Raw genomic sequence first — 144,179 nt, forward strand, 5'->3', positions numbered from 1 at the left:
CAAGTGGATAATCATGCTAACTTCCTTGATTCTCGTCCTCACTTTCCAGGTCCTCAACGGTACTCCATCAATGTCTCCTGAAGTTGTGTGTTTCAGAACAAAAGTGGAGCAAATAATAGCAAACACTGAACACACACCTCCCCTGTCTGCCAAGAGCATGTCTAAGACTTTTCTATACCACCATCAGTGACGTGAAGACAGATTGTTCAAACAAATCTGCGATGGTATTTTCAGATTAAGTTAGCCAATTAAACATCAAAGTGGACTTAATTAATGCAGTCAACAATTCCTTAGGAGGTATCATGGCTCGTGGGGTGAGCTGTGTGGAATTTAACTAGGACCCAAGATGCTGGCAGCTGAGATGCAGGAGAGTTTTATTGAGAAGATGGAGATACAAACAGAAACGGCGGAGGTGTGTAGGAAACTAAGCATAACCTAAATTGTAGAAAACTAACAAAACGAACCTGAAGCGCTAACTGGAGACCCGGGAACATAGAAATACGCAGGGAGGAACACAGGTTGACACAGGGAATTAACGCAGACGAACTAGCAACAGGCAAGAGAACACACAGGGCTTAAATACACACACAGCAGTAACCAAGGGATGGGAGACAGGAGGGGAACACACCTGGGACAAATCAGAGCTGACGAGACAGGGGAAACGTAAACTGACCACACTCACATGAGACAAAGACCTTCAGAATATAACAGGAAACTTACAGACACAAAGAACCAGACAAGACACTGAACTCAACAGACAGACTCACAAGCAGACACAGTAACACCATGGACAGACAGTCAATAAATAAATGTTTAAATGATAGAGATCTTTCTGTTATTTCACAACTATAGAAATTTCTGATTTTACAGTGATTAAAGAGCTCTCTTTTTTCATTATAAGACAGTTTGAGTAATGAGATATCTGAACCTTGACACATGTATTTACTGCACTTTATGCTGAAAAAGATTTCTTTCATTTACTAGAGCAGAAAAACTGACACTTGTGTCAGTAGTTCAGCCCACTCAAGATCACAGTCAGCTGTGGCACAAGGCATAACAGGAATCTGACGTCCATTGGTCTGTTGAGTGAGCTCAAATTCCAGCTTGAAGCCATTAGAGTGCGCTGTTTTTTCATTGTGGATCAAACTCCTGAGGTACAGAGAGATGAAAGAGAAAGCTGAAAGTACTGCAGTGATTGTGTTCATACTCAGGAGTCAAATTGGGCCGGAACGAGTGCAGTGTGTTGTAATCAGTGAAATAAACTGCAGATTTACACATGTAATGTGACAATGTAGAGCAGGATGTGGAAAGTAGTATGCATGCCAAATATCCTTGGGAAAGATACTAATCCCAAGTTGTTCTCCGATGTGTCCATCAGAGTATGAATGACATATACATGTGTGTGACTGTTAGATAGAAAGCACTTATGCAGAAAAATGAATTGGTGTGAATGAGGCAAGTTGTATGAAGCGCTTTGAGTACTCAGAGTAGAAAAGCGCTGTATAAGAACCAGTCCATTTACCATTAACGTGGAGAAATCACAGTGACTGTGGTGGTCAGCGAAAGGTTACATCAAGTGTAGCAGAGATTCATTTATATTTAAGTTCATACCAACTTCATACTGTCTGATATAAAGACAATATACAGAAAAATGTTGGAACTCAGCCCAGATGTGAAACATCTGCTTACATTTTGTTGAATTCACTTGTGTAAATCCACAAATAACAGCAGGTCAGCTGATCACAGCCCATTATTATTGTGAGCTATTAGTATTTTCCCCACGCTGAGCCACTACAACAGATCCTAGTGTTCCCCCACTTGTTAGGATGCCTGGGTCGTTGACCCAGGGGTTTTGAGTTTATTATATTATTTACACTTTCTAGTCTTTGGTTTCTTTGAGTTCTGTCTTATAGTTTATGTCTCTGTCTTCTCTAGCTGCTTTGTCTCCCCTGTCAGCTGTATCCCCTTGTCTAGTTCGCGTCTCTGTGTGTCCTTAGTGGCTATATCCCCGTGTCCAGTCAGTGTTTGTGTCTGCCCTGGTCCCACGTCTCTGTTCCCTCTGTTGCAGTGCGTGCGAGTCTGTGTCTTTGTTCAGTCTGTGTTATGTGTTTCCTGTTTTACTTTGAAAGTCTATGTCTGATGTTAATGTGTCTGGTTTTGCTTCCCCTTGTCTTGTTAGGCCTGATTTGCCCCAGCTGTGTTTCCCTCCTGTTACCCATTCCCTGATTGCTCCCTCTGTGTATTTAAGCCCTGTGTTTCTCTGTGTCCGTGTCGCGATCTACCGTTTATTTTGCTGTGTGTTTTGTCAATCCGCTGGTGTTAGTTTATTTTTGACCTTTTTTTCCCAGTTATGTTATGTTTGAGTTCAGCATTAAAGCTGTTTTGGTTTAAGTTCTGTCTCCGGAGTCTGCACCTTGGGTCCTATTCCTGTCTGCACACAGCCACACCTAACACCACTTTGTTCTTTAGAACTAGAATTTAGCTTCGATGATCATTTGTATTGTCATGTACTAATATTATATTAGTTTTATATTTATATCGCTGAAGATCGAGTTACTTGAGCATAAAAATAGATGGTAGATGGATGGTAGAAGTAAGGACTTTCTTACTTTGATTTCAGAGACTGTATTTTTTCACTTTAACTTGAGTAAAGAAGTTGACTCAGTACTTTTACTGGATTAGTTTTTTTTAACACAAGTATCTGTACTTCTACTTAAGTGCAGGAGATGGGGTGGAGGAGGGCCAGACAGTAGACCAACTTTACCTTAATTCCATTATGGATGAGAAGTACTGTGTTAGCTAGGGCTCTGAAGTTGTGGGACTTGAAATACAAGACGCCGGCTTTTGAGCTTTCACCTTCCTGCTCCTATGTCTGGCCTTCCTGACAGCAAGAAGACTGACTCCTCCTTTACCATTTTGAGTAAAATCCTTTCTGCTTGACTCTGTCCTCTGCTTCCTGAAGTACAGAAAGGCTGAAAATGTTAGGTGGTAAATCCTCCTTTGCACTACAAAGGACACAGAATTCAGTTTTAGTAGCTAAGGTTATCAATGCTAAAATGAAAATTCCTCCAACTTTGAGAATGATGACAAGAGCAAGAGCAGTAGAACCATATTAAAAGCAGTATAGCTAATACTATATGCAAACACCACAAGCATGTTTCATGCCTTTGCACAAACGATAACAGCAGCAGGAACCATGGCTGCACACAGACCCATGAACACTGCTGACGGCCCGCTGTGAGTACACGAGGATAGAAAACCTCCTGCAGCTGCCCCCACTGTCACCCCCAACCTTCCTACATACTCCATACTTATCTGCAACTTGTCCATATTGATCTGTAGCTTTCCTGTTGCATACCCCTACTGGCCCTGCCACCCCATCAGAGCTCCTATGGTGGGACTTGTTGTGTGTTTGTATCCCATGAGTTTCTGGTTGTCAGCCAGTAGCTCCAGGGACTGAAAAAAAAACAACAATTCCAGTCCCTCTCATAAGCAGACCTCCTGGAGCTCCAAACACCAGCCCAATGCAGATGTGGAAATGAGTGATGCCAGCCCTGAGGATTAATAAACAGGTCACACTGTACAGAAGATTCATTGAGTGTGAATGTGTGTATTTGTGTCCCACATAGATATACTGTAGACTTATTACTGAAAACACCAAAGTGTCTTCGCAGACCTCTGTAAAACACAATAACAACAGTCGCTTTTACTTTCATCCAGTAAATCTGTTCTGAAATGACTCAGAAATAAGCTTTATGTCTTAAGTTCGCCTGTTGAGTCCAATATTTTCTATTTCAATGCCTGGCAACAAAAGAGTTTCTAATGAATAAAAGATATTTATACAATGTATTAAATCCTCTATGATCAATATTGCAGATTCTAATTAACATATAATTAAAAGCACCGCGTTCCAATGTGGCCATCATCATTATGCTCATCAGTAAATAATAATTTAGTAAGCATGTCTTCTTCATTTAAGAAGCACATTTCCCTAACCACAGCTAGCTGCTAATATCTGTGCATTTCATTCCTGTTTTGATCACTGTTACATTATTATGTTGAAATTTAATTTCATTGTGTCTTTGATTCTTGTTTTTACTTTATGATTATTCTAATGATGAGCTCAGGTTTGAAAACGTTCCTTCCTGACAATGTCAAGCCTTGTTAAACCTCTTGACACTGTCATAAAGAAACTAGAGATGGACCGATCCGATATTACGTATCGGTATCGGTCCGATACTGACCTAAATTACTGGATCAGATATCGGAGAAAAATAAAAAATGTAATCCGATCCATTAAATATCACGAAAGCACCTCACAAAACTTGCAACACGCCGTAACTCACCTCAGAACGTTAGCACGTCGGAGCAGTATGCATCACGTGATAGAGCGGCTGTGGCATGCAGGACCTGTCGGTGGTCTGGATAGCATGTGGAGCTTCGCTAGCAACCCGGCATTTCATCTCCGACAAAGTTATCCCCGAGAGAAGTAAAGCAAGTGTGTAAGTCCATCTCTGAATGTTTGTAAAGCATTCCTGCGTTAAGCTTAACAAACGATATATGGAGCGACTGCCTCTTCTTGCTGCTACTTCAATCATGAAACTGCTTAACGATCAGCTGATCGGCTTTTCTGTCGCCAGTCGTGTCTCTAGTTTGCTTTTGGCCCACTTTGCACCAGAAAGAGGAAACCAGCGGCTGAACAACAGCAGCACGTTTAAGCTTGATCAGCTGTTGTTAGAATGTATTTAATATTACTTTCTACTCGAGGATCTTTTTCTACGTAGCTGACGGCTGGTAACTGTGCAGGGGCGGATCTAGCAAAGTTTAGCCAGGGGGGCCGATAGGGCATTAACAGGGAAAAGGGGGCACAAAGACATACTTTTCTTTCTTATTCTCATTTAAAATGTCTAGCTTTTAATAAATAATTATCTGACACCCAAAGTTTTAATTTGATGTAAAATGAATAGAAGTCAATTACTGTATATAGTAACTATTAAGTCTAATATACCCTAGTAAGCTATAGTACTTTTTCCTTTGGGAAGGTACCATCTGTGCAGTCTGCAATTTTGTTGAAGAAAGATGTTGAATCTATTTAATATTTCTTGAAAAATAATTGATTTCTGTGCATTTTTTTTCACACTGCATCAAATTAAGGTTGATTACGTCGATTAAGCATCATGAGGTGGCGCGTGAGGGGTGGTTCCCTATTTTTTATTTATTTATTTTTGTTGTTGCTGGGAGTTGGAGCCCTATTAGTTAGGTTGCTTAATATTTATGCTAAGTACTCTTTAAAATACCAGAATAGTGAGGATGGTGTAGGTTTAAGTTTATTAGATTGATCAGTATTGCTGAACTATGAAATATTTTTTTTTTGCATACAGGTATAACAGAATAGCTTTAGTGTAGTTGTTGTTTTAAACTTGAGTATGAACTTATACAAAATGCAGCAAGATATTTAAAAAACAGTTTTGTTGATTAAAAAACACTATATCGGATTCATATCGGTATCGGCAGATATTCAAATTTATGATATCGGTATCGGTATCGGACATAAAAAAGTGGTATCGTGCCATCTCTAAAAGAAACCGGCTGAGTTAAGATCGAAGCTGGCTGTATGTGGCCCATAAGTTTGACGTCTGTGCTCTAGTGAATTTTCTGGTTATGACATCGGTGATATTCAGTGACATTCATCAAACAGGAGAGGTCAGCATGCAGTTGAATGCAAAGCTGCTCTAAAGTTCTCAGTGAAAACCTTTCACAGAATAACAGGTTAAATTAGCCTGTGTGTCACTTCAGCCGTTGTGGTGACTGTATAGATAAAACACACAAATGTGTCATCTGCATAATGATTTAGAACAAGTGAGTATTTTACTTTCAACAGTAAAATTGAATGTTATGAGGAAATTAGTTCTCTATATTCAACACTAAATCAGTCTTAAAATTACTCAGATTTATGTCAAAAGTACAGGTTTACTAAGCTAATGCAACCTGAGAGTGAGAGATATGTTAGCTGTTCCCTTCAGCCACATCACAAAGGTTCTGTAATGGACTGATAGTGTTTTTACAATCTTGTATTATCTTACTTTGATGAGTTACTGCGAAATGGAGCTTCTGTTTCCTGTTCTTAGTTGACAGGCGTAGCCTCCAGTGTGGTCTTCTGCTACTGTAACCTGTCTGCTTCAAGGTCTGTTGTAGAGCAGGGCGATATGGCCAAAAATATTTATCACGATATATATTTGAAAATTTGCGATAACGATATAACTGACGATATAATTGATGCGAGACAAAATACAACTCCACAACATTACTAGCGCAAAAAGACAACCTTCCATTTATTTTCACTTAAACAAGAAGCTGGTTTTTATGTACATTAAAGCTTTATAAAAATTTAACAGTGCAAATGCAAATTCCTTGCTGAAAGTTTAACCAAAAGGCATTTCCAGTAGAAATGGGCTGACATATCCTGAGCATAACCATGTATAATATCCACTGAAGTTAAAAAGAGGTGCTTTGCAACATTAAACTGCAGTGTGCAGTACGTATTTTTCGGACCATAAGGTGCACGGGATTATAAGGCACATTAAGCGAAACAAAGCAGTCAGATAAATCAAACTTTATTAAACTCATTCTTCTTGCTTCCTCCACTTCTGTACCATTGATTCATTAATGTTGAATTCTCTGGCAGCTGCTCTATTCCCATGTTGTTGCAGTATATTAATGGCTAACCTCGTATTGTGGATGGATTATCTCAGTTGTTCTCCTGACTGAAGATTGGTCCGTTTACAGCATCCTGCCATGCGATTGCATTTGTCTCTAACCATGAGGAACCTTCACGTTAACTTTTATAAGTGGAAAAGTGTTAGTGTTCGTCCTCCAGCTTCACTGTTTATGTTATGCTAACATAGCTGTGTCGCTAGCGATCACGTAGCACATCATTATATACCAGCTAGCCCAACTTCAGTAACCCTACAAACGTCACTGCTGTTTAGTTTCCTGTCTTCATTTATGTTGGAAGTGATAGCAGAGCTGTACGTTTGATTTTTTTCAGAAATCTCTCAGTCAGAACATGCAATATCATGCTTAGGTAACTAGCGAAACTAGCGAGCTAAATTCCGCTAGCTTCCTGCTAACTTCTAACTCCGTTAAATGTAATAACTTTTGTTTTCATGGATGCCTGGAAGTTAAACTTCATAGTTACACCTGGTAAAGCAGCAATGCTGATCGTTTTATTAAAGATGAAAGAATTTAGACAGTTTTTAAATGGCCTGTATTTATATAGCGCCTTACTAGTCCCTAAGGACCCCAAAGCGCTTTACATATCCAGTCATCCACCCATCCACACACACATTCACACACTGATGATGGTAAGCTACATTGTAGCCACAGCCACCCTGGGGCGCACTGACAGAGGCGAGGCTGCCGGACACTGGTGCCACCGGGCCCTCTGACCACCACCAGTAGGCAACGGGTGAAGTGTCTTGCCCAAGGACACAACGACCGAGACTGTCCAAGCCGGGGCTCGAACCGGCAACCTTCCGATTACAAGGCGAACTCCCAACTCTTGAGCCACGATCGCCCCATAACTCTCAGTGATGCTGCAGTGTTCGTTTGACCTGAAGAGGGGGGTTTAGGACCCAGATTACTCCCAGATTTAAGAGCATCTTAGTCCGACAAATACGACAATAACGACAGCCGCTTGCATGTTCTGCAAAAAAATGTGCTTTGTCGTGTATCTGAGGGACAAACACCAAAGCAGTTCCACATCACTGAAGTTGCACCATTTTTACAAGCCAATTCTGGTTCATCTGTTTCACTCAACAATCGGCCATGTGCGTATGAAAACAAAGAAACTGCGCATTCGCGTTTTACTCATTCTATCGCGATATTTCATTTTCCTATCGTTGCCTAACATTATACCGGTATTGCCGTGAACGGTATAATATGGCCCAGCCCTAGTCTGTTGGTCTGTTTTGCTTTCAGAGATGTTCTTCTCTGTAGCTTCTTTGTAACAAACCTATTAGCTCAAAGTAGTCTGGCTTTCTCCTCTGACCTTTGACATCATCAAAGTATTTTCACCCAGATAACTGCTGCTCACTGGATATTTTCTCATTTCAGATGACTCTCTATAAACCCTTAGCGATGGTTATGTGGGAAAAACCCAGTACATGAAAAAGTGTGGGAAATACAGCCCATCTGACATCAACGACCACGTCATGTTCGGTCACCTTTCTTCCTGATACTCTTTTTTTTTTCTTTCGCCTGTCCCATTTGGTTCTTTTGCCATCAGAATTATTGTCTAAAGGCCAAGAAAGATGCCCAATGGGTTTTCTTTACCAATATATTTTCACTTGCTAAACACGGGATAGACATGACTGGGAGAAAGAAAAGGGAGAAAGAAAGAGGGAAAGAAAAACAGCGGGGAAGAGGAACAGTGATAAAGGGCATAAAACCAAAACAATCAAAACAAAACAGACAAAAAATACATATGTCAATCACCTGGTGAGAAAGAAAAAAGAGAAAACAAGCAAAAAAAGAGAGCAATATAATAAACAACATCATCACAATAATCTATGTGAATATAACAGTAAATACTAAATATTGAATATTATTGTGCAGCACATAAGATCAACAGCGCACAGTGTGTTTTGAGGTAGGAGCCAAAAAAGGTTTAGTTTGTTTGTGTGAGCACCCGTGTGTACACCTGTGAGCATGAGCGCACTTGTATTCAAAAGGTTACTTCATGTAATGATCTGCTAGAGGGTGTGGGGAGCCATAGCCCCGTCCTCCAGCACATGAAGCAGGTATAGAGGAGATCCTGGCTCCAGACATCCAGAGACCCCCAGAACACAAGAGACCAAGGAAGACCAACAGAGGGGCAGCCGTGCCACTCTCCCAGAAAGAGCTGAGGAGAGTCCCAGATGAGAGGTCACTCAGCAGGCGCGGAGCAGAGGCCAGGGGGAGTTGCAGTGACGTGCCCGTGAGCTCCGCCGGCAGCCAGCTGTGCCAGAGTGACCGAGCCCCAGGCCCAGAGGCCGAGGGCACCCCACCCCCCGAAAGGGCCCGAGCGAGCCCCAGGCTCCAGGCCCCGACAAGCAGCCACCAGGAGTGAGCCGGTGTGTACCTGGACGCCCATCCCCGGACACAAAGAACCACCAATGCACCGATGTCTGAGGGCGTCTGCCAATGGAAGGGGGAATGGTGGGGGAGATAGGCCTCCATACATTGGAGGGCCTGAGATGTCCCTACAGAGGTGGCGTCTGATACCCGACCTGACATATAGACACAGACAAACAGGCACACACAGATACAAACATCCATTCCCACCTTCATGCTCTCATATGCAATTACTCAACACTCACCCAACGTGGAGACAGACATAAATAGACACTGTACACTCCCCAAGCATACCCTAAGCCCCAGATCTAGGTACCCTTGCCCCTGGAGGGGGAAACTGCACCCAGACCCAGGTGGTGTTACCCTCTTCCCTGGGGTGGAGAGAAGCAGACCGCCCCGACTCCGCAGCAGCAGGGAGGCCCCACATTCCAGACCCCAATGGGACGGCCAACTCCTCCTTCCAGCCCAACAAAACTGAAACAAAACTGAGCTACTGCCAGACAAAGCCACAATTCTCCCTTCAGCTTGGTGATACTCTTTATTGGTTGTGGAACTTTTTAAAGAAACTGAAAGCATTCAATTCCCCAAAATGGATTTTCTTTTGCACATATTAAGTATTATTTAACCAAAATTCATGCTTTATGGTTTCCAGCAGCATTCAGCATCCTCATACCTCTTTCCTAAAACAGGTTCTGATGATTTGTCAGAAATATTTTAACCGTCAACAGCAGCCAGTATGATGGTGTCAGTTCCTGGCAGCACAGCAAACAAGGTGTCTAAGAACGGAATGTTGTCCTGCAAACATTTGTGGATACACCTCCTCCTGGTCGGATAAGTATGCACTAACTGCCCTTCTGGCCTGTTCTGTATAGACTCACCTGACAGCTTGACGGTTGAGAAGAAGTGATAAGAAACGAGAAATTAAGTAAGATTAGTCAAAGGTATTTAGAAGACCTGACAAAAGAAGAGAAACTAAGCACGAACAAAAGCAGCTACCCGTCTCACCACCTCGGATCATGTCGCTGTCAAAGCCAGAGGACCAGCTAGCCTACGAGCTGAGCTGTCCCATCTGCCTTCAGCTCTACTTGGACCCGGTGGCTCTCCCCTGTGGGCACAACTACTGTCTATTCTGTATCCGCAAAACTATTGACAGCACGGATAAGACTGGCAAAATCCTGCCGCGCTGCCCAGAATGTCGTGAGGAGTATCCTGGCACGGATAACCTGCAGATAAATTTCAAACTTCGCAGCATCATTGAGAACTACAAGGCCACCGCGCTGCTGCTGAACATGCAAGCCGACTGCGTGGATACCAAAATGGAGGTTTTCTGCGATCAGTGCATAGATGAGCAGTCGCCCGCCGTGAAGACCTGCCTGAAGTGTGAGGTGTCTCTCTGCTCCAGACACCTTCAGAAACACCACGAGAAGGAGTTGTTCAGGACCCACCCCGTGGTGGAGCCCACGACGGAGCTGAGAGTGAAGGCCTGTGCCATCCACCAGCGTCCCCTTGAGTACTTTTGTTCCAACGACATGATGTCTCTGTGCACCACGTGCGTCGTAGAGGGTCATCACGAGAGCCACGACGTTCTCATCTTTAGCGTAGCTGAAGAGGAGATGAGACGAGCGCTGGAGGCCCGAAATAAGGTACTTTTGACTGCATTAACATTTTAACATTTTACCTACTGTTATATTGTAGCATTATATATTAGGAAGGGGGGTTATTATATATGTATTAATAAATAAATTGATAACCTACAAAATGTGGGCATATCTGGGTCAGCTGAGCATGCACAAAAGTGAAAGTAGTGCTCAGACAGGGCTTGTAGACTCATGAATAAAATATTCAAGTTATACAAATGCATAATTCATGTTATAAAAATATGTGAATCCCATCAGGGAACTTACTGTTGAGAAATGTCAAAACCTGAAAATCCTGTAATATAATTTTGGAACAATGTTTAAAAGACTATGCTCTATGCACATGGGACATAGACATGGGAACTGAACTTGTTTCACGTATAAATTAAGGGCTTGGCACCTCAGTGACTCACTGCCATTTTTGAGGAGTGGTGAAGATCTGGAATGCAAAACAAATCTGTCTGATAGGAATAACCTGATGACCTTTGGCAGAATCTAAGGGAGTGCACAGTTTCGTGCTATACATACAATTCAAAAGTGCAAAGTCAGACCGTTGAATTTAATATTTTGGACCAGAAAATGATCAAACTTTGATGGAATATGATCATATATTACTTAACATTACAGAAAACATTTACAGTACTATATATATGTATATATAGATCTGTTTTCTCTACTTGTTTTCCGAAAGCACTTACGAGAAAAGGGCACCCAGTTTTTCCAGATCCGAAATCTTTTATGCTTATACACAATAGAAAGAATCCTGTCGTGTGAAACTCAAAAGATCTTAAAACATATTACATGTGTGTTTGCAGGTCATTTCTAGCAGACTGCAGCTGACAGAGGGACTCCTGCAGAAGACAGCAGAGGATCAGGGAACCTCTGAAGCTGTAGGAGAAAAAATGGTCAGCAAGGCTGTGACAGTCATGGACAGCATAGGTGCTCTGGTGGACAGGTAACCTGCTGCACATTTGCTGCTAGTAACACTGCCTTAAAAAGTAGCAGGTGGTGTAATTAAGCAAATGCAGTGACCAAAGATGGACTTAAAGGCTTTGAAAACACATTTCCCCAATTACAGTCTGAACTATATGAGGTATGAATGCACGCTCAACAATCTCTCATAAAACCAAACACACCCTGTTCTGATAGAATATCCTCACGAATCTTTGACTTTAAAGCACTTGATAAAAATGTTTGCAGGTTTTCATTTGATTTTTGTGGTTAAACGTTAAACTCTACAACCATCACAATGTAAAAATAGATGGAATGAATTCTCAATAAAGAACAGGAATTATCTTTTTTTCCCAAATGCTTTAAAAGTCAGCCAGTGTTCGTGCACAGTATGTTTTCAAACAGCAAGATGACAAATGATATTGGCTTTAAAAAGGTGTGGAAAACCCAGAATGCATATTTCAGAGGTGGTAGAACAGTTTCTTCAGGAGCTTCTCTCTGACAGGATGTGCTTCATATTTTCAGCAGCAAATAAAAATACAGACCAAAACTTCGACCCCTCAAAGAATGTAGTAAGCATGTATGTAATTAATGCAGTTCATCTGCATTTTAGGCCTACCAGCGTCTGTTTTGTGGTGCAGATTCAAGGGTGTCTGTAACACCCTAATACTTTAGTAAGTTTCAAGAAAACATTCAAGAAGGTATATCTTTGGAAGGAAGTAAGACTGAAATGTAGAGCTCAGTCACATTAGTGAGGCTGTGTGTGAGCTAGTTGTACGTTAAGTTAAATAAAAATATTGAGCATGCATAGCAGCAATTTCCCCAGGGCCAAGGGACTGTTGGAGGAGTTTATTATGTCATAGGTTGTCCAAATTAATATATGGACGTTCATGCTGAGGGTTGGAACTTTCTGGAAGTTCAGGAACTTCTGGGTGTGCCTCCTAGCACATTTCTTATCATTTAGGTAGTCTACCAGCAGCATTTCAGCCAGTTTCATCTCACAGGCATTTTCTCAGTACCAGGTATTTATTAAAAGAACAAAAACAAAAACAACTCACATACATAATCAGATGCTATCTGTTTCGCTTTTTTGTTTGATTTTTAAAAAACCATTTGGCTAGCTGGCTAACCTTATCTAATTAGCACAGATTATAACTTAGATTGTTGAATATTTTCTGAGCTTTGTGATTATTTCTCATTGTATGGACACAATGGATGCATGTACAACTTTAAAGCAGACACAGTGATGAATCGATCTACCTGACTCTGTTTAGTAACATCACGATAATAAAAGAAATAAAAATGACCAGTCAGCTTCACTTGTGTGCTGTGATACAGGTACAGGGATCGCCTGCTTTTGCTCTTGGAGGAGGAGAGAGGACAGCGCCGCAAAAGCTGGCAGCTAGGCGTGAGTGCACTTGAGGAGCAGCAGCAGCAGCTGATGGAGGCCCAAAAGAGTGCCACAGAGGTCCTCAATGAGACGGACACATGCATCTTTATACACAGGTACAGAAATCTGCCCTGCTATTACAATTAAAAAGAAGAAATATATAGAACAATGTAAAAATGAAAAGAAAAGTGAAAGTGATGCAGTATTCTTACTGATAAACCGACATTTAATTGTTTATTACCCATGGCATATGGCTAGATGAGTTGAGTAAGTAATAATAAATCCTTTGCTCTCCAGGTTCATGCAGATTGAACAAAAGCTGAGACATGTTGTCACCAGTGCCATTTCCTCCAACATCCCCTCAAAGGCTCCACTCAATAATATGTGCCTGCAGGGAGGTCTCAAAACCCAAGACTTCTGCACAGAAATGACCCGCCTCATGGATTCTCTTCATATCCTCCTCAACCCACTGGAACTCACCTTCAGCATCTTCACCGCCCACCCCAACCTGCTGGTGTCCAACGATCTGCGCACAGTCAAATACAGCTCCAACAAGCAGTCGTACCCGGAGCACCCCGAGCGTTTCACGAGTGCACCTCAGATCCTGTGCAGCCAGGGTTTCTCTGGCGGCGAGCATGTATGGGTTGTAGAAGTGGGACCCAATAGCATGTGGTCATTGGGCGTGTGCTACAAGAGCATTCCTCGCCGTGGTGACCACAGCCGTCTGGGGCACAACACTGTGTCCTGGAGGCTGCAGTGGAAAAACGGCAAGCTGACAGTGTGCCAGTGCTCCTCAAATGTGGTCCTTAAGGAAGTGACCACACCACCGGTCAAGATTGAGGTTGCACTGGATTACGAGGGGGGAACTTTGACGTTCCACAGCACCAAAGGGCGCAGGGAACATCTCCACACCTTAAAGGCTGTGTTTAAAGAGCCTGTTTACCCGGTATTCAGTATACTTTCAAACACACCAGACTCCTGGATCACACTGAGCAGTGGGATGTGAATACATCCTGCATAGAAATTGCTTGGGTAGTCAGCCAAGTGAACTGCCTTCCAGCTAACACAAAAACCCGCAATACGTCTGCTGCCTTGCATTGTATAAATTTAGCATTACAATCACATGAGATTGTTTACAAAAATGTGTTATTCATGTTTTGGGTGTTTTAATAGAGTAGATTTATCAATACAGGCGCCTACTACTTTTGTGAGATCTTGAGGCATAAACATTTATGTCACAAGATCATGTTTCCATTTTGTGTGTTTTGTAAATGTTATTGGAACGTGTTGAATGTTGTGTTTGCTCCCCATACAGTAAACACTGCTGTGCGCAGACGCTGACATTTAGGCATAAACCGAGACATGTTTTGTGTTAATTCTATAAATAAACTTATCTGGCAATGTTTCTGTGTGTCTTGTGACCAACTTTCTTTGTCTCAATACTTTTACGGGTGCATAGAAATAATCTATGCCGTATATAGCCTTTGATTGGCTGTTGATATTTCAGCCATTCAACTATGACCCTGGAGTTGCCAGGTGTGCCTGTAAATCCTTGTTTTTTTTTTTTAAGCGATTAAGCAATTTGCATTTAATCTGACTTCCCCCAGAACACACATGTAATAATTTCTTATTAACAATTTCGTATTCACACGCAATGTTATCATTTCCAACACACGATCTGACCTTTACACATGTGCAAGAGGAGGATGGTTCACGAAGAACCTGGCAACCCTATCCCTTCTGTCTCACATTCTGTCATTGGGCAGGACAGCAACATTATTTCATATTATAAACATTTTTCTCACCACGAAAGCTGTGCGTTTGCAGCAGAAGCATGGGTTCGGGAGAGAGTACAACAAGAAAAGTGTCCTTCGGTGTTGACGATGAGGACAGGGTCAGAATTCTCCGTGGAGTCAAGGTAATGCTAATTTAGCTAGCACTTGAGAAGCCATGTTAGCATTACTTTAATGTCTCGTTTAGCGCTGACTGGCTATTGTCAAATTAAGTTGTTGCTTTGTTCAAGCTATCAGTCTACGACCGGTAGAGTGTCACTGCTAAAATGAGGAGGTACAAAGGTAGGAAGAGGGTGGGACAGGTTGTTGAAAGAGCTGAAATATGTAAAAAAAAAATGTTGTTACCCCAAACTCCATTCGTAATAAGGTGAAAATAGTAATGTTCCTTGTTTACAAGTAAAAGAATATACGTGGCAGATGCTCTAAGAAATATAGAAAACTTTAGCACCTTAAGGTAAATTCGGCATATACATTGCCTACTTAGCAGGAAAACTAATTGCCCGAAATTAAACCTTTTAGCTGTTACCTAGTCGCTGGCATTTGCTAACAACGTTAACACAATAACACATTTAGTTTGCATTGAAACGTTAAAGTTCGCTGTTATCCTACGTGAACATGTCTGCTGCACAGTAAGTGTGTATCAAAGAAAAACGGGGAGACTCGTATAAATGTCATAACTGCCTAACATGTTGGTTTAACTGAGCATATGTTTAACTAAAAGTGGATGGCTTGAAATGAGCAGATTTCAAACGAGGTTTGGTGTGGAGTTGACGCCTCTTTACAGTGTTGCTTTCACGTGCTGTTGGACATATAGAAAGCTTATACTTTTAACACAACCAAGTAGAGCGAGTTAGTGTATGCAAGTGAAACCAATGAAACACTAATGCAGTTGCATATATAACTAAATTGTCGTCTTCTAAAACAGGAAACGATAATGAACAAAACAACAAATAGAAATGATTTCAACAGGGTATAGGCATGTCTAGTTTTGCTGAGCTTTCGGTCACCTGTCAAGCGCTGACAAAATCAGTTAGATAATCATACACCTCCATGTTTATTTCTTTTCTGAACTCGTTTGTGGAGATTCTTGCATTGTCATAATGATGCAGATGTGTACTCATTTCACCTTTAGCCTGTTGGTGTGCATGATTAAGTGGTAAATTAAAATTTACCACAGTTAAACTTCTTGCATGCGCACACATACAGAAAGTCAGCTGGTGTGGGTGTGTGCCTCCAAATATCCTGACATTATGAGGAAATGAAGACACCCTCAGATCCTGCAAAAACAACGACTGGAAATTAATACGTTGTGGTGGAATGCAATGGGGTTAGTAGGTTTGTAAATGTAAAAACAGTTTTTATGTAGTGCTTTTCTACTCTGAGCACCCAAAGTGCTTTTAAAATCTTTTGTGAAAATGTCTGTAAGAAGAGAGCCTGCCTTGGTTGCACATTCAGTGTGACTCATAGAAACAGTGAGTCAGTGCTCCCTCCTGTGGTTTTTGGGGTAGTAGTGCTTAAGGACTTCCCTGGATACACAAAGACACACACACACACATACAGATACACATACAATAGAGGTTCAGTGATCCTCTATTAATGGCATGTTTAAGAGGCTCATGCTTTTTTGTTGTTGTTGTTTTTTTATCTGAAGGATTACACAAATGTTTTTTTTTCTATGAAATAAATAAAACACGTCGTGTATATTATATGCTTTGTTGACTCTGTTTGTCCAGCTGTCAGAAGATGTTCTGCAAAGAATGAGAGGAGTTGCCAACATTGCCCCAGACCGCACGTCATCACCTGCCTCAAGCCCTCAAACAAACACAGGTAGTGATCATTTTTGAGATTAGATTCTATTGGTGCCTCTGCACTTATCAAGTTTGCTTAGAAGCCAGTTTGTTTTAATTATTCCCCTTTTGATTGCTGACAGTTTATTCTCTCTCTCTCTCTTTGTGGGAGTAGGTTTCACTGAGTCCCAATATTAACCGTTTTATTATCTCTGTGTGAACACACTGACTGGAACTGAGGTGTGAAAAAACCTCACCCGCTGTGAATTAGGCGTCATTGTTCTGCTATGTGCAGTTGCAAGTACAGTGTGCCAACATTGTGTGAGAACTTGATAAACTTTGACACATACAATTCAAGGGAAGTGGACAATTTGGAACTGGTTCTCGATTCTCATCTGTAAATGCAGTATCACATCAGCTGATACGTGTTTAACGAGAAAATATTTTTTTAAGAAAAAAAAATGTGTTGCCTGAGCTTTTTAACTAAGCTTTTTAACTTTTTAACTTTATACTTACATATCTATATTATTGCTAATATATATATTGTAATATATCTATATCATGGCTAAAGTACTTCTGGATGGATGCAAACTGCATTTCGTTGCCTTGTACCTGTGACATGTGCAATGACAATAAAGTTGAATTCTATTCTAACTGGACACCTGTGTCAGAATAAACTGAGAGCGGGAAATGATTTTGGCAGCCAGGGAAACGTTGTGGTGTCCTCGTTTAAAGAAAAAAAAAAATCACTATTTTTCTTTTTCTTTAGTGGAATTTAATTTACTGAAATCGACTGTTGCTTATCAAATTGTCAAACATTGCCAGAAAATGTATAGGGTTTTACACTTCTATTAAGAAAACACAGATTCACTATCAACTAAATGTCTGACCTAAAGTAAATTTTGAGCCATGAAAAATCTTTTAGTTCATACAAACATTTTTTTTCTTAAGAAAGATTACAATGTTTGATTATATAGTATTAATTATACATGTGCATTAGTCCCTATTTTGACAGTAAAGCTGTAAGCCACAAAAGTGCCAAAGTTGTTTTTACCTTGTGTGATAATCTTTTTTCCTTTGAACATTTGTTGTCTTTGTTCAGCCTCCTCTCACAGTGCCAGCTCAGGCTCTCAATCTCAGCAAGGCCCACAGCAGCGCGCACAACCCAGTTCGCACTCCAGCAAATCGGCCTCCTTCAGCAAGGAAGATCAGAGGAGGTGAGTTAAAGGAAATTCAGGATACAGATTTTAGTTAAGATTTCTGCCTGGTGACCATTTGAATGCATTGCAAATAGAATTGCTGCATATTGGAGCAAAAGGTTTTTTGTGATTTGTTATAAATCACAAGGTTGTGTTTCTGTTTGCGTTGGAAAGAGAACAAAAAATGTGGAAGGTGTGCCACATTTTTTTTTTGAAGGCTCAATCAAAAAAACTAAAATGAGCTGTAACAGGATAATATGCAACACTGTGAAGGTTTCAGAAATATGATCTGATGCTTATCATTTCAGAGAGCCTTTAAATCGAGAGCTTCTTCTAAAAGAGTCCTGACTAATTTAACCTGCAGGGCATCATGCATGGTTTCATATTAAGTCAAGTTAAGTAAATGCATAAATAAATACCTGTGAAAAATTATCAAGCTCCTTTTTCCATTCTGGGTTGTGTGATTGTACAACATGTCTCTGTTTTGATGGAAGCTGTTTTTGTATCCAAAGAGGTTTGATTTTTGCAAGATGCAAGCTTGCTAGTTCAATATTGGTTACCAGTGTGTCTATATAAAGTAGTTTCACAAATTATTTTAGCTGTCATGGCCTTTGCTATTTATAAGCTAAACTCAGGTATCACTTGACATTTGAGACCCGGGTTAAACTGTGTTGCACAGGATAAATCATGTTTGATAAGGACCTTCATTAATAGTAATTTTGTTCATTTGAAAATGGATAAAAGGAGGTAATTCTTATTTCATGTCAGCATTCTGATTCATGTCTAATGAATGAACTAAACTCCTGATAAGTTTGATGCTACCCTACAATGCATGTTTCTAATATTCTATGGAGGGAGCTTAAAGTGTTTCTATACTGCCCCCTAGTGGACATACATAAATATATACATACAACATCTGACTGTACTGTGGAAAGCCATGAAAAACAGTATAAAAGATTAGTGTGCGTTAAACCTCCATTCTTTGTAACACCTACCATCAGGCCATGTGAAAAGGCTTCTGGTTCAATAGAAGGCTATGGGAAAAAGGTCCTGAGCTGTGACCTCTGTAAACACTTTCCCGATGACTTTATGGGCTCAGTCACTCATTTCAGATTATATTGAATTAAAAATAAAGACTTTTTACAAACAAACAAAAAAATTTGGTCTTTCAAAGTGTCATGAGGATTATCTGTAATCCATCTTACATACTTTAATGTGTCAGTTTGCCATTAATGTAAGCAATATTCATTATATGTATGGTTTAAGGTATGAACAACAACAGAAGTTACTGAAGGAAGAGTGGGCCAAGATGGCACAGCGAGAAATGGAGGCGGCAAAGGAAGAGATGGCCAAAGCCACGAGCCGGGAAAGACAACAAACACGGCTGGAAGCTGAGAGGACCAAACAGTTGGTATATACACACCCACACACCCATGCATGCGTCAGACATGTTTTCTATTAAAGTTTAAATCTCTTGTTTCTTTCATGTGTCGTGTTGAGCTGCTACTGATAGTTTAAATAAGAGTGAAGTAAGTTCATATTTAAAACACTTTAGTCCAGGGGTCCCCAATCCCAGTCCACGAGGGCCGGTGTCCTGCAGGTTTCAGATGTGTCCTTTATCCATCACAGCTGATTTAAATGGATAAATTACCTTCTCAGCATGTCTTGAAGTTCTCCAGAGGCCTGGTAATGAACTAATCATGTGATTCAGGTGTGTTGACCCAGGGTGAGATCTAAAACCTGCAGGGACACCGGCCCTCACGGACTGGGTTTGGGGACCCCTGCTTTAGTCAGTCACACTGCACTAGGCAGGACCCTGTAGGAAGTAATTTCTCTGCAAGGGTTAATACAGATGTCTCTGAAAGTCGGTCAGTACGAAAGCTTTGGGAGTCTAAAGCAAGACAAGAGGGGTTTGCAAAGTGGTAGGAGATTCAGATTTAATCCAATTAAAAATTGCCATCACATCCAAAGTTATAAAAAATCAAAAAGTATTTTTTGCATAAAATAAAAAACTATACTCCTACAGCCAACCTTATATGTTATGTATGACCTAATGCAACCTGAAATGACCCTGTGGGCATTGCTGACCATTTGCTGTATATACTTAAACAATAACAACTCTGTACTCCAGCTTAACTAATTGCCTCTTCTAGTTTTTCTTGTTACACCTAACACGCCTTGCCTCTCCTTCGACTGCCGCTCTATGTTTACAGAAACTTTGTGCATCATTTCTGTTAATATGGTTATGATGTGAGTGAGGGATATGATGTTGCTTCCCCCTGCAGTATCTGCCAGTGACCCATTGAGGGAGCTGTTGCTGCCTGTGTACAGTTCTTTAAAGTTTTAGTCAGCAGTCATCTTAGCTCTGTTCACTGAAGAGGTCAGGTGTTGCACGAGTTTGTTGATAAAGTTGTGTAAAAGTGGATTAATCTGAGTGGGAGGAGATAGGTTTGACGTGGTGTCAAGATGTGACTCAGTCTGATGAGTTTGTCTGTGGTTAAATCGGAGTATTCATACGGACGCAAATTGGCTCTTGAGATTGAATTTGCAATTTCCATGATGATACTCCCCCTGCCTCCTCCTCGTCCTCCTTTTTATCCTCCCCTTCTCACCTATTACATCCCTGTTCTTTTTCTATCTACTCCTCTTTCCCATGTTCTCCCTCCCTCATTTCTCTTTCTTCTTTCCTGCCCTCACCCCCTATCTCACTCTGTCTTTCTCTCCTTTTCTATCCCAGCCCATCACTCTCTCCTTCCTGCCCGGGAGACGGTATTATCAGCGTAGTGCAAGCGGTAAATTGCACCCTGAGAGTTTCCTGGAGCTGGAGATAGGAGTGGTGCGGAGATGCCCGTGTAGTCATGGGTGGGGAAGGTTGAGGGGGGGGGCTCTTGTTGTACACATCAGCCGGTGCCTGTTTCATACAACTCTTCCTCCCCCTTCCCCTCCTATTACACCCCCTCCCCCCCATCGCTGTAGCGCCTGTCTTATCTCCACTCCAACATACTCCCACTGCTAATAGAAAGCTGCTGGAGGGATGCGCTGAGCAGAATGACCGCTTGAGCAGGACTGGACCTCCTGATGCTGAGGGCTGCTTGTAATTACTGTTTCTGTGCTATGAAAACCTACATGCACATGCATACGAAGTGTGGGCAGACTTGCTCACATTCTTTACTCAAATTTTATTTTTTATTTTTTATTTTTTTTGCTGTTATGGAGTCAGAGAGCATGATCACTCATCTTCCACAGTTCTTTGTCCTGTGCACCCTTGCATGGGTAGTTTTTTTTTTTTTTTTTTTTGGTCATTTATAAGAATGTTATATTTTGTATCACAGTAATACAGACATAGCAAAGAGTATATCTAGTGCATACTGTATGAGCAGTTTGCCTAAACTTATCCATTAAGGTGTATCCATTAATCATCCATTAATCACCTCCAGCCAGCAGATTTATTTATTATAATATAGCATATTTCCCATAATTGAGTGGTTTCTGTGAATCTCCAACCTCTTGGAGAATCTCAATAAAAGGTCATATAAAAAGAAACTAGAGGTATGTATTCAAAGACATGCAGGTTTAGTACCGGTTCAGCATTTAAAATATAGTTTTTATGTGGATCAGCAATACTTTGCTAAATTTTCACTAAAATTGCTCATTTAAGTTGCAGTATTTTATTTTTCTGAGCCCCAAATTACTGGAGATGGCCATGTGAAATATTTCAGGGCTGAATAGCACATTTACAAAACTGTCCTGAGAGTTCAAATGCACTGCAACTTGAAAAAGACAAATCAAGTGCTGCAAAAGCACACAAAACACAAAGAAAGTTGAAGAAAATACAATGGAAACAGAAAAAATTCCACAAACTCACAAAACCCAACGGCAGTGTTTTTGGGAAGACAACAATGTGACGAACAAGCTAACAGTAAACAGCTAATAGCAATAGTAAAGTGTTGCTTTTTCTATTTGTTGGTGTTTTCTTAAGCTGCAGTGTGTTTGAAATCTAAGGACCACTGTACGTTTAAGCTTTATTAAAAATGTTTTAAATTTAAAACCAAATCGATTTTACTTTCAACCAGGAGCCACAGTCTAAGGGAATGTCCTATCTGTGACCATCTTTTATAATCAATATGGATTATGTTTTACTAGCAAAACTGGTACATGGCATAGAGCACATGGATGTTGGATGTTCACTGTTTTTTCCGATAAATCAGTGGAGGAAAAGATGGGATTTGGGGTAAACTTTAAAAGTGACATTTCACCGTGTAGGTTAGGTGGTTGATTAAAACAGGATTTAAGCCAATGAAAGGTCCTATTTCTTCCTGCCATTGTAATACCAAAACCTGTGCTCACATTGTAGCTGTGATTACCAAATTCTTTTAGGTGTAAAGGATTTAGATCATTTTTAAATCTCAGTGGTGTCTCTGTGCTTTTTTGCTTTTGGGAAGCGAAAGAGCATTAGGACCCAGAACAGGCTAATCACATCAGACATGACATGTACACAGTGTAGATGGACGAGTGTTTACAAGTTAAAAACATAATAATAAAAGTGAATATTTTGTTATTTTTAGTGATAAAAATCTAAATAACTTTCGAGTTTTGATGGATTACATAGCTGGCAGCAAAGTTCTCTGGCACCCATGGTCAGAACCAATGTACATTTGGCAGGGAGCCATATTAATTATGCAAGGAAAAGTTTAAAGCTGTGACAGTTATGCAATATTTCCTGAAAAGGGAAAGTAAATGGATGAGGAAGACTGAACATATGAGACGATTCAAAATGGGAGCTGACAGCTGATTAAGCATTTACTAAGTAATTGGGAGCAAGAAGGATGTGAGCATGAAAAAGAAGTGACGGAACATTTTGTGAAGGGTTAGGATGAAGAATGAAGAGGAGCCGGGAATGAATGGGAGTGAAAGAGAAGATGACACGCATTTCCTGCGGAATAGAACTGAGGAGAAGGGAACGAAAAAGGAGCCCTTTACAAGCGATTGAACATTTCGTGAAGGATCCACAAGGAAGTGGAAGGGAAGCGCAACAATGGGTCAACGAGAAGGAAGGAGGGACTATTTGTAACGCTTCTTTGTCGCATTGGGAGGATGAATTGCAGAAGGAGGGTGTGATTTTTTAAAAGCGGGTTACAAGATGAATAAATATTTCGCACAATCAGGAGATGTTAGACAAGGAGGGATGAGGGGTGGCAGGGGTTGAGAGAAAATATGAAATCTGAAGGAGAAGGACGAGGAGGAGAACAAAGACGGAAAGAAATGATGAGCAAGAATGAAAATGACAGATGCCTCAGCACTGCATACAGAGGGGAGGGATACGTGCAGGGAGAGTTTAAAAAAAACAAACAGCTGAGTAAATGCTTCCTGTGGAAGTTGAAATAAAGAAGATTTAGATGTAAGGCATGAAGACTGAAAGTAGCACCACTAAGTTTAACTAGTTTACTAGTTTAACTAATGTTTATGATGATCATCATGATGATGATCCAGAAAGAAGACGCAGCAGGTGACCTGCAGAATTGTTAGAAAGCGGAGGATTAGGAGGAGAGAGGAGCTGTGCAAATGTGTGCCGAATGGACGGAGTCGCGATTTATCCTTGAGTGTCGGAACAAAGGTGTGAGGAGTGGGCAGAGAAGGTTGCTACAGGTGACTCAGTGCCCGCTGTCCTCGTGCGTGGTCGCAGCACTGAGTCACACGTCAAGAAAGAGCCGGTCAGCGATGTGTGGCGTCTGCTCTTTAACTGCTTCTTTCTTTTCCGGTGCCTTTCACTCCCTCGCTCATTTCCTCCTGTCTTTTGTGCTCTTCCTAGCGCACTGCCTGATCCTTCTGTTCCTCTGGCCCTTTCCTCATCTTTCAAGCCAAGGCTCTCGCCCACTGTGCCACACTCTGTGAATAGTCTTTGTTAATAGCAAATCTTCTGCAGATTAATTTCAGATTAAGTGTGTGTGTGGGGGGGAGGAGAACGGGAGAATAGAAAGAATAGAAGCAAGTTGAACTAAAGAGCTAAAAGGGATTTTCTCTTTTTATATTGTATTAATGGCCTTTTGGTGCGTCTTGAAAGCCCCACCCCCCCTTTAAAAATAAAAAAAAGGTTATAAGTCACATTAGCATATGGTAAATTTCTCTCTCTGCCTCTGTGTTCTCACAGAACAATTAGGAAGACTATTTTATTAGCTGCCCTTTAACTTCCTCTGACTGAGCTTGGGCTAATATAAAATGCCAGCCTTGTTTTTCTCATTCTTCAAACGTGCCTTTTAAGCACAGGTGAGTCAGTTGCATCTTACTTGGACTTAATGTGACAGGGAACATGTAAGGTGGTTAAAGGGTATTATGCAGGGAATTTTTCATGTCAGTATAACACTTTTAAAACTATTTAAGGCTTCTGTTTATTCAGGAAACCTCTGTTTGGGAGGGAAAAATGTCCTCATCATCATCAGGTATCATTGGCCAGCTGTCCAGTTTAAAAAAAAAAAAAAAAAATCCTCAGGGCTTCACAGAAGAGAATTAATGGGCACACAAGCAATCTTTACATCATGAGGAGATGTTCTCAGGCTTTGATTTGCTTTTAGCTCAGACATAAAAGCAAAATAAAGCCTGATTACATAATATTAAGAGACATTATTATTAACATAAAGCCTGTCTTATATAAACGTGCACACATCTAATTCATAGAAGTGGACATTTACCAGAATGAGATACTACTGCGTTGTTCTGGGAAATGTCCATGTATTAGCTGGTTACATGCACTCTGGGTGTATTCAGTTTGAATCACTTCCTCCAGTCGACACTAGATGGCAACAAAACCATATGCCATATTTCATATGTTGGCCTGTCTGTCTTATTTTGCCTGCTGCTTTGTCCCTGTGCACATCATGCACAAAAACTAGATAAATTTGAAATTCTGTCACCAGAAAAACCAGTCACAAATGCTATTCCACCTGCTCCTCCAACACTAATGGAATCTGTCTGTGCCCTCCTTGTACATGTCCTATTGTCTGCCATTATTTTTACTGTCAGAATTGCCTGTGGTACAGCACCAGGGCACTTTTCATTGTAATGTTCATATTCGTTTAGTCTTTAAGGAAGCTATCATATATATATATATATATATAGAGCTGTTGATGCTCTTTGACTCACGTGCTGTAGGGATGTTCCTGGATCTTTACAAAGAAAGCAATTATCCTTATTCAGATTTGCACCAGGTCACTGAGTGAGGTTTGCATTCTCCATATTTAATACTTGTGAGGTTTTTGGGTTTTTTTTATGTTTGGTTTCTTATTTTGATGACACATTAAATTTGAGCCATAAAATTGCATGTAAAAAAGGGTTAAATTATATTTTCAATTAAAGTTTAAAAGTAAATCGTTATTTTTTGTTTGGTTTTTGTTTTTAGGACAAAAACATATATAATGATAATCGAATGAGCTCTTGTACCCACGTGTACTAAACATCCTTCATTATAATTTCTTAGTACATGTCATTAAAAAAACAAAAAAATCCAAGTGCAGCATTACAACCTCCGAATCAAAACAACACCTTGCACACTGTGTTGGACTCCTCATTAATACTGACAGTGGTGTGTTACTATTTTCCCACCTTTAGCTTTTTTTCCATTCTATTCTGAACAGTTACTGCAATATCAGTGCACAACTTTTTTTTGTCAGTGTGGTTTGAATTGTGTGTATCTACAACTGACTAACACACAGATATCTGGCTTTTCCTGTGTGATGTAGCACTGTCAGGCATTTTTGCTTTAATAAAAGTTAGATTTTATATGAAAGAAAAGTGCAGCGGCCCTGAGAGGTGCAGTGCAATTTAAGAAAACACTAGCAAACAGAAAAGTTTAATGCAACACAACAAAAATAGAAAACAAAGCCACAAAACCTCACAAGAAAAAGCAAAACCTGCAAAACACAGCTGTAGTGTTTTTTAGGAGACAGCGACAAGACTGAAAAGCTGTGGACGTAAGCTAACATTAAACGGCTAATAGCAGACATGTATCAGTGTTCTAAACCATAAACGGTACATCTTAAATAAACTCACATTTCCTTACATCCTTTTCGCCCTCACAGCACTGATGAATCCTCTGCCTGTTTTGAGCGTCTCTGTGCAGTCCTTCAAATCTTTTGGTTTCTGTCACTTCCGTAGCTGTTCCGTCACGTTATTGTGTCCCCAAAACGCTCTAGTTTCCTTTCCTTTTATTCATCTTCCATGTGTTGTGTGCGCTTTTATGCTTTTGCAGCATTCTCTTAAGTTGCAGTGCATTTGACCTCTCAGGGCCACCGTAGAAAATATTTGAATCCATTTCTTCTGAGATTCATCTGGCGGGGTAGTGCTCTTTATTTTGAGTAAGGTCAGGTTTTAGTGCTTTAAAATAATGAAGGATAACCCAATTTTATAGCCTTACTCCAGTGATTTAATTATTATGGTAGTGTAATAGCCAGGGTATCATTAACTTCGGTCTGCAAGTGTTGCAAGTTTTAAAAACTTCAGAATGTTTAAATACTCAAAAGAAAAGAAATCTTCAAATGCATCTTTCAAAGTTCAGAATCTATGCTCTGCGATGCCTGGGTTTAAAAACTTTAAGCTTCAAGTTTAAACCAGAGTAACTCCATTGAATTCAGTGACTTAAAGAGAGTTGTTTTGATACCATGCCAGTTAACGCTGGAAGCGTTGCTGAGGAGTCGTTTGTTTGGACTAAAAGAAGGCTTGATTTTAAGTTTGGTGGTCAAAGGTGAGAGAGCTTTGCTTCACAAAACCCATTTTAGCCTTAAAAAGGGTTTCTATGATCTTTTTAGGCATAACTGAATAATTTATAGACTAATATCACAAAGCATTACACAAATATCGAGTTGTTAAAAATAAGATGATACTATGTTGGTATCTGTAAGTTTTTCTGGCCAGTTTTAAATGCATAAGTTTTTAAAATAAGGAGACACTGACTATATTGTACATTTTGTAAGATACCAAAGTTGATGCTATATTTGCTACGTCTTGCACTTCTTAAAGTACTTTGATTAGCAGATGCATATAAACACACTAATTCTAGTTCTATGATCCTGAATTTGGTTTAATGATGAGCAATAAATCCAAGTTTTTCTCTGCTATAACTTTTAGGGTCTGTGGGTTTGAGCGCGCACACTAAATGTTCCTAAATGTAATGTCTCTGTTTACTCCCATTGCTCATGTCCCCCTTTTCAGCTGCAGTTGGCAAATTTTTAGGACCAAATGGGAGATCAGCATAAGTGACAACTATCTGTTGAAAGCATTGGAGAATATAGCAGATGAAGAAACAGATGTTGTCATCATGTTTAGTGTAGATTAAAGCAGAGACTAAAATGAGTCAGCAGCCCAACACACTCCCACAATCTCCAAATCTGGTAGAGTATCCACAACATGCTCAGTCCATGGAGATCTCACAGCAGCAACCCACAGGACCCAGAGGATCCTCTGTTTAATGCCTACATTGGTCTCTTGGAATGAGCTTACACAATATTACACAGCATTTTGCTGTTTCTTGAGCTGTATCATTTCAGGAGCGCTCCTCTGTTACTGTGAAGTTCTAGCAAAGACTTGGTCAGATGTCGCGGCTAGGGGCTGGCGATTGATTTCATCACGTTGTTGTTGTTTTTATTTTTTGTTTAGTTCTTTTCCCTACCTGCCGGTGTGTTTGTCAGACTGCCGGAATGAACCAGATGTTTTCTCTGATTGGACAAACCAGCCTCACTTGTTTATACCTAAAACCATATAATCAGTTGGAAACTCTGATGCTGATGGGGTGACAGCAATGTCTCTCTGTTACACACTCAGGAAACTCGTTCAGACTTTGCTTATCAGTATGAGAGAAACAGCTGTGTTTATGCTCACACTCTCTCACACACACACACACACACACACACACACACACACACACACACACACACACACACACACACACACACACACACACACACACACAGAGGAGTGAGGCAGACTGAGGCAGATGGGACATGCTTCATTATAGCACTACATATGAGTGAATTGCTTGATGTTTTATCGTGTGCTCCTCTGACTGCTTATTTAGTCAGACATATGGTAACATGCTGCTATTATGCCATTTAGTTGAATGAAAAAAGGATAAATGAGTTGCTAAGTGCGCAGGCTTTTTCCTCCGTTTTCAGTGGTTTAGTAGCCTTTGATCTATTTTAACGTTATTGCTCTTATTATGAAAAGCTGTAATCTGGTGTATAAGTTGGAAAAGAATTTATTAACAAAGATGTGCTCAGACATGCATGCTGTGCAGACCTTCCCGTTCTCTGAAAACTATTCCCAAATAATTTTCAGTTATTTTCAAAGAAGCGCAGCACCAACTCTCCTAGTTTCATTGGCACAGCTTCAAGAAGTTTGTTCCAAAATTTTCAGAATTTGTCACAGTTCTCATGTGGATTTATTCGTCTCAGTTATCTTCAAGTAATCTCAGACTTACGCCATGATTTTAAGATCAGGGCTATTTGGGGGCTGTACCATCTGTTTTCCTGCTCTGCTATTCGCTCATGATGATTCAGATGCATTTAGAATGGACCGAATCTGAAGTGCCTTAACGTTTTGGACTTTGCTGTAAAAACGTTACTCACAAATAATCGCCAACCTTGACCCAGTGTTTTGGAAGATAAAGACAACAAAGGAGAGGAAAAAGAGGAAAAAATGTAAACGGTAATGAAGCTAAAGCAAGGGGGGCAAAGAGAAGATGTAGCGAATGACCAGTAAAGAGAGAGGAGGAGGAGGAGAGGGTGCTTAGGAAGTAGGGAGAAGGGATGTGTGCTGCTGAAGGAAATGGTGTGAAGAGAGGTGAGTGACGGACTGAATATAGGAGGAGAAGGAGGTTGTGGAGGCTCGGGTACAGATAAGCCTGCAGGTTGTATCAGTAATTGTCATCTGCAGTGACTGAAATGGTTCTGCATGTAAAGCTATTAGACTGACAGTGCGCTCAAAAGCTACCTTCCCCTAAATGCAGAGTGAGATGGTGAGGCAGAAAGCCAAATGAGAAGGCAGACAGACGGGACGTTTGAGGAGTTCTTCAGGTAATCTCAGTTATTACAATAAAAAAAAAAAAAAAAAAAAAAAGTAAATATTCAAATCTTTCCTACTTTAGTTTCCAGCCATCCGTCATCTTCTGCTTCTCATGTCCTTAGGCTGTTGTTTTAAATGCTGAAATTTGTCAATATGTTTTTTTTTCTTTTAGAGAATAGCGTATCTTGTAGCATATGTAGCACATTTTCCCAACAATGACAAAACAGCTGGCAGACAAAGAGAAAAAGAAAATGCCTGAACAAAAACCAAACCAAACATCAGTCTGTTCATCATATTCAATATGTAGCGATCCACATCCTCAAAAGAAAAAGTCCCCTCCAGGGAAAAAATAAAAGGACACGCAGTTCAAGAATAAAAAAAGGATAAAAAACAAACAAACAAACAAGCAAGCAAACAAAAAACACCCCAAAACAAACCAACCGCATGTTTTACAGTAAACTCTTATTTTTTTTTATTGAGTATTCTAAAAAAGTCACCAAACTTTTCTAGTTACTCCTTCAGTACAAAGCTTGTTCTTTTTAGTAAAATGTAGGATTTTCATTTATACCATTCACTGCTAAATTTTGGGGCTTTTTTATGTTTGTGATTTCCCCAAACAAGGCTAGTATCTTTTAGGCACTCCAAATGTAAAAGTTGATCTTTTAATAACTAGCTATCTACACAATCATGATACCAGAGGCCTGATTGCATCATTTAAGGTTATCCACGTAAATGCAGGGTTACTGAGAACAGTTCACTTCTTACATCGCTATAGTAACTTGTGCTGCAGACTTCGCCAGTTGCCATTGTTGCTAGCTTTCTTTCCTGCCTTCAGACTGGCTAAAATGTATTAATATATTAGTCTTAAAGAAAGTGCTTAAAGTACTCACACGTTCATAGTGGTTTTCCTCTCCAGCACCATATAATCGTGCGACTGTGTGGAAGCAAGTGTTGGCTAACTTAGTGAGTTGGACGCTGCCTTCATGAAGCCAGATATGTTGAACTTACTAGGCTCGGGATATTGTACCAACATCCCAGAGATGTTAGCACACATCCCTGTTGTTTGTTATTTCTTGGTAAAGAGACATATTGTAATAATTCACATGCTAGGTTGAATCATGTGCTTTTAGCAGATACTCCTTCTGGCAGAACTGCCAAACTGAGCTCCTTTATAAATGGGGGTTAATTTTGACAGCACATGTGTTCTAATTGTTGATTTGCTTGACCTAACTAAACTACCACATCACATGACTGTGCAGACTGTGTGATAACAAAAACATTAAAGATTAAGTGTCAGACAGAAAAAAATAAATAAATAAAAAGCAGTCTGCATGAAAACAGTAACTATAGATGAAAGAGAGGAGGAGGAGAAGGGCCAGTGGCCCATTTGTCCCACTCTTTCTTCTGTGTAGTTGGCTGGCTGTAATTATCAGTCAGATTATTATTGAGTGCTAATTTATTGCCTCGCTGGGAGCTATGTGTTAAATAAACGCAGTGGAGTAAATAAAGAGAGGGGGAGAAAGAGGGAGAACAGACTGCTGACGCTATCAGATGGCAACCCAACACACACGCTGCCCACGGGGGAAGATGGAGATGTGTGAGTGTGTATTTATACGTGTCTGTCCCAGACATACTTACAAGCCCAAACATTAGTGCGCCTTGCCCATGTGGTGCGTTGATGATCCATTGCACTGTTAACACTGGGGCACTGAGGCTCTCTTCTTGTTTTTCCTTCTGTACTGGATCAGGGAGTTGGCCCACAATAGTTAATATCACTGTGAGAGACACTGACTAACAGCTCAACCAGCCACCATCTGTTGTCCCTACAGCTTAACCTCAAAACTGGTACGACTGATGTAGGGAAGAGCTGTTTCAAATATTAAAATATGTCTTTTCCTTTTCTTTTTTTTTTTGTTCTTTGACAATCATAAAATGAGACCAACTCTCACAGTTACACAACACCACCAATACAGAAACTCTTGCCTGATTTAACTTTGGTCATTCGACAGTTTTTGTCGTTGTCCTCAGTGGCGATGGAACAAGTCAGGAGTTTACCCAGGACACAACACAGTCTCACCACCGGCCGACTCCCCCTGTGGCTTTAACCTCTTCACACCAAATGAACGCTGAGTTGAAGGGAAGCAGGAAGTGACACATTCTTGCAGTTATTTAGGTTTAATCCAGGCAGTTTGACCCTTTGGCTCCAGTAACCTTTGGTTCTAGAAAATGGTAAATGGACAGGTTCTTAAATAGCACTTTCCTACTCTATCTGAGCACTCAAAGCACTTTACACAACTTACCTCATTTAGTCCAGCAACTGGTTTCCTCAGTTCCCAAACATTTATGGACTGTTAACAGAAGCAGAAAATGTGGGTTTATGACATTCCTAAATCATAGTATTCTGGGTTTTTCTTTTTCACCTTTTGTATGAGTTGATGTTGTATTTTCTTAAAATCTTTTAGCTGACATGTTTTTCTTGTTAAAGTACGCTGTTTTAAATTAGATTCATTTGAATAAGCACAGGCAGGATCCAAAGTGGCCTTCGTAGCTTTGTGGACTCTGTGTTTCAGAATAGGTTCAATCTTGCTAACAACTTTGTTGTCTTCATTTCTGAGTTGTGTTTGCTTGTTGGGGGAAAAAAACAAAACCAAAAAACAGTCTTTAACGTAATCACCTGTTATTTCTTCATACTTTGCTTGGGAAAAGAACAATGAAAGTAAAACATAGATGAAAATGTAGTATACAAGCCAGAAACCATTTTAATGAGTTTGCAATTCAATAGTTAGCATGACCATCTCTTTTCTTCAGCTCAGCCTGAACTCTCTTAGCTTTCTTCTGATTGCTTTAAGTAGTCTTAAGTAGTTCTTCAGGCTTCTTGAAGGACATTGAAAGCTCTTCTTTGGCTGCCTTTTGTTCAGAGCTCTGTCGAGATGATGTAACACTGCATCAGTGATGCTGATGTCCGAGCTCTGGGAAGGCCCGTCCGTGACTGATAGTGTTCCATCGTTTGTTTTTATCCATGTATGGTTTTAGTGCACTGGCAGTGTGTTTGGGACCATTGCGAAGCTAGAAAATGAAGCCGTTCCCAATCAGACGCTTCCCAGATGTTGCTGCGCAGTGATTCAGAATCTCCCACTAGGTTTATGTGTTCTTAATGCTATCAATTTTGATCCCCAGCACCACTGACTGAAATGCAGCTCCAGACCATGACAGAGCATGATTCTAGTTGTAAAAGTATCAAATAATCATAAATCATTAGTAATGTATGCTTATTGCGTCATCTTCATTATAAAGTTGAAAAATATTTTATGGCTCAATTTTCCATTAAAAGTTGCCCAAACGTGGCTTATTTGATAGTAAAGGTTGCAGGCCCCTCGGTATAAATAAAGCTTTTAGTTTAAGCTTTTTGTCACTGATCAGAACGGACAGTGGCGAGGATGTTTGCCTGTGGAGTTGGCGGCGTCTGCTTGTTAGTAGCTTGGTTGTTTCTGTTGTTTATTAGGCTCGACCTCTGTAGTCTATTTGCCGTGCATGTTTCAGCCTCATGGAACTACTGTTGAACCTTTAAAACTGTCTTTGTCACTTATTTCTCAAAAAGGGGAAAAAAAGGGTCTCAGGCTAACGAGTCAAACTGCATTTCAACAATGGGAACTGTTTAGGCATCCCTGCTAGGTTTCAGTTACACTGTCGGATGTTTTTCCTTCTCTTGATCTGCAAGCTCGCCCTTTGTTGCTGTGATTTTTGTAATGGTATCCTTGTCATTTTTTTTTTGTTTCATACTTGTTATCCGTTAGACCTGTCTTCTGTTTTCCCCTCATCATTTCCAGCTCTACCTTCCCTCTCTTACTCCCGCTCGGGTTTTCTGTCTCACTTTTTTTTTTTTCCTGCTGTCTCTAGCTTCTAAGTAGATGCTTGACACCTCCAGCTGTGCTCTGAATTGATTCATATGCAGAAGGTGCCTGGAGAGGGAAGAATATACGATAATACATTTGTAAGCTAATCTCCTGCTTAGCTCATGGCTAGTAACTGCTGTAATCAATTATGCACCTTGTTAATAACTGAAGTTATTTTCCTGCCCTTGCTTACATTTCTAATGCATTTGCTCTTTCTCTTGTCTCTAGTCATTTCTGTCATTCTCCTTTTCTTTTCTCAGCCAGGTATTTTTTGGAAAGTTTTAAAATATACTTCAGGACAATATATTTAAAGCAACATGTAAGACGACATGGTAAATTTCTCTTTAATGCAAGTAACTGGTCAGGCAGCGAAAAGTGTGGCTTTTGTGATCTTAATGGTGCTTTAAAGCTACATTTATTTATTTATGTATTATTCTGTACATAATGTCTGTCTAACCCAAGTTCAGTGTAAAAGAAACACTGTTCTTTGTGATGAGTGCATCTTCTGTTATCCTAGAAGCGCAATGCTTATCCCTGTAATTTTACCGCGCTATGGACTGAGTGTCTCTGCAATTTGAATCCCTTCATTGTTGATTTCAGATGTATAAGCCGATTGTAACTGACATAACAGAATGAACAGATGCACTGCGATAGCATTCATTTGAAGGGGTTGGACTGATATCACCTTGTAAAGGTTTATTATTTGAGTGCCTTGTGTTGTTGGTGAGTCATGTAAAAGCAGTTTCTATTTTCTTTTGCGACTTCAGCAGTAACACAAATCCAGTTTCTTTTAAAATTAGTAAAACTCATGCTACTGTGGCTCAAAGTTTTGGCTGTCACACAGAATTTGATTTTCATGCACTTTGCAGCTTCTGCTGTTGCTGGGGGAAGAAAGGTGCTTTTAGGGACTTTCAGTGGTCTAACAGTCTTAAGGTAAATAATGTCAATACCTGCTCATTTTTACCAAGTTTCAGTGTTTGCTGTACAACCCAGTGAACTAGGTGATGTTGTTTTCAAGCCTTGATTATACTCTAGGCTGGAGCCATGATGAGAGTAGTCATTGCTGTCATACTACTTTAAATTCTCCTGCTTGGGACCCATTCATAGTTGATGCGTTGTAATATAAATGCTCCACGGACCAGTCTGCACAGTCACAGTAAACGATCAGATGTGGATGCCACGTGGACCCTTGCTTTCACTGATAAATGACAAAATATATGTCACTCGGACCCAAGTGGATCCTAGCAGATTCAGGGACGCGGAAAGTGTAAGCAAGGCTTTAAAGCTGGGCAGTCTGTACCCTTGTTAAACAACTGATTAATGTGTAGTTTAAGGTAGTGCTGTTCACTAAAAACAAACTGCAGCGCTGCTGCTGCTAGCGAGAGAAAGAAAGGGAAACACCAGGGAGCTTATTTCTGCCCTTCCACCATGAGCGGAAAAATACTGAATTATCTCAGAGAGCCTCATTCACATAAATGGAAGGATATCATTGGAACCACTAAAAGCACTTATTTTTCCAGCACTGTTGGTCCCACATGACCTCATAAGTATAGGAGCCAGCCATATGAACTACATGGCTCAGTGTAATGCATTCTTTCAGGACGATTTCTTCTGTAACTAACTTTGAACATCAGTTACATTGGATAGATTATGATTTTAATAGGAAAATTGTGACACTTATTTTCTACTAATGCTTGTTTCATGGAAATGTATCTGGAATACGTGACTGTTTAAAAAGGTGATAACATTTAAAACTCTCCTTTTTGCCTTATTTTGATCCCGAACTCATCTTATTAAAATGTTTCCAGTATAGTCATAGCCCATAGTTTGCATGGTAAGAAGGTCACACTTGACTTCTTTACTAAAGCGGTAATTGTACAAAAAGTATGGGCTCAGTTTGCAACGTTTAACTGACTGTTATTTATTAAGTCATTCATTTCTGTAGACACATCTGAGTTTTGCAGTGATGCACACATGCTCAGTGAAACAAAAAGTTAAAGAAGCGATACCTGGAATCTTTGTCAGCACACCGTTATCTAAACGTGTAATTTTAGTCAGCCCATCAGACAGAAACACCCTCTTTCTGTTTTCTTTCATTTTATGATGATCGATCAGTGTAGCCGCTTACCAGACACATTAATTTCAGTTACAAGCAGACAAGCCAACATTTAACTAGCGATTAAATTAAATGACTCTAAAGATGGTGTTAATATTGATTTCGTGCATTACCGTCCTTGATTGTCAAGTTTCTAGCGATCACTCTGACCATCAGCACAACACTACATGTGTCACCTTTCTGCTGTTTGACCGTGTGGTCATGACAGTGTTTCTCAACCACTGTGCCATCGTGACAAATGATCAGGTGTGTCGTGGAAGATTATCTAGTTTCACCTGATTGGTATTCTAAGTGACAGACGTGAGTAACAGGCAGAACAATTACATTCTTTTCCACTAGAGGGCAGTACAACATCTTGCTCCAATTAAATGGGTTGCCAACTGCCAGTAAAACAGAAGAAGACGAAGAAGAAATTACATAGTCATGAGACAGCGCAGCGCATAATAGCAATAAATTAATATTTGAAAAGAAAAAGTAGTCAGGTTGACCTGGGTCATGGAGAAACTTCCGACCCAGATGACGGCCCTAGCATGAGTAGTGGTTAAAAGAAAGCAAAAATGGTATATTGGGGACAAACGGAGCCAATTCTGCTATGCCTGGTGTGTGGGGAAAAATGATCAATATGCGCTTTTGTGACATTTTTGTTTGGTGGTGTGCTGTGATTTTTTTCTAATGCGAAATATGTGCTGTGGCTCCAAAAGGTTGGGAAACACTAAGTTATGGTGACTCTGATTTAGCATTTCCGCGTTGCCAGTTCAAAGGTGGATCGAGCTAAGTATTGAATGCAAATGTGCTGTGTGGTGCTTAATATTGCTCTGAATACAGTCAAAAATAAGATTCAGACTTGGAGATGCTGATTTAGTTGTGGCTTTTTCTCTGTAGGGGGGGAAAAAAAAAAAAGCATCATTGGGTAACAGACATGAACCGACAACGTCAGGTACCCAACAGAAAAATGGACAGACTCAATAAACATCAGTGTGTATACTTGAGCCATCCTCTTTAAGTGCATCGTGGTGTGGTGCTGCGGTGTGTTGTGTGTAAAGCCACGCTTGGCTGGCTGTTATCTACCATAGACTTGCAGGTCCCTGGAGGGACACCAGAGGAGTCATCTGATTCACTTTCAGCCTCGTCTTTGACTGCAAATTAAAACGGGACCAACACAGACAGACACAGATAGAAAGGAGTGCAGCTTTTTTTCTTTTTTCTTTCTTTTTTTTTAATTAAATCTCTTCTGATTCTACCTAATCCCCACCAAACCGATACTTGTCTAACATAGAAAATGAACACATGAACAATTTCAGTCTCTCTTTTCACCTGCATTAACATGCACCAGCTGCAGCCTTTCACCCGACAGTGGAAGCGTCTCTCCCGTCAGAAGCCCTCTCGCTCTTTGTCTCTCCTCAGTTAAGGTCTGTTTATGAAACACAGACGATTGGCTCTGATTTGATTTGGCGTTCAGCAGCCCTGATAATTATGATGAATCTTCCCCCCGCTGTACGCGTGTGCATGTGTGCGAGTAGACGCTCTTCACCTCAGTTACTTGCCGGCGCTGCTGCTTTTCAGTGCCACTGAGATCTGAGACCTGCGATACAAGAGCTTTAAAAATATTGATTGGCATTAATTTGCCTGGAGCACCAGATGTGTAAGATTTAGTGCATCAGGGCACTTCAGATAGTGACAACCCGTCAATCTCAATGATAGTTTGCAGGTATTATATTTTTCTACATATTGAGTTTTTCAGTGTAACAAATGCACCCATCTGGTGGTTTTTGAACTTTAAAAATCATGTGTGATGTTGTAGTGTCTTTAGCTAATTATATACAGCTTGTCTAATGTGGAAACTTCATATATGGCTTTTGCCAGATGCTACAAGCTTCATACTAAAGAAACATATCTTGATATGACAATCATAAAATTCTCCTATTTCATTATATAATCAAATAGTGATATGAATATATAGTGAGTGGAACTTGCGTTGATGGTATAATTTGGAAATGCTAGCACTAACAAAAAGATAGGAGGTTAAAATTTAGAGAGGCAAGGTTGAGAAGGTTTGGACATCTGGATAGGAGGGGTGGTGAAGATGTTGAACACAGAATTTTGAATATGGTGCTGCCAGGCAGGAGGGAAAGAGGAAGATCTTAGGGGATGTGAAGAAAAGAAGACATGCAGAGGGTTGATGTGACAGAAGAATGCTAGGGATAGCATGAGACGGAGGCAGATGATCCACTGTGGTGACACCGGCGTAAAGCAAGCAGCTGAAAAAAGACGATCTAGGAGATCAGACAGAATGGCAGGGGTCTCGCTCCCACTTGTTCAGAATGGAACCCCTTATGTTTCTAGAGAAAGCATGTGGCTTTCTTCATAGTCTGTGGAAATGCTGCTGTTGTGGTGGGAATGGCGATCTAAGAAGAGAGATTTGGCTTAAAGCTTTTCTAGGTGTTTAGAGTCAACTGTGTATCCAAACGCTGTCCCCATGTTTATTTGCCTTTCTATGAAACTCTGCTTTGGCAACAGTGGGAAAGAAAAACTCCCTTTTAACAGTAAGAAACCTGTGTCAGAACCAGGCTCAGGGAGGGGCGGCCATCTCCCATGACCGGTTTGGGTCATGGGAGATGGCTAACATAGCTAACATGATTCAGATTGTCTGAACATTGCAGCTTTTCATTTAATGCAAAAGAAGACAAATGAATCTGTCTTGGAGGCCTGGGTCATAAATTGCCTGTTTCTTCATTAAATTAGTTTAACTGGTGAATTGTTTTAAATTAACAAATTGGATCATACAGATTTATGACACTGGATGCCTAATTAAAAGCAGAATTGGTGGATCTGTTGTGATCCTGCAATTCTGGTAGAAGCTAATTAGATCAGATCATCTTATTGTGCTAAAAGGCCAATGTGCCAATCAGTGAACAAGCCACATGTGTGCCAAACATCAGTATCACTGCATCTCAAATGGAAACCTGGATTTATTTAAAGACCAAACATTTGGAACAATAATATGTCTTTAATCTTTTATTGATATTAGTTGCACATTAATGTTGTTTTATTCAAGAAATGCAGGTTAAATATTCAGTTATATGATTGTTCTACATTCTCAAAACATGTTGTGCTAATCTGGAGCTGTGGAAATGACAAAAAACATGTATTATGTTCAGAAATGTTTAATTATACTTGATACATTTGGTGTTACAAGGTTAATCTTTTGCAAATTCCTATTGAATTGTTTACTTTTTGTTAGAGATGAATGAGATTGCATGCATGTTTCTTGGGGGAATCTAATCTGATCGCCTATGCTTTTGATTACATGAATTAATGGTCCTTCCTGTTTGTGCTTCATTCTTTCTCTTTTTATCCTGCTTTGTTTCTCTTCCTCCTTCACTCTTTCTCTGTCCCCCAACATATCTAGTCTGCAGATGAGATAGAATCAATGGTAAGCTTCATTCTGACCTTCAAAAATTCAGTCTCTTTTGTCCTTTCCATCTATTCCACTGCTTTCTCTCAGTGTTCCCTATTGTGCTCTTGCACAGGCTACAGGTCACTTTAAAACAAAATTGAAATTACCATTTATGTGTTGATTAGAGTCATTCTTAATCATTTCTGTTGAGCTGAAATCCTTGACAGCTGGAAGAGTGAAATATCTCTAAATTGCAGCATCTCATGAATTAAAAAAAAAAAAGAAGAAGCAAAAACAACTTTGATTTGATTGAATTCAAAGCAAATCGAACCCCTCCTTTCCCGCTTCCTTCCTTCCTCCTTATTTTTTATTTTTATTTTTTAAACGCACTCACTATTCTAGGCTCTTCATCTCTTCTCAGTTTAATGCTCCTCCAGCCCTTTCATTCAAATATTCACATACCTTCTTCCTACTTTTAACAGTCCCTATTCATTCTTTTATCTCCATTGCTTCCGTTCTTTGTTTCATTACTTTGACCTTGCTTTCTTTATACATATGGCAACATTTTTCTGCTGTATAAATATATAACGTCAGTCACAAAGCACTGGAATAAAATCACATTTTGTTACTATAATGTATCAACAGCAGTTTCTCTATGGCTGTAACAAATAATTGATTTCTTCAGCTAGTTAATTCAATGCTTTTTAAAAGAAAATGCCAATATTGGCCCTCATTTACTGTAATAACTATATGTACATACAAATCTGTGTATGTAATCATCCATACAAAAGTTTCACAGTCAAATCATTGATTCATCAATAATTTATCAATAAATTTGTTTGTACTTAACAAAAGAATAAAATCCTGGCTGTCTTAGGAAATGTACATCTAAGTCTTTGAAATAAATGCTACTACTAATAATAATGATAATAATAATGATAATATGAAGAATAAGGCCATTATCTATAATTTTCTGACATGGCGTAAGACATGCTCAGAATTAATACAAAAAAATTCAATTGCATTTAAAGGAAACAAAATGGAAAGGTGCAGGCTTACAGTTTAAATTTAAACCGATTCCTCATCATTCATTAAAAACATCAAACACTCTTGTCTGAAAGAATAGTTTCAGTTTCTTCAGACTTGGAGTTTCTCCTGCTTCCTTGCCTCATAGGTGCAGGCTTTTTATGCTTCACCAGGAGAGAAATGGGGACAGTATGCAGCTCGCGTAAGCCTGTTTGTTCAGAATGATTCAGATTTTCGAATTTACGCTCAGTAGTAAGTGATAGGCCGGTGCGCACGTTTCCTAAATGCAACAATGATTGTATGCACTTGTTTTTTGCACAGGGTAAGAACGTTTCCGTGCACGTGTTGGTAAAAAGGCCCATCGTCTTTGCAGCTTTTCTTGCATTTCTCTTGTGTCTCATGTCTCTTTTGCAAGCTTTTCCATTTTTCTGTCTGCTCTATGTCTCCAACACAAGTTTTTTTTTTTTTCTGCTCTCATTTAGTCACTGTGGTGTAGATTTGCATGTGTATGCATGTCTGTCAGCATGCTTGCACTAAATTGCACTTGTTCATGTTTCTTTGTGTGTAACTGCCATCTTGCAGCTTCAAAACTACTTGTAAATAACATGGTTGGATGTAAGATGGTGCTTATGGGAGGGAGTAAAAGAGAATCCATGGGTGAATAAACAGAGGGGTGCAGGTGAAAAGAAATAAAAGATAAAAGTCTGATTTGAGAGCTGTGATTATATATGGCATTTTTTTTTCTTTTTGCTTAATCGATACCTTAAAGCTGGACTTTGCACAGAGAAAGGACAGAGAACTTGTGTGTACCTGTATCACTGATGTTGCAGGGACACATCTGTTTACACTGTCACACTGTGAAGACTCTATTTTCTTGGAGACAAAATCGTGTCCCCATTTTGAGGCTGTTAAATCTTAGATTTAGAAGATATGTTAACTTTTTTTTTACTGTACTAAGTCATATGCTGGTCTGTACTGCATTCATTTGCCAGTGCTGTATTTGTACAGTGGTGTCCAAGAGACTCAGACCAGATCAAGACAAAACAGAGAACATATTCATCCATCCACTTTCTGACACTTATCTAGGGTCGGGGGGCAGCAGTCTATTCATAGTAGCTCAGACCTCCTTTTCCCCAGCTTCCTCCTCCAGGCATTTCAAAGCCATGTCCTAGGCCTGCCCCAGGGCCTCCCCCTGGTAGGATATGCCCAGAACACTTCACTCAGGAGGTGCCCAGCAGGCATCCTAGTCATATATCTGAACTCTCTCACCCCTCCCTCCCCCATTCCCTCTCTAAGGGAGAGCAGAGCTGCCTTTCAGGGGAAGCATTACAATCTCATTCACAGAGTCTGACTCAAGTAAATAAAATGGGAGCCACTGTTCACCCATCACAAGTATGGCTGTGCCCCAAGTTTCCAGCTGAACATGGCTTGCTATACTTTCAAAGTGAGAATAAGAGGCAGAGTGCCCGAAGTTGGATTGTTATTCTAAGCAAGGATTTCTCAGCATCGAATAATGTAGAGGTGAAATGTATCTACTTGAAGCGAACTAATTATCTTATCTTGTTTTGTCCATACAAAAACATAATTGATCACAAGCGCAAGGGAGATATATGTGGGCTGTTTCTTGGCTACAGGAACTGACTCCACAAGAATATATGATGTAATGCATTAATTAGTAAGCTTTCAAAGTATTTTTGGTGTCAAACTGTCCTTCAGTGGGTTAAAACTGTTGCATCCAAGGGACAGCTAGCCAGACTAGGAGTGACCGCTTAATCAACATGTTCATCAAAATTCATTTATGGAAAGATCAAACAACAGACATAGATTTTGCTGAATGAAGGCTGCAAATTTAGAGGACGTGCCTAATCTGGAGTTTGATATCTGCCACAAAGTGACTCCACGGAGTAGATGTAGTACTTCCATGTAGTTTCCATCTTTTGAGAGAGATTCACAATGCAGCAACATAATGAACCCAAGCATACCATACACACCGGTCCTGGTGCTTCTTGACCTTTGCAAGAAATACAGGCACCTGAATCTGACCCCAAAGAAAATTTAGAGTATTTGGACACTGAGGGAGTTCCTCACATTACAAACACTTTTTGCTAGAAGGTCCTGAGTTTTACTCCACCATCTGTCCGAGACTTTTGTGTGGCATGTTCTCCCTGTGGGTTCTCTCCAGGTACTCTAGCTTTCTCCCACTGTCCAAATACATGCATTTACTGGTGTTAGGTTAAATAGTGATTCTAAAATGCCCATAGGTGTAAATATGGCTGTGAATTGTTGTCTGTCTCTCTGTATTAGCCCCAAAGACTTCAAAGAAACCACAAAAAGCCAAAAATTGACAAAACATTTATGACCATGATAAGTGTTGGTAACCTTTTTTTTCATAGCTGTATAAACTACAAGTTAGGTTACTAGTATTTTTATGTTAAATGATAACAACATGTCTTTCCATGTCAGTTACATTTTTAAATTTCAATATGATACAACAGCATTAACATAACTTTTTTCTTCTCTCCTCTCCCATTGATCTTAACTTGTGGCAAACCACTGCCTAAAATGTTATAACTATAATCTAAGTAAGTTTATCCTGGATTCCATGTTTTTTTTGTTTGTTTTTTTTCATCCACTGTTCTGTTTGCATGCATGTGTATTTTTACTTGCAGGTTCAGCATCTACAGAAGAAAGACTCACAGCTGAAAGCACTGGATGCCTTCTACAAGGAGCAACTGGCACAACTGGAGAAGAGGGTAAAACATTTGCACAATCACACAACTAACACATAAACAGGTTTCGAGCAGCATCATTTTAGGTTTCACCGGCTTTTAAAAAGTCACATGTTATATAGGTGTACAGACATGGGCAGACTTGATGTACACACATACATAAATATGGTCGAGCAACCAGAATTCAGTCAGTTAAGTGACTTTGGTGCATCAACCTGGCAATAAAAGGTGGAGTCGGCCTGCTATTAGTTTTGGACTGGGCCAAGTTGTAATAAAAAGATGATTAACTGTAATAACTCTGCAACACTGTTGTTGCCATAGATGTTAAGGAGGCACTAACACATCCTCCAACCACACACACCCATATTTTGCTCAATTGCGGTTTATTTCACACCTCAAACATTTAGTAAACAATTAAGCAAATACAAGTAATCTGCAGGTAGTAAGAAAATAAACTAACTCTTTTACGCTACGTCCACACCTACACGGGTATTTTTGAAAACGCAGCGTCCACACGTAAACGGCTTTTCGAATCACCGAAAACTGAGATTTTTTTAAAACTCCTTTTTTGCGTTTACGTGTGGACGAAGAATACAGAGTTCGTCACACAACGTCAAAGGTATGTGCCTTTTTCACGTCAGCTGTGCTCCACGTTATTGCTTATATGAGAGGAATTGCAGAATGGCAGATAAACAGTATTTTGTCTCCATCTTCAGGTTTTACACTCTTACATATACGCACGCAGTTACTGTCCCTCCATTTAGAAAGGCAGAGGCGTCACAGTGTGATTATTTTACATGTAGTTGTTTTTTTTCTGTGCAATAATATTCAACATTGCTATCAATACATTTTTCAAAAATATGCCTTTCTGTGCAAAATGGGTTCAAAAACATAAACTGCTGTGGGATACTGTTTGTCCGTGATTTGAACCGGGGGAACAAATCGTGGCAGGATCAGCCTGATATTATTTGTATCCCGCTGTAACTTTACTGTATGAAGAGCTAACATCTCCAAAATGTCAGGAGTAGTTAGTCATTACAAGAAGTGTTTGTGGACTAAAAATCAAGAATGTGGGATACTGTTTGCCCGTGATTTGAAGAGCCCAGCGCTGCTCCCGACGCAGGGAAAACCAATTCTGCAGGGGAGACCTACCTCGGCACTTGTGCAGGTGAAACCAAAGGGAAGATATGCTTCACCATATTTTCTAGTCTTTGGCTTGAAAGGAGGTTGGTTTGGAAACATATTCAGCGATGCTTCATCTCCTGCTTTGCGTTTGTGTGGGCGCCCCGTGCTAGCAGTGTCCAAGCGTTGTTTTTGTTTTGTTTTTTTTCCCTTTTCATGCCGAGCCCCCCCTGCAATGGTACTGCGCCCCCCCTAGGGGGCGGACCCCACACTTTGGGAAGGTCTGCTCTAGCGTGAGTGAGCCATTATGAAAATCATGTGCTGAAGCATGAGCACGAAGTGGAAATACACTTTTATGTGGACATATTCAACAATATGATCCGCACGAATGCATATATTTACTCAGCAGCAACATTATGACAGACAGTAAATTGATATAAATGATCTCCCAGGTTTGTGAGCAAACAAATGCATCTACAGTAGATTTAACCTGACTGATACAGCGGAATTCAATGCACAAAAAGTGTGTAGCAGAAGCACTCCACCAGGTGTATCCGTAAATGTGATTCAAAAAAAGGAAACAAATTTGAGCCAGCCTGAGTATCTCCAGAGAGCCCTTACAAGCCCTTGCGTTGCCTTTCATCTTTCGGTCTGACATTTGCCAGGCAGAAGAGGTGGGGTTTCAAGTTAAATCTCGGCCTCACCAGGCACCACACAAAAAGGACCTTTTCGCGGTCTCTCTGGGAGAAGCACTCCTCTGTACTTCAGACTGACAAGACCTTTATAGGACATTATGTGTAAAATCCAAGTATTATGTTCTGTTTACCATGGATAATTCAAGCTTGACGGGGACAGGGTGGTGGCAGTAGACAGAGCCACATGGGACAACTGTAACATTGGAGTGTCATCATTCCCCTGTGGCTGAGTGGACACTTTACAGCCACTCTGTTGCTGTGTTACATTTTCTTTTGTTTATTTGTGATTGCTAATTGAGATTTATTTTCTGTTTTCCAAGTTTGGAATAGGTGGTCCTTTAGTTTTAAAGATTTGTGAGCATTTGTGTGGTTGTATGCATGTGAGTAAAGGTTATGTTTAGTGCGCCATAAGCCACAATAAGCTGATAGAGTCACTGACTTGGGCAATAGGCAAGGCAAGTTTATTTACATAGCACAATTCAACAGCAAGGTGATTCAAAGTGCTTTACAGAGACATTAAAAAATAAAAACAAATAAAAAATATGATTTAAAATGGGGGGGGGGGGGGGGCGGAACAGTAGATAAAATCAGTAGTTAAAATGTAAGTTTTGAAATTTAAGCTTAAAAGTAAAACAGTGTGGATTTGGTGCTTTATTCAAATGCAGCTGAGAACAGGTGAGTCTTCAACCTGGAATTTAATAAACTGAGTGTTTCAGCTGATATGAGGCTTTCTGGGAGTTTGTTCCAGATATATGGAGCATAAAAGCTGAATGCAGCTTCTCCATGTTTGGTTCTGACTCTGGGAACTGATTAAAAAAAAAAAAAAAGGCTTTTTTCTGCTTGGTTAAATCTGAAGTTAGGGATTTTTTTTTTTTTTTTTAAACCAGAAGTCCAATTCTTTCTGGCTAGCCTCTTTGCTGAAGACAAGTAAAAAGGACAAGAAAGAGTTCTTTCTTTCTCTTTCTTTCTTTTTCCCGATTGTGTTCCTGTCTAGTTTAAATAACAGAAGGACAAACGCAAGCAGGCTTAAACCACCACAGCACAAAATCTGTATTCCGTTTACCACGCAGTCAACCTAAATAATCATTTATTACCTTGATGAATAGTCTCTACACATATTTGAATTAGCCACACACAGAGGTCTTGGTGTCAGATGCTTGGCTATTTGTGTTAGTCTCATTAGTAACAGGTTGGGTTTGCAGAGGGAGTAGAAGAGTGGCAGGCTGGCATACGGGTGGCACAAGCTGTGTTTACTGTAGAGCTTAGGATGTTTACAGACAGTCCTCAATGTGTGGGCATGTGCGTCAGGCAAAGGAAGAGGGAGATGTTTTGCATGCATACTGTATATTCAGGTGGATATGTGCAGTATATGTAAATTCACGGGTCGATCTGAAAGCTCAGTATATGTAAATTAACGGGTCTATCTGAAAGCTCAGTGTGTTTGCAGACTACACCAGCAGTCACATAAGAGACTGGTCAAAGTGTTCTCGATGCTTGATGTTCAGTTTTCAGTAGATGTGAATTAAGCGAAGCTTAGCTAGGTTTATGTTAATACATTTATGTACATTTCATATGTGCCGAGAAATTAAAAGAAGGATTTGTTTGTCATTTGCAAATACCGGAGTGGTGTAAGATCAAGCACTCACAATGGTTATGACTGTTAATATCTTTGAACATACTCTGGAAATGGATTTGTCAAATACAAAATGTTTGTCATGTAGCTTAGTCTCAGTTTTCGGTGACAAAGAAAAAAAAATTGCTAAAATATTTACAGTGGGGCAAAAAAGTATTTAGTCAGCCACCGATTGTGCAAGTTCCCCCACCTAAAATGATGACAGAGGTCAGTAATTTGCACCAGAGGTACACTTCAACTGTGAGAGACAGAATGTGAAAAAAACAAATCCATGAATCCACATGGTAGGATTTGTAAAGAATTTATTCGTAAATCAGGGTGGAAAATAAGTATTTGGTCAATAACAAAAATACAACTCAATACTTTGTAACATAGCCTTTGTTGGCAATAACAGAGGTCAAACGTTTACTATAGGTCTTTACCAGGTTTGCACACACAGTAGCTGGTATTTTGGCCCATTCCTCCATGCAGATCTTCTCGAGAGCAGTGATGTTTTGGGGCTGTCGCCGAGCAACACGGACTTTCAACTCCCGCCACAGATTTTCTATGGGGTTGAGGTCTGGAGACTGGCTAGGCCACTCCAGGACTTTCAAATGCTTCTTACGGAGCCACTCCTTTGTTGCCCGGGCGGTGTGTTTTGGATCATTGTCATGTTGGAAGACCCAGCCTCGTTTCATCTTCAAAGTTCTCACTGATGGAAGGAGGTTTTGGCTCAAAATCTCACGATACATGGCCCCATTCATTCTGTCCTTAACACGGATCAGTCGTCCTGTCCCCTTGGCAGAAAAACAGCCCCATAGCATGATGTTTCCACCCCCATGCTTCACAGTAGGTATGGTGTTCTTGGGATGCAACTCAGTATTCTTCGTCCTCCGAACACGACGAGTTGAGTTTATACCAAAAAGTTCGACTTTGGTTTCATCTGACCACATGACATTCTCCCAATCCTCTGCTGTATCATCCATGTGCTCTCTGGCAAACTTCAGACGGGCCTGGACATGCACTGGCTTCAGCAGCGGAACACGTCTGGCACTGCGGGATTTGATTCCCTGCCGTTGTAGTGTGTTACTGATGGTGACCTTTGTTACTTTGGTCCCAGCTCTCTGCAGGTCATTCACCAGGTCCCCCCGTGTGGTTCTGGGATCTTTGCTCACCGTTCTCATGATCATTTTGACCCCACGGGATGAGATCTTGCGTGGAGCCCCAGATCGAGGGAGATTATCAGTGGTCTTGTATGTCTTCCATTTTCTGATGATTGCTCCCACAGTTGATTTTTTCAAACCAAACTGCTTGATTATTGTAGATTCACTCTTCCCAGTCTGGTGCAGGTCTACAATACTTTTCCTGGTGTCCTTCGAAAGCTCTTTGGTCTTGGCCATGGCGGAGTTTGGAGTCTGACTGTTTGAGGCTGTGGACAGGTGTCTTTTATACAGATGATGAGTTCAAACAGGTGCCATTCATACAGGTAACGAGTGGGGGACAGAAAAGCTTCTTACAGAAGACGTTACAGGTCTGTGAGAGCCAGAGATTTTCCTTGTTTGAGGTGACCAAATACTTATTTTCCACCCTGATTTACGAATAAATTCTTTACAAATCCTACCATGTGAATTCATGGATTTTTTTTTTCACATTCTGTCTCTCACAGTTGAAGTGTACCTCTGGTCCAAATTACTGACCTCTGTCATCATTTTAAGTGGGGGAACTTGCACAATCGGTGGCTGACTAAATACTTTTTTGCCCCACTGTACTATAGGGTATTGCTTTTGCTTTTAAAGACACAAAACATAGTATTTGAACTTTAACTGACCCTAAAAGTCTTGTTTCATCTTAACGAATTGTTCAAGAAAAATCGTTTGCCACTATTTTGACAATGTCAGGAGCGACTTAACTGGACAACCTGATTGAAGTGCGTCTGTCTTTCATTTGAGAAAATCAATACTAACATTTATCTGCCGTGGAAGCATATATTTTGTTAGTTCGGCAAGCACTTTTTAATATCTCCCTAATTCTTCCTTTATTTCCCCCCTTCCTATTTCTCTCACTGGTGGTCTTGCACTCTCTGTCACACTCTCCTGTCACAGTATGGAGTATTGTTTGAAGCTGGTGGAAATAGAGCATACAGAAGGAGATAATAATCCTCCTCCAAGTCTGACAGGTTGCTTGACAGGCTGTCAGCAGGGGCCTCTATGTAGTGCACCAGAAATATCTGCACACTTAAACGCACACTCACTGCTTCACTCCAAATCATTCCAAAGGCAGTACCTTTATTCCTGGCCAAACAGAGGCGAGAGAATATTTCGGACGGCATGCACACAGACACACACTGCTGTGTTTTCATTATTTCAGAGGACAGTACATCGACTTTGATTCATTCTCTGGAGATTTACCATAACCCTACATCTAACGTGTTAGCTGGTCATGCTAGCAATGAACGTTGCCTTCTTAATAAAATAAATTTACAATATTAGAACTTTTTTTCTAGACATTTTTTTATAACAGATTTTCATGACAGATTTATATCCCCACAGCAGGTGGAATATAAGCGCACACATATGCAGGTGTAAACATATAGATCTTTATACATATACACCCACATTGACGCTTACTGTATGTGTGATCCTAGCCCAATGGAGCTGTGCTGCTCTTCTGATCAGACCTCGAGTACTGCATTAAAAAAAAACAAAACCCTCCGCTTTTTTGCTGTGTTGCACTTTCTTATGGAAACACATACACTCTGGGCCTTATGTAAACCAAGTCGAACTTTAACGCTTTCATCCTGCGAAAAGCTGTCTGCTCAATATGCGGCAGCGAGGGCTTCGGATCTGCTTATTAGTTGAGCTTGTTTGCAGTATTTCCACTGAGGCTGCACCCATCTGGAGATGAAGATAGCAGTTTCATAATGGGTTAATGTTACTAAACATTGCAGAGTTGTGGTTAACATTCCAGTTGCCTCATTATTCTTCCTGAGCAAAAGGAGCACTGCTATAACTGTGGTAAACACACACCATTAAATCCAGCCAGCAACATTCAAGTATGCAGTGTCCAGAAGAAGGCATAGTGAGACTGAAAAAGTAGAAAAATGATTCAAATAAATGTTTTTTTCTTTTCTTTGTTTTTGTTTTGCAAACTTTGGTTGTTGACTAAATGTTACATGCTGTGCTTTTATTCTGTATTATGTTATATAACCATTCAGAGAAGGTGGTAAATTACACAAGGATATAACACGGAATAGAACACGATCCCCAATTATTAAATAAAATATCTAATACATATATTTTAAATGTTTTTGGAAAACATTTTAGCTGAATTTAACATTTGTAGCTTTTTGTGTGATATGATCCCGCTATTAAAACAGCTGTAGCTGTACAGCTGCATAACACTAGGGTTATAGTAGTTTTGAGACCGTGGGACCACCCAGATTATTCCGACCATATGCAGCAAACTTGCCATCATTTTGACCTCGTCATATAACAACAGCAGCAGTGATGAAGAAGATCAGGTGAATTTTATCAGTATAAGTAAGATTTCACCGAATAAGTATGTACGCTATAGGGTTTTTTTTAGTTTTGCAATGTTTTAAAACAATTTTGTTATAGGTAGCAAAGTTAAAATGTACATTAGAATTCATTATACAACTTGTAAACAAAGGATGCAGCACAAACACACAATAGCAAACATATCTAAATAAACAATATGTTCTTAGGTAAACTGGCTTGCTACCTTTGTTGTTTGTTTTACATTAAATTCTATGCGATCAAAATGACATGCTCAGCGGTTCTACGTGTAAGTGGTTGAATTTATTTATTTTCCCCTCCTGCTTGCATAGAGGTTGCCTTGATGTTTTTACTCTAGTGTGACTGAGCCATTAGAATCTGAGCAGTTGAAAGAAGTACAAATCATTCCCAAACATTGCCCTTACTCACATATAGACAACAGCAAGAGATGGTTTGCTTTAAGTGCATTCTCAATATTAGAAACTATTACTTTTGGTGTTTGTGCTGACCAGGAGACCCACTCTGAATCCACTGAATGCAAACCTGTTCTGTTCCCACATAGATGACAAAATATATTTATTTAAAGATATAGGTCATACATACATGTGCATATAAAGAAAATGTCATGTAGGCCCACACATAGTCCAGGGTTAATGGTGTGAAACCATTAAAGACTATTTTGTGTTGTTCAGTGAATGCTGTTGCTGCTCTCAAATCAGTGTAACATGAAGTGGGAGTGTGTGTGGGTTAAAAGACTGCTTGTTTTACAGGTGGATCAAAGGGTGTGTGTGTGTGTGTGTGTGTGTGTGTGTGTGTGTGTGTGTGTGTGTGTGTGTGTGTGTGTGTGTGAAGAGTAATTTTGCCACCTACTTCTGGATCAGTGTTTGTGATATCTCCTGGTATAGAAAGAAAAAGCATCTACATAACTGCGTTTGACTTCAGTTTTCCCAATTCACCGAATTTAAGAAATATGTTCCCATAGTTACGGGGGTAGTTGTAAACATGTGTAGACAGCTGGGGAAAATGGCTGCAATCATCATCAGCAGAGAAGCACAAATCTGTTTGGACTGATGACAGTAAAGTACAGCTGTTGCCACCTTTCACAGCTAACAAGCCTGTTGGCTCACTACTGTTATTTATTCTTTTTATCCCTGTGCCATGCATATGTGTGTGTTCTCCTCAATTCTATACACAGCCGACATTTTTGCCAACGCAGTTTAGATGGAAAAGATGCAAAAAAAAAAAAGGGAAGAGATGCTTTTAATAAACTGCAGCATTGGTGCGATTTTGAGGCCAGCTATTCAGGCTGAAGTATAGAAGAAAAACTGACAAAAGGTTGCTGGGTTGAATGGTGTACAGGACCGAGAGCAAGTGAACATAATGAGCAACCTATTGGGGGGAAAAAAAAGGGTAAATGGCAATTAAAGCTTCAGGTGGCCTGTTAGTTGTAGCCAAATCCCTTAAAACTGAATGACGCAGATTTAGCTGTGTCAAATCCTGTCAGTCTGTGAAACATTTTACGTTGATTGCTCCACTTTTTTGGTTCTTGAAAAAATACTTGACTTAAATACTTGGATATCATGAAAATGAAAACTCATTTTGAAGATTTTAACAATAGTTGATCAGAGTTGCATGAAGTTTGTTGTTTTTTTTTTGTTTTTTTTTTACCAGGATTTTGTTTTAATGTGAGCTACCACTAGCCGGTGGCAGTAATGCACATATACTAAAGTAAATTGTTTGCCAACCTCCAGTTAAACAACACGAATGGATGTACCATGCAGTACTTCCTGGTATAGATTCCATATGGATATAATTTCCACATCTGAAAAGTAAATCCAGTGTGGAATAACTTTAGACTTTATTTAATAATAATAATGGATTGCATTTATATAGCGCTTTTCGAGACCCTCAAAACGCTTTTCAATTCCACTATTCATTCACTCTCACATTCACACACTGGTGGAAGCAGCTACAGTTGTAGCCACAGCTGCCCTGGGGCAGACTGACAGAAGCGAGGCTGCCATATTGCACCATCGGCCCCTCTGGCCAACACCAGTAGGTGGTAGGTAAAGTGCCCAAGGACACAATGACCAAGACAGACAGAGCAGGAGATCGAACCGCCAACCTTCCGGTTACAAGATGAGCTTCCCAACCCCCTGAACAATGGTTGCCCTGCATTTTTATGAGTTTAAGGCCTCATTGACTAATTCCAAGTCTTACTGAATACAACATGATGGTTTTTCTTTTTTTTTGTAATAGTCTTGTTAGAATCAACGAGGAGGTTAAAGTGTAAGAAACAATAAGCTCATGTTCTCTGGTCCTACTACAGTGTGCATACAGTGAGCAGTTTAACCTGTAAAATGTTTTATTTTATTTTAAACTGATCGTGGCCTGTCTTCCTGTTATAGCTGCTAAAATCACCTTGTGGAAACTGTCAGTGGTATCGCTTGTTAGGACACATATTCTACTTACTATACGTTTGTTATAAACTTCACAGTTTATTCATTTTTGTTTTGTTTGTTGTTGTTGTTGTTTTTCTTAAATCCTTTCAATTTTGGTTCAAAATTAATGGAAATACAAACTGAAATCTGTTGCTCAGTCTAACCAGTTGATAGAAGCTAATACACGCTTTATAGCTGGTTAGAATTAAGTTGAAATATAAAGGTAAAAAAAATAGGGTGGGGTCAATTATGGTTCAGTAAAAATGGATTTTGACATAGTCTTGGACTAAATCAGAATCAGAATCAGAAAGGGTTTTATTGCCAAATGTTGAGCGAGTTTACAACATTAGGAAATTGCTGCGGTGCTTCAGTGCAAACATACTGTTATAAATTAAGCTTAAATAGACATGAAAATAAAAATGAGAATAAGAAATAAAAGTGCTAAGTAGATAGATAGATATATACATGAGTGCAGGTGGTGATCAGTGCCAAACATGGAATGATGCAGTGAACACAGCGTAGGGTCATGTGTTAGTGGTGGGAACAGTCATACGGTTATTGTTCATGTGTCCGACAGCAGAGGGGAAGAAACTGTTCTTATGGCGAGAGGTTCTGGTGCAAATGGACCGGAGCCTCCTGCCTGAGGGGAGCAGGTCAAACAGACTGTGTCCAGGGTGAGAAGGGTCAGCTGTGATCCGAGCTGCACGCCCCAGTGTCCTGGAGGTGTACAGGTCCTGCAGAGATGGGAGTCTGCAGCCAATCACCTTCTCAGCAGAGCGCACAACACGCTGCAGTCTCTGTTTGTCCCTGATAGTGGCTCCAGCGTACCACACGGTGATGGAGGAGGTGAGGATGGACTCGATGATTGCAGTGTAGAATTGCATCATCGTCCGTGTTGGCAGGTTGAATTTCTTCAGCTGCCTCAGGAAGTACATCCTCTGCTGGGCTTTCTTTATGACAGAGGTGATGGTGGGCTCCCACTTCAGGTCCTGGGTGATGGTGGTACCCAGGAAGTGGAATGAGTCCACAGAGGTGATGGGGGTGTCAGTCAGGATGATGGGGGGGAGTGGGGCTGTGTGCTTCCTGAAGTCCACAATAATCTCCACTGTCTTCTGGGCATTCAGCACCAGGTTGTTGTGGCTGCACCAGGACACCAGACGTTCAACCTCCCTCCTGTAGGCAGACTCATCCCCGTCCGAGATGAGCCCAATGACGGTGGTGTCATCTGCAAACTTGATTAGCTTGACAGACTGGTGGGTGGAGGTGCAGCAGTTAGTATACAGGGAGAAGAGCAGGGGAGAAAGAACACAGCCCTGAGGGGAGCCGGTGCTGATGGTCCGGGAGTCCGAGACATTCTTTCCCAGCCTCACATGCTGCTTCCTGTCCGTCAGGAAGTCAGTGATCCACCGGCAGATGGGATCAGGCACATTCATCTGGGAAAGCTTGCCTTGGAGATGGTCTGGAAGGATGGTATTGAAGGCAGAGCTGAAGTCCACAAACAGGATCCTGGCGTAGGTTCCTGGGGAGTCCAGATGCTGCAGGATGAAGTGTAGGGCCATGTTGATGGCGTCATCTACAGACCTGTTGGCTCTGTATGCAAACTGCAGGGGGTCCAGGAGGGGAGCCGTGAGGGTCTTGAGAAAGGAGAGAACCAGGCGCTCAAAAGACTTCATGACCACAGATGTCAGAGCTACGGGTCTGTAGTCATTTAGTCCAGTGATCCTAGGTTTCTTGGGGACAGGGATTATGTTCTGAATAGTGCAACCAGTGTTTGAGAATTTTGCTTTCAACTTAAGCAAAATTGGTGGATTGCTTTGCAGCTAGTGTCATGTCATCACGTCATCTTGGCAAGCACAGTTAAACAGTATGTTTGAGTTAATCACCGATGATAATGAAGGAATGATGAATGGTGGAAAGCAACTCCAATATTATGCTTAATCTGTGGAAGGAGGGGAAAACACATGTTTGGAAGAAAAAATGGAGTGGAGGAAGGATGGTAATGAGAAGGAAGGAGAATGATGACGGTTAAGCAGTGGTGTAAGAAAAAAGAAAAGCAGGTGCTGGAAAATAACTCCCTTTATACCATGGTCCAGGTGAATACTTGATTTTTGCTGCAGGGTGTCTTTTGACAACAGGGACACAAATGATTACAATTTCTTACAGCGCAACACAATGCTAACATCAGATTAGTTACAAAAATGAGAGACTTTGAACTGATCCTCAGAAATCGTTAGCTGTCCACAGCTACTTTATGCTGAATGGGGAAAATCTCTCCTGTAGTTCATTAAATCCTTGCAGCCATCTGACGCAGCAGTACGGATATATTGATAAACCTGCTGCCTGTGATTCAAGATGCTACACTGAAACCCATGTCTACTATGCCAGGCCAACAACGCTGTGTTTCTTGCTTCAGTCACAAGAAGTGCCATTGATTGCTTTGAAATAAACATGTTTCTGTACACTTCAAATAGATATTTTTACCCATGTATGCTGAAGATAGTGATAGATATACTTGAATTTTATTGAAGTTTTTTTAGAGGCGCTCATACTCGCTGATGATAAACTGATGAGGTACATTTTATTAGCAGCAGCTGATTGCTTCTTACCCTCTTAATTCCTGTGGTTATTCCTATAGTTTTTCACATGACTGTATGATCATGCTGAGCCCAACTCTGTACTAAATAAATGTCAGGCCAAAATATTTCTCCCCTCTTTATTTCCTGCTACTTACCTTCATGCCTTCTGCTGCTTCTCTTTCTTTATTCTTGTCTTACCTTCTTTCTTGCCTTTTCTCGATTTCTTCCCTTCCATGCTTCCTTCCAAAGCTGGTACAGCTTGCTGGGTAAATATTTGTGGGGGATACAGGGTGCTGGAAGGCCTAAGCTGGGAGGATCAGCAGAGGAGAGGCTGCAGTTGTTGTGGATTAGCTGCTTGTTTTGTTATAATACCACTGTCTGCTTGCCTGGGTTTTGGTACTCACCAGGCAAGCTGCGAAATCAGAAATCACGATTTCTTGAAAAATGTATGAGTAATGCAGCTCATCACTGCTAGGCTTTAGTTCCGCTTAAAGAGGCTGGAATCACAAAAAATAGGTCCTGTATGTGAAGGTAATGCTATCTAATGGAAGTCAGACTCCTAAGTTTGAACTTGGAAGGAAAATCTGGGAAGTTATAAAGATGAGGTTTGAGGGGAAAAAAAAGGGTCCTAAATCATTGATGGACAAATGACGATCAGAAATGTTATTATTCAGTCAGATATGGGCACAGTCTGAAGTGAGAACCAATTTAATATGACTTAGGAACAGAGCGGCTATTTTAATGAAATAGCAAAGCTTAAATTTGGGAAAATTGTGATACATAGTTGTTTGTTGTGTCTATGCTCGCAGTGCAGCAAAAAATCAGATATGCTGCTTATAATATAGTTGAGCCTGTTGGCTTAGCTTAGCACAAACACTTGCTTTTATCTTCATGCTAAGCTTTCGAGTCCTTCATATTGCTTAATAGTGTTTCTTTTAAAGTCAAACATATACTTTCTAAATAATACATTATACATCTCTTTCTGCATTTGCCAGATCTTAGTTATCAGAGGGCACAGTTACAGAAAGGTATCTTGAACGGTCCCAGGGATGTATATATCAGCACTTTATAAGCCCTACTTACAATACTACAGTCACAAAGGCACACAAATACACACATTAACGCTGCAAAATCACACGTTTTACTAATGCTGTTTTTTTCCCTGTTGTTGTTTTTGGTGTGCGTGTCTTTAGAATTTGGAAAGGTATCAACAAAGCAAAGAACAGTTCCACCAAGCTGCCTCCAAGACGGAAGAAAATGTCAGGTGAGACGCACAAGCACTCGCACACCCGCACATCTTATACAGTTACCCTAACCGCGACCTGATTTAAACCCTCGCGCTAAGGCCGAGGCTCATTCTCTGCTCTCTGGTGTCGGAAAATGAAGACCTGTTAAAATGCACACAGACACACGTTTATCTGGAGTCCAAAAATGAGGAGATATGATTCCTGGAGCCTCACACACCCACCCATCCCCACACTCATACACACTGTGACTCACACTTATCCATGCACACAGTTGAGTAATTAATGGCAATAGATTGTAATATTTTTTTCTTATTGTTTAACCAGTTGCATTCTTACCCTAGAGCAAACTGAAAATGTGATAAATGTTTTAATTGGCTGCTTTGATTAAGCTGCATCTAACAATACCTTATTTCCTCATCTTCACTTCTCATAGTGGACTTTTAATGAACCGCAGCTGGGAAAAGGTAGTTAATTGTTGCTGCTGAAATCAGTTTTTCTTTTTTCACTTTTTTAAGGGGGGGGGGTCATCTCAGGTTCCATTTGCATTAGAAGCCAGAAGTGAGTTTGCTGTTAAAGGCCGAATGAAGAACTGGATTCCAAAACCAGGAGATGCTAACAAGTATCACACAGCAGAGATTCTTCCTTGGGCCACGTTAACATCTAATGCCGTAGGACGACAATATGTCATGCCTGTAATGACCCTCAGAGGAGGACAAGTTCAAGGCCCCGATGGACAGACGGCAGTGGTTGTGGGAGGAGTAGCTGATGTTGAATACACCAGAGCACCACGGGTGTTTCATAATGAAGGGCCTATGACAGTTAAATGTCAGTCCCTGAATGGGGAAGGGAAAGAGATAACATCAGCCGCAGAGGAAGGCTTGCCTTTGCCTTCTTGTTCACATGAAGGAGGAGACAGGCCGAAAGCCGAAGCATCAAGAGAAAGCCTGCCAGACCAGACTGGAGAAGCGAATTGGACCCCAACAAACGAGGAAATGATTTCACCGGTGGAAAGGATGGCACAACCGGCTTTCATCGGACTGCCAACACCAGCAAGAGAAGAGCAGGCCCAAACCAGGTCAGAACACTCCAAAGCAATGGCCAAGTCAGACACATGGGCAGGAGAAGTATTCGGACGAATGCTTGAAGCCCCGCAAGGGCTATTGTCTACCAGTACAGCTAACTGGTAGTTCAAAGTTCAGATTCACTGAACAGCAATTTTTATTAACAAAGCAGGAAAAAACAAAGAAATTCAGGGAGCAACTGTGACAAACACAGGACCAGAAAGAAACTGGGCCCAGTCGGTCTGATGGCCACAGAACATGGGAACTAAATGAGGACGTTGAGCACCGTGAAGCAGGACAGCCATTGGTCAACTCACTGACAGAAGATGCTTTAACAAAACTCAAAAACTGAACATCTTGGGTGTACAAACATATTCTGCAGTGCTCAGTTCAGACCCAGGATATTAGTCCACTTGGGAACTATATTAGGAAACTTCCTGCCCTGTTCAGCCATCTGAAAACAGCATTATTACCTATATAATAATTAAAAAATTTAAAAAAAAAAGGACAATTGTTTGTTATACATGCCTGTCAGAATAGTTCACAAATCTCTCTTTAAAAAAAACAAAAAACAAATCCAAACATCCTTTCCCTTAGAAATAAAAGAATTGGCTGTATCCTACCTGTGTAATCTTTTATTCCTGCTCCAAGCATTATTTAACAAGCTTGCTTGGAGGGGTTTTGTCTAAATCTTGTTGAACTTATTGTTCACCGTGTTATTTTAGATTATGGGGGGTTATCTGCTGTTAGTTCCAAAATCTTTTAACCTTGGCTTTACATATGTGTTGAGTGGAGGTGAGTAAACACAACAGGAAGGCTTTGCACAAGCTCGATTTGTATTTTGGAAGCTATCAACTTGAACTAGCTATCAACTGCAGGAGCTCATGTACACTGACGGTGGGTTATTTTTTTTCTGTCAGAACAGGTGCTTTATCTACCTGATGTGTGTGTGGTTGTACCCAAAAAGGGACAAATACTGTATTCAGACCACATAAATTATCTGTAACAATGAGGAAAATGTATTTATTCACTTTATCTTGACTAAACAGTATTGTTTAAAAGCACCCAAAGAAACTAACAGGCAACAGTTGTGTAATGTTTATGAAAATCTTACCCTAACACAAAATTGAAAATTTGTACTAGTGTACTGCTTTATACCCATCGATAGTCTGATTTAACTGACATAGGAAGACTGTGCAGAAATCCTCCAACAGTGGAATTGAGAGAAACGTCTTTTATATTTTATATTAAACTTCAGGCAGACCTTAGTTTTTAAAACTATCCGAGGGAAGTTTCTGAGTGCTGAGCAGTAGAACAAAGCTACTGTAAAATAAGATGTGGGTGACTCGTAAACCGCCCAAGCTCCACTGTCCGTGTTATTCTGTGCTTTGTATAAGCACGTGTTTATGCCTGCTGGTATGTGTGGGATGTGTTTAATCCACAGTTTAATCCTTGGCTTTGGCTGGCAGCACTCTGGGGCTTGAGGAAGCCAAAGAGCACAGGGCCAATGTGTCACCATGCTGTGCGCGCGTCTCTGTGTGTGTGTGTGTGTGTGTGTGTGTGTGTGTGTGAGAAAGGAAAAAGAAGATGAAGAGAGTAAGAAATTCTGCAACCTGTAGCACTCTAAAATGTCAAACTCAATGGAGCATAATAGAGCAGCCTCAGTAACTTTCCTATCATTCCTTGCCTTTCATTGCTTTGCCTTCTTTGTCCAACTCTTCAGGCCTGCCAATTACAAATTACTTTTCCCCTTTATTTTCTAGAAGTTCACTGCATTCCAGATTTCTTAACCAGATTCAGACATTTTTATGTAATGAGAAAGATTTTTCAAGCATAGTTCACATTTTGATTATAGCATACCATTTCATCTACTAGTACTTATCACAGGTACCTACAGTTCAAGTAGCCAGCAATTGTTAAGTACTGTAAATCAGAAAAACATACAACACTTGCAAGTCTGTACATACGTATTTTAACCAGGTTATTTCCACTTTTCATTCCACTATTGTTTCATGACAGTCCAGACAAATTGGAATTCCCGCAGAAATCAGGGGTTGACACGGAGATACATGGTGTGTATAAAGAGATGGATCCAGACAACAGAGACTGATGGAGAAAAAAGCCTACTTCTGTGAGCGCACTGGTGTTTCACAGAGACGTGGCTACAGGAATTACCCCAGATTGCATTGTTATCATTGACATCTGTCAGACAGTTCAGTGTACATGGTACACCAGGGAGGGGCAAAGAAAGAGGCAGAAGGTCTGCAGCCTTTATTAATAACACATTGCGGTACCTTGGGCAGATTCCTGTGAAGGACTGTTTGTTTAGCCCAGATGTTTAAGTTTATCTGCCTGCGCCTAACACACAAAGAGAACTATCATGTACTGTCTTGCTGTTGTCTGTCCTTCCACTAACCAGGCAACCACATATGTCATGTTGATACAAATTACTATATATATGGTTCGTACATTTGATGAAAGACCTCTATTATGCTTTTACTGTTAGAAGTTTTGTCCAAATACAGTTTCAGTAGTTGGTGAAATGGGCTGTGATGTTGATATCTGTAGTAGGACGTAGGCTTGTGTGGTAGTTTATCAGTCAAATTGTCACAAAATAAGCAAATGTTATAAAAATAAGCTGTTAATTATTGCCAAACCCGTCCCCGAGGCCCCCAGCCTCCCACTTTCCCCCTTTTCATGTTCCTACGTGTTGGTTAACAGTGTTGCACAATTTTTGCAGTTTGCTTTGAAGAGCCATCAGTTTCACAAGCCTAAAACTGAAGTGCTGGCAGGTTATTTACTCTCCTAGAGTGGGATTACAGACAGTAAGAGCTAAGGTAGGGTCTTGTTAGAAGAGTCAGTCAATGGCTCTCAATCTAAAACAGATTTCTGCAGTAGTTCAGAGCAGCTCAGTTTTATGAATAGTGCACCACATGTGGCCTCTCTGTTTTCCAGCTGCCACAAAAAAATATATAAATGTTTAAATAAATGATGTCTCATATCGATGTCCTGTGGCTGTAGATGTTTCATAAACAACATTGTTGTTCTGAAACAAAGAGATTGATGTAGTTTCTGATATTCACTTAGCAAATATAAAACTCTTCTTCTAAATTGACAGGTTTTTCACACGTTGGCAGTAGAATTGGAGTGAAAGAGGCATTGTGATGACAACGGCCTCCTCTTCAGAGTAGTCGAATGGGAGTGAAATGGAGACAGGCAAGATATACTGTATACTCACATCAGATCACTCGGGTCAATAATCCAAGGTGTTTTAACAAGGCCAGCTGTCTGTTACAGTGGCAGTCCAACTAGTCTTAATAGCCACCCTTTGTCAGATTCTTCCAACATGTGTCAGAACGTACCAGTCAACAGAGATCACTCAGTCATAAAGCCGACGAGTTGAGTCCAGATAGATAAGCAACCTAGTTTGAAGTTGTTGCTGTGCTGTAAGAGAAAAGCCAATCAAATACAAGTCTGGATTGCAAACAGATTTATAGCAACCTGAATTTGAATAGAAATGCTGTCAAATAAAGTTATGAAGATTAGGTGTAAGATTGGGTGTACAAATCGGCTCCGCATCAGCTACAGATGGATCCGCACCCTACATATAAGCTTTTTGTATATTCTTGTTTTCTCTATCTTAGATACCTTAAACAACCTTTAGGCAGCTGCCTGCTGCAGACTGTATTTGTGATCAGCAAATTATTGGTTAGTTTCGACATTAGTTAGGGTGCAGCTGAAATGGAGCTGCAATGGAAAATCATATCACCTGTTACTTTCAGTATTTCCCGATAGCAGAATCTTTTTTGCTGCAGTCTGAATTTTAACAGATTTGTCCTTCACACAGATCCACAGTTTTCTACCGCCTGTGATCGAAAAACTAAATTCACTACTATGTCCCACAACAAGCAGGCAATGACTGTACACCCAGCTATAATCTTTGTTTCTTTGGATATTTGTGCAGTTCACTCTGGTATAGCAGACTGGGTTCACATTCGTGCATGAATGGATTTGAGAAGTTGCCGTTTCCAGTGAAGAATGAGAAATGATGTTGTTCAGTAGATTGTTTATTTATTTTTTGCCCTGTTTCCTTTGGAGTATAATGTTTAACAAAACAACAAAATAGTATTAAAATGAGATGTTTATTAGTTTAAGTACAACTTAAAATTGGTGATTAAAAAAATAGGATGACAGTTTACAAAAACAAGAACAGGCATAAACGAATTATTACACAATATATGGTTTTTATTTTAAAACTAGAAGATAGCTGGGCCCGAGTGGGAGCATTCATCTTTATTTCTATTATGCACGTTTTCCAGATGGACACAGACGGATTCTTTACAGTATACATTTTTATGGAAATCTTTTGCATTACAGTCATCAGAGCCACTGTGGAAGGCTAAGTGAAATGATGTGTGCAGCATTGTTAAAGGACTGACAAAAGTGAGAGGGAGTCCTTTGTCTCTCGCAAACACGGAAGTTAAAGTGAAGTCTGAGCACTACTATATAGTGGACCCGCTCTTCTGGGTTACGGTTGTGATGGAATAGGAGAGATGGGAGAGGATGAGTGAAGGAGTGTAGAGAAACAAGATAGGGGGGGAAGAGCATATGTGCCCTGAGTCAATTGAAAAGCTGTCAGGGAGCAGGTGCCTACAAGCTACAAGCTAGAGATAAGAGGCAACCCTTTCTCTGTAGCTGTTTTCCTCTTCACCTGTCCTGCCCTATCTCTTTTTCTTATTATCGTCTTTTTTTCCACCACCACATCAGTATTAATCAAACCACTAACATAAGAGTAGTCGGAGTGATTCAGAACCTCCAGTGTACCAAAATGTCATTACCTGATAACTTGTTTACCTTCTGTTGTTGCTGTCATAGGAGAACTTCTCTGATGTTAGCACGTTTCCCTTATTGGGAGACAGAGTTTTGATTCTGGTTCAAAGCTAATTAGACTTTAGTTTTTAAGATTAGACTGCTGTAGAGCTCTTGGTCAACACATTGCCTCCTTTGTTTACAGGAGCACATATTAGATCGGCCGTTAATTTATGGACTTGTTTTGCTTTTTCACCGTTTGCTGTTGGACCCAGGAGTTTGAGGTTTTGAGTTCATTATGCTTTTTGATTTATGTTTCAGTTTTTCTTTCTTTTAGAATTTTGGTCAGTATTTATTTTACTATTAATAGAGTTTCTGTTTTGTTTTGGTTTTTTTACTTGGGTTTACACATCTTGGTTATCTTAAGTTTGTATATATTCTCTATGGTTTATTTTTTAGTCTTGCTAATAGTCTTACATTAAGTCAGTGATGACTTCAGGTTTATAGTTATTTCCCCTTTTGTGTTTCCATTCTGTTCCTTCCATCAGTCTCATCCCTCTCTTCTCTTTTGTCTTCTCCTGTGTCAAGCTTGTTTAGATCTTTTATGTTGGTAACTGTTGTTCCCTGTGCATGTGTGATTTTCACCCTCCCTCCCACCGTCTCGTTATGTTAATTATCTTAAGCTTTGTTCCCCACCTGTCTCCTCTTCCCTCATTAGCTCTTGTATATTTTGCCAGTCTTCCTTTGTCCTGTGTTGCGTTGTTGCTTGCATGCGTTCCTCTGCCTCTGCTTTGCCTTTCTTTCCTCAGGTATGTTCTGGAAGTTTGGATTCCTTGGCTTGGTGCCCTGTTAGCTTTTAAAAATTGGGCTTTGTGAGTTTCCTGGACCAAGAAACATTAAAGGTTTTTTCAAGTTTATTTACATCTTGAGAGTGCTGCGTTTGGCTCCATACGTTTTTGTCTTTTTCACAACATTTCATCACACCATCACCACCTTGGTATTTTGATTGGTTTACGGAGCCTGACAGGAAAAAGCAGGACTGCACAAGTTGTCTATCACATGGTTGCAGTGCCCTAAAACAAACCCTGCCTTGTTTTTAAATTTATGGAAAGAAAAGAGAGCAAAACATTGTTATTCATGTGACAAAGACATTATTTTTAATGGTTTTTTGTGACATCACATCGCATACCACTGCCACAATGAGAAGTAAAGTTTGATTTTTTCTAATAAGAAAAAAATCAAATTATAGCAACATTATAGCATTGTTTGGATTTTCTTTTGTTTACATAAATTATTATGATTTTTTTAGCACTATATACAAAAATAGCTGACAAAACCTCCAGGTCAGTGCCTGTGATGCTGTCAAATAAAGCAGCCTTTATTCCAATTAATTTAAAAAATGCATTTATTGTAATTTAATTCTGAAATATAGCTCATGTTAAGAGCATGATTGTAGTTGGAGGCTATTACTGGAATAACAAAGCAATGTGTCTGCTCACACACGAGGTATTCCAGACTTCCTACACTACGTCACAGCATTTGATTCTCTCCGCTTTTGTTTTTTTTCTCTCTCCTCGGGTGCTTATTTGTATGAGATGTTAACACGATTTTCTAATTACTTGCCTGAAACACATTAGAGATACCAGCCCTTTGTAGTTGACAGGATAGAAATAAAATGGTGTATAGGACAAACAGTGCCTCATATGTATAGCCAAAGCCATTAAGGAAAAACACAAAAACATCACTCTTAACTCTGAGAGAAGCGCGGTTTCGAGGCGATAAAAGCATCTTCCTTATCAGTCTCGTAGCTTTCCCGGAGGCTTTTGTAGTCACTGGTGTGTTTTCGTGTCTCTTCCGTTTTCCAATTTCTCACCCTTTCATTTCTCTCCCTCTCTTTGTCTTGGTAAGCTGCGTGGTCCAGAAGTCTGAGGCCTCTGTGTTCTGCCCGCCTCCGCCTTCGCTGCCGGAGATTAAAAATAATGGGCAGCACCATTAATTAAGCGACTAATCTTACTGTTTATGTTTTGTTATATTTACTGCTCACAGATGCGTGGAGTACCCCACCACACCACCACCTCCAAAAAAATGTAAAAATTGCTATTTCCACTCGCATTTAGAGTGCTTCTGCAGCACGCACACACGAAAATGAACAACAACAACCCCATACATGGCTCAGCGGGCTGTCAGAGATGCCACTTTACCTCATTCCAGCTAAAAAAAAAAAAAGAAGAAGAAAGAAGTCCCACCACTCCCCACCCCGCTCACTCTCCTCCTCTTATTTATTTATTTTCGTAAGCGGCTCAGTTAATATTGTTGATTTAAGACCTCACCTTCAATTTGGTGTAGCATGTGGACAGAGCTTTAGCTTTTGCTGCAGCTGAACCAATTTTCTGCTTCAAGCGCCTTTAATAAACCACGTAGCGCTATCAGGAGGCTTTGGCTTCCCTGATGAAGGCCATTTATTTCAAATTAAAGGAGAGTTCCTTATCTTTGGCGGCCTCAAACGGAGGGGGAGATAAAGATGGCACACTTTGGTGTTGTACTCTCTGTGTTGTTAATGGTGGGACCAAAAAGAAAAAAAAAGAGGAGGAGGGCGGGCGAGGGAGAGAAAAAAGTAAGAAAGAAGACAGAGTTGGAGGGAAGGCGAAAAGTGGAAGAAGAGCGATTAATCAGGAGATATAAACCATTGGAGGTTGTTTGGGGGGAACCGAGTAATCTGATAGGCTGTCATCTTCTTCAAATGGGCTTCTAAAAGAGAGCCAATTGATGCTTCATTCCATCCATCATTCTATCTCACTTTCTGTTTTTTCCTCTTCATCTCTGTTCGTTTTCCTCTTTAACCTCGATCACCTGCGCTCAGATAAACTCCGTTGCCGCATCCATGATATTTTTCCTGATGATAAAGTGTTTGCGTGGATATGGATATGCTGTAATTGAAACGATGGGGTCAGCTTCTCTTCATGAGTCAAAGTCTAAAAGAGTCTTTAATTTGGCTTTCAATTAAATCCGGTGTTAAACGCTCCTCGTGGAGAAAGCGAGCAGGGACACAGTGCGGAGATCGACGTGTTGGCATGTAGCGAAGCGCGTGCATGCACGGCGCCCTTTGATGTTTACAGCAGACGTGTGCGCACGTGCCAGTCTATACCTGCGTGGGTGTACATAACTCTCTTGTCTCTGCTTCAATCAGTCAGAATCCATTACCGCGAGGCGCCCAGGCAGCAAGCCTGTCGTAGTTAACAATCACACAGATAGACAGGTAAAGACAAATTATAATACAGCCCACATATCAAATTAAACACGGCTAATTCAATCTCTCAAAGCACACTTTTCTGCTGTATTTGATCAGAATGATCCTGCCCACTCAATTAAGTACGATTTAGCGCTAATTGTACGATTCGCAGTGAAGCACGTACCATACACCCCATAGGTTGTTCAAACAGGTTGGCACGTCTAGGTGTGAATTGTTTTTTATCTTCACTCCCATTTTTTTCTACTTTTTCTTAAAAGAGTTTCTTTTGTTCTGATCTGAGACAAAATAAAATTAAAAAGACAGCTTTAACCCAGAACTTGAACTTGAACACAGCTGTAAAACAAGTGTTCAAAATTAAACAACACAGTTTGTTGTTTGGTATTGTTACAGGTATAGACAGGTGACACAATTGAAATTGGTAAAGATGTTTATAAAGTATTTTAGGCCTAAGGTGAAAAACTGTGGAGAGTCGGGAGAAGTACTTTTAAGAAGACTTAAGAACTTCTAAAGCAACGAGAAAGCCGTGGAAAGTGTAGTTGTGCCGGAGCACTGAAAGCACCATCAACTGCTTTCCCCCCCTCTAAGTGAGGAAATGGCATATTTGTGATTTGCATAGTACAGTTATTTCTCATCCTCCATCCTTTCAGTGTCTGTCATGCAAAAGGTCCAGTACAACAAAACAGCTGCTGCAAAGCTGTTTGATTCACATCAGTTTATGAAGTGGGTAAGATGTAAACGTCCCAATTTAAAGAGTGAGTTTATTTTTTAAACCTCCTATAACACAACTGAGATTAAAGTTGGACACACTGCTAACTTCATGCGGTCTTAATTGTTAATGGTGTAACCATAGTTGATCAGCTTTACGAGATGAGTCCCTAAAAAATGATAAAGCTTACCTGATTGTTGTGTGTGTAAGGTCGGGGGGCGGGTTCATTCCACTGCAGGGCAACCTGCCACTGCATGTGGCAAATTTGAACTTGAACTTGATTTAATCACCCTTCACGGGAAAAAAAAATTTTTTTGGCGTGTCCAGCCAGCTTTCAGTGCAGCTAATGTTGTTAAGACTGCTCAGTCCTGTTCTCTCCTCCACATTCAGAGGAAATAAGAAGAGAATATGAAAGCTTCTAATTGCTTGTGGGATCCTTCTGCAGATGGAAGTTTGTGATAGACCAGAGTCCTCGCTGCTGCACTGGTGCATTTCCCCACTTTTCACCAAATATGTCAGTGATGTGATCATTTTTGTTACTGCTACCAAGAAGGTTATGTTTTTGGTAGTGTTTGCATATGTGCGTGTTGTCATTCTGTCTGTAAACACAATAGCTTTGCGAGGGTGTAGAGTGGGCTCATGTTAACAATTCATTAAAATTTGGCTCACCTTCACTAACGGCTTCAATGTCATCTTAATGATTTATCGGCCTAAATTTGACGAAAAGATGCGTAACTTGGAAACTTTATTTTCAACATACAGAAAGTATAATATAAATATTTAAAATAACATGTCACACTTGACCTCTGACCTCGCTTTTACATTTAAGGATACCTTTCTTTAAAGTTGTCCCCCAAATATATTATATCTTTAAAGAAAGTATTAACTTATTAGCTTCATGTCCAGTTATTTACAATTCAGTGCCTATTATCCATGACCTACTCTTACATAACGTTTATATACAAAGTACAACACCGTTGCCTTTAAAGTAAATACTCGGAGGGCTTCTTGTTTCTGCTGCTACATCAGGAAGTGAGCACATCTCTAATGAGACTGATCACAAAGCCTGAGTGATCTAACCTGCAGTGTTTCATTAGTTTACTGTCACTTAGTTTTCCTGCTCGTTCTCTGCTGCTTCAGAAACTGGTAGCAGTCTTAAAGATCCTCTTCCCCTCTATTAACAGTTATTCATCATCAATGATCTCTTTAAGGATGCCAGGATGCTTTGTAGATGACCTTTATCTTTACAGGGATTTGTCTAATGGAAAAGTTCAGACAAAGTTCTTCGGACAGCTTGCTGTTGTTTAAAAGAATAATTTCAGCATTTAGAAATGCACTTTGCTAATAAAAGCTTTTTAAATAAGGTCCCCAAGAGTACTTGGAGGCCCTTTTTTATTTGTCTGGTACAAATGTTTCCTTTGACTCCTGATTATAATTTTGTGATCTAAGCACAAAATCACTGCGACCTCCCGAAACACAGTTTTGGCCATAACTAGGAAATTCTCATTAAGCAATTATGACAAAATTTCACACAGCATATGTTTTGATGCCAGACTATGATGTGCATACCACATTTTGAATGTAATGTTCTCCAAAAAGGCTCTTTGTGTCAGTATTTAAAACTGTAATCAAAAAACCACATTTCTGAAATGTTTCAATGAATGAATTCCATGAACAAAGTGAGCTGATGAAGTTGTTTTGTTTAGTCACTCTAGTTGACTCTGTCTTGTCTGTCTGTGCAAGCTTCTGCTTTTTGCCTTCCTTTGTTTACAGGCTAGTGTCTGTCTGTGAGTGTGCTGCTGGAGAGTTGGTGAATAACAGGTTTTTGGAGCTTTTCTGCTGAAAATAGCCGTGCTGCCACCAAAACAGCAATAGACAGCTCTCTTGGATACTTGTAAACTTTCATAGATTGTAAATGCATTTTAGATGCTTTTTCTTGCAGCTTTTCTTCCCTCTAAGTCAGTCATGAATGTGAGACTGACAGCTAGAGTATTGATTTTTTTTTTTAAAGTTGTTTTTTGTTTCAGTTGTGATCCAGCATTTTTCTCTTTTTCTGAGCAGCTGACCTACCTGAATTCATGTTACACTGATACTATGTCATCAACTAATCAAAGCTAAACTGATGAATGAAATGTTGATTTACAGAAGATGTAAGAATCTGAATGAATAGTGTGATGAGTTTACTTCTTCTTCTTTTTTTTTATTTTATTTGAAAGCCTAATTTACACTAGCAGTAAGAAACAGAGGTACAAAAATGACAGTTTTTTCACTCCGTCTCTCTTGTTTCTTGTCTTTTGCAGGCCTCGCAACACAGAGGCAGTGTGTGCTGGCCTGCAGGCTCAGATTTTATCCTGTTACAGGGACAACAAAGACCAGACCTTAAAGTGTTCTGACCTGGCCAAAGAATACATGCAGTGTATCAATGCTGCAAAAAAGGTGAGAGCTTTTTCAATCTGCAAAGATATAATAAAAAAGTGTCAGGGATGGTGCAAAGTGTTAATGTGTCATAAATGTAACGCTGAAAACAGAAAGATTTGAGATTTATTTTTACATGTTATGAGGACTCCACCTATAGCCTTCACCTATCGTTTTTGCACTTTGGTTCCTCTACAGATGCAAAATAATCTAAAGTAAAAGTGCTTTTATTTTGAAAATGCATTTAGATTGTTTATAAGGATTTATTCATTTTTATGAAGTAGTAGGAGAGATTACAATAACTAATAGTCATTCACCTTAAAAAAATGTGTAATCCCGCCCCCTCACTGCTAAGTTCTTCTTTAATAGTCGCTTCAGGTTTTTCTAAGATTTTTATTTATTTATTTTTTTAAGTTGGGCTATACGAGCTACTTTTCAATAGTTGATTTATTACCTGCAGTAGATGGGATCGGCACAACCTGGTTTGGAGAAGCAGCCTGGGGTAATGCATGGAAGCTGAGCAGTGCATACTTTAGGACTGGGACATCACTGAAAGCCACCTTGATTTAAGCATATGTGATATTTAAAATATTTCCATTCTTTTGCTGTTAGACAGCCTTTGAGGACAGGAAGCTGAAGCCAGTTTCCAAAACAGCAATTTGAACTTGCAGGAGTACCGCTGAGTGACTTAGGTAGTTTAACACGTTTAATCAAAAACACCAAAGTCACACAATACCACAAACAAACGAACAGATTGAGCATGTCCCGTTTTCTGCGAGGGGAAAATTACTGTTTTTGTCAACAGAGTCTGGTGGCTTTAATGAGACTTCAGGCTTCAGTTCCCAGTATAAAAGGACTGTCTGTATAGCCTTCAAATAATCCAACCTAACACTTTAATGCACTCCTGTCATCAAAGGAAGTGCAGGGGAATACTTGATGATGGTGTCCCTGCAACAATAGAAGGACCCTTAGAGTTTGCCTGGTTTATGTGGCTGATTTTAACTTTGATTTTTCTGCGCAGAGGCCAGAACTGTGACAAAATTGCACCGCTAATAAAGATGCTCTGATGTGTTCTGTCAAAAAACAATGTATAAAAGAGTGACACAAACACAGCCCCTTAACTATACGTTGCCTTAATAGCAATTTTTTTTGTCAGACAGTGGCGCTTAGTGCTAAATTTCAAGCATTGTCACTGAGGCGTGTGTTTGTTTTTGTTTGTTTTGGGGGGTTTTTAAGCCATATTTCCATGTAACATAATTGCTCATACAAAGGTTCGAAACAGCAGAGTGCCTTCTTCACGTCTGATTAGCTGCCTTGCCATTAACTAAATTAACAGCAGAAACCCCACTGACGCTACTTCTCTCTGACACTCTCAGACCTTCACCTGAAAGTGCGGTGAACACTTTGTAGACAAAATGATCTGTGCAGTGTTTTGAGATGCAGTTTGGGGACAGTTGAGAGGTATAGTAACTTGTTAAAAAGGGATATACATTAACAGGTCACTTTATTAGGTGCAATTTACTAGTACCGGAAGACGGATACACTCTGGTCATAAATTCATGAACATGGTCAACGATAATACTCAGGTAGGCTGAGGTGATTAAAAGATACTCAGTCTATTAGTCAGTTAATTACTCAGTCAAGGGGCTTGATTTTGCCTAGAATATATTGCCCACACTATTATCCCCAGCAAGAGCTTGAATCTTTGGCACAAGAGAGGATGTCTGTGAAGGTTCTCAGTCATCCAGGTCATCGTAGTCAAAGGAGCTTGCAAAGAAAAGCGTCTGGACTTCTTTAAGTTGCTTGAAGACGTTTCACTTCTCATCCGAGAAGATTCTTCAGTTCTAAGGTCAAATGGTGGGGAGTCCCAGATTTAAACCTAGTGGGAGTTTCCCCCCCACAGAGGGACAAAAGGACCTTAGAACTGAAGAAGCTTCTCAGATGAGAGGTGAAACGTCTTCAAGCAACTTAAAGAAGTCCAGACGCTTTTCTTTGCAAGCTCCTTTGACCACAAGAGAGGATGGAGCCATGCTTTATTGTTGTTCTGACCCTGCCATCCAAATGCTGTAACAGAAGTAGGAGACTCATCAGACCAAACAGCATTTTTCTATTGCCCAATTTATGAGTTGCTGTTGACTTCCTATGAGCTTGAAGCAGTCTGGCCATTGTCCTCTGACCTCTGACATCAACGAGGCATATTGATGGATATTTTCTATTTTTCAGTCCATTCTCTGTAAACCCGAGAGGTGGTTGAACATCCCAGCAGATCAGCAGTTTCTGAAATACTTAGACCAGCTTGTCTGGCACCAACAATCATGCCACATTCAAAGTTACTTAAATCACCTTTCTTCCCTTTTCTGACACTTGGTCTGAACTTCACCAGGTTATCTTGACATGCCTAAAGCATGCAGTGAGTTGCTACCATGCAATTGGCTGAGCAGATATCTGTGTAAACAAGCAATTGAACTGGTGTACTTAATAAACTGACCTTTTAGTGTATTTGGGGATCTTTTAAATCTGATATTTTTATTGAAAGCATGCATATTAACATTCTTATATGTTCTTTGGAACTGAAGAAGACTTAATGAAGTAGCTGGTCTGATTTTAAGTCAACAAGAGAGCATCACCCAGTTGATGCAGCAATAACGTCTGCAGAATTTTAGGAGGGTATGAAACCAAACCACCCACTCTGTAGACACTGTCTGACTGTGTAAATAAGATTATATAGTAGTGAGGATAGATTTTATAGGCTTTTTTAATGATTATTTTATTTATCATGTTTTTAAGCTCTCTTTTTTCCACCAGAGGATGTAGTTTATGTGATCAGGCATTGCAGCCAGATTTGTCCTTCATCTTTGGTGTCAAATCATTTTTAAAGTAACTTTTAAAATTCCTCGTGTTTCACTGCCGTTCAGCCTCACACATAGAAAAGCAGTGATTTGACTGAATTACGTTACACTGAGCTGTGCAGGTTTTTGAAGATAAATATAAAAAGATGCTGGAGCATCAAAAGGTAGTTTAAAGGTTACTAACAAAGTTAATTGATGATTAAATATCACAGAATACATTTGCAATTGGAAAGAAATAAGAGAGGCATATAAAGCTTTTTAAATTTGATCTAACTTCCAGTTAGTTGGAGTTACTTTACCTCCAGTAAGTCAGTTTCATTTCTGCCTGGCTCATTTTCTGAGCTCTTAGTTTTTCTTTGTTTTGGTGCTAATAAAGGATTTTTTTACAGGCTGGATTCCTTATACCATTTTTTTTTTCCTTTTACTTCTGTAGGCTCCTGAGATGAATCATCAGTCTGTCTCTGATGATTTGGCTTGGGTTATCTACTAGTTACTGAATCTTCACTCTTTTTATCTCTCTCATTCCCTTATATTTTTATCCACAATGGAAAACTCAGATATACATTCACTTAGAAAAATTGAACCTTTATACTTCACTTTTTGGCACCGCCTAATATTGAGTTCAACCTACTGCTGTTTTATTTAACAGCATCGAAAAGTCCTGTGTACATTTCTGCAGCAGCTACAAGTTGACAGAACGCTAGAGAGAAAATGTGAGGAGGAAGCTGCAGGACGGGCTACTCGCAAAGTTTGTACGGTAGAAGCATTTGAAGGTACAGCTGCTCATTATGCACTCGAGCAGCGTATTACTATCTCATGCTGGTCTCTGCTCACATCTCCTCTGTATTGCTCAGGGGCAGTGAGGCTTACCCTGGAACACAGTAATACAACGTGTGATAATCAGCTTGCTGAACATTGATACCTCTGCTGTTGTACTGCTGTATTGTGTGCATGGATACATGCACTCGTGTGCTCGTTCAGCAGCGTCTGAACTTCTGTTTATGTCGTGTATGACAGCATGCAGTCATAAATTCACATTTTTAAATATGCAGCAATGTTTATGTTCTTATATTCGTTGCTTACTAGGATTGGTGTGTGTGTGTGTGTGTGTGTGTGTGTGTGTGTGTGTGTGTGTGTGTGTGTGTGTGTGTGTGTGCGTGTGCGTGACAGAGAGTGGGAGACTTTCCTCCATATATTAGCTGGTGTGAGATAACAAGGAGTGAAGGAAGACTCTTTGAAGACAGTCTTTAAAGACTACAGCAGAGCATAATAATACATATATGCGTGTGTGTGTGTGTGTGTGTTTGTGGCGCGTGAATAGCTTGCTACATTGCAGCTTGCTTCAACCTACTCATCAAGGTCTTTCCTCTTGATTGGCCCCCGAGGCATCTCCCTGACTTTCACCCTGTCAATTTGGAAGTTTATAAAGTTCTTCCTCCGTTTTGTGTCTTTAAAAGCTGTCACAGTTAGTTTGGTTATCGCTGATAACTTTTTCCCAGTGCAGTAGCAGTGACACAGTAAACTCGCCAAGTGCTAGTGAGACAACAATTAGCAGAACCACATGGATAGTTTTCAAAGTTGATTGCTTAGAAGAGCTTTTAACTTACAGAGTATCAGTCTGTCCTGTTGTTAAGACCATTGTGAAACCATTTTACCTGCTAAAGTTTGACAGCCATTTGTTTCTTGTTCGTGGAGTTTGGTTATAAACTCCATATGAAGGTTTGTTAGTAATTGCATTCTAATATAAAAATGCAGACAGATTACCAACATGTTGCAGTCCCTCTGAGTACGTAACCACCGATGAGTGCAACCCATTTTCAGCAGGTTTCTTTGGGACTCGGCTAAACTCTTTGCCATATGGTTGTATTCTAGATAAAAGCGGTATTGCCGAGCGCCTCTGTCATTTAGCAGTTCAAGTGCTGTCCTGCAGCAAGTATGACCTTTTTAGAATTTCTGTTTCAAATCTATGAGGTTCTGGCTGAACTAATAGAGTTAATCACTGTGTTATCACAAACAGACTGCACATAATTTCCAAACTGGTCCCATTCAATCCCAAACTGATAGCCTACCGATTATCTCACTGATGTTTTATCTGCGTCTTCATGCACCAAAGACGCTTTTAAAACAGCAACTCAGTGCGATTGGTCGCACACCTGCTTCCTGTTATCAAAATCATTTCAATCACAAGTTCGTTGCCCACAGTCACCATCATTTAGTTTGTGCCTCAGGCTGTAGCATAACTGACTTTGTGTCATTCACTTCATTTCTTTGAGCAGCATAATTATCAGCTAGGCCTACTTTGGTTTTCTAGTTGTGCTAGAAAACCAAGCATTGCTAATACGAAAAATCTGTCAGCTGCTAATGACACTGTTCGGCTAACACTTTCCACTTGGCTAACAGCTACTGTGATAGTGTGACAAATGAGGGTTTTTATGACTGCGTAAAAGAGTACAAAATATGCTTATGTAAAGCTTTTGTACAGATATAAACTAAACATTACTCTTCTAATGTATTTTAAAATGACTGCATCTTAAGAAGGCTTGTAGGCAGAGAACCTGGGGAAAATTCATAAATGTATTTCATCTTGCTTATAAGCAGAGCTGATGAGTAATGTCTTCTGTTTTGTGAATCAAAGTTTTAATCCTTTCAAAATTTTGCAGTGGACTGGACCATGCAAGAGAGATTACACTACAGCTGGTTAGTTATTTAATAATGATAGGAAAGAAGGACGTCTCCAGAGGGGAGAGAAACACATGGTGACTTTTCATTCCTGAGCTTTTAAGTGAGTGAAAGAGGACTTAATTGGGACAAAATTGGTCCTGTTCCTTTTTTGTCTCTCAGCAGAGGTGACTGTGATGTGTTTTGATCAGTGCCACAGCAGGTCAGTAGACAGACATGCATATCGCAGACGTCTTCCTGCTGGGTTATGCTTCCATCTTTATGTGTACCCGTGTGCACGTGTTTGTGTGTTTGATGACAAATGAGCGGAGGATCCCACAGAGACGGTGCAGACAACCTCTAGTCATTATCCTCTGGGAGGCTGTGCCTGATGTGGGCACTACTACATGTAACGCTTACACACTGTCCAGACACTCTGTGGGATTCTCTAGTCATTTATCAGCACTCTCAGATGTGAATACATACACAACACACACACACACATGCTGTCTGTGTGGCTGGTGGGATTCTCAAGTCATTTAGCCTCAATCTAAGAGACAGCCTGCTTTTGATCAATGTCAGACGCTCACGCTCACCGTGGAGAGAGGAGTGAAAGGCAAGAAACGAGACAGACATGAGAGAGTGCTACTAAAGAGATTTGTAAAAGTCATTTGGAATATCTGAGCAGAGAAACAGAACAGACTGAAAATGTACCAAAAGATGGAAAATACACATGAAAGAGTCCTTTAATCTGAACCATCTAAATAATGTGCCACTTTAGATCTTTGCTAAGTTTGTGTCATACGAAACATATTTCACAGAAGCATAAGTATTATACTAGATACTGTAGGGCTGTTCAATATAACGATATATATCAGATGACGATATGAAAACATCTATCATTTCATATCACGCTATCGTTTGTTTCGTTTTGTCACAAAATAAACTGTTTACAGCAATATTTTTTCATCGTTTTGATGGTCACTGTATAATTTCTTAAAGTTCTCTCTTTCTCTTATATTTAATATAACCACACTACGGCTGGACGAGCGACGGCTTTTATGCATTGTCGTTAGCAACAATGACGATAAAACCATCACATGGCTCCGCCGTCCGCTTCTTTATTTTCCACATAAACTTTTCAAAATAAAGATGAAGATTCTGTGCAGATTTTTCAAAATAAACTGAATCATGTGACATAGTATGCAAAGTGTTTACTGACGAGAAGCTAAAAAGAGCCGTCAGGGGCTAAAATAATGAACCTTAGAAACAGGCTTTTCCCCGTAGCACGCCGTGTAATAAATACTCACAAAGAAAATTGCGGCCGTTTCAACTTATGTCACACTCGACTCCAGGTACACGACGCCCAGCTGAAAACACTGCACACAAGTCGAGTTGCCCAAGCCTCACAGAATTTACAGAAAATGTAAAATATTTGTGATATATATCATTGTCTGTACTAGAGCAGGGCGATATCACCAAAAATATTTTATCACGATATACATTTGAAAATTTGCGATAACGATATAACTGACGATATAATTGACACTAGACAAAATACTTTACAATACACAACTTTATTAGTGCAAAAAAACCCATCAATGTATTTTCACTTAAACAAGCAGCTGTTTTTTTTATGTGCATTAAAGTTATATAAACATTTAACAGTTCAAATGCAAATTCCTCGCTGACAGTTTAACCAAAAGGCATTTCCAGTGGAAATTGGCCGACATATCCTCAGCATAACCATGTATAATATCCACAAAACTTAAAAAGAGGTTATACACACACAATACGGTAATATTATTTTGAAGCACAGTACGTATCACTCCGCGAGGCTCCGGCTTACGGTAGCCGTAATGCTCCGACAATCCATCAAGTGGTGCGACTTCATAGCTTAGCAAAGCCGTACTAAAACATTTGACAGATTTCGAGCGCCGTGTACCACATAAAATCGTTTCGAGGTCAGTAAACACAACCAGAATTCAAACATAAGGCACACGGGATTATAAGGGGCACTGTCGATTTTCAGACAAATCAAAGGATTGATTTTAAGTGTGCCATATTTTCCAAAAAACACGATAATAACGACGGCCCGCTAGCATTGGTCTACCAAAAATAGTGCTTTGTTGTGTGTCTGACGGACGAAAGCCAAACCAGTTCCACATCACTGAAGTTGCAGCATTTTTACAAACCAATTCTGGTTCATCCGTTTCATTCAACGATCCGCTTTCGCCCTTCTCATTCTCCGTCGCCGCCATGCTTTTTCCGCCATGTGCGCATGTGCGTTTTACCCATATTCTATCGCGATATTTCATTTTCTTATCGTTGCCCAACATTATACCGGTATTACCGTGAACGATATGATATGGCCCAGCCCTAGTCTGGACGATAGATGTCTTATATCGGGATATGAGATTTTGGTCATATTGCACAGCCCTAAGATACTGTGTGTATGAAGTTAACCAATAGTGAAATCAAAATCTTGGGAAAAAGGTCACAAACAAGCTGTTTGTCCATCACTGTCAACTTCAAATGTTCAGATGTTAGATTTAAACAGCTCATGTGGTCTCTGTAGTTACGGAGAATTGAAGCCTCTCCCACATCAAAATTGGTTAAACAAGCAGTTTCTGAACATGCAAATGGAGTGCAATGAATTCATGATTCAGTCTAATATCAGGCAACATCGTGTTTGAAGTCGTTTGGCTTGTGGACCAGGAAGTGTGCTCTTAATATGGGAAAATATAGATGCAGATATAATGAAGGATATGGCGCTATGTGTGACCATCCACAGGCCTGGCTCGTTGTATCCCAAACTTAGTTATATTTGAATTTATCTTTGAGTACCTTAGATAGAAACTGCGTTAAAGGTAAAGCCAGCCTTTATAGCTTAACAGCTATAACAACAAGATATTTGCACAAAGCTGCGGTTATGGTAAATGATACACAAATGCACAGTTTTTATTTCATTTCTTCTCCAGTGCTTTAGAGTCGCATCTTAGAATCTTGCCTTTCCCGTGTCGCCTGTTAGCTGTCCACGTTGACGACTCCTCTGCCCCTGACAGCCATGGAGAGGTGCAGTAGGGAGTTGGCGGGCTTGGTGATGAGATGTCAGAGTTATCAGCTATCACGGCATAGGAGAGTCACCCAAATAACCCAGCGTACTGAGACCGATTATCCTTGTTTTGAGGAAGGAGCCATAATTAATACCTTAAATTCCCTTCTATGCTATTTTGTTTCTGTTTGTTTTCTGTTGTTTGTTTTATAATCGTTCAATCTAAAACGCCATAGTAGGTCCTTAGACCATTAAGCAATCACTGACAGTCGTAGCAATCGAGACTGTGGGCAGGTAAGAGCCGGGACACCTGTCTGTGTGAAGTGGAGCTTTCCTTGGATCGGCAGCATCACTCACTTTTCTAATGTGCCCAGTTAATCTTTGCTCTCAGTAAGACGTGTGATATAACACGACCATCTATAAAAAAAAAATGGATGAGATGGTAAATGAACCATTTGTGAATTGTAAAATGTAATTTTTCTTTTTAAATTGACACTGTTCCAGAGAATTGTTTGCAATACTCAGCCTCCCTCATTTATATGAAAAGGGATCTGGGTGGCTTCATTTCAGGGCTGCGTTGTAGTCAGTGAATAGGAGCATCCTGTGGACATAAAGAGAAATGGTATAGCATTTTTGTAGCAAGGAACACTGTTGTGATTCACAACAGCGTGGCCTGTCGAGCTGGAAACTCTGTGCAGTTTCTGCGGCTTTGTGTGCTGGTATGATTCTCGGTGGATAGCCCACCAGAAGATAAGGGGAAAGAGAAAATTGTTTCATCTTCTTTTGATAAGTCTATTCTCAAAGAAAGTCCACACTGACAATGTTGATATGCTGATAATAAATGTGTATCTGTAGCCGATCTGAATGCACAGCGACTTTCGCAAAGCCAGTGAATCACAGCAGTGTAAAACCTCATATTGATTTCTTTTTTCTTTTACCTTCAGTTTTATTGTTGATTGAACAGGAGTCATGCCGGTACAGAGATCACAGCAGCTCAGTCACTCTGCTGGTAGATAACAAAATAGACAAACAAAGTGGAGAAAAATACAAAGAAGAGGCTCAGGACAGCGAATTGGACTGAAGAAGGAGAAAATACACGTTGTGGATACAGAGAGATCTGTAGCCGGCTAGATGTGAAAGGCCAATGAGAAATAAACAGAAAGGCCTTGAGAAGTATCGGACACAGAAAGAGATGGAGTAGAAGGAGAGAGAAATGAAAAGACACATTAAGGTTTGAAGTTAAACCTGAGATTAAATGGTGACATGTAGGCGCTGGAAGTTGGTTTAAGTGGAACAAACAGCTAAAGAAACTAAGAAATGTTCAGGGAGAAAAAAACTGAGATGAATTTGTGTTCAGGACTGAGGCGAGAGACGGGCAAATAAACAGGAAGCAGAGTAGAGAAGAATGAGTAGAGTCGAGGGAAAGTAAAAAACATGATAGCAAACAGTGAGCAATTGAAGAAGTGAAGGGAGAAAATGGGAGAAGGAGAAAATGATGAAGAGGAGGAGGTGGACAGTTAAAGAATAGAGGTAAGGAGGCAGGTGGGGAAGGGGGTAAAGCTGGACAGACGAGGGGAAGGAGAGAAAGGAGGAGGGACGGGGAGGCGACATGAGGCAAGTTGGGGAGATGATGGGGAGAGAAATAGGTGACTGTCAGGAGGTAAAAAGCGAGAAGGGGAAGATGAGTGGATACCATGAGGAGATAAGTGTTTATGGAGGAAGGGTTGGAGATGGGCAGGGGATGAAGAGATGTACACAGACACACAGAGAGAAAGGGGCGAACAAACAGTTGGACTCCTTTCACCTCATTGCTATGCATGAATAAATATTACAAAGTGTCTCGTAGCTTTCTTAAAACTAGGCCTAATTAACGACCAGAGTTTCTCTCATTTTTTTGTATTTGTTCAGAGATAAACCGTCTGAGATTAAACACTTGGGCATAGGCGTTTCAGACCAACCTTCTAAATTAGTGTGAGTTGCTTTAATTGGGGCTGAAGTCTACGCAGGGCTTTTATATCTGCTTTCCAAAGGCAGAACTTTTCTGCAAAGTTGATGTACCATAGAGCAGATAGTACTTTTCATCTCTTAGCTCTCTATTTGTGACTCTGTGACTTCCTGCCCACTAGAGAGAACAGGAATAAAACCTACAAAGAAAAGATGTTAAATTATAACAAATTGTAAGGAAGCAGTGTTCAGTGGGTTTTTTATGAAAGGTGTTGAATTGATTTTTAAAAAGTGACATTCATTTGGAGCCCATTTATGTCAGCTTCGTGTTTCTGTTCTGCTCTCACTTGTAGGTCTGTTGTGCCTCTTTAATGGTGACTGCCTACAGACACTGAAGAAAAAAGTCTTAAAAGAACTGTTGAACTTTTTCTCCCTCTCAGCTCACAGTTTTGAGCAAAAGTTGACAAAGACTCAACAAAACACGATGGTATAACATGTTGTGTAATGATGGTCTGTTGACCGAAACAGGTTATTATTATTATTAATGTGGTACTATGAGTTTGGCATGTGATAAAGCAATTGCCACCATGCTTTTTTAGCACTGTTTTCCCTGCTGGACTCCTGCATGTTTTGCCCCACAAAGTCTAATGTTATGACTAGATAGCCAGCAAAACGCACATCACATGATTTTGTTTTACGTTTACATCCTGAGGAAGTTACAGAACTATCATTCTGAATGGAAACTGATATAGAGTTTAGATGCTAGCTGTCACGTGTTTCATGTAATGTTCAGCGTAGGGCAGAGGTGGGTAGTAACTAATTCAGTTTGCTCAGTTACATTTACTTGAGTAACCTTTTAGAAAAAAAATGTACTTTTAGGAGTAGTTTAACTACACTGTACTTTTTCTGAGTAATACTATTATGATGTATCGCTACTCTTACTTGAAAAAATATTCTGGCTACTCTACTCGGTGTGAATAACTTTAGTGAAAACAAAAATGAATCTTACTTTGACACAAACTTAGTTTATGTCAAAGTAAGATTTGTTGTTTTATTTTCTATCTGCTGAGCCTGTTGTGCAATTTGGAGAAGTATCATATATAACCTAACAAATATAGACCTATAGGGATAGGTAATATACCTACTCTAAATAATAGTTTAATATTGATTTGGAAAAGTGTTTCTCCTGCCGATATTTATTATTTTGTAATCGTTATTTATATGAAGCATTTTCTTTTCCTTTTCAGACTTTAAAATACCAAAATTTGCACTAAATGTTATATTTTTGTCTGTCTGATTATCTCATTGTTAAAGATTAAGTCAGATGTTATGATCAGTTACTCACTACTTTTTTACTCTTCAGTAATTTTGTGGACGGCTACTTTTTACTTTTACTTGAGTAAAACTATGTTGAGGTAGTGTCGCTATTACTTGAGTACAATTTTTGGCTACTCTACCCACCTTTGGTGTAGGGTAACATTTACTGTACAGTGACATTGACTTGATGAATCAAATTTTACCAATTTTAAAGCCTAGAGCTGTCGGCTGGCTCTATTTTTCTATGTTACTAGTTTAGTTCTAAAACCCAATGTTCTCATTTAAAAACAGAAATAATAAAAACATATTTTGACTCCTGAACATAAAAAGAAAGACCAAATGATGGCAGATGCTAAACTTGTCAATATTTTCATAAAATTTGGCTCCTGTGATTTAGGATTGTATCAAGTATGAAATGCAATTGTCAAATTTGAAATCTCCTGACGTATCTGTTTTTAAACTTCTGACGTCTTATCTGATAGAAGATTCATTGCTTGTTCCAGGAAATCTGTAATGCTGCAGAACAACGTTACAGGATTTTAAAGCATATTAAAATATCTTGAAGGTGTTTCATCTTTTTTCACAATAAGCTAAACGTACTATGGCTGTCATTAATGTTAAAGTTACATATCGGGTTTTTTATCTACCATTTCTACTGTTACATAATGAAGAAAGGTGAAAGTTTATTATTATTATCATGAAACAACTATAAATATGAGAAGATATAAGCTTACAGTTCATGATTAAAAGTCAAATATCTAAATGTACATTGGTAAAATATAAAATAAGTATAAATATATTTGAGAGACCAAGGCCAATCAGATATTTTTAACTGTCATGTTTGGATTTAGCCCATCAAAATCTGTAAGAAACGCTTTCTCACAAGCAACTTCTGAAAAGTTATTGCTGAAAATTCAACTTTACCTTTTGCACAGCATTTTCTAATTTTCCAGATTCTTGATCAAATTACTGCAGCAAACATATAAATATATTAACATTATAACATTTATGCTGCTGTGTGCCTATTAAACTGAAAAATATACAGAACCTAAAACTCTGTTTTTCCACCTGTGATGTAGGTGTATAAAAACTTTTTTTCCATTAGTGCAGTGAGTAAGTCACTCTCCCTGTGGATGCAAAGGTCAAAATGCTCACTGAGAACAACACATTTGTAAAAGTTCACATCCTTGCAGTTTGTTTGGAGTCTGTAGATTGTTTTTGGCCGTTACATTGTCATGTTTTGTATTCATTGCTGCATGTTTAAAGACTTTTGCTGACACAAAATCAGAAAAACATATAAAACATAACTTGTTTGTGCCTCATTGCATGTCGTCCGTGTGACTCAGAGTGTTTTTGTGTATCTGTGTGTTTATTGTCGGGTCCAGAGAGAGAGTTTAATGCTGTTGTCATGGATATCTGAGTCAGTGAAGAACAGCTTTTTTTTTTTTTTTTTTATAAAGAACAGAGGGATGGACTTCAGGACACTCTAATGTGTGTTTTTAAATAAAATAAAAAAAATACGCCTCTGTTCTTTGGAACATCTATGCTTTGTTGTTCTGCCTGACAAAATGCCCACAGTGAAGGGGGAGAGAAAAAATGTCCATCAATCATCTCACCTTTCATGTGTAGACTTACCTTTTTATAGACACAATCAAATATAGACACATACACAGTAGACATGCCCGGCTATATTTACATCAGGATCTGGGTTTTGTTCAAAAGTTTGTCAGTTCGTGAGTGTAAATGTTCATCGGTTTGTTTTTGCTGTACTCTGTTTGTTTTTGTTTTTTTATCTTTCTTTAAAGATTTTCCTTCATCTGTCAGTTTAGTTTCTCTGCCTTTGCTTCATTTTAAACCAGCACCTTTCATCTCACTTCTTAGTCTGTCTGCAACTCTTTCTCTTTTCTTTCTCCGCGTCTTTCCCGCTCTCTTTGTCTCTCTTGTTTTATTCCGTCTTGTCTCCTGTTTCCATTTTTTTTTTTCTTGCTTTCTCTCACCCGCTTCCTTCATTTTTCTCTCCCCCGCACCGCAGCTGACTTATTGATTTCATTTTCATACTGTTGGCAGTTGTTCCCTCCTTCATAAACCATCAGCGTTGCCTCCTTTCAAGCCGGCATTGATCATTGTACAGCCGATCACAACCAATCTCCACTGAGCATCATTATCTGCTCTCGCTCTTCCTCTTTTGTTGTCTCCTCTGTCTTGTATTCTGTGCTTTGTGGGTTGTATTTTTCAATCTAGCTATTCGGTGCTGTGGAGTTCTGTACATTTAGTTATTTGGGTAGTGAAGTTTTGTCTCCCCCCGCCTTATATTCTTGAATATTATGAGAAACAAAACTAAGCAGCAGGCTTTTCTACCTTCAGAAGTCGGGACTTTAGGACAGGTTGTTTGGCGTAACACGTGTTTCTCTTCCACTAGTACCTGCTTGCCTAAGCTTGACTCAATTTTGGGGGGTTTTCATTACCTGGAACCAGGTACTTTTTTTTAAGTAGGGTTCCAACAAAAGTATGAGAGCATCGGGATTTGGCCAGTCCTCATGTAACTGGTGTTAATGAAAAAGAGTACTGCAATTAAAAGACTTATGTTATGTATTTCAGTCAAAAAGTTCTGCTTTCTGGTTTGCAAATCTCTTCAATAATCACAGTGCAAGTACGTACAACTACTTATACCAGCTGTTTTGTTGCACGTTGAACTTTTTCTAAGAGCTGTAGCACACGTCTTTCTCCTCCTGCACGTCCCCTCTCTCCCTCTGTCTCTGTATTTCCCTTTCTCTGTCTTTTGTCGCGGTGCGAGGAGCGATCGAACATCCCATCAAACCATATCCAGAGCCTCTGCTTCTTCTTTCATCCGGTGGCCCTCAGACACCACAAAGCTTTCAAACAAGGGCAGAGTTGTGGGGGTGGGGGTAGAGTTGAGGGTATTCTCAGCTGCCTCCTGAGGAGCATTTTCACCATCTTTTGTGCTCTTTCCTCGCTGTATCCTGACCTTTCTGAACGCCACCACTCCCGTCGGCTCGCGCCACCAGACCCCCTACTCTGTCTCCCTCTTTCTGTTTGCTCCAACAGGGGTCCCGATAATAATTCAGCACGGTGCCGTATTGTGTACTATTGAAAGCCACCTAGGCTGCATAAGCAATTGACACACTTAGTTGTTTTTTTTTGGTTGTTGTTGTTTTGTTTTGTTTTCTGGGCACACACCAGACCGCCATTCTGGTCGGCATTTTATCGGCCCCTCTTGTGTGTGCTTAGGAAGAGGTTTTGTGGAACCAAGACCACCAGCTGGGATAAGAGAGGACAACAGCGGGGCTTTTAGGTGGGTCTTTCACTGGCTTTTGTCACCCCGAAACAGCCACAACATTATCGGAACAGTCCACTTTCTACCAGCCTCTCCTTTGTGTCCCATTGTGACTCAATCCGTCTGTCTCTCCACTTCTTTTTTTTTTTTCCTTTATGATTTGAAGCCTGCCTTTCCTTTGTGATTGCTCTTCATTCACACCCTGTATTTCTAAAAATATCGATTTCCTTCTCTCCGTCTCTTCTCTAGCCCTATTGTAAATAAAAAAAATACCAATGTTTCATTACCCGTTTGCAGAGCTGTTGGGTTTTCATGTGAAACCTGTTTTCATGTAAATATACTGCAGGCATTTGACGTTCTTTTGTCCCACAAATCCACAAAAAGCAGCACGTTATATTTATTGTACTAAACAATGACATCTGAACTTCATTTATTGGATTTATAAAAGTCTCATTTCTTTAGATTTTGTGAGGAAAATGGGAAGTAGATGCAGATGTTTACTGAAATGGGCAAATATCTGTAGAAATGCGTTGCATGGGGCAACAACAGAGTTTGTAGTTTTACATGCTTCAACATCACTTTTGGTACGACCCACTGGTTTCTTCATCCCAGCCTGAACTTTCAGGGCAGCTTCCTTGTCATTCCTTTAAGTAGTTCTCAGGAATAGTTCCCCAGCTTCTTGAAGGACGTTTAAAGCTCTTCTTTGGATGTTTCTGCCTTTTGTTCCGTTCTCTGACACGATGTTGTTAGAGTAAGGCCTTCCCCACATAATATCTCTTCCTGCTGATTTTCAGTTCAGTAGTCATATTAGGATAGAAATCTTGGATCAATCAGAATAACTCACAACAACACATTGATTTGCAGTGACCCTCTCTTCTAAAGAGACTTATTTTATTTCCTAACTTAATTTAGTGTCTCCCAACTCATTACAAAACATCCTTCCCTCTCTTGCGGGGCATATAATTACAGATGAGGTTTGTCAACATAAAATTTGAATTCACTTTTTTAGCAGTTGCTTTCTCCTTTTTTCGTCATTTATCAAGAAAACACTGGAATCTTTGTCTTGTTTTTCAGACGGCTTGCTGCTTTCCTCGGCCTTATATCTTTGGAGTCTTTTTTTTTTTTCCCACTAAGTGAAAATACTTAGTAGCTCCCCTCCCACTTCTTGTTTTTGATAGAAGTGGAGGCTAAGTGATGATCTAGGTTGCCTAAAATGAACTTTGTTAGTGGAGCCAATCTAGTACGTGTTCTCCTCCACATTCCCCTCCATCTTCATCCCTCTGTCCCTCAGCAGTGGAGTGGTCAGGCCTATCAACCGCAGAGCCTCACCTGGGAGCCCCAATTGCCTGCCAGTCATCAGATAAAATGGATTTCCAATTGAGTCAAGGCTCCCAGGCTGGGTGCGGAGTGGGGAACAGCCTGACTCTGCTCTCCTACCTCTCCTGACTTTTTGTTGTTATTTATTTCTATCTCCTACAGTGGTCAGCCCCGGTCTCTCTTCTCCTCTCTTCAGTCCCTTCACTCTGCCTCTTTAATCTTCTAGCCGGAGCCACATGAACTGAAAATAGGCTCACTGTAACAGCCCGTAACCATAACCAAGGCACTAGCTGGTCAAAAGTCTGAAAGAACCTCAGCAAGTCTTCATAGTCGGTGACTACTTTAATTTAGAAGGTGTCTTCAATTAGAGCAGGGGTCTCAAGCGTAAATGAGCTGTGAGCCACTGCTGGCACTGTCATCTCATTCAAAGGCCACTTTAGTGTTCAAGTAGGACAAAACAAACAAGAAAACACCCTCAAATATTTCCAAAAATGTTGTTTTGTTTTTATAAATTTCAAATATTGTATAACAAGACAAAACTGCAAACATGAACACAATCTTTGTTTCTTCTCACTCTTAACTAACTGAAGCCTTTCACTGAACTACCACATAAAAACACTGGAACTCTCCTATTGGCCAGACATGTGGCAGCACTTGTTATAAGTTTATTCATATTTAACAGAATAAAAATAAGTTATAAGTGTTTTGTTTACAAATAACTCTCTCACTGAACTAACACAGCCAATCCCTCAACATGTAAGTGCTCTCTGCTCATATTGTTTTCATATTAAATCATTTTTTGCTTTTTAAAATAACTAATTTAACATTGTTCTTAACAACAAACAAATCCTCGCTAACAAAAAAAGGTTCAAGGGTCAAATTTCATTAGATTTCTTTACGTCAATATACAGGCCACAAGCAGGGGTGACATGGGCCACAAGTGGCGAGTTTGAGACCCCCTAGATTAGAGCAACAGGTGGGAAATCCATTAGTTACTTTTTGCTCGTTAGTACAGTAGATGTGGAAAAATACAGTTTTCAGAACTGCTCAGAGGGCTAATTAATCTGTTTAATAATTTGTTGTGTGTAAACTTTGTCATACTACACAGGCCACATGCAGCCTGCTTTCAGCTTGAGTGAGCCTGACCGGTGACATCTCCTCTCTGAAGTTTAGCTACATATCTAATCCCCGAGATTCTTAAAGTGAAGAAGGGGGGTCATTTCAACATCACATCTTAGTTTTTCTGCATTGTGTAAAAATGCTGTAAATGAAAGGAGTTTGTCAGCGTGACTCTTTCTTTCTCTGTAATAATTGTGTCAAATTCTAGAGAAAGTCCCTGTAGTTCCCGGCCCAGACCGTCTCGTAATCATAAAACAACGTTTTTATTAATTCACAGAAAATATTTAACTGTGGAAAACAATAAAAAAAACAATAACGAATGAATGGTAATCAGGAAGAAATGTTTTAACAGTTATGAAACACTGGTAAACGTCCAAATGTTTGCCCCCCTTCACATTTTCCAAAGCTGTCAAGTGAGCTGGATCGAAATCCAGGCGGATTTTGGCTCCCTGCTTTAAACACTCACAAGACTCTGACAACAGAGTCCATCTGCTTTGAGAATTTAAATCGTACAAAAGAAAAATGATCAGGTGAACTTGATCCTGGAATGTAAAAGATCCCATGTCAATGTTTTAAAGCCATAATACAGGTTCATTTGTTAGCTGGTTTGCAAAGGTGCCGTTCAGCATGCTGTACATTTCTAACTAGAGTTCTTGTCTCTCTTATAAGGGTTTTTCATTTTCTTTGTCATTTTCGATGTACAGATTGTAATTGTGTCCTATCATTTTTCTGTTTTGCGTATCCAACTCACTCTTGTTTTCTTTCATGGTCAAGACTCTTTTCATGTCTGTTACTTTTCAGCGAGCGAGCCAGTATTAGATTTCTTCTTCACTAAGGTAAACAACAGGAGAGGAGATACGCCTTCATGGCTTACATTATTATAAATGAACACAAACTACTCGTGTGAGCAAAAGTGTATAGAGGAGAATGAAGAGACACTGGAAGGACAAAAAAAAAAAATCAGTGAAATAGAAGAGTCGAGGAAAGTGACAGAAGAATTGAAAGGGAATGGGAGATGAGGAGACTAAACCAGAGGCATCAGATGAGAGGACAAAAGAGGGGAGTCATATTGATCACACTGCTCTGTAAGTCTCTCTGTGGTTATAATGGTTTGAGTTTCACAGCTGGAGTCAACTCTGCAGTGCTTAGAACAGATACCACGTGCTCTCAGCACACACATGCACATATAGCACATCCATATACGCAGTGTGTCTAGCAGGCGGCTTCAGGTCAATGCGCCCCCAGCTCTCAGTCAATTGAGCTCGTTGCATCGTTCCACTTGGGCTAACCCTCCTCCCTGCTGCTGTCTAGTCTTTGAGGCCAAGTGGGGCAGAGTTGGATCAATTTTTTTTTTGACTTGGAATCCAAAGCAAATTTGCAAGAGATCCATTTTACGATAAAGAACCTTGGGTTAAAAACAGATTTTTTTTCTTATAGATGATTTCTGATCATAGAACTAAGCTTAATGGGCAGTTTGAGTTGAAATATATGAGAGGATCAGGACAAGTTATTGCTGTTCATTTTTAAGGGAACATCCATGTAGCGAGAGACATGTAAAGTCTGTTTGGGGCCTTTAGCTAAAAAATAAATAAATAAACAAAGGTAAACACCTGTTTCTGCGTTACATGTGCTTCCTTGTACTTGATTGCTTCACATTTGCACTTGAAAAATAATCATAGTATATCTGATCCTCCATTTACAGCGAGTGTTGAACTTTCCTGTGGAAATGAGCTTATATAATAGCTAGGAGTCATCTCATTAGGTAATGTCTCTGTTTTCAAAGGAAAAGTTCTGAAAGACCTTCACATATGAGACCAATTATCTGTCCATTAGTTTTATACAATATAGCTGTATATATTTTTTAAAATGTATTACCTTAGCATTTCAAAAAGCTCCCTTCCAAAAGGTTGTAGAAACAGCTCTGTATGATGTCAGGGCTCAAGTCAAATTAGCGTGAGATTAGTTTAGTTTGTTGGTATCGCTCTTAGAATCACTGCGCCAGCAATTCAAGGTGTTAATTGATCGTTGCCATTTCACGTGAGGGCTCACAATCTGAGCGAACCCCTCTCATGGTACATAAGACAAGGTCGCTGGAATGATGGTGTCAGACGCGTCTTCTTTCCAGGACGATTTGTTGCTAGGGTTTCAAGGACCGCATTGATCTTAGGTTGAAGGATGAAGGTTGCACTCCGTGGATCAATTGCATGCAGCTGTTTTTAAATAGCAGGAAGGTACGCCTGATAGGCTGCGCATGCTGGAGCTTGGAGGTCATTTTGTTTGAAAGCTGCAACAACTGCAGCAGAAAAATGCTCGTACGACAGAGACTTTTTCTTGAAGGTTTTTTTTTTTTTCACAATTGTGAATCTAGTGACCAAAACTTTTTTTTTTTTTTTTTTTTTTTTTTTCCTTCATATTGATTTAGATGGACAAATGTTTGAAGGCCAGGACACTGACACCGTCATCCCTGTTTGGTTTTGTGCTGCTCATACAAATACTAAATACACAGTGTACTGATCAGCCACAACATTTAAACCACCTGCCTGAAATCGTCCCTTTAATGCCACACAAAGACTCCATCAGGGCATAGACCCAGCAGCTCTTGGGAGATTCTGTAGTATCTGGCATTGGGACATTGGCAACGCATCCTTTGGGCCCGGTGGGATACTTAATCGAATTCAGATCTGTGGTGGTTGGAGGCTGGGTCAGTGCCCAGGGCTCTTTGTAAAGCATTACCTGAGCAATTTGATAGGTGGAGTTTTTCTCCATGGGGCTGGATGTGTGTCCACAGTGTGTACAGTGTGTGTGTTCTTGGCCTACAACAACATTTAGTTGCAGTTTGTAAGTCTCAAAGTAGCATTCAAGGTGGTCAGTGATAGTCACTCCACTCGTCAGTTGTTTAAATGTTGTAGCGTCAATTTTTAAAAAAAAAAAAAATCTGACAAAATGATGACAGAATTTCTCATAAACCTCTTGAAGTTTCTTTTTATTTTTTGGGTTTGCTTATTTCCATTACCAGAGTAATCCCTAGTCTTACCCGCCTGACCTTTCTGCTGTGGTCAGTTAAAGGTGGCAGAGAATAAACAAAACGGGGACAACCCTTCCACCTAAGAACTCCTTCAAAGGTCAGCAGGCGTGGCTGCTGTGCAGATGGACTAATTCTCTGTTCTTTCTTCTCTCTCAGAACCTGCTGGTCAACCACGGATGAAGAGTGGGAGGAAAAGGGTAAAACCGTTACATGACGACAAGCTTTTACTTAAGCACTAATGGCAGCACTGTGGTCGCATCCTTGTTTTGCTTTATGAAAGAGATAGTTTGCAGTTAGCATGCCTTTTTTTTGTGCTATTTATCTGTGGTGTGATCCGTTACACTATTATTCTGCACTGCTACATACTACAGAGAAGTAAACAAGAAATGAGTGTGTATATTAGGCTCACGGGTTGAGGCGGTGCACTTTCAATTCAGTCATTTATGAGCGCTGTGATAAAGTATCTGCACTCTTCATGATTCCCCCTTTTTTTTTTTGTTGGTGCATTTCTCACATTTACATGTTTTAGATCATCAGGCATAGATGACTGTTTACTCTTAATAAATGACATCATTTAAACTCTCTGACTAATATCAAAATTTGCCTGATGATGTGAAGCATGTAACTGTGCTACAAAATAAGAAATCAAGAAGGGGGCAGATGATTTTTGACAGCACTTGAATGAGATCAGTGGAAAATGTTTCTTAAAATCTGACTTGTAAAGATGCATTCAGGGGCACTCCTCCATCAGCTGAATGTGGAGATCAGGTTACGTCCAAACCCGTGCTAAATTTTGAAGGGTTAAAAAGACTGGAAGTCATATAAGAAGTGAGCTGAATCAGGTGCACAGGGACCGTCCTTGTTTTGATCTCAGATTGAAAGAAGAACTGACTCACTTGTTTTTCTTTTGAGCTTTATAGATTTGTATTTTTTTAATGACACAGGAATATGCTCAGGTAATCCTGGCCATGACTTTAATTCATCAGACCCGTGATGTATTATATGAGTTTATTAAACCATTCATATCCTCTCACGGTTTTGTGTCTTTAGTTGTGTGTTTGTGTGCCTAATTCTGCCTTGCTTCCACTTTTAATAGCTGAGTGAATTTAATTTCACTGCAGTGGTTTATTCATTTCTCTAAAGAAATGCAAAAAAAGGAACCTTGGGATATTCTATATAGATGAAGCACCATCCATGATAATCTATTAAAACCTTTCTAAGTCGTTTTGAAGGTACGGTTCAACTCAGGCTCAGTTTGAAAATGAAATGCTGCCATTGAGCAAACCGTTCTGTGACTTTTAGTGACTTTTTTTTCTAATAAATCTGTTTGAAATCAGTTTAAGAGACTGTGAGCTGAAAAATAAAACCCATTAACCCCCATTACGGGTTAAAAAATAATGTCAAAAGCAGGTTTCCTCTCAAACATAACTCAAAACAGTGGAGATGAAGAGAGTCATGTTAATATTTATTGTCAAAGATCAGTGAGAAATATTGGCAAAAGTAGATCAATGTGCTTTGTTTTAAATTAAGAGTCTACCAGCTAATTTGTCTTTCTTTTTTCAAATTGTGATTTTTAAGGCCTCTCAAGCCTAGAGACCAGTTGGCAATCCCCCACCAATGTCTGGTCTCGAGTGGTCGCTGGGTTCTCACAGAACGGATGTAGCACCAAAACCCTCACACAGTTTGTGTGAAACATGCTAACTTGTCGCTGACCAGTCTCCAGGCCTGCATGAATGCGCTTATAGCAGTTGATTTTACAGCAACAGCTAGCAACCTCCAGAAACTTTTTGCCAGTGAATACAAATTCTTCCCTACCAGTAAGTGGTTGCCAACGATTCTCTAGGCCTGTGTAAGAGGAGCCTAAAGGCTTTTTAATCTGTGCTGTTTTTACGTGCCAAATGCCAATCAGCTGGCATGCAAACAGAGGTTTCTAAAGAAGATACAGAAACAAGTGGATACTTCCAAACGTTTTCACCCAAGTCACGTAAGAAATAAGAAACCGCTGTGAAGATTTTTTTCCTGCTGCTACATGAATGGAATAGAAATATTGTAATTCCTGGTTTCATTGTTGTTGGTGGGGCCAGCCTCTCTCGCATTATACAGACTTCACATACTTGCAGAGTTACTGTTTTATTTTTTTATCTCATTGATATTACCCCACTGTGTCCTCTTACCTGTCTTAAAGTAGAATCAGATCCACACATAAAATGATTATGCTAGCTTTTACTGTTAAGGGCAATGCATTTTTAATTTGTACTGACTCGGTCAGCAGTGCACAGTTCCTCTATGTAGCAGCTCGTGCTCGTTTTTTGACAGAAAGCCAGTTTTATATATTTCAGGCAGTAAAGCAAAAAGGAGCTGCCACAGAGAGCACACTGCACCTGCTCATTAAGGGAGCTGACTTGTACTGTAAAGCTACTGATGTGTGCAGTATGAAATCAGATCACACAACAAAAGCTGATTATTGAGTGACTCTTTGATTTAAACTGAATGAATTTATTTTTGCCATACAGACACACCACTTACTCTTCTGCTGTGACGGGGCACGCTCAGTATTATCTGTACTACCTGTGCTATCAAACCCCACTTTGTGTTATTGCTGACTGAGCTGCAAAATAACAAATAGAAGCTTTCAAATGTCCCTAAAATGCTCTGCATTACTTTGCTTGAGCCCAGAGAAGATTTTCAGACTGTGTGACCTCCAGTACCACGTCCTGACTGTGAAGTTGTGAAATAGCAGCGCACAGCCTGCCACTTTTCCAGTCTTCATCCCAGTATAGGGAATGTTTCCTCTCATAAAAGTAGCAGATAAATGTATGTTGTTAAAACTAGAGCCGATATTGGCTATATACAAACTATATCGGCACTGGCTAATATATTGTCTAATATTAAAATTAGTTCATATTAAAACTAAGTAATCACCACCAGAGTGGACTCTACAATTTATCCACTGCAACGTATTCAGAACGCAACAAACCAGCTGATCCGAGCAGAAAATCTAAACAACTAATCTGGTAAAGTTCATTTTTCAACTGCATTCTTATATTATCTTAGAAAGCACTTATAAATAATTGCACATAATAAATGTTTAGAAACTCTGCATGTTTCCTGTGTCTGAAAGAAAAAAATATCAGCCAATACGTCAGCCAGTGTTGGTAGTGGTTTGGTTACAGTTGTGTGATTAACATGAGACAACAGATGACAAAAAGAAGACACAATTATGCAGATGTTTGGGCATTTAATAAATAATGAAACCTCCTGCATGTCGTCATGTTTCAGGCTGTTTAGGTAAGGCTTGTAGGCGCACGTCAGGAGCATTTTTAGGAGGGACTGCTTTGCTTTTACTTTTTTCTTTTCTACCAAACGCCCATCCTCCCTGTAGCTGTCAGACTGCTTGACTGCACGATAGCACCTGTAGCACTGTAATCTGAATGTATTGCTCGTCTTTACTGAATCTTTATGAAGGAAAAAAATAAATCTTTTTGATTGCTTGAGGGCTTTATGGAAACCTCACTGTATGTGAAGAGATGCATTTTTGAATAAGTTGAAGCATGATGGGATTTTTATATTTCAGGGTAGCAAAATAGAATTTGACACCTGTTTTATTTAACAAAAATTCAGTTTAAAAAAAAATGAAATAAGAGGAAAGAGAGCTGTACGGACAGTGGTGCAACTTGTACAGCTGGGGATGTTCCCTTTGTCCTCTGAGGTGTGCAGTAATGCACTTGATTGACTTAATGTAACAAGTTTGACTCAAGTGGCTACATTTTCCCTCCTCGGGGTAATTCCTCCTGAGTTGTAGCTTTAAAATCTGTATTGAGGCTGCGGTAATTGGCTTGGAGCAGGAGTTAGGCTGACAACGGCTCTGCTGCTATGCACCTCACAGTCGAGGTGTTGCGCGCGCGCACACACACACACACACACACACACATTTGGGCACTAGCGGCCAATCTTAATAAAAGAAATGACACGGTGGAGGAGGGAGGGTAGAAGATGCGGTCTCGCAGATGTTGCTACGGTAACAGCGGTGAGCAAGGGCTGGGAAGCTGCAAGGCAGCAAGTTAGAATGGAGAAGTGAGGGAGACGACAGTCGGCGCATTCAAATGCATCCTCGCTCTCTCCCCGTTGATCCCGTGTCATACCCAATTACCACTGCAGCGAGGGGAAGGGGGGGAGAGTGGGGGATGTACAGAGAATACGGGAGGAGAAAGCGGAGCGTTCAGGGGTCTGCTTGAACCTTTCACAAATTTTAAGAGATGGCGCACGTGCTCGTGCAGAGGTAAACACCCACGCCTGTTGTTACACGTTTGCAAGGTTGTGGGGGGGAAACAGTGTGTTCATGAAAATAGAAGCATGTAGACTGCCAGCGCATCTCTGCATACACTACATACAGGCTTTCTTTTCTGCTGGCAATCCGCCATGAAATACAGACCTCCCATTTCTAATTTGTTGAGTTCTGGCTGTGTGGGGTTTTTTTGTCCTCCTAGAAGTCATCAGTGAAACCTGGGATCATCAAAATTTCGCTGCAGGGGGGAAATATCACACCTGAAGTGTGGGTCCTTTGATGTAGCCAGGCCTCACTTATTTAAATGTAAATACACTGTAAACTCTGGCCCCTTAGATAATAACCAAGGATGGACTAGAACAATAACTCAACCTGGGAATTTGATTCAGTCCCAGGCCCCTCTGTTCAATATCTGTGGATGTAACAGGTATCAGGTTGGGAAGTTATCCTGATTACAGTGTGCAAAATGTGCTTTGACTTTAGGTGTAGCTTCGAAATCTCACTGAATCCAGTGATCCCAGCACAAGGCCACACACACAAAACCTTTAGCGGAAACACTTTTTGACACAAGACCAAGAAGTGCAAGGCGTTGTACAAATGTCAGAAGTATCAAAAGTAATAAAAAAAAATAATTGCACACAGTCACTGAAACACAGCCTTGGCTACAGTTCGCGACCTCTGAAAGAAACTGCAGTTCCCCAAACGGCCACTCGGCATTAAATCATCACACAGAGTTGCATATTTAAAATGCACAGCGTGTTTTGTTCTCCAGAGCTAATGTCTCCCTTTATGACAGATGGATGGGGTTCTCTCTCTTTTTTACACAGCTGACCTGTTTAACTTGTATTAGAGCTATGCAAATTAAAGATGAGACCACTCTGAGGGACAGGTGGGTACACTCTAACCTAGTTTTCATTGTCTTAAAACTAGAAACCCATTTAATATCACAGACACACCTAGCTAAGCTCATTAGCTAGCCAGTGGTAGATTTGGCTGTAGCTTCTAATCCATATGTATGACTACATCCAATTACAAGCAAAAAAAAGAGATAGCAATCCCCAAAATGTCAAACTCGAGGCTTGGAAGTGACATCACACGCTGGTTTGTGAGCCGCTGTCTGTGGTCGAGAGTTAGAACCACATCCTGAGAGGTCAGTCAGCTTTTTGCCGTTGCTGTATTATTGCTGTCATGATGCATGATGACCGTGTGGTAATAACACTGTCCTAAAGCCTTTAGGGTTTGAGTTTATGATGCACTTAAGTGGTGTCATGTATTAAATGAGCACTCAGCAGGCAGAGCAGGCCTGATCTAACGCCCCTCTTCACCACAGTTCTCCTGAACTGTTCTTGCACAAGACACAAAAGCCCCGTTTCTCTCCCAGCAGCGAAGCTGATGAGTAATTGATCATTATGATTTTCCGTGGAATTTCAATATAACCGAAGATTAAGGATTATATTGCCTGGTTTTAAAGGACTGTTTGTTAGTGTTGCTAACTCATATCAAATACTGTGATATAAAGTAGTGGATCATTTGAGAAAGATCCCTTATTCAAACACATTTAACGTTTTAGATTCAAGACTGCCACCTCCACCAAACTCCATGCAACCGACCCCCACTCACAACCCCCCACCACATATGTTTACCCACATACACACACACACACAGAAACGCACATTGATGCCACACCTGCCACAAGGGAAATCAATGAGTCTTTCTGCTATCTCTCCTCTCCATCAGATTAACAGAAACACTGACATCTATTAGCCCAACACTCCATCTGTTCAGCAGTGTGTGTGCGTGTGTGTGTTTCCTCTGCAGAGGCCTTCCCTCACTACATTGCTCCTCCGATTAAATACTTCCACTCCTCTAATGCCATTAAAAGGATGAGAAAAGGTGGATGAGGGGATGAGAGAGAAGCAGCAGAACGGGACAGGGGGAGAACGGTCTGCTTAACCTCCGCCGTCCGACAGAGCAAGCAAACGTTTAGTGAGAGAATGATTTAATCCCCCTGTAGTAGCCCGGATTAATCCTCCGATTTATCACTGCCTCGCTCTTTTCTCTGGGCCTCGCTGTCATTTTCTCTCCCCTCTCAACCGTTTCTTCATCCCCTCTTTCTTCCTCTGTAATGCGTCTGGTTCTGATTGGCTTAATGCCGTTTAATGTGGTGACTTCCCTTTATCTGCCCATTGTCATTATTCTCTCTTAGGGACAAAGGGTTGCTATAGTGAGGCTTCCAGTGGTTTAAAATGGTACTGACATCAGTTTGTGTGTATTGTGGACTGTTCAGGGCTGCTCACTGTGAGGCTGAAAGTAGGCAGCGTGCTGCTTGGTGCTGAATGCTTAAACCAACATGTTGCACTCTGTATGCTAGCATACTGATTAGCAGGTATTTTCTCTATGCCTATAATCTCAGTTTAACTCGTTGTCATGCTTTCCCAAAGCTATTGTGTAACCGAACCCTGAGAGCTGAAAAACGGTTGTGTTTTCAGTGAACATAAGACATTGGTGGACCACATCTCCCTCTTCCAATAAATAAAGAAATACAAAATTATTCTGTCTGTCAGTGTTGTGTAGGCTTAATGTGATATGCAAAAGTGATCCTGAAATGCTGACATACAAGTTTTCTTTGGCTGCTTTTTCATTCACTTTCACTCCAATTCTTTTACCTGGCTACTTTGAATGACTCATGTCAGTGTAATCATAAAAAAGGCATCTGAAACCAGGCATAGATCAATGTTTTTGATACACAAAACATGCAATTTAGCAAAGAGTACTTTTTTACCAGCAGCCTGGTAAATGTTATTTATTGCCATTTTTCTACAAGAAGCCAAAAATGACACACTTTATCAGGCGTGGAATTCTATTTTTGCAACCAGTGGGGTGGTTTCAGAGCTATTAGCCAACAATGTGTCAAATCTTGGTGGTGTTTAGACAAAAGGTTTGCAGCGTCTGCAGCCATGGTGGAGGCTCTGTCATGGTTTCAACCAGTGGTGTTGGGGATTTTGTTAAAACTGATGAAATGATGCACACAGAAAAGTACTGTCAGATTTTGATCAACCATGCAGTACCATCTGAAAAGCTTCTGACAGACCGAGGCTTCATGTTTCACTATGGCAGTGTGGGATCATTTTGACAGAGAACGGAACGAAAGGCAAACAACATCCAAAGAAGAGCTTTGAATGTCTTTCAAGAAAGAATATTTAAATATTTAATAAGTTAAGTAAGCTAATATTTGTAATATAATGGGTCTCCAAATGTGTAAATACACATAACACAGGTGCACAAATGGGCATTTAAATGTTGAGCCTGACAATGAAGGTGAATTATGCAGGACTCCTGTAGACCCACAGGCGCATCAGGGACAGACGTGACAGTTCAGTCTGACCTGTAATTGTTGTTCCCGAGCAGAGCAATTTTTGGAAATCCCGGAACACCGCTGACATGCTGCATTCCCCCAAGACTGTCCGAACGTGATCAGGGGGCATCCCAGACGGTGCGTGTGACAGACAGACAGACAGAGGAATGAGTGGATACTGATAATCACTCTACCATTCTTGTTAAATTTTACCAAACTGCCTACCGCACAGCTGCTGTCAGGTGGTTTCCAGTAAATGGCATCCTCCTTGTTAGGCAGTTTGGACCTGCTGCCTCCTTATTAAATGTCGTTTTTATGTAGAAAAGAGAATGGGCCAAATGACACATACCATCCTCCAACCTTGTTAAACCCGGACAAATCCCTTCCTGTTGGGCATTCCTGGGTATAGGAATAGACAGCTGTAGCATAACAGGCCCCTCATTTCACTGTAAGCGTTTCAACCGACACTTTCCATTAAATTCCTTAAGAGCAGCACAGATTTTATAGTGTCACCGTGAAGACTGCTGTTGTAAAATTGTTGAGGGAATTTTAATAATTTCTAGTGTGAACAATAGACTAAAAGCAGTGCTTATCCCATCCTGCTTGTTTACTCAATAGCAGCAATGAAAAGTGAAGCACAAGATAATGAAGATAATGAGACGACGCTGGATGGCTGTTAGCTGTCCAGCCTGAATTTAATAGCTACATTACGCTGCCGCTTACACATTTAAGTAACACGTGCATCAGCAAATGTATGTTGCATCCTGTAGCAAAGCAGTGTGTCAGGCCTGTGACTATATCGCAGGTCATCGAGCAGACACCGGAGCAGGGGAGATCATTTAATGGTAGTTTTGCAGATTTAATCCACAACCTGAAATTTCTTTTGCTTGTTTTGTACCTTTCTAATGGAATGGAATTGTTGCTCAAGATAATAGCACAGTCTGCTAAGGAAAAAGGTCTTGTGCTGTCTGTATTTATATCTATTTTTCGTAGTTATTTAAAATGTGCCACAGGTTATTGTATGAAAGAAGAAGTTGTTATAATGACCTTCCAAATAGTCCAAGACTATTTGTACATCCACTGGTTGCGGAGAAACATCATCATCATTTATCGGTATTTTGCCTATCAAAGTAAACTTACTGTTTTTTGGGCTCGGTCACACAAACCTCCTGTCACTAAAACCAGGAACAGGAGGTGAAATTGGTGTCAAAAGGATTGTGATTGCTTTAGTCCCAACCAGATTTCCACAGTTGGTGGCAGTTTGCATAGAAGACTTTGACTTGTCTGCAAACAGCAGCTAACTAAGCTCTACAACAGAAATAACAGGATTTCAAAATCTATACATTATAAGCAGAGAATAATAAGTGAAGAGCACCCATTGCAATGTTTGTCACCAATAAATACTGTTAATTTAATAATTCTTATCTCTCCTTTTGTAGTATAGAAAAAAAATATTGATTGTTATTCTATTAATGCAAAAAAAAAAAAAAATCAACATTAAACTGGCTTTCTTCTACATGCCCCCGCTAAACTTTAGTGGAACTTTTTTTTTTTTTTTTTTTTTTTTTTAAAAACAGCAAAGCCAGCACATGTGAAAAGGCGCAGTTTTTATTTTCAAGGTCTACCAATGTGTCTAGCTGCAGTTTTCTGGCGATCACGAGGTTTTTGATGCAGCACTATGTACATGTTTGCGATCAGTTTGACCGAGCGCTTTTATTTTACCAGTAACGCCCACAATGAAACACCAGTGGCTCCAATGGGTTCTGTAACTATTCCAAAAACACTCTAAGATGCAGACTGGTGGAGACTGGGAGCAAACCACTGACCTTCCAATTAGAATAAAACCTGCAGTACCTGAGCCATAGCCAAATGCTGGCAAACATAATGACATCGCAATGAGCCTTAGGTTTTTAGTGCTACTTACAAATTGTTATCTAAGTAGCTAAACCAGGATGGAGCGCATAGCAAACATTATACCTATGGTACAGATTTCACAGAGATAATCAAACGCGAGACCTGACAAAGTGTGATAATGATTGTGACTACCATGGTGACCCATGTACACCTCATTATAGAGCCAACTCTCACTTTGTCATTAAACGTGTGTTGGAGTGTACATGTGTGAAAGAGAAATCCAACGCCTTGTAACCCAAGAAGAAAAACAGGTCATGTTGTAACTATTGCCCACTCTACCTGAACATTAGCAAATGTTTTAAATGAAGATAATTCAGTGTAAATTTTATACAAAAGTCTTGATGTTTGTTAAAGAAATGCAAAGTTTCGTAAGATCACCTCGGAATATTTAAACACTCATTGGGGAAAGACTGTTAATTAACCTTTTGTTGCTTTTGTTGCTTTTTGTATTCAGTTCTTCACCTTTTTAATGATAGTAGAAACATGAACAGTCAGACACCAAAGCAACCAACTACAAAAGTTTTTAGAGAGATAAAAAAAAGAAAGAAAAAAGAAACATATAATTAGCTTATCAAATACCAGGGGAGCTGCATGAGCCAGATGGCAATGAAGTAACAGTGTCTGATGAGTTGGCGTGTTTGGCTAGAGCTTTTGGATGCAGAACGATGCGTGGTGTTGAATTAACAATGTTTGATGAGCCCAGAGCGGCCTATTGTCAAAGAAAACCTCTGATTAAAAACACATGGGAGGTGTTTTTCACTTATTGTGCCTGACTACATCTCGAGCCTCTCTTCATCTGTGTCCCAACTTCAAGCCAAGCTATGGTCCAAATGTCAGGAAGTATTTTAACTTGGGTACGTTGGGAGCTGACTTGCATGACCTTTCATTTAACCTAAAACAGTGGCAGCTGTAGAGGACGTGACCAAGCCTGCTGCTCTTTGATTCTTTAACTTTGGCGCTGTCCACCAGATTTTTGTTTGTTGTTTGTTTTGAAGAAATGGTTACGATTTCTAATTCAGTCATTGGTGTGGTCCGATTTTTAACACAGCTTTTCCAAATATCCTAGTTTTATTTTCGATGCTTACATTATTTTACTTCTCCAGAATTTTCAGGTTTGACAGGTTTTCTGATATTGACATTGGTCTTCAGTTCACCCCACAGATTTTCAGTGTAATACAAGTCAGGGCTTTCTGCAGCCCAGTCGGTAACTATCATGTTGGTCTTCTCAGGGTAGTTCCTCACTGGAGCCGACGCATGTTTTGGATATTTGTTGAACTGGAAGACAAAGTGATAACCCACACCCAGTGTACCTGTAAAATCTTCACATAGCTTTCTTCCTTCATGATTCTTTCCACTTTGGTGAGAGTCACAGTTGAGACACACTGAAGCATCCCCACAGCATAATACTCCCACCGCGGTGCTTCACAGTGGGGACGGTGTTCTTTGGGTTGTACACCCTTCCCTTCTGCTTTAAAACATGCGCAGCTTCTCTGTGGTCAAAGAGCTGAGCTTTTTCTCATCTGATCAAAGGAATCACTTCCACTATGCAATATCTTTCTCAAGGTTGACCTGAGGACACAGTTCCTTTAATATGTGCTTTCTCCTATTCTCTCTTTTTCCTGTGTACTCTTCACTACAGCAATTCAATTCAATTCAATTTTATTCATACAAATCACAACAACAGTCGCCTCAAGGCGCTTTGTATTGTAAGGTAGACCCTACATTAATGCATACAGAGAAAAAAACCCAACAATCATATGACCCCCTATGAGCAGCACTTTGGCGACAGTGGGAAGGAAAAACTGCCTTTTAACAGGAAGAAACCTCCAGCAAAACCAGTCTCAGGGAGGGGCGGTCAGCTGCTGCGACCGGTTGGGGCAAGAGAAGGAAGACAGGATACAGCACTATCAAATAAAGGCAAAAATGCCCCCGAAACTTTCTTTCAATGTGCTGTGAATTGTATGTGTATTGCCTGGTTTGGTTGGATCATTGGACAGAAATGATTGCTGATTGAGCATTTGGGGACAGTGGGGAGGAAGAACTCTTTTGTATGCACCAACTGGTGCAACCATTATGGACAGGCATTTGCTGTGAGGTGACAAAAAAAGAAGAGAGTTGAGACAACCTTAGCAACTTGTTGCACACAACAAGTGCAAAAAGAACTAAAAACCGAAGGAAAGAAAACATTATGTCAACAATGATTCTAAATGTACAATGACCTGCCTTCAGTAAAGCATCCTGTGCCCAGCTGAGAGGGACTTTACCTCAGATGCAATAACAGAAAGATTCAACACACCTTTACTCACACTCTGTGACACATGGATTGCTACCAGATCAATAAGAAGATGGCTCTCGACATAAATGAAGGTATTAAACCACTCACATCCTCTCTAAAGACGCTTTATCAGATTGGTCCAAAGATTTAGTGCCAGTGTTTTTCTGCCCTCCAGATACGCCTAAGGAATTCCTGTTATTTGTTCTTCTGCTTTATGACGCTCGCAGACATATTTTTCAAGGGAAGACAGACAACACAGTCCATATGTTTTGTCCACAGTGTGCAGACAAACAAATGTTTGATGTAAAACAAAACAGTGGAAGTTTTCATCATCGTGTCTCGCCCCGCTAGGCAGAGGGAAAAAAAAAAAAACATCGACTTACGCAATGTTTGTGTCAGAGAGGCTCACACTGAATCTGCGCTCCTGCGTCTACTGGGAACACCTAATCACGACTCTTGGTTCTTTATCCTTGTGAGCTGCGCTTTTCTAAAGCTGTTCAGACACGGTCCAATAAGTCAGCAATGACTCTCCAGCGGTGTTTGGACTGTCCAAAGTGGAATGGGTTGAAGAGAAAAAAATAAACCTTGATGGCTTCAGCGATGTTGGATGACACTTTATAGTAATTCATTCATTCCCTAACTGCAGTCTTGAATGAGAAACAAGGGGGCAGCCTGTGAGGTGGCTCTGTGAACATAAGGTGAAACAGTGAGGATAGGTAGGAAATAAGAAGCAGGTGTATCATGAAGAAGAAAGGGCATTAATAAGGAAGACTCTGGACTAAAAATCTCCATTACAGGACGGCTTTCATTATGAAGACAAGGCTCTAAGGTTTGATGTCCGCAGTTTTAATGATGTTACCTTTGATCTTGAAATCTGTCTTTAGCTCCTCTTTCCCTTCCTTTTAATGAGAACTCTGTTAAACACGTTCATGTGTAGAAGCCAGAGAGCTAACTCACGCCCGACTGCATGTCACTTACTATTCAACCGGAGTCACTAATGACTAGTTTTATATGATTCCCGGTGTTTTTCAGGCAGTTGAAGGTGGTAGAAAAAAATAATTCCCTGATGTCACACCTGTTGCTAATGGCAACCACACAGCTATATTAAATAAGTGTCAACCAAGAACCTTGACATCTTTAGTCCTTAATGTCTTTTTAAGAAAGCGGTGAAGTCAATGCTGCGGGTAGGCGGAGATGAAGTATTTTCTGTGTCGTAGTAGATTTCATCTACTCAACAGATCTGAACAGATTTTTTTAATTTTACATAAGGATGTCTGTTTATTTTAATGACATGAGCTTAAATATCGTCATATTTGGATCCAGGTATGATCCAGAGTTGTAGTCGTGTAGAAACCTAGTTGATGCATTACAGAGCATGTGTCTGTGGGCTGTGCTGCTGTCATACGAATGACAAATCTGACACAGAATATTTAAAAGATTATCAGCTTGAAGGAAAAGTGACGTCTTTAGATTTTTCAGTAATAACACCTGACAGACGTATTAACATAACTGAAATCACAATTACTAAATTGGAAGAGGACAACAGGAGAGTGTAAACATTATTAATATACAGTGTATTCATTCATCACTGCAGCTGCAGTGTAGATTTGTCAATTTTGATGCTCAAAAATGTTAGTGGTAATAGAAGCTGAAATATAACTATCTGTAATGGCTCCTAATTTGTCTTAAAATGTGGTAATTTAACGATTAAGATTTGTTTCTTTTTCCCAGAAAGACAGATGAAAGAACTTCTAAATGAGACATAACAGAAACTTCATTCAGCAGTTGAATATTTAAATTTGTGGCAGATGGGGATTTATTTAGAGCCGTGATGTTTTAGTCAATCTGTCACTGTTCTTTTCAGCCCTGCTAAGGAATAAAAATAACTCCACCATTAACTATTAAATGCTAGCTGCTATCTTTGTTTCCTGGTTGGTGTTCATTAGGGAGCTTTTTCTTGTTGTTGTTGCTTTTTGTTTTCTTATTTTGTACTTCAAACATCTGGCCTGCCGATAGGGTTGATTAGAGGAGTAAAACCAAATCAGAGTTGTAGAAACCAAAAGTTTCATTGAGGTGACGGGAGATTTAGAAAGAAATTTGATATTATATTTATGATACTCTGTGGAAGCCATTCAAGTACGGTAAACTCATGTTCATGTTCAAGAAACCAGTTAGATCTGAGTTTTGTGTACGCTGAGTTAACAAGATGGTAGCAGCCAACAGAATAAGGTACACCGTGACCATAAAGGGATGGGCATGATAAGTAATGATACTTAATGAGGCAGTGACATATATGTGATGCTTGGTAAAAGCAAAAGCAAAATTCTGTAAAGCAAAATTCTGACTGTACCATCTGAATGCTGCAGCAGAAATCAAGACTCATGAGACAGGCAACATTTTTCCATTCCTCCATTTGCCAGCTTTGCTGAGCCTGTGTGGACTGGAGCCCCACTTTCCTGTTCTTAGATGATAGTAGTGGTTCCCAGAGTGGTCTTCTGCTGATGTAGCCAGTCTGCTTCAAGCTTTAACCTGTTGTCTATTCAGAGATGCTCTTCTGAATACTTTGTTGTAATGAGTGGTTATTCGAGTTACTATTGCCTTCCTACAGCATCAGCTTAAAGGAGTCTGACGGCATCAACAAAGCATCGTCTCTTTTTCAGACCATCCTCTGTAAGCTATAAAGATGTCCGTGCGTGAAAATCCCAGCAGCTCCTGAAAACCTCAGACCAGCTTGTCTGGCACCAAAAGCCACGCTGCGTTCAAAGTCACTTAAATCCCCTTTCTTCACCGTTCTGATACACAGTTTGAACTTCAGCATGACTGCATGCCGAAATGCGCTGGATGCTTCCACGTGATTGGCTGATTATTAGTTATTTGTGTTAACGAGTAACTGAAAGGGTGCACCTAATAAAGTGGCCGTTGGAAATAATGTTTAAACTCAACTTTAAACCACGTAAATCCAGGACAGGCTTTTTTTTCTCAGTAAAACTTGATAGTTTTAAAACATAGCAGACAAACTACGCATTTTTTTTTTAATCGTTACAGTTTTATAAATGTATTTCTGTTTAACAGCTCCACGTGGCTTTTTTAACCTCTGAAAGCTGTTTTTATTTTTAGGACAGGAGAAAAAAATATTTTAGTCCATATGATAAATTGGTTTGCTGGGTCAAATTTAACAAGAGGATGATAGAGTATAGATTCTGCTTACCTGCACACACACACACACACACACACACAAAAAAAAAAATCAATTATTAACAAGAAGCCAGGAGCCAAAACATCTTTTTATTTGCTACCAGCCAGTCTAGTGCTCCCCCAAACTGCCCTCTGGACATGTCATTATTTACCCAATTATAACAAGACTGCATTTTTTATCTTGCCATATCCAGCTTTCGAACCAAACCCTTTTTAATGATGTATGACAGTGTCTGCTGCGCCTCCCCCTATGGTCCGTTGATTGGCAGACAAGCACTTCACACAACACCAAATAGAAAGAAAAAAAAGGGAAGGGGGGGGGGCTGTACGTCTCTTCAGACAGTTTTTAGTGATTGTTTGTTTTGGTCTTGTACATGCTCCTTATGTCCAACACATCTAAGGCATGTATGTGTGTGTTTGGGTTTCATATGTCCTGTCCTACTATATGTATGTGTACTGAGGAGAGGCTAAAATAGCACACACACACACACACACACACACACACACACACACACACACACACACACACACACACACACACACACACAGAGCGCTCTAGGTAAGGATACATATTTCAGATTTTGCCTTGATCTGGTCTAATAGTTAATCATGTTAGGCTTTACTTTGTTAAAGTCCCATTTCAGGCAAATATGCAAAATTAGATTTCTGGCATACAAAAACCCCCTCTGGGAAGAATGGCTCTGCGATTTCCACTCTGGCCTTCTAAATTTGTGTGGGCCGACTTAATTGGGGCTAAGTCTTATCAAAACCTTGTAGTATTTTTCGAGCCTAACTAGAGGTTGCTATGGCAACGTGCCAGTAGGTAACAGAGGTCTCAAGCACAATTGGAGAAATAAGAAAATGTCTTTCAAGCTCGAGATCCGAGACCTACTTCTAAAATCGGCTAATGAGCATCCAATTTCTTTCTTGTTTGTTAACATATTTCTGAACTGTAAGGCACGACGTCTGTAAGAAAAAAAGAAAGAAAAGAAAAAAGTGTAGGAACGCTTTAAAACAAGTTTGTCTCTTACTCTCTCCTGTCGTAAGAAATCTCCCATTTCTTCTACAAGTTGCTTTGCAGACAAATGTGAGTAATGTTCGCATTGGAACGTCTTGTTTAGGCATCGACACCATTGTGCAAGCACAGAACAATATCAACCAGCGTCAGTGCAATGAAATCCAGAATTTAGATAGGAACCGAGCAACTGCCTCTTTACTTGTTGCCGTTATCTGCTCAAAGCTGCAAACACACATTTGGAGAGAACTCTTCCATTAGTCTGCTGCAACTTCTTACAACTAAGCCCATCACATAATCCAGCAACATTCAAGCAAAACCCAACAGATAATTTCTGACTGCAACACACGTCGGAGGAATGCAATTTTCTCCAGGAGAACTTTATTGAGTCAGAAGTAAAGAAATATATTGGTTTTTGACTCAGAGGCTCAGACTTGCCAAACATCGCATTGCATTCTGTGGTTAGATCTTGCAGCACATAATGGATCTGTAGGCAAACAGCTATACTGCAGAGTGTTAAAGAAATCTGAGCAATAACGGTAGAAAGTTGTTGGGTTTTTTTGCTTTTTGTATTCGCGCATAGCACATTATCCCCAAGGTAACACGCAACTTTTAATCATCACTCGAATAAAAGTCCTCGCTTCAGTCCGGTGTTGAAATATTGAACACGGTTCGGGCATATTCTTCTTGTCGTGATCACGGCCGCTTTCAGGCGTGCTGTCAGGGAAACAGCAGCGCACATTACAAAGAGACTTGTAACATGTGTGGAGGAGGGGGAAACTGTCTAAATACATATCGATAAGAATTTGCTGTCATTACTTAATAATTTAAAGCGCATTGCTTTTCTTTTCAGCATTATAATGTCAGTCGGGATCAAAAACAGAGGCACCATTGGAATGCTACTTTAACAATAATCAGTGAAACACTTTCTAACTTCTCGTATAACCGTGTGATCCAGCACCAACGATGATATTAGTTTGGGATATTGGTATCGATACTATAGCGCAATAGAACTGATACTTTGTGTCTATCCTCTGAATATAGTATGTAGCCCACTGTTGCGTTCAATAATATTTAAATAAATTTTTTGGAAATGAAAAATATACCTGAAACATGCACTATGAACACTACCTGAACCTTTTTGTCTTGACTGTCACATCTATGTTATTTATAGCGCATTACAACAGCAGATGCTGACCCAAAGTGCTTCAGAAACAGGCACATTTACGTTCAGGGGTCTCCATTAAACCCAGTATCAAAATACATGAAATGCTGGAAGGTGTGTTTTGTCATGTTAACTAATTATTAATGAAAGTAAAAATAATTAAGATGTGTTCAGAATGTGCAACTTGATAATTTAGAAATTGCTCTCCCCTACATAAGCTGCCTTTATAGATAAAAAAGTATCTGTGTCTGTATTGGCATCGGATTGTTTGAATATTTTGCAGTATCGTACAGCACAAGCGTAAATATTGAAAAAGAAAATGTTGTGAAGCTCGGTGTGTGTGGAAGCCAGTTTGATGCATCGAGTGTGATCGTATGGGAACGATAGATGGCAGCCTTGGCTTCACTTTACAGTACTCTCTCTCTCTCTCTCTCTCTCTCTCTCTCTCTCTCTCTCTCACACACACACACACACACACACACACACACACACACACACGCGATGCTGAGCCTGACAGTATAATGCTCTATTGATTTTGTGCATTAAACATCCATGCTTCAAATCAGCAGCAGGAAGAAAAAAACGGGGCGAAGAGACAAAAGAGAATATTTGAAAATGATTAAAATAATTTAAGCTTAAGAAAATATTAATAATAATAATACGGTAAGAAGAAGAATCAGGATTCATCCAAAGCTTGTTAACAGAAGTTATGATTCACCCTGAAACTAGCGAAGCATGCGTTTGCAGCATCTACGAGGCAACCTGTCGGCAGCAGGAGGATGAGTAATCGCACAAGGTTAAGTTCCATGTAGAAATGAATAAAGCATTTTAATAAAGCATTCAATGGTATTTTCTTCCGGAATTTAGCTTTTAACTCAAATTGACTATATTTGGTCACGCTGCTTTTAACACTGCAACCTTTCCGTAAAGTGGGATCTGATTCACACTCTGCTGTCCCCCCCTACACATTATTCATATTGACTTAGAGTCCACTGCAAGAGTGCCTATAGGGCTACCGAAGGAGACGAGGAGAGAGAAGGAGGTAATGAAGGAGATCGAGGAAGACAGGAAAGGAGATGACAGCAGGGAGACACGGAGTGAGGTAGAAAGAGGAGGAGGGGGAAATGGTATGAAAAGAAGGAGAAGCAGCAGGGGAGGTGTAAGGTAGTTGGAAAAATGGGTAAAAGAAACGGCAGAAACGAAGAAGGCTAAAAATTCAGGTGAGTATGTAAAAGGGAAACGGTTCATCAGTGGTGGCCCGCTGGCAGTCAGCCCATCTACCTGCAGAGAGCATCGGTAGCCAGATGGGGGCGGTGTCACAAATATGTGGCACATCTGGTCACATCTGTGGACCGAGAAGTGTGAAGTTAATATACAAAGAGCGGAAGTGAAACCAAGTATTAAAAACAACGAGGTGTCCGCTGCAGAGACTGTCTGTGCTTTTCATGCTGTCGTTTTCATGCTTCTCCCATTCCCGCGAACCCCTTCCCTGTTCTGGCAACACGTTCTCACTCCCAACTCGTCAAACGTGTGACGCATGGTCAGGCTCCCTCTGCTGCACTTATGGACGCGCAGGGTACCCCCCTCGCGTCGGGAATTGACGTGAAGGGTCCTCCGATTGAAGAGATTGCCGCGGAAGAGCCTGTTGTCCGTATATTTATATATTTCCGAAATCACATTGTAGTGACGTATACTGAACACAATAAATTATATAATGTAAACAACTACCTGAGAAACAGGTAGAACGATACCTTTGTATGGTTTATTGCATTTATGGAGGGAGTGATGTATGCTGGGTAATGGCACAGCTAGCGACTGGGTGACTTTATTCACCCGCTTCGGCTGTTATCAGTCCATACAATGGACGTTATTAGCACAAATCAGTCCCATAGATATCGGCCATCTCCTGCTAGATTGTTCAGAAGGTTGTTCTCATCCATCCAGATGGAGGATCACTAACAGGAGCGTGGAAGACTCCAGAATCCACTCTGGCTGGAATCCGGTGGATATGCAGTGTGTACAGGTAAGACCATTTAAACGGACAGCATTTATAGAATGACTATTAAAAGTCAGCGAGTGTCAGTAATGTTAATGTGGTTATGTTAGTAATACACCGAGTGCTAATATAACAGCTTTAAGATGCATTTGTAGATATTATTACGCGTTTTACCGTCTTTATGGTGCTAGCTTAAAGTTACGGTGTAAACGTTAGCTTATATTGGAGGAAAGCTGTTACTGTTTAAACGATGTTAGCACAGAAATATTAGCTTCTGTCATGACTGATGAAGTTACTAGTTAATAAAGTTTCCAGTAAAGTGTTTAATCGCAGCCACAGATTGACAGCAAATATCTCGATTAGCTTCAGTGCATCTATAATAAATATGTGCAAGTTTCAGTGCTTCGTTTAAACTGTATGATACTTATACTGACCCAGGGTCAGTGTAAAATACAATCCTAGCTGTGTGAACAAAGCCTGGCTCCTTTAATCCTGCATGACAAACCTCAGGATGCAGGTTATTATTACTCTTTCCTGCTGGCACACCTGTCACACCTGAGAGTCAGTTAGAAACTTACAGTGACGTGGACATCATGCAAAGACTGCCAGACTCTGTAACACTGCAAATGATCAGTGACTCAGGTTAACACTAAACTTTAAACAGTACCTCTGTGTCTTTGTGTGTGCTGAACATTTAGGATTGAGTCAGGCTGCATTGACTGTGGGACTTTAATGTGTTAAAAGCAGGTTGAAGACGGCTCAGAAACATTTGAAGATTAAAATTCAGCATTATGGCTGCTGGTGGTTTGTAATATCTACTCAGCTGTATTTTTGTTACTAACTTATGTTTGTTGTTGTTTAACACAGATTTCAGAAGAGCAAATATGCTTAATAGTTTAACTAGATTTCATTTGTCAGTGTGGGACTGCTGAGTCACCTGAAGAACTCATTTCATTCATTCTCCACATGATGTTCATTTACAGAAATGTTTCACAGGAACTGATTCCTCCCAAAGGTTGAACTAGTGTGTTTCCATAGATTACCTCTGTATGAATGTACTTCTTAAATGAAGGCAAGTGTTTGTCCTTTTTTGTTCCTCAGGTACAGTACGTGATATCAAGGGCAGGCGGTCAACACTGGGGGAAGACAAGAAGCAGATGTACTTCCAAGAGGGAGCTGCAGTGAGGTCAGAGGTCAGAATCTGAAACGGCTCAGGTTTATATTTTAGAGGTTATAAAAAATCAAAATGTATTTATAAAGAAACCTTTAAATAATAGTCATAATTATGATTATTATAAGAAATATCAAACATTTAGGTGGATTTTCTGTTACACATATTGTGTTAGCCCTGCAATAAACTGGCAGCCTGTCTTTGTCCTGTATCAGCTGGGATAGGCTTCATCCTCCCGCAGCCCTGAATTGAATACATTGTATTCCAATTATGTAATCTGATCATTTACAAACTCAAGGTATCTAATCAAAATGTAAGTAATAATTATAAAATGGGAAAGCAGAAATAAGTGTGACATAAATGTAAATGTGTGAGCTGACATAGAGGACAGCTACATGTAGTCTGAAAAACCTTTGTTGTCAAGTTTGCAGGTATATCAGCACGAGACATTCTTACATAGAAGAGACGTTAAAGTCTCTGACTCAGTGAAGCATTATTGGTCCCGTCTGTTTGGATAATTATAGTATGTTGATGTTTGTCCATTTATTGACACATTTTCTTAAGTGCTTATCCAGTTCAGGATCACAGTGGAGCTGCAGCTGGATATGTTCACTAAATAAACCTTACAAAAGTTAACAATAAACCTGCATCCATGTACGTTGTTGTCCACAGGATGAGAAAATCAAACTGGAAGACTGTGGAACATGTTAATAAATGTTTGTGTGTTTATGCCTGTGTCTTTCACAGGAGGCGCTGGAAGGTTTCCCTAATAGTTCCTGGTGAATCAAAGCAGAACCATAAAGGTTGCTGGACTGCATGATGTCCTTACCCCTGAGCAGTCATCCTGTTAAAGGAGGAACCACTTAGAAGCTGTTTTCAAAGTAGCTGATTAGATTTCATCTCAAGTAAGCAATTAACTGTTTGTTCATCTGTTCTGCCACTTAAAGAGCATTTAAGGACGTCTTTCGAGTGTCCAGTTGAATTAATTCTACTGGCTCTCATGGTCATTTGTTATTATAGACATATTTTTCATGTTCATCCAGCTATTTAGTAAATTCTATCTATTTAGTAATATCCGTCAGCTATAAAATGTAATATAAATATAAGAATATCTAAATATCTCCTGTCCTTTATGTTTTAATGATGTAAGTCTGTTATCGTGTTACATTAGCATTCCTCACATATCAATGAGATGCTGTACAGTACAATCCTACTGATGCAGCAGAGGGATAACGACGGCTATTCAACGTCGTTACACGACACATTTGAGCTGCATGACGCAGACAAAGCGACTAAATCATCTTTTTTGTGGTTTATTGTCTTCAAACCAGCAGACAAAGCTGATTGCAGAAGATGTCAGAGAAGAACTTCAGGCCATGGACTGAAAAGGTATTTTTTTCTTGTTATCAAAAGACTTTTGGAGTGGCAGCTTCTACAACTGGTTGTGCTAAAGTAAAGCTTACAGTCTAAGAAATCACAGTGTTGATATTCAGCACAAAGATAAAAGCTCACTTGTTTGAATTTATTTACATTTATTTATAGTTTTATAAATTCTGACTGTAAACAGCATTTACAGCTTTGATATTGTTTGACACTCAATATCAGGTGATGGGTTTAATTTAAAGGTTTCTGTGTCCCAATAAGCCATTTACACTGACCAGTGTCAGTTTAACTGTAACACATTCATTATTTAGATTCAACAAAGAAATAACTGAATGTAAAAAATGGCAGCCCTCAGGCAGGTTTATAGAGATATATGCATGCATTATGAAATTTATGTATCCCAGATAATTGTTATTCATCTAGTCATGGCAGACCCACCTCTTCCTCCCCAGTTAACTGCAACCCAAAAGAACTAGTGGGGCTATTTACACACTCACAACCAGTGTGGGGTAAAAAGAGCCACCAAAAAGCTGTCAGCCACAGATGTGCTAGAAGAGTTAGAAACTCTACTTATGGAGAAACTTTCTAAGTCTAACAGGGGACAGGTACTCCTGCCCAAATAACATGATATAACCCCACATACAGCCCAGCCATAAAATGAACCAAGTCATTTAGTTAAAGACAGCATGGGACCAAATGCATGTAACCAGCCTGCACCAACCTGGCATTTCTTCCTCCTGAATTAAATGAATGAATGGATGAAAGTTAAATGACTACAAACCTAAAGCCACTAGTTCCCACACTGGAGCTCCCTGACACTGTGTGTTAACCGTATTTAGCTTGTATCAACAGTTGTAACAGGCTAAGCCACCCGAGACACTGCATTGAACGATTGTTTCTATCTTAATGATTTCAGCTGACTGGTTTCAGCTCAGATGTTCTGCTTTTTCCTTTCAGTAGATCAAAGCAGCTCGTGCTCCTTCTGCTCCCAATTTAGAAGAAGAAGAAGAAGGCGAAGGCTTCAGCGAAGTGGCATTCATGGTCTCAGTGAACAGTCATGGTCACACACTGCATGTGGTTTTAAAAGCAACATGTCTGTTCACCACAACAATGGAGATGTGTAATATTAGTGCAGCTACGGTTTGTTCTTGAACAGACTGTTTTCTACTTTGATCACTTAGACCAAAAAAGTGTTGTTTTCAGATTCTTTCTTTTACATCTATAAAGCACCTGCTCATTTTTATTACAATTAGTTTCACATGAATATTAGTGTTTCCTTTTATGATCTTTTAATGCTTACACTACACTGTACATGTCTACATTAGAGACATTTCTGTTACCTGTTTCTGTTGACTCAGAGTTGTGAAATGTTCTTTTATTTGATGCACAATATGAAGTTCATAATTTTCTTACAAATAAAACTCTAATGACAAACATGAACAGCTGTGCTTATTTCTGAGACATGAGTTTTTGAATGTGTTGATATTTAGACAGTGTGCATCTGTATGCTGAAACTGTAATGGTGAACCTGAGGTGATGGTCAACAGAAGGCAAATATATATCAATATAAAACAATATTGAAGTAATGTCTTTACCCTCTGCAGCGTGTGGACGCTGTGCACGCAATCACCTTATTCACTGTAGTAAACGTGCATCGCTAGCTCACGTGACTGACTGTCTCCATGGTTACATCGTATATTATTAGCTATGTAAACAGCTTCCAAAGATACCGCCATAGCTCTCTGCAGCTGTAACACTTTCACACTTTGCAAATCATTTCATGTTTTTGATAGTTATGAAGACAGAATATGTTTTTAAGGTCATGCTAGGTGGTTGCTATGGTGGTTGCTGTGGACTTGGGTGGACCGCGTCCGATTCCTGTTATTAGCTGTCCGCCGCAGGAAGGCTGCGTTCCATTTACAAGTAGTGACATTCTGCCGCAACTCGAACTCAAACCCCGCTTTGTTCTTTAATTATAGGCCCTTTTATAGCCGTACATGACACGCACACACATAAAGCACTTTGCCTCACCATGAGAATGCAAGTTTACCTAACCTAACCTTAAAGTATCTGATATAGGATAGAAAAATGAAGCAACCAGAGATTTAATGATGAAGACTCTGGGTTCTGTAGTTCACGTTTTACAGTCCTGAATGACTCTTTGCATATGATTTATTGAAGAGGACTTTAGAATACACTTTACATTTAGACTGTTGCTGTTTCATTTTTTACATTGTTGCCGTGTTATGTCATGAATAAGGTTTACCTGCTGGGGGTTTGATGGATCAGCTGGACAATACAGTCAAAGACAGACTTCATTCATCATATGCAAGAATCCTAGCTGGATTTCTGTTGTCACTCATGTTTTTGAACCAAATATTGAAAACAATTCTGACAGACTGGATACCTGGTCAGGGTGTACGTTACCTTGTACTCAAGCATCCCAGGACAGAGCCCTGCCCCACCATGAGCCTGGGTAGATACGTGGTTATAATATAAAAGGACTGATACTGAATATGAATATTTCATGAAAATTGAATTATAATACAAATTAGTAATAAGGGTTTCTCTGCGCCCTTATCTACCCCATACTCAAAGAGCTGCGGGCAGAGAGGGTGACAGGAGAGGATGGCACTGAAGAGAAGATGCTCGGTTTCTGGAGTCTCCTGGTCCTGTCAGTATTAGTAGGATGCATCTGCTGTGTCTTCTCGTGGATGCTCACCTACCTTGACTCGTTCCAGCCTGGTATGGATTTCCCAACACTGCGGACAGGGGCCCACGTCAGAGACGTTTAATATTGATTACATATGTCTGAATTGCTAACCCTAACCCTAGCTCAACAGACCACAATGCCCTGGACTGTCAGTATTATTACATGCTGTGAACATAAGTACCTTTGATCACAGTTTATGTTGTAAAAGAGAAGGAATATTGAAAGAAAGATCAACATTGTGATATTATTTCTTCCGAACTGACCAGAAACATGCTTGTCAGACTCTCACAGCAAAGGATCAGACTCACTGTGCATGACAGCTCAGGCCAATGATGTCTGTTATTGTCAGTTGTTTAGTGCTTCTGTACAGTTAGGGTCACGTCTCTATTTCAGAATAATTAATATGCGGAAAACACTAAAAGTTGATTATCTTCCAATATTCTAGCATAATTAAAAAACTTTGACTTTGTAAGTACATATTATTAGTCCTAATGCCAGCATGAGTCTTCATAACTCCTGCTTTGAAATACTGAACTTTAAAATTTACCTGATGAAAGATCATTTACAGTGGCACTCTGTCAGGATCATTCTGACTGTAAGATCACTGTATTAATCTGAATCCTTCTGAAATGTGCTGTGAATGAATGCTGATGCAACTCACTGTGGGAAAGCTGTTAATAAAATGAATCTGTGACACATGCAACACATTCACAGAGGAAGAGGACACAAAGGGAGGACACGCAGAGGCTGTGTTGAAGTCAGAAATCCAAATCTTTATTAAAAAACAGGCGGCGGTTACAAACAGGAAGACAAGCAGTCCATCAAACAGTCTACAGCAGGGGTGTCAAACTCAAATACACAGTGGGCCAAAATTCAAAACTGGAACAAAGTCGCGGGCTAACGTTAATATTTATTGAAAAAAAATCTTCCTCCAGATATAAGAATGAATCTTTTGTTATGGACTCAAACAAGTTTTGCTGAAAAACTGAATATGGAACAAGCAAAGCCGAATACTAAACAATATATATATATTAGCTATATTAGTATAATACCAGTAGGGCAGCTCTGATAGTAATTTGGTATGGCTTCGCGGGCAAAATGTAATTAGGCTGCGGGCCAAATTTGGCCCGCGGGCCAGAGTTTGACACCTATGGTCTACAGGGTCAAACATACAGAGAATTCAAACAGCAGTAAAAAATAACTGGACACTGAAAAACTTAAAGCAATGTGTGACGCAATAGAAGGAAGCAGTGCAGTATATTCACTGAATTATCATCAATTACAAAAGAGAAAAACGCCGATTTCTAAGGATTATTTTCTTAAATGCAGTTAGAGTGTGGCTGGTAAAGATGGAAACATACAGAATGTAAACTGTGTGAGTTTGTGAACTTTGTTAGTAACAAATGAGGTAAAAAAAACAACCCCAAAACAGACAAAACACAGAAAGAGGCTCTCAGTATTCATGAATAATTAGAAAGAAAAATTCTGGTCGTGGATTTTTACAGTCTTAGTTCTGCTCGCTGTCATCATTATAATCATCATGATCAATGGCGAGGTCCTGAGGTGGGCGGGGCTGTCTCTGGTGATGTCACCATGAAGGAACAGCATCTGGCACGTGTTGCTGAAACATCCCAGTACACTGGTGTAGTTTCCTCTCCAGCTGTTTGACATGTGACACTTGAACATTAAGGGGAAGAAGAAGAAACAGTGTTAGGTCAGGTGACCACATGGTTTCTAAAGTAACTGACAGGAAGTAACCAGGCCGTTAGAAATGGATGGCATGTGTTTAGAGTTACTGGAGTTGGGTAACTCTACTTACCAAAAGCAGACGCACACAGATGAAGGATCAGATGCTGAATGTTGCAGGAACATGCTCATGTGCGGTGGTTATTCAGTGCTGCTCCGGCAGGTTAGACAGTCCAAGACTGATATGCTGCCCATCTGAGAGTTTGAAAACACATATGCAAAGATTTATTTTGTGTTACAGTCAAAGTTGGATGTTCATTTCTGTCCTTTAAAAATGTTTGTGTATTTGAAAGCACTAACATTTAAGGATGACTTGGATCGTCTCCTTTAAAGGGGAGACAAGTGTATCCACTGATCTACGTCACTTTACCTGGATGATGACTCCTCCCCCCTCACTCAGAAACACTCCTAATATAACCAAGCAAATAAATAATATTGAAGATTTACTTACATCATTACAAAAACATCAAAAACATCTCCCTTTGATTCTATTTCTCCATTCCTGCTGAACATCAGGCAACAAATATCTCAATAAATCACAGTAAAATGTAAAGCGCATGTTCTCTCTGCTTTGTCTAACCTCTGCAGAGCCTCTGTCAAGAAAAACACATCTGTAAGCATAAAACAAATATACATTCAGAACACTGGACAAACCTCGGTCAGCTGATTTCCTCTGTGCAGTGCAGACGAGCATCAGTCAGCGAGTCACGGTGGTGAGATGGACTGGTGTCCTTTGTGACTCTGCTGGTTCTTCTGAGGAAACACCACCGTCTCTCCACACCGTCACCATCTGTGAGCACAAACTGCTGCTCTGCTCTGCCAGCATGTAGGAATCACATATCACACACAGGGGTGACGAAACATCAGAGCTCAACTTTGGATACTTTAGATCAAACAGATCAAAGCAGCTCTTAGTTTCAACAATCAGTGAGCAGACAAACAATGATACCAAACTGATTCTGTATGAATACAATATGGTATTTTCCATACAGGTGTCAAATTAATTTATTAAAACTAATACAGATATATGTATATTTTTTTGATAAATTAGTTTGCTAAATTATAAGAATATATTTTTATTTTTTTTTTCATTTAACAATTGCAACTGAAAGAAATTAAATATTGAACAAAAATATATTGTCACATTCTGAGCATGCTCAGCACGCTGACAGACTTGAAGTTGCTACAGATTTTAAGAAGTGATAATTATAGGGAAGAAACTTCTCTTTTTCATCCGTTTAATCAAACATTTGATGCCTCAGCTGTCTCAGTCTATAGCGTTCTGCAACTACAACTAACCTGAGGCTTGGATTTGGCTGCAGGTGCCCCTGTACATCCTTCTCAGCAGCACACATGTGGGTACCATTTAATCCCACTTCTTCCTGAGCTTTGCTTCATCACAAGACCAAAGGTGGCATCCCGTGTCACAGTCTTATCATCATCCAGAAGAAACATTTGAAGAAACATCATGGAGAAGAAACATTTACGCGCCTCCTGGTTTTGTTTTCTGGTCCTGCAAAAAGACTGAGGACAACAAAGCCCAGAGAACACGAGATACACAATATCCAACATTCAGACTCAACAGCCTCCATAAATGAAGAGCACCAGGTTGGTTCAGTTATAGTAGATATGAGCATACTTCACATTACTGGGTATGAATAATAATCAAGAGACAAACTTTGAAGATGCAGAGCATGATGTCCCATCATCAGACTGTAAACAAACATCCACCAGGCTTCTTTGTTGCCAAAATTGATGATTCTCCCATCAGGGATCAGTAGCCTGTGTTAACCTGTGGTACAAGCAGCAGTCACTGAAATATTACTGTTTCAGATAAGAAATCAAGCACATAAAAGCCAGGGTGGGAGGGATCTCTGCAAACTGACTTACCTCTGCAAGTGTGAAGCTCAACAAAAATCTGACTCTCCAGTCACAGACAAACAAAACCTCCAGCTGGGAGATAGAAAACGCTGTCTGGGTCTGGATGTTGCTGGTCAGAGTCCCACATTAGCACAGTGCTTCTTGGCGCCACTGACCCATGTGGACAGCGACAGTGGAGAACTGTTCTGGAAAACAGAGAAGAGAATTAAAATAACAAAAAGCCAAACAGGATTTCCACAAAGACTCTCTTGGAATCAGCAATCAAAAAATCACTGGTTCATATTAAATATGAACAGGTTCCTTAAATGTACGCAGTTCAGATCTGATTTAATTTAATTTCCTTCACACAGCACATTCGTCCAGGCTGACAGATAAACATAGAATTAATCTCAGGTAACATGACTCATAGTAGAGATTCAGTAAGAAAGATTGCAGGCTCTAATATTATTACCACACAATCCAAGGACACACCAACAGCTCAGATTTGCAGAACTATTTAAACAAATGTCTTCTGAATATTCAATTCATGTTCACTTCACAGTGGGAGGGTGTGGGGGGGGGGGGGTCATGGAATTTTTTAAAATAAAGTCTGCAACACAGACTGTGATCAAGCTTTTTATTACTGCACCAACACACATCAAACATCACAGTTCAGTCATGTCAGCGCTGCCACAGAGGTCGTGCTCCTACTCCTTTATGTTTTCCAAGGAAGAGGGAGGAAGTTACAAACTGATCCTACCACACTTCACGTGTCTCGCTATGAAACCTAACGCATCAATGGTTATGCTGTTTTGTGCCCTTGGCCTTATCAGCACCTGTAAAGGGAGTTGTTTTCTCAAACTGCTGACGCTGAAGTAAGTTCATCTAGTTTTAGAAACATTCACTGAACAGTAACAGTGTCACAACTAAGCATATGCAGCACACAAAGACACAGAGGTACTGTTTAAAGTTTAGTGTTAACCTGAGTCACTGATCATTTGCAGTATTACAGAGTCTGGCAGTCTTTGCATGATGTCCACGTCACTGTAAGTTTCTAACTGACTCTCAGGTGTGACAGGTGTGCCAGCAGGAAAGAGTAATAATAACCTGCATCCTGAGGTTTGTCATGCAGGATTAAAGGAGCCAGGCTTTGTTCACACAGCTAGGATTGTATTTTACACTGACCCTGGGTCAGTATAAGTATCATACAGTTTAAACGAAGCACTGAAACTTGCACATATTTATTATAGATGCACTGAAGCTAATCGAGATATTTGCTGTCAATCTGTGGCTGCGATTAAACACTTTACTGGAAACTTTATTAACTAGTAACTTCATCAGTCATGACAGAAGCTAATATTTCTGTGCTAACATCGTTTAACCAGTAACAGCTTTACTCCAATATAGGCTAACGTTTACACCGTAACTTTAAGCTAGCACCATAAAGACGGTAAAACGCGTAATAATATCTACAAATGCATCTTAAAGCTGTTATATTAGCACTCGGTGTATTACTAACATAACCACATTAACATTACTGACACTCGCTGACTTTTAATAGTCATTCTATAAATGCTGTCCGTTTAAATGGTCTTACCTGTACACACTGCATATCCACCGGATTCCAGCCAGAGTGGATTCTGGAGTCTTCCACGCTCCTGTTAGTGATCCTCCATCTGGATGGATGAGAACAACCTTCTGAACAATCTAGCAGGAGATGGCCGATATCTATGGGACTGATTTGTGCTAATAACGTCCATTGTATGGACTGATAACAGCCGAAGCGGGTGAATAAAGTCACCCAGTCGCTAGCTGTGCCATTACCCAGCATACATCACTCCCTCCATAAATGCAATAAACCATACAAAGGTATCGTTCTACCTGTTTCTCAGGTAGTTGTTTACATTATATAATTTATTGTGTTCAGTATACGTCACTACAATGTGATTTCGGAAATATATAAATATACGGACAACAGGCTCTTCCGCGGCAATCTCTTCAATCGGAGGACCCTTCACGTCAATTCCCGACGCGAGGGGGGTACCCTGCGCGTCCATAAGTGCAGCAGAGGGAGCCTGACCATGCGTCACACGTTTGACGAGTTGGGAGTGAGAACGTGTTGGTTCTGGACCACTGGTCAATCATTCAGCATTGATCGATGCACAGCATCATCCATGTTAAGCAAGATGTAGTTGGAGGACTGGCTCACTTAGAAGAAGTGTGTTTGCATGGGTTAAAATCCCCTCTCTGTACAGAGACATAATCACAGTACCATAAATTAAGCACGAGTGAACCGATCCAGATATCGATGAGGCCGATACCAGTGTTGGTACTGGTATCGGGATAACTTGCTTCTCTTTTTAAAGTTCGGTACAGTGACCCTGTTTAATGAGAAGGTAGACGTCTCTGATGAAACACTGCTCTTCTAACACAGCCGCATTTTGCATCTCCTCCGTTGTGTTTGGTTGCTCTGTGGTCACATGGCTCAGCTGCACTGAGCAGACATGTAGGCTACAGTGAGTGAGAGAGAGGAGCATCGTGTGGAGATACTTTACAGCTGTAGATGGAAAACATTGCAAACAGTGGAAGGAAATTCTAGATTATAGCAACACCGCCAATTCATAGAACCACCTGAAGAAGTGGGAAAAGAGGACGATTCTTTTCCTGGAACGAGCAGTAAAAGTAACTAAGTGAGGAGGAGGGAAATCCCTCAGACAGGCACACAGAGGCAGAGCGCACTGGCAGAGTCCTGTTAGAGAGGCACAGACTATACAGGCAGCTTCTACAGCAATAAAAGTGATAGTGTTATTGATCATCACAGTTGTTACTGGAGCAAAGCAATTATTTGTAGACTACATTCATATATTCAAATAATATATTCAGCTCACTGAGTTGTGTCAAAAATAATTATTTTAACAGAACTGAAAAATACACATAAAAATGTCTGACTGTAAAACCCCTCAAATCATTCTTTATTATTTGACAGATTTAAAACAACAGAAGTTGATTCCAAGCGCTTTTCAGGCACGAGCGTTTCCATTCCAGGTGTCCAAAAAATGAACAGATTAAGCATATTGATGATGCTTTAACTTTATAAAGTTCCTTACATAAACTGCCCTTTTAAGTATCGGTACTCGGTATCAGTGATACCGTATTTACTTGGTATCTGATCAATTCCTGGCATGACCAAAAAGAGAAGAAGCGAAACCTTAAAAGTGCTGTACGATGAAAAGGTGCAGCAGAGCATGTGTAGCACAAGGAACGTAAAGAGTAGTCTGTTTAATGTGTGTAAGAAATGTAGGGTAACAAGGGAGATGGGAAGTGACGCAAGGAGGTGCAAAACCCAAAAAATAATTGTGGGGATTTTCCCTTCTGAGAATAAGAAAGAGCAGAGAATAGATGACGTACGTGCAGAATAGAAAAGAGTGTCAAGAAAGGCGTCGCCGTGAAAAGGCTGGATGCAGGAGGGAGAGACTGAAACAGTGGAGGTAGAAAGAGAAAGGGGAGCGTAGGAGAGCAGAGCAGATGCCAGCTATAAAGTAATGCTCCACTAATCTGTGTCTGTCATGCTCCGCATATGAAACACCAAGTGATGACCGCTGTGATTCACTACTGCTGGCTGCAAACCAGTCACTCTGTGTGTGTGCGTCTGTGTGTGTTTGTGTGAACTTTCCATTCAGTGTTGAGGTTTCCTTTTAACAGCAGATTTGCTCTGATGTGATTCATAACGACCTGCCTTCAGGGCGGGGGGTACGAGGCGCGCACATGCACTCCCAGTGCTTGCAAGAGAGTTCACAAAACAAGATCAGAGTTTTACATGAAATTTAAATTCTGCTTGACTCTGAGGGGGCAGCATCATGTGTTCACCATCATGGACGAACAGAAGTGAGAAAAATGAGACAAACTGTTACAGGTGCGTCACACGTGTGACTTTGGCTTTGTGCTTGGTGTGTTCAGTATAGTATGTGTGGCAAGGTTTATAAGACGCTCGCACAAACACATACACACATACAAAGCGATGGATGTGTGTATTGAGGAAGAAAGACAGTGCTGTCATCTCCCATCCACATCCACAGGAGTGGACCCTAAGCCACCCAGCCAAGTAGCCACTAATGGAGGTTTGATTGACACACAGAGGCCATCCCTGTGACTCACTCTGTCAAAGCGTGTGTGTGTGTGTGTGTGTGTGTGTGTGTGTGTGTGTGTGAGAGAGAGAGAGAGAGAGAGAGAGAGACCCTTAGCCTAATGGAGTCAGTTGCTGCAGGTACAGAAAAGAAAAGATGAGAACATCACTTGACGGATGGGGGGAGTTGTGTCCACACTACAGTCAGATGTGCTTGGTATGAATATACACAGATTTAAAGGAACCACTTACATTTAAAAACATGGCTAAGAATATCAGCAAAAAGGAAATTTTAGGTCTTGTGTCCAAGACATTACACTATGTTGTGTTGCAGACACTGAATTAATCAGCTAACCAGCTAGCTTGTCCTGTTATAGGTTAGCTGGCTAGCTTGTGAAACCGTTTTATACCTTAAGAAACAACACGTCACTGTAGCATCCGCTCTGCCATCAGTCCAACATGAGATAAGAAGTGGCCCATTCAGTGCTCCTGTTGACAGAGGGATGGCTAAAGCTCTTTAGGAAATCACCACCTTCAGCAGCAAAACACAAAAAGACAAAAAAGACGAAAGAAGGTTTAATGCTTACACAGTTAAGCAAACAGCACCTTTGTTTCAGCTTTTAAAGGTAGTTCATTTTATAATGTTACCCTTTGACAGCCTGTTTTAGGTCATGGCAAAGCAAGTGTGACTAGTGAAGTTGAACTCAGCTTTCCAAAAAATGTGATTAATCACAGTTAATTTGTGATTTAACAAACGACAAGCAATTGCTTTTTTTTTATATAGGATCAGGTAGGTTTCTTTCCCTTAATTTTCCCCTTAATGAAATCTGTATGTAAAAGATGAACTAGATTGCTTTCTATCCTTTGCACTGTGACCTCAGTAAAGACTTTGCCGATGAGATTTCAGGCTCAAAAACTCATTTCAAGTTTCAAGCATGATGTTCATTTTACAAATTATGGTCTTGCAAGCCTATGAATAAGCTGTGTTCCTCAGTTAGAGGGATGACCCTCGTTTGACACAAGTGTGTGAGTGATGGCTGTATAGTGAAGGCAGAAACTGAGGTCCTTTAAAGTGTTCAGCAGGCCAAGATTTTTGTTATTCCCCCTTTTCCTTTACAGTGTTGGCATATTTGCAGCATAGCTGGGTTTATTTTGGCCAAAACGGAAGAAAAAGTTAAGGAAGGAAATGGATCAAACAATAAAAAAACAAAGTAAAAACCCTGATAATATCCAACTTAAAGATCCAAATCAAAAACTAAATCCAACTAGTAAGGAAATGACTCATAAATACCATTATTATAGCTGGGTCCCTAGCAGAACAGCCACTCTCTTCACCACCAGTGCACTGTACTCTAGTATGAAAGCACTTTGGTCAGTATGACTGGAAAATAGCTACTTTAACCCAGCAAAGATGCTAACTGTGTAACTTAATAGACTTATCAGTAACACAGCTCTATCAGTAAGACACAGTTGAGATGTGTATAAGACAGTTTAAGCTTTGCCCTTTCAGTTGCAGCCCAGGTGGTGTTTACCAGTCTGAGAGCAAGTAAAGAATAAAACGCTGTGTGAAAATTTGATATAATGTCCACAAGTACAAATTAATCAAGGCTTATAGGATAATAAAAGTTTTGGGAAATTGATGCATCCAACTGGAAAAAAAGAAAAAAAAAATCAAGAAACAAATTTCCCTCTCAAGAACCTTAAACGTCATCAGGGAAAGAAAAAGACACCATTTAAAAAACCTCCATGCACAGATGTCTGAGGTTTGACTGGTTTAAATGTGTGGCGCAGGAAAAGGTGAAGTTGTTCCTCAAAGCAAATACTCTGGATTTAGGACAAGGAGCTTTCACGAAGAAGCAAATAATCAGGACAGTTTGTTGAGTTTTGTGCAGATTTTTTCCCCTTTCTTTTTAATATTTTCTATTTTTCTTCCAAAAAGTGTCCTGAAGTTAGTGAAGATGTGAAAGCGATGTTCTGTCGACATGACAGTGCAACAAAAGATGTTTATTAAGATGTTTAAGAAAAGATGTTTACTATTTTGGCATAACTGCACTGCCCCAGCTGTGTGTATTTTATATATGCAGTTGTGGGTATATATCAGTTTTACGCAGAAAACAAGTCAGGTGGACAGACTGTGATCAGGTCATTTGAAAGACGCCTTTAGGACAGGTCGTGACAACATATTCAACAAATGTCCCCTTTAGATGAAGATTGATGATGAATTAAACATGAACATGTCCCTGTATCGGTAAAGGGCATGATCTGATTTTCAATTTGTTTTATTTCTCTTCTGATTCTACATGAATTCACCACCCACATTTGACTGTGGAGCATAGTTTATTTGAATTGAATTATTTTATTGCAAATGTTGCAGGCAATAGTCTTTGATTCTGAAAGAACTCACTTTTTTCTGCTACTTGTTGAGAACTTGTGATTTTTCTGTGCTTCATTAAAGCTGTAGTAGCATGGATAGCCTTGGTGAAAAATGAAAGTCTCCTCAGTCTACGCAAATAAGAACCAGATGAGTCCTGAAATGAGCTCTCCTGGAAGCCTTGTCTGGTGTTCATTTATTTTAATAAGATAACACTTTCATGAACACCCCTCAAGGTCAGCAAAGAGATAAGAAATTTTGTAATTGCTTGTGATCTACTGTTAAAAGCCAACCACTGGGGGAAGAAAAACAACACACAGCTTAATAAGACGGTGACTAAGGATAAACAAAAATCTATAGCTCTTCACAGATTCTGCAAGCAAAAACAGCTAGAAATCCAGATGTTTTTCAGGTCTGCTCTGCTAAAACACACAAGTCTTTGTGAGCGAGTGACCTGCTGAGCAGTGTTGGGGAGTAACGGAATACATGTACCGCCGTTACGTATTTAAAATACAAAATATGAGTAACTGTATTCCGTTACAGTTACCGTTTAAAAAGGTGGTATTCAGAATACAGTTACTTTGTTGAAATAAATGGATTACACTGCGGTACTTTCCTGTTTCATTTTGTCACTTGTGTCAAGCCAGCCTCCAATTCGAGACTTGCAGTCAAGCCAGCCTCCAGTTTGTTTTACGTTCCCTGTGTATTCAAAGTATTACGGGAATGGATGTGGAAACCGGATTTCAAAATAAAAGCCAACTTCGAGTGAATTAACAGATATGTTAAGAACATAATAACATATAATTTAGGCTTTTTTTTTTTTTTACAAACTCTAATGTTAGATCTATATGACACAGCCTTGTACCCTAATTGTGCCCTGTCACTATCAAGGCCATCTTATTTTGGATTTCAAAGTAAAAGCCCTGTGAATCTTCATTTTTGAACTACTCTTTCAATGACTTAATAATGCTCTTAAAAGCAAAAGTCGTATTTCCAAATACTATTTGAACTTTATATCAACACTTTCCAACCACAGTCTTTTTACAGTGATACCATATCAATATCAAGTCAGTCTGATTTTGCCTTTCATAGTAATGGCCCTTTGAAATTGTTCATAATTTACTTAATCTTCTAACGATTCAAAATGCTCTAAAATGAAAAATTCTTGTTTCCACAGGGTAATTCCACCTTAGATCAACAGTATACAGCCCCACAGTGATACCATATCAATATCAAGTCATTCTGATTATGCCTTCCAAAATAAAAGCCTTTTTAAATTGTCCATAATTGACCTAACTTTCAGTGATTTCAAAATGTTTTAAAATGGAAATTTCCTGTTTCCACAGGGTAATTCCACTCCAGATCAACAGTATACAACCTCACGATGTTACCATATCAATATCAAGACATTCTGATATTGCTTTAAAAAATAAAAGCATTTTCAAACTGCCCATATCTGAGTTGCTCCTGGAACAATTTCAAAATGCTCTAAAATGGCACATTCCTGTTTCCACAGGGTAATTCCACTTTAGATCAACAGTATACAGCCCCACAGTGATACCATATCAATATCAAGTCATTCTGATTTTGCTCTCAAAAATAAAAGCCTTTTCAAATTGTCCATAATTGACCTAACTTTCAGTGATTTCAAAATGCTCTAAAAAGGAAAATTGCTGTTTCCACAGGGTAATTCCACCTTAGATCAACAGTATACAGCCCCACAGTGATACCATATCAATATCAAGTCATTCTGATTATGCCTTCCAAAATAAAAGCCTTTTTAAATTGTCCATAATTGACCTAACTTTCAGTGATTTCAAAATGCTCTAAAATGGAAATTTCCTGTTTCCACAGGGTAATTCCACTTTAGATCAACAGTATACAGCCCCACAGTGATACCATATCAATGTCAAGTCATTCTGATTTTGCCTTCCAAAGTAAAAGCCTTTTCAAATTGTCCACAATTGACCTAACTTTCAGTGATTTCAAAATGCTCTAAAATGGAAATTTCCTGTTTCCACAGGGTAATTCCACTTTAGATCAACAGTATACAGCCCCACAGTGATACCATATCAATGTCAAGTCATTCTGATTTTGCCTTCCAAAGTAAAAGCCTTTTCAAATTGTCCACAATTGACCTAACTTTCAGTGATTTCAAAATGCTCTAAAATGGAAAATTCCTGTTTCCACAGGGTAATTCCACTTTAGATCAACAGTATACAGCCCCACAGTGATACCATATCAATATCAAGTCATTCTGATTATGCCTTCCAAAATAAATGCCCTTTCAAATTGAGCATATACGGCCTACTTTTTTGACGATTTCAAAATGTTCTTAAACAGAATTTTGCTGTTTCCACAGGATAATTTCACTTTAGTTCAACAGTATACAACCTCACGATGTTACCATATCAATATCAAGTCATTCTGATTTTGCTTTCAAAAATAAAAGCATTTTCAAACTGCCCATATCTGACTTGATCCTGGAACAATTTCAAAATGCTCTAAAATGGAAAATTCCTGTTTCCACAGGGTAATTCCACCTTAGATCAACAGTATACAGCCCCACAGTGATACCATATCAATATCAAGTCATTCTGATTATGCCTTCCAAAATAAATGCCCTTTCAAATTGAGCATATATACGACCTACTCTTTTAAAGATTTCAAAATGCTCTAAAAGTGAAAATTGCTGTTTCCACAGGATAATTTCACTTTAGGTCAACAGTATACAACCTCACGATGTTACCACATCAATATCAAGTCATTCTGATTTTGCTTTCAAAAATAAAAGCATTTTCAAACTGCCCATATCTGACTTGATCCTGGAACAATTTCAAAAAGCTCTAAAATGGAAAATTCCTGTTTCCACAGGGTAATTCCACCTTAGATCAACAGTATACAGCCCCACAGTGATACCATATCAATATCAAGTCATTCTGATTATGCCTTCCAAAATAAAAGACTTTTTAAATTGTCCATAATTGACCTAACTTTCAGTGATTTCAAAATGCTCTAAAATGGAAATTTCCTGTTTCCACAGGGTAATTCCACTTTAGATCAACAGTATACAGCCCCACAGTGATACCATATTAATATCAAGTCATTCTGATTATGCCTTCCAAAGTAAAAGCCTTTTCAAATTGTCCACAATTGACCTAACTTTCAGTGATTTCAAAATGCTCTAAAATGGAAATTTCCTGTTTCCACAGGATAATTCCACTCCAGATCAACAGTATACAGCCCCACAGTGATACCATATTAATATCAAGTCATTCTGATTATGCCTTCCAAAATAAAAGACTTTTCAAATTGCCAAGATACGACCTACTCTTTTAAAGATTTCAAAATGCTCTAAAAGTGAAAATTGCTGTTTCCACAGGATAATTCCACTTTAGGTCAACAGTATACAACCTCACGATGTTACCACATCAATTTCAAGTCATTCTGATTATGCCTTCCAAAATAATGGCCTGTTGAAAATGCCCATAATTTACCTAACTTTCAGTGATTTCAGAATGCTCTAAAAAGGAAGATTTCAGTTTCCACAGGGTAATTCCACTTTAGATCAACAGTATACAACCTCACGATGTTACCATATCAATTTCAAGTCATTCTGATTATGCCTTCCAAAATAATGGCCTGTTGAAAATGCCCATAATTTACCTAACTTTCAGTGATTTCAGAATGCTCTAAAAAGGAAGATTTCAGTTTCCACAGGGTAATTCCACTTTAGATCAACAGTATACAACCTCACGATGTTACCATGTCAATTTCAAGTCAGTCTGATTTTGCATTTCAAAATAAAAGCTTTTTCAATTTGCCCATATATCACTTACTCTTGGAGCGAATTCAAAATGCTCTAAAATGGAAAATTGCTGTTTCCACAGGGTAATTCCACTTTAGATCAATAGTATCCAACCCCACAGTGATACCATATCAATATCAAATCAGTCTGATGTTGCCTTCCAAAATAAAAGACTTTTCAAATTGCCGATATACGACCTACTCTTTTAAAGAATTCAGAACGCTCTAAAAATGAAACTTGCTCTTTCCACAGGATGAATCCATGTTAGATCAAAAGTGTACATCCACACCATGGTACTACTTCAATTTCAAGTCATTCTGATTTTGCCTTCCAAAATAATGGCCTGTTGAAAATGCCAATAACTTACCTAACTTTCAGTGATTTCGGAATGCTCTAAAAAGGAAATTTTCTGTTTCCACAGAATAATTTCACTTTAAATCAACAGTATACAACCCCACAGAGATACGATGTTAAGATCAAGTCACTCTGATTTTGCCTTCCAAAATAAAAGTATTTTCAAATTGCCCGTAGACGACCTACTCGTTTAACGATTTCAAAATGCTCTTAAATTGAAAGATGCTGTTTCCACAGGATAATTCCACTTTAGATCAACAGTATCCAACCCGACAGTAAAACCATGTAAATTTCATGTTGGTCTGATTTCGCCTTTCAAATTAATGGCCCGTCGAATTTGTCCATATGTGATATACTCTTTCAATTATTTCAGAATGTTTTAAAAATGAAAATTGCTGTTTCAACACATATTGGGTTTTCATTTTGAAAAGCAAAATCAGACTCAATTGATTATGACAGAATTGAATCATAAAGATGATGTAAAAGGAAGCTGAAATTGCCACTAGGTTGTAATTGATAGTACGTTTATATTTTAAGTCTGTGGAAAGATGTCATTCTAAATGAAGAAATTACAAAACAGCTTGCAAACCAACCATGACATCTTTCCACATTTTCTACATTCTTTCTACATTTGTTTCACATATTTAGCTGCTAAGTGCACCTTTATGATGCTGCTGTTAGCTCAATATTGTGCTAATGCCGAGGTCAATGAATGTCTGAATCCTGACCTTCAGACCTTTCTACAACGAGTCGCACTGACATGCTGTTTTATGATGCGCGTCTAAATTCGTTTCATTAAATTCGTTTGAAATTCTTCCAAATGGTTAACGATCATTTGGAAGAATTTCAGTTGATTTATTGAAATACAAAATTTCATTGATAAGCTGCTTAGCGATAAATAGAATGGAATTTCAACAAATGACAGGAATCAGGACTGAGACCCCCTGAGTCTAGATGCTGTTGGTTAGGAAGATGAGGACGGGGGGGTTGAATGAGGCTCTGAGTGACATGAGGTGGCGATTGGGAGGATGTGGGTTCCATCAATGACTCAAAGGTAGAACGACAAGCGCATTCAGATTTAAAACAAACAGAGCAGAGGCCGACTGGCTCGCAGAAGGTGAGCAAGAACATGATTGTACCAGAGTAATGATCTCAGTATTGAGTTTGACAGCATGGGAAAGTGGAAGTGATATAAAGAATAGACTAGCAGCTTGAAAACCCAGGAACAATGGCAGATGAATGATTACAGATCATCGTTTATTGAGCTAACGTATGATCTTCATTTAAAAGAAACAATGAATGGGCCATCCAAAAGTCATGACATCGTCCCATGAGTGCAAAATTACCTAATTACACCAATACAAGCCATAAACATCCAGGTTATGATCTATGTTATACACTCTTGGCGAGCAGTATATTGTGTTGACCGATCTACTGCCTGTAGAGAGGAAACAACAGGGTTTCCTGGTGTCTCTTCAGGCACAGAAGGCCCAGTATAAGAAGTATAGTTTTGATCCAACAGTAATGTAATCCTGGACCCGTTACAGTGAAATAACTTTTCTGTAGCCTGAACATTAAACTGCCAGCTGATGAGATGTGCTCCTATTATTTTCAAAGGGAATGTGCCACTACTGTTGTGTTTGAATCCAGTTTGATTTAAAGTGTTTTGGATTCCTCCATCAGCTGCCGCAGAGATCATCCATATGACTGTGACTGTGGTAAACGGTCGTGGATAATAAATGGAGACCAGACAGCTTTTACTAGACATGTAAAAAACACTTTCTGCAACATCACTTTGAACCTTGCTCTTCTCTATCTCAGACAATATCAATATCAACAACAAATGTGATTAGCAAACATGTGCTTGATGATTATACTTCCAAGAAGTCTCTGTACTAACTTAGTTTATTACATGTACTCATGTTAGTAGACCTCTATGTATAGTGTGAAGTAATTTCAACATTTTGTGCTGGCCTCAAGCTAACTTGCGCACTCAGCAGCAGCATTTTTACACTGTAATTGGAACACTAGCTACTGCATTTGGTGAACATTAAAACTTCTCGAGGCTCTGGACATATAAAATACTAAAATGTTCCACATTGATGGTGACAAGACACTTAAACATGAAGCAATGCCACAACACGTGCAACATCAATTCCTAATAACATCTGCCTGTGTTAGATAGCTAGGAAACATTAAAGTTGCCATCTGCACAGAGAATGTATTCCGCCTACTGACTAAAAAGTGGTTCCAAATTTTTCAATACTGAGCCAAGATGGTTAATGCTTAAGAAGCATGAAAGACAAAAGACATACTATTAAATACTTCAGCTGCAGAGCTACACAGAATATATGAACTACTAAACTACTGAGTTACATTGTGAAATAAGATTCATGATGTAACCAACAGATAGATTACTTTGGCAATTTGGGATCAAAAGTTGGAAATTACAAAAGAAAAGCAACACTACCAATGTTGTTTCTTTCAAGTTACCATCCAGAGGAGGTGGAAGCACAGCAGCCATAATTTATTTACCAGACAAGAGCTCTGATGGTGGGTTTGAACTGAGGTAAAGAGAGAAGATCCTTCACTTCACTCAGAGGAAGATGTCTTTAGTGCTTCAGGTAAGAATCTACAAGTGAAGGCAAGAGTAAATGCTGAAAACCTACTGAAAGGTGGGGGAATCCTATGACTGTGTAGCACGGAAAAATTATTATAAATAAATCAGATAACAATTTGTTTTGTGAGCTCATGCAATGTTTTCTTTGTTTTCTGGCTGTAATCAGCTGACTTTTGCTGCTACTCAGGTATTCAGTGCTCTTTGTGAATTAAGCAAAGCCAATTCAATAAGATCTGAGCTCATGTCACACGAGCTGATTTCTAATCCCTAAACACTATAAAGATCAGAATCAGAATCAGAATACTTTATTGATCCCTGGGGGAAATTATTTTTTGTTACAGTGCTCCATTTTAAACCAACATTAAGACAAGACAGACAATACACTAACTAAGAATAGTACAATATATACATATATATACATACATACATACATAAGTCACTCATAGATAAATAGTTGGAAAAGAAACATGTGTAGTTGTAGCAGCAAACAGTGTGTTAAGTGGATGCGTTGTACAGGGAGATGGCCACAGGCAGGAATGATTTCCTGTGTCGTTCAGTGGTGCTTTTCGGTAATCTCAGTCTCTCACTGAACGTGCTCCTGTGACTGACCAGCATGTCATGGAGTGGGTGGGAGGTGTTATCCAACATTGTCTTTATCTTGGACAGCATCCGCCTCTCCGACACCACCTTGAGGGAGATGGTATAAAAGGTAGAATTCAGTCAGTGAATCTAATCAGCATCATCACCTTAAATATGAATTGATATCTGTGATCCTTAATGTAACCTGGAGGCCCATGTTACCACTACAATAAATCCAAAACTTTAGCACAATATTAACTGAACTAAACTGACTGATATTTTCATGGAACCTTTGAAAAACACGAAGTTTGTTTACTTAAGTTTCTTTACCTTGACGTTAGACAAAATTTTCCTGAAGACTACTTAAAGAAATTCAGAGAAAGCTGCCTGTGAGAGTTCAGTGCTGAAGAGTAAAGGTGGCCATGCCAAGCTCATTAGAATTGTACAGACTCTCATATACTGTGTTTGCATGTACAGTATGTTTGCACAGTAAATTGCAGCACTCTTTTCCCATTTTTCTTAAAAAACATAAAGGAAGGAAGGATTGGCTTAACATTTTTGCACTTGCTTTTATTTCGTTCTTCACACATTTTCCTTTGATAACCCCTCGGACCAACCTCACCACCAGGGTCATCTGTGCTGCGCTGTGATCTGACAGAGTCCAGTTAGTGGCTATGTATTTGAAGAGCAGCCTAATAATACATCCTCTTGTTTGGGCCTCACAGCTGCTGTTGTTTGTCTTGGCAGTCATCAGAGGTTGAGGACGAACACGGTGCCACGAGGTTGCCAGTATCCTAGAGTCACATTTGATGCTTTTCGTGTGTGTGTGTGTGTGTGTGTGTGTGTGAAATTTAAATCTGACTCGTCCAAGCGCTGTACGGTGGGTGATGGAGTTGGCAGAAGGATATGACAGTTATTTTAAGTCTTCGAACTATGCCTCCTTTTTTGTTCTTTTAGTTTGGGAGAAAAATGGCAGTTGTGTGAAAAGTTTTTTGTCATTTTCACAGTCTTCTAAAATCCAGTGGTGTTTCTTAAAAAAATAATTTTCCACAGTCGGTCTCTGTGTTCTCCATCTTTCCCTCTCCTCAGCCTTTTCCTGCACTACGTTGAGGGTCACTCTGGTGTAAATGAGAGCATTGTTCCAGAAGGGGAAGCTGGCTTTGCGGGGAGGATTATCTGTCGGTGTTGAGCTGTGGGATTCAGTTTCTTCTGGCGTATGAGCCGGTCAGCGAGCTGCATCGCTAAGCTTGTTATTATTGTTTTGGGAGAAGGAGACTGAGCATTGCAGGAGGGGGGGGGGAGGAAGTAGAGGAAGGAAGGAATTAAAGAGTACATAAGGTGGGAAAAGGAAGCAAAAAAAGTAGCAAACGAATGTGCAGTGTGTTTAAAGACGGCGTAAAAGTCAGACTGCATTGGAGGAAAGGACAAAGATGAGGAACAGCAGACGGATTGAAAATCACTACATCTGCAAAATCTCTTGTCAGACACGAGTTGTAATGGGGAGGAGGAAAAGTGCTGAGATGTACTTCTACCCGCGAAACAAGAATAAGAAACCTGAGGAAAAAGCTCGGTTATCTACCTCTTGAGCAGCAAATGGCGACAGACAGACTCGCATTTAAACCACCAGCAGCACGAGTCCGTGAAAGTTGAAGAAAAAACAATTAATTCTGCTTCGTCTCTGGTCTGGTGTGCCCAGTTCCATATAGTGCATCAGCCTGGTGTGAGGGAATTGTCTATTTATCAATAGATAAATGTGAACAGATCAGACAGCAGGGTGCACTCTGCTAGTCTGCTTGATGCATTTTTAATTTACTAACCCACTCTTGAAAGAGAGAAAGTATTCTGCCTTAGACTGATTTTGGATAGTCTCTTGTTGTTGCTTTCTTAGCCTTTGCCTTGTGCAGAACTTTCTGTGGACTCTCTTGTGCTTTAGTTTTAGTTCCTCTGCGTTTGTCTCATCATCCCTGATTTCTTCCTGCTATGTTTCCCAAATGTTTCAAGTTGCCTCATAATTTTTTGTATTTGTTGCCTCAGTTTCCTCTTGTTCTTTGCCGAATCACCCCACGTAGCCGTGTGTTTCCTCGCTCTGGTTTCTCTGTGCTTCCTTCCTGGTTACTTGCTTTCTGTTAGTGGACCATGTTTATCTTTGGACTAGTCAGCATTAAATGCTTGCCTGATGTTAACTTCTGTCACCTGCATTCTGCAGTCCTTGCAGACTTCTTTTCTGAGTTATCGCATTCACAAGATTTTCAGAAAAGCTGACCTCTGACCTTGAAGTCGAGGTCGCTCAGATTGAAACTCATGTGGGATTTTTAGTAGATACACCTATGGTATCAATTTCAAACTCCTAAGTCGCCTCGTTCTCAAGTTATCGCATTCACAAACTTGCACGTCCACACTGCCCATCCACACGTCCAGTGGGGTAAAAACCAAAAGAAATATAGGAAAAATAAAAACTCTTTCATATAATTTATGTGCACTTTATGTTTGTGGGTTGACTGGCTAGATGATTCCTTTTCACATCTCTCCAGCCTGTCAGCGTTGTGGCTGGGGCTGCTTCAGGTACTGTACTCTGCTGACACTGATGGTTTCACTGTGCACATCCCATGCACTCAGGCTGAAAACTCAACCTGGCATTTTCCTGGAGCTGGATTGCAGACAGGGGAGACGGAGCACTCTCACACTGACAGGCATGTCCAGAACCTTACTTCAGACACGCTCCTACCAAGTAAACTGCTGGCTGTAAAATTGTGCTGTGGTAATGCTGCCTGCAAAGAATTATAGCATAATATATTCTAAACTGGAAACAATTATTTTTAATTTAAAATCAAATAATGTGCTATGAGTGATTTTTTTTTTTACATTTAGCAAAAGGCTAACGTGGTTTCAAGCTAATTCGATTTTCTTAGTCAAAGGTTAAGTTCACTCTTACCTTAAGGGACTTTTTTGGCCATAACTTGAGAATTAAGGCCTTTTAAGGCTTTTACATCCCATAGGTTTGCAGATTATAAAACATTTCATTTATTTTATTTGCTTAATTAACTGATTATTTGATAACTGCCTCTTGTTCACTCTGCAATGCTCCAGTCACACTGGGGAAAACTGTGTTTGGAGACTGTGGATGAACTGAATTATTGTCACCATGCAATGAATTTGCAGTTTCATTCCTCTGAAACTGTTGCTTCAAAGACGAGGACCAGTGTTGGGATCACTCAGAGTGACTTTGGTGCACTAAGACAGCGATAAAACAATAAGCAATAAGACAGAGTCAGTCTGCTATCTGTTTCTGATCGACTGGGATCAAGTAGGCAGTGGCATTCTTTTTGTTCGTGATAATATAACGATTGACTGTGACAAATTGGTGAAAACTGCAAATCTGTTGATGTCTACATAAACGCAAATTCACCTCCTACTTTCATTCAGTCCAGCCAGATCTTTATACATTTGAAACATAAAATAAGAGATAAACAGTGACGTAATAGTGATGCAATTAAACTGCAAAATACGCCAGATTTCACATAGGAATACCTCCAGTTGGCAACCAGCTGAGTTAAGCGCCCAGTTGCAAAGAGACATGTTGCATTGACATGACTAATGCCATCACTCAAAGGTAGAAGAAGAAATGGAGATAAATTGCAACTTAATTGGTTTGTGGAGGATACAAGAAAACAACAGCAATTCAAATTTTGATGTAGATGCAGACAGAGATGCTGGTTTTATTCTTAAGTGTTACGTAATGATGCCACATGGAGCGCACGCAAGTTTCAAAATTCTGAAATTGGTGTACAGGATTGTGTTTGGTGACATGTTTTCAAATGTTAACATTCATCTTTTCTCCACTTTCCCATCTTTTTATTCACCTGGTGTTCATAGTGTCCCTATCTTGTATCTTCTTGCTTCCTCACCTTCCCATTTTGGTCTTCTCCAACGTCATTCTTTCAGTTCCCCTCCCTTTCTTGTTTTCCAGCCCACCGTTTCACTAATATTAATCACAGCATCTCCATCTCCCCTCAAGGGAAATCTCCATCCCAACTCTTCACTTCATCTGGAATTAATGCGGAATGTCAGAGAAGGATGGGAGTTTCTGAGCTGCCAAGAATGGATAGTCAGGTCACGGGATGAGAATAAACCGAGACAGAGGTAAATGAAATCTTTACATTAGGTATTTGTACCCAGGTTGTATATTGCACCAGTATAAAATCACTCATATGCGCTTCACCTGAAAAATCCATTATAAATAACAGTGTGTATGTGTAGTCAATTAATCCTTTCCATTTGTATTTCCTTCTACTGGCTGGCGTGAACAATAGAAAGAGACCAAGACACGATTCAGCATTTTCAAAAATGCTGTAGCAAGAGACACAAACATTAATTTGTACTCAACAATGAACTGATAATGTTTATGCGATTAAAAAATGATATGATAAATGATGAAAAATACTACATATAAACATCTTAATTTTAATTAACAGTTCCCAACATGTTCATAGGGCTGTTTTACTCTTTCTCATAAACCAATCATAAGGGGAAAAAAGGTTGTTTGTAATTTTTTAAGAACAAAGCTTCCAAAAAGCCACTGGTCCCAGCTAATCACATGACTCACAATAAAAAGGCAGTTACATAAATGACACAGGCTAGCTGTTTTTAACATCCAAGCATAAGGCAAACTGCTCCTTGCAATAGTTCTCCATACAGAAACAAACCATAACAATCTTGTTCTGTAAGTCTGAAGAAGTGTTCTCAAAATGTTAATCTATTGGTTTTAAATGCAAAAAATGAATCTGGGATGAACTGGTGCTGTGGTGTGTCAGCGTGGATTAAAGGAGCCGTGTCTACATTCTGGGCTCAAGCAAAGAAAGAGAGAAACATGGCAAATACATTATATTAAGATACTGAACAATAATGTTACTTGTGCTGTGTAGCTGTAGGCTGTAGCCTGAAGACCTTGCCTGCTGCAGAGTCTGTGTGTCTACAGCCCCAGCTGGCTAGAACTAAGCTTGACCCACATCATCAGAAACAGAAGATGAATAATGAATGCACCGACAGCCAACTACCCATCCACAGAGATAGCCAGCCAACCTTTGCGCCTGTCAAGAGCCCTGTCAGCCAGTCAGACCGCCATGCAGTTGGCTACCGAATCAACAAGCCAGCCTGTTGGTGAGAAATCCAGTCAGTCAGCTATGCAACATGTAGGCCTGAAATTCAGCAACCAATGGCAGAGCCTGCCACGTAATCAGCCATTCAGACACCTTTGCTGATATGCCCCTGCTTGTAACCTCGATGCCAACCATGACACTCCATCGTTGTCTCCTCCCTTTCTCTTCTGGCTGCTTGCTTGTTAGCATTGTTCCACTATGACCCCCACACCATCACACTGCTCCCTCCACTACCAACCATAAACCAGCCACCCATTCAACACCAATTTTTCTTCTCCTCTTCATCTTCCTCATGTGTTAAAAGGGCAGGCCTGTCAGAATAGTTTAGCCATAATGCGTTGTTTTCTCTGAGGCACAGACAGGGTCAGCTGACCCCAACTGTGTATTTACTGTCAGGAAATAGGAGGGGGAGCTTTATAGTAGATCAAACTCTGACTGAGTATTGGGCAAGTCTGATTTATTTACTTTTTCTCATGTTGAGCTTAAAACCGAACACTGAAATATACTTTGATTAAAACTGATGCAGTTTGAAGAGAATGTGTAAACCTGATTTGCAAAAATATAAATGCACAATGCATAATTATACCAATATTTTAATGTTTATTGCACTTCACAACTATTTTAAAGGCAGCTTTCAACAAAGCATTCAAGCAGATTTGGTAAAAACCTTTGGAATCATCATTCTGCACAATTAGGTAGTCTAAAAGATACACTCTAATTGGTTTCTACAAAGCTACCTCTCAAACACAGTTTAACAAAAAATCTGGTCATAGTAATACTGCCAAAAAGACCAACACAGAGAGACTGAGGAGGAGCTTCTTCCCGCAGGCGATACGGTCTCTCAATCACACCACCACACAGTACTGACCCACACATACAGTTCTTACACACACACTGGACTTTCTGGACTTTGGTTTTGCACAACACTGGTCACTATATTCTTCATTTCCGGTTAATACTTGTACAGCTGCTGTTATTGTGTATATATTTATTTATATTTAGGTTTCTTCATACATTCTTATATAGTTCTATATTGTGTATTTTGTTGTACAGTTATTTTATTTTCAACTTTAATTTATATATTTATCTTTATCTTATTCTTCCCAGTTAAATTTACCCTTCATTCAAATTTGTGTTGTACAGTTATTTCATTTTTAACCTTAATTTATATTCTATTCCTTCCTAGTTAAATTTACCCTTTTTAATTTTTCATATTTATTTCCTATCTTATTCATAGCCTTTTCCTTTTTTGTTTTCTTTAGGTCACGAGCAGTTGTCCAAGCATTTCACTACATATCGTACTGTGTATGACTGTGTACGTGACAAATAAAATTTGAATTTGAAAAATTGCAGCATATGTGGACATGTGTTGACTTTATTGACACATAAAATACAACAGTGGTCTAGTTAGACCCTTTCTTATATTATTATAAAAAAAAATAATTAAAAAAATGTCATGTTTCGGCTGTGTGGCAGGCAGGATGAGGACCCAATCGCAAAACTCACACACACGGGGATGAACTCAAAAACACAGCTTTATTGCTGGCCACGAGAAACAATACAAAACTAAACTGGGAAAAACTAACATAAAGCTCACCAAGGAACACAGGGGAATCACACACAGCATGAGGGAGAACGCGACGCCGAACAGAGGGAGACTCAGACAGAAATACACAGAGGGTAAACGAGGAAAGTGGGCACACACGGGGAACACAGGTGACACTGATAATCATAACGAGACAGGGCGGGGTGAACTGAACATGACATGTACAGGCACAGAGGTTCAGACAGGAGGAGAGAGAGCACGGGGAAAACACAGACATAATGGGCAGGGGAAACATGGAATAAAACATAAGGAGAGACGAGGGCTCACAGATACACAGAGGGGCACACAGGGGGTAAAAGCCATGAAGGGAAAACACTTAGGGAACAACACAACAGGGCAACTCAGAAAACATGGCCTAAATAAGGAACGAAATACAAAAATACAAGGAACTAAGAATACTGGGCCCACATGGCCCAGGACCATGACAAAAAATAAATAAAATTAAACTACAGATTGCTGAATGCCTGTTTTTATAATATGTATAAAAAATATCAATGAAAGTTTGATTATGAGTACATTATGGCTCATTGTATGTTAAAATTATTTCTCTGGACTGCTTCCAGTGTGAGCAATATAGCACTGTAGTTAAGTCTACAGGATCTACACAGGCCGCAGGACTAGAGACAACTGGTTGCTAGGTAAAAATGTTCCTTGGCAACCACTCCCCAAGAGGTTGGGGAGTGGTTGGAGGTTGCTGGTGGTCACTGGGTGAAATCAGTTACAAAGAGGGTGCTACACCAAAAACCTTCTTGTGATTGCTTTTGTTGTTAGCAGACTGCTGCGGTTGCCAATAGTTTCCCCTTGTCTGCAAACAGTTGCCGCCTACTTGCTGAGCGAAAGTGAAACTTGGAAAAGTGTGACAAAAAACTGAATCAGAGAATATTTGCCTTCACAGTAAAAGCTATTTCTTATAACTGAAATCAACATATTTCAAAACAAGCAATTTAAACTTTAAAGGTTTCCATTTGCAGTAAATCACTGAAAGAATTTTTAGATGACATTTATACATATACTCTGATTAAGCATGAGATTATTACCACATGCCGAGTACCCTGTTGGTTCCCCTTTTGCTGCCAAAACAGCCCTGAAGTGTTGAGGCACGGACTCTACTAGACCTCTGAGGGTGTGCTGTGGTATCCTGCACCAAGATGTTAGCAACAGATGCTTTAAGTCCTAGAACAGGGGTTGCCAACTCCAGGCCTCGAGAGCAGGCCTGCAGGTTTTAGATCTCACCCTGGGTCAACACACCTGAATCAAATGATTAGTTCATTAACAGGCCTCTGGAGAACTTCAAGAAATGTTGAGGAGGTAATTTAGCAATTATATCCGCTATGATGGATCATGGACACATCTAAAACCTGCAGGACACCAGCCCTTGAAGCCTGGAGTTGGTCACCCCTGTCCTAGAAGTTGCGAGGTGGGGCCTCTATGGATCCAACTTGTTTGCCTAGCACATCCAAAATTTGCACAGTTGAAATGAGATGTGGGGAATTTGGAGGCCCAATCAACACCTCAAACCATTCCTAAGAGAGGCCACAGCCATCAGGGAATACCATTTGAATGAAATGGGGTATATGGTCTGCAACAATGCTTAGATAGGTGGTATGTGTCAGATGTTCGCCAGGTATGCGACACACATACACCCAATAATCGATATGGCCAACATTCATCAGACCAGGCCACTTTCTTCCATTGCTCCATGGTCCAGTTCTGATGCTCATGTGCCCATTGTTGGCACTTTTGGCAGTGGATAGGGCCACCCTGACCTCTGTTGCTATGCAGCTTCATACACAACAAAAGGGGAAGCACAGTGTATTATGGCACTTATTTTGATCAGAACCAGCATGAACCTTTTTGGCCTCAGTTGCTTGTCTTTCGGATCCGACCACATGGCCCAACTTTCACTCCCTACATACATCAGTGAGCCTTGGCCTCCTATGACCCTCTCACTGGTTCACCACTGTTTTTTCCTTGGACCACTTTTGATACATACTGACCGCTGCAAACAGGGAACAGCCCACAAGAGCTGCAATTTTGGCAATGCCCTGACCCAGTCATCTAGCCATCACAATTTGTTCCATGTCAAACCTGCTCACTTCCTTGCACATGCCCATTTTTCCTGCTTCTAACACATCAACTTTGAGGACAAAATGTTTACTTGTTCCCTAATATATCCCATCCATTAACAGGTGCCACAATGAAGAGATAATCAGTGTTATTCACTTTCACCTCTCTAATATGCCTAATCAGTGGTGGAAAACAAAGGGGCCTCTAAAGGTGTTAAAATTCAACTTATGGAGAAGATGTCTGTACGGAATTTCACAGCAATCTGTTCAATAGCTGTCAAGAATTTGTTTCAGTCCAAAGTGGGAAACAAATGTGTGATTAGCCTTTACTCCTAGCCATAAATAGGGTAAGTCCCAGTGTTCGTTTTGGTTTAGTTATCTTGTGCTGTGCACTGGCACAATCAGAAATGCTGTTTCATTACAACATAAAAAGTTTGATATGAGCAGAGCACAAGAAATGGGTCCTGCTCAAGTAGAAACAAAGGCTATTTTTCCTTTTCTCTGCTGTAAAAGAACATTCATGTGCAAAATAATCTAATTGGTTACATAAACAAAGAATAACTGTCAAGTCAGTCGATGCTGTGAAACTCTCAAAGTCAGAACACTGCTTCTGATGACTGCTTTGCTGCTTCTGTGTCATAATTGAGGGCATTGTTATTACAGTGATGAAAAATAATATACACAGTGCAAACAAGACTGCAGCATAATTCTCCGTCCAATGTGCAATTGATTCTGTGCACTGGGCCATGCCGGGGCGCTAACCCAAGCTCAAGTCAAGCACGTCCTGGTTAAATTGCACAAGAGGCTGAGCTCCCTTTTGGGCAAATTAAGCCCCTCTGTCGCCCCGCTGCTGACTGCCCCAATCCTTCGCTGCCTCGTTCACACTGCTCACACTCTCTATTTTCCTTACAGACTCTGTCTCTTGTCCTCCATCCTGCACTTTCTTTTCCTAATGTGCTCTGTCCCCTCCCTCCCTCCTTGTACAGTACATACTTACACAGCTGAGCCGAGCCAAGCTGAGCTGGCCAGACCCGCCTGCTCGCCGTGATAGTAAAGGCTTTAATAAAAACACCGTTTGGGGGATGAGAATTGAATTTCATACTTGGACGCCCCGACACTACATGTGTTTCTTTTAAATAAAGAAAGAAGAGCGAGTGCGAGAGAGAGCGAGAGCAGAGCAGTGCAGAGCCACCCGGCCAGAAGGAGATAGGCCGAGGCTTTTCTCATTTCTCCTCACATTCCTGCTTCCTTAAGCTCAGCTGTGTGCCTGCTGTTCTGTGGGGGAGCCAGAGGGGACATCTGGGTTGTCAATCAGTGCGATTCCACACCTTTTCCAGATAAAGCCGAGTGTTCAGTCTTTTCAAAAACAGGCTTTCAGACTTCTTTCCTATCTCTCCTTTTATTTCTTTTAGACAGTTTTGGAGATGCTAGAAGCCAATGAACGCCTTTGCTGCTCCATGGCTGCGGCTGATTTAACACAAGATTCACTCCACTTAATGTATATGCAATTAGATTTTAGACACATGGGTTAATAGCGTCATTTGGATTTGAATAAGTTTGTTAGCGATAGCTAGCACGAGTAAACATTCACACAAAGGAGGTATAATTATGAATAACAATGTAATGATGTCGTTTACAGAGTTTTATTTCTACTACGGTACTACATCTAGTTCGGTACTTGAACTGAACAGTATAAGTACCATTTGTAGGTCAGTGGGTCAGCAACGTGCTTGGGAAGCTTTTTTCTCTACAGTGGATCCAGTGCTTTAGGCACCGAGCTGTGAAGCAGAACTGAAGTTATCTGGTCGAGGGTTGAAATGTTAAAATCTCTACTCGTAGGTTGGCACATGAGAGGCACTACTTGACACTTGGCACTCCTTGAGGTGCAGCACTGTCTAAGAGACATACATAGCACATATATATTTATAGAGAACTGCCTGGATATAATCCAAAATGCTTATGGTGACAAAGAGCCTATCAGCAGACCTGCCTGGGAAATACGATTCAGTCAGTGATGCAGTCTTGTAACTGAGTGTACTTTTTTCTTGTTATTCTTCTCTTATTACATCTATAACATGAATTAACATGGGATGAGCCAGAGCTGTGTACCGTACCTTGATGAAGTAGTAGTCAATCTCTGTGCATGTGTAGAAGAATAACTTGTGGGGAAGAATGCTGTTTAAGATTATTTTTGGTGGCCATGTGACCATTGAAAAAAAGGAATGCCTCTCACTCCTCTTGAATAATCTGCCCCCATCTTATGTCAGCAATCTCATATCAGCCCAGTAGAGTACGTCGCTCTTGCCGGTTTACTCGTATTTCCTAGAATATTTAAAAGTAGAATGGGAGACAGAGCCTTCAGTTTTCAGGCCCCTCTTCTGTGCAACCAGCTCCCAGTTTGGATTTTGGACACAGACACCCTAAGGGCCAGCCAGGTCACCCTGAATCCTTTCTTACTTGCGCTACAATACGCTCAGTTGTTGGAGACTTCCCGTGATGCACTGTGTTTCTTCTTCACTCACCATGTGTTTATACACCAGTCTTAATCATTAATTATTATTAATCTCTTGCTCTCTTCCAAAATGTGTCTTGTGTCCTGTGTTCCTTCTCTCACCTCCAACCAGTCACAACAGATGGTGTCTTTCCCTGAGCCTGGCTCTGCCGAAGGTTTCTTCCTGTTAAAAGGGAGTTTTTCCTTCCCACTGTCATCTAGTGCTTGCTTATAGCAGGCTTGATTGTTGGAGTTTACTCTTTATTATTGTAGGGTCTTTACCTTACAATATAAAGCACCTTGAGGTGACCGCTGTTGTGATTTGGCACTATATAAATAAAATTGAATTGAATTGAACTCTCATTTAGACAGGGTTTCAACATCACTGCCCAGGGGTATTACCGATGTGGCTACAGAGTAGTAGATATCTTCTAGAAGGAGTTTGAGGAGACTATTGTCAGAGATTATTAGCTTCTTTATCAATAATGTTTCTGCAATAGATTTTTCGTTCATTCACTTTTGCACAGGTTTGTTTTCACAGCCCATTTCTTCTCTCAGCGGAGCCTTATGACTTTTTGCAGCCACGAAGAGGCCACAATGCATCTGTCATAACTGTAAAATCAAGACAATTGTTTCAATAAACAAAACAAAAAACCTTTATTTGTCCCCCTTGTCACTTCAATTCGGGGATCTATGAGAAATCAATTTCCCGACTATGTCTGGAAGAATAACCATATGTCAGTATTGTCAAGTTCCATGGATTCTGCCACTGAGTGCTGTTGTAGCTTTGCAGATGGATAGCTGAGTACAGCAAGCTTGCGTTGGTGAAGATGCAATTTCAGCATGTATAAAAGTAAAGCTCCAAGTCACACCAAATTACTGATTGCAAGAAGCAAGGAGCTCAGTAAGGTCAGGTTGTGTAATTTTTAGAAAGGTTGATGATGATTAGAATGTCAGCGCTGAATAACTCTTTGCCCTCTCAAAATAACTGAAACGGTTCAAGCATTTCTCTAAAAATTTTCTTAAAAAATAGCTGAAAGGGGAGCCTAAATAAACATGATTTCGACCTCAGCCTCTTGTAACTGACTGAGATTTGATTTCCTTAACACATCTGACCTAAGCTTACTGCTCCGTGGTGCTGCATGGCCTCTGACACACTGGTCAAGAAACAGAGGCTTAGTGTGCTTTTATTCCTGCAGGAGCTGCTCTCACATCAAACGCACACAAACAAAACAAAGCACCACGAGTGAAGACATAGTATTTAATAAAATGCTTTGGAGACTTTGCCAACCATCTGCAGAGACTCAATAACAAGTAGCACAATTCCAAATATTGGCAGAAAAATAATTTACCCTCTGTCAAAATTGCACATTTGTATACGCGCACATACACACACACCAGGAAAGATTGCTGAAAGCTCTTTTGGATTTTTTCTCCAGTTGTTCTGCATTATCCATCATAGATGGAAGACCAGGGGAATTGCTGTTGAAGCTTGCTGTGTAGGAAAAAAGGAAGGAGAAACAAATGCAGGGAGAAAGCAATGAATGAATTAAGAAGGCAGGATAAAAAATGACAGAGGCTAACACAGACGTGTGTCGTGTTTGGCTAACAGCACCTTTCAGCACTGCCTGTCTGCTTTGAGATATGATCGGCAACATTTCCATATAAATACATGTCAGTTACTCTGTTGAGCAGAGTAATGTTGCACAATTGTGATCCATCCTTTAGCTACATCCTTTATGCTTTACGCTAATGTGATTACTTAACAGCTAATGCATTGTTATCCTTTTTTTGGGGGGGGGGGGGTCTTCTGGGTTTTTGATGAAAAGTTAATGTTTTTATTTCACTTTAGAGAGAAATTAAGTGTAATGACAATTGAACCAGTAGTAAGGTCTCTGATATACTTGTGCCCTTTAGATGAGTGGAGGACATGTCATGTAAAAAAATAATGGATTGGGTAGGTATTATACACAGTAAACTTTAGTTGATTAGATCCATGTCTTATAGTGTGGCTTGTTTAATTACGTGGTGAACAAGTGCCTTTATTGGGAGTGTGGGAATGTGCCTTATGGAAACATACTAACAAGGGAAGTGTGTTGAGATGGTGGAAGGAGTGCGTTGAGAGGCTGACAAATGAAGAAAATGAGAGAGTGGTAGGAGAGGTATGGATGGAGGTAAGTTGATGAATCAGGAATTGAAGAGGATATAACATACCTGTGGATGTATGGAGATGATCAAGAAAGAGAGCTGTGGACTTATAAACTGATTGTTTAACACAATGTTGGAGAGGAATCGAGATGAAGTGCACTATAACTGTTTTTCAAGATAAAGTTTTATCCCTCTGTTGTAACTACAGCTGCTGAAGCTAGGTTCAGAAGGGATGATCTGATATCGTTGTGTTGGTGTTGTTTCCAGATCATCATGAAAATGTTGTTCCAGGTTTAACATTGCAAGTGACCCATCACATTGTTGTGACGTTATTCTTTTGGGCACCAAGCCATTCCTGCATTTATGAAATTCCAATGTTGCAAGGACAATATTAATTCTGCTCACCGTTTATTAAAGGGTTAGGGTAAGGGTCAGTGTTAGGGTCACGGTCCGTTGATCGGCGGACAGAGGCGGTTTCTCGCAGCTTAAGTACAGTGTTTTGTTTTACGGCGGTTTTTCCCAAAGTCGCAAAAGTATGACGTCACAACATTCTGATTGGTCACTTGCAATGTTGATCCTGGAACAAGATTTAGTATGATGATCTGGGAACAACACCAACACGACGATATCAGATCGTGCGTTAAGAAGAAAGGTGACGATCAGGTCACAACGGTA

The 144,179-nt window shown here is 40.0% G+C and overlaps 2 protein-coding genes and 2 long non-coding RNA genes across 5 annotated transcripts; 3 read left to right on the plus strand and 1 right to left on the minus strand.

Annotated features, from left to right (window-relative positions):
• Window positions 1-9,934: 9,934 nt before the first annotated feature.
• Window positions 9,935-14,497, plus strand: LOC101473205 (E3 ubiquitin/ISG15 ligase TRIM25). The gene is made up of 4 exons (XM_004570020.2): window positions 9,935-10,757; window positions 11,567-11,706; window positions 13,041-13,208; window positions 13,390-14,497. Exons 1-4 carry the CDS (start codon window positions 10,131-10,133, stop codon window positions 14,096-14,098), a joined length of 1,644 nt encoding a protein of 547 aa, XP_004570077.1. The 5' UTR covers window positions 9,935-10,130; the 3' UTR covers window positions 14,099-14,497.
• Window positions 14,498-14,796: 299 nt separating this feature from the next.
• Window positions 14,797-89,142, plus strand: chchd6a (coiled-coil-helix-coiled-coil-helix domain containing 6a). 2 transcript variants are annotated; one of them, XM_004570019.3, is made up of 9 exons: window positions 14,797-15,010; window positions 16,619-16,712; window positions 17,775-17,889; window positions 19,138-19,282; window positions 38,339-38,362; window positions 42,022-42,105; window positions 55,236-55,306; window positions 67,416-67,551; window positions 88,266-89,142. In XM_004570019.3, exons 1-9 carry the CDS (start codon window positions 14,927-14,929, stop codon window positions 88,287-88,289), a joined length of 777 nt encoding a protein of 258 aa, XP_004570076.1. In that variant the 5' UTR covers window positions 14,797-14,926; the 3' UTR covers window positions 88,290-89,142. The 2 variants fall into 2 exon arrangements, with proteins under 2 accessions (XP_004570076.1, XP_076734356.1); XM_076878241.1 differs by lacking the exon at window positions 38,339-38,362 and having other exon boundaries at window positions 14,798-15,010.
• A 17,651-nt stretch (window positions 89,143-106,793) lies between these two features.
• Window positions 106,794-111,303, plus strand: LOC143414424 (uncharacterized). Its single transcript, XR_013095048.1, has 5 exons — window positions 106,794-107,336; window positions 108,411-108,502; window positions 109,228-109,385; window positions 109,812-109,869; window positions 110,821-111,303. It is a non-coding gene; the product is annotated as an uncharacterized LOC143414424 (long non-coding RNA).
• A 2,027-nt stretch (window positions 111,304-113,330) lies between these two features.
• On the minus strand, window positions 113,331-116,114 carry LOC143414383 (uncharacterized). Its single transcript, XR_013095006.1, has 5 exons — window positions 115,622-116,114; window positions 114,977-115,138; window positions 114,623-114,730; window positions 114,396-114,517; window positions 113,331-114,253 (listed from the first exon to the last, which is right to left on the minus strand). It is a non-coding gene; the product is annotated as an uncharacterized LOC143414383 (long non-coding RNA).
• Between the last annotated feature and the right edge of the window lie 28,065 nt (window positions 116,115-144,179).

This window comes from Maylandia zebra, linkage group LG20 (genome assembly GCF_041146795.1).
Source record: "Maylandia zebra isolate NMK-2024a linkage group LG20, Mzebra_GT3a, whole genome shotgun sequence".
Taxonomy (NCBI): Eukaryota; Metazoa; Chordata; class Actinopteri; order Cichliformes; family Cichlidae; genus Maylandia; species Maylandia zebra.

Bases quoted from the DNA above. Each gene is read 5' to 3' on its own strand.
- LOC101473205 (XM_004570020.2), top strand. From the start codon at position 10,131: ATGTCGCTGTCAAAGCCAGAGGACCAGCTAGCCTACGAGCTGAGCTGT. The intron at 10,758-11,566 runs GTACTTTTGACT...GTGTGTTTGCAG, and splicing joins CGCTGGAGGCCCGAAATAAG to GTCATTTCTAGCAGACTGCA. The intron at 13,209-13,389 runs GTACAGAAATCT...TTTGCTCTCCAG, and splicing joins ACATGCATCTTTATACACAG to GTTCATGCAGATTGAACAAA.
- chchd6a (XM_004570019.3), top strand. From the start codon at position 14,927: ATGGGTTCGGGAGAGAGTACAACAAGAAAAGTGTCCTTCGGTGTTGAC. The intron at 16,713-17,774 runs GTAGTGATCATT...GTCTTTGTTCAG, and splicing joins AAGCCCTCAAACAAACACAG to CCTCCTCTCACAGTGCCAGC. The intron at 19,283-38,338 runs GTATATACACAC...CAACATATCTAG, and splicing joins CTGAGAGGACCAAACAGTTG to TCTGCAGATGAGATAGAATC.